This window comes from Vicugna pacos, chromosome 8 (genome assembly GCF_048564905.1).
Source record: "Vicugna pacos chromosome 8, VicPac4, whole genome shotgun sequence".
Taxonomy (NCBI): Eukaryota; Metazoa; Chordata; class Mammalia; order Artiodactyla; family Camelidae; genus Vicugna; species Vicugna pacos.
The window spans coordinates 11,091,549-11,235,727 of NC_132994.1; positions in this window are offsets into that span (position 1 = coordinate 11,091,549).

Sequence of the window (144,179 nt, forward strand, 5' to 3'; positions counted from 1 at the left end):
CATCTGGCTGTTTTTATGAAACTGTTCTCCTCTGTCATCGGAAAATCCGTAGATGGGATCTGGGCCCCTGGGTAAAATGAGGACAAACAGCTCTGTTTCTTTATCTCCTAAAGGAAGCAGAACACTCACATCTCACTGATAAGCCTCCTGCCTTTTTCAAGCAGAATACTGACCATGAGGTCAGCCAAGAGATTTCTGCAATTGAATTTCTTCAAAAAATATTAGACCTTGTAAATTGCTTTGATAGAGTGTATGCTCTGAAACTTAGTACAAAGAAAGCAATTGCTCAGAGAAGCCTCGAAATAAAGGATCTGTTACGAGGAGTGTGTAAATGAGCTTTCGGTGGTTTAAAGAGGTCTTTCCATTGGACCTGTTATGGGCTCCTACAGGGCTCACAGAATTTCCTAAAGTGGGAAAGTTATTTCAAATACTAGTTCCTATTAACCTGATACCTGTTTTATTTGGTGCATCTGACCTCTGAGCTTGACAATGACTCTTTCGAAGTGGAAGCTTAAAATGCCATCTGTAGCATAAAATATAAGGTATGTGGGTGCTATAAAAGCAGCCTGTCCCCGTGATGGGATGGCTCTGAGGAGAGTTCACTACCCACAGGATCTTTTATCTGTGCGTCAGTTCCCGGCAAGGGCAGTTTCAGAGTGACCTTCAATACACATCAGCTGTGAAGTCAACGTGTGCTCTTTGTTGGGAGTTTAGTGGACAAGTAGCTTGTGGCCAAAGTTCCTGGCACAGTTTGTCCCAACTGGCCCTCTGTTTCCAAATCCCAGCAAGGAAGTCCAGAACTGAAATAGCTGGAGAATATTCTAGTCTCCCAGCTCAATAGAGCAGATAAAGTAGATCACAGATATTACAAATGAACTAAGGTAACAGATAACACCATTCTTCAAAGGCAGGGGTGGAGAAATAGTGGATTCAAACTTAAAAAAATACTCAGTAAAATGCATCTTAGGGGACTTTTGATTTCTTAGTAATAACAAATCTTTATTATGCAATGAAAAAATTTAATCAGGAGTCATACACTTTCATAGCTGGAGGAGGACTTCGAGATGGCCTTATTCTCTTTTTTCTAACCAACAAACTAGTGCAAAGAGGTAAACTGATTTGCCCAAGGTATCTCAGCTACTTAGAGGCTGGCTTCAAACTAGAAAGTAGGTTTTCCAGAAACTTCCAGTCGGGGTTCAATGCTACCCAGCCCCTAAACACGACCCCTCACTGAAAGAACTTCCTGTGAGGCTGTAACTAGTAACGGAATAGGGTCTCCAGGTTTGCTTTGTTTCAGTCCCAGTCACTGATGAGAACACATGCACTTACTGGGATTGAAACATTGTAAATGTAGTCAGAATATATCAAGTTGGCAAATTCTTACCAAAGTAAGAACAGAGGCTTTTACTGATTGTTCTGGTAGCCCTGGCAACCTAATACAGGGCAGTTAGCTAAGGAATATGTGGACTCACCCTCCTCCTCAAGCCCCCTCCACGCCTGACCCCAGACTCATTGCTAAAGGAAGGAAAAGTGGAAGACAACTAACATGCCAAACTGTCCTGTCCCTCACCCCTTAGGGGAACAGCTCACAGAGCATCACAATTAGTATCAAAGCTCATGGAAATTCACAGAAGCCTCAAATTAGTGAAGTTAAGAGTATGGAGGGGAAGGCAGAAAACACGTTTGTTTTTTTTTTTTTCATGCCTCAGTGCCTGATCTGCACTAAATAAAACACTTACACTTTCATCTTTTGACTAATATTAAGAAAAAGCTGAGCTACAGACACCTTAAAAAGGGGGAATGTATGACAATTCTACTTTGAAATCAATTTCCTTTCTTCTGTTTTTGCATGCATGTTATTTATTTAAGAATGCTTATTTCTTTAAATAGCAAATAATCATTTAACCTGACTCAAGCTGAATGTCAGTTTCATATTTAAGTAAAAACAGAGTACTAAAAAACCCCACAGAGTCTGGTCACAAGGAACATGTTTGAAGTTTTGCTCTGTGACAAGAATATAAAGTATTTCAATATATTATATTACTAAATACATAACAAATAGCAGAGCATTACCCCTGGAAGTTAAGTTCAGACAAATGAACTTGAATGCTTTCAAACATTATATATTGATCAGTCTGGCTATAAAAATAAACATAAATTTCCTGGGATACAAAAACTAATCATTTTAAATTTGAGAGGAAGAGGTGAGAGAAATCCTATGAAGACAGAAATATACTCAAGAGGGGAGCAGAGCTGGGATACAGGGAGGAAAGTGGTCCTTCCTAGGCTTCTTTTATTGTGGTTAAAAACGCGTGACATGAAATGTATCCTCTTAACACATTTTTAAGTGGCTAGTTTTGAATATGCATTTGGGAAATCTAAAGGTTGTCTGAGATGCCACATTTAATGGCCTGCCTGTTATTTCTTTTACTTTTATTTATTTATTTTTGTGAGGGGATAACTTGTTTGTTTGTTTGTTTTACTGGAGGTACTGGGGATTGAACCCTGGGCTTTGTGCATGCTAAGCACACATTCTGCCCCTGAGCTGTACCCTCCCCGCTCTGCCTGTTATTTCTGTGTGTAAAGCTGAGCCTCCACTGGAACCCAGCCCTCAGAGAAGTGCCCCTGTAAGTGAAAACTCAGAGTCGCACTTGTACGTGGAAATGTACCTTTTCTATATCATCAGCAGACCGTTTAGAATTAGGATGCCAGAGTTAGGAAAGTGAATCTGGAAGGATTCTGTGGCCACTGAGGTACCCCTTTTCCTTCTTGTAGAAACTACTTCATCCTCATCAGCATGTGTGAGAGTCATGCCCAGAGCTGTGCTTCTAAGAGTCCGCATTCCTCCTGATATAATCTTCACATTTCATGTTAGAACACTTATATTAATATTTTTTTGTGGGGAGGGTATAGCTCAGTGGTAGAGCACATGCTTAGCATGCACAAAGTCCTGGGTTCAATCCCCAGAAACTACAGTAAAAACAACAACAACAAAAATAAACCTAATGAGCTCCTCTACTCCCCCAAAAAGAATTAAAAATAAGACAGCTCAAAAAAAAAAAAAAAAGGATCACATTAAACAAAATATTTTTGACCAGCTTACATTGTTTATCTTCTTAATGAATCAGCTTTACCTGCTACCTTTCAACACCCAGACTTTTGGATCCAAGAACATTTTCATACTCATTTAGCTTCAGCACTAACAGCAAACATGTGTTCCTTCTTCCCTCACCCCCAGGAAATGACAAACACCCCCCTTCTAAGTGCTCACTAACAGAAAGGAGTCAGCAGCTCAACGGCGTTGTCTCTCATTTTTCTCAGAGCTTTAACAGGGAGTTCTACCCCACTGCAAAGGTTAAGTTACACAAGAATGTTTTTAGACATGATTTACAACCATCTTGGGTAGAAACTGTTATCATTGTTCTAAGGTTTCAGCCTCAATAAAACCCAAAGTTTTAGTTATTTCTCATTTTTCAAACAAGTGAGTGGGACGGGATCCTCTGGTGTCTTCAGCAATAGAGCAATAGGGCTCAAATCCCCTCCCCACAAGAAAAAAGCTCCCTCAAGGTGACAGACGATTCAGAACATCACAGTCCAATGTGGTATTTGGAGCTTACTGTATTTAATGTGTTCTGTTCTACTTCCTTTCACTGATAGACAGAAGACAACACACTTTGGCCCCAAAAGCAGAAAGAGTTTACATGTCCAGTTCACCTTGTTCTGAAAGGGAAGGCCTTCCCTCCCATTGCCCACCTTCCTCACGCTCTCCTGCGTAATTATGAATGAACTGTATCTCCTGGTCTCGCCCCAGGGTTTGAGATGACTCCTTATCTCACCTTAATTCTGATGTTATCTTTTTCTTTTCATGGGTGATGATAATAAAAATTACCGTGTAGGAAGTACTTCTTAGAAGCTGGGACCATTTTAAGTGCTCGCCATTTACGAATGGAATAAATCCTCACAGTAACTCTGAGTGGAGGGGAAAACAGTAGCCCCATTTTATGGCGTGAGGAGTCTTTGGGAACAGAAAAGTTGTATGCAGGTGCTCAATATCAAACAGTTCATAGTGGAGGATTCAAAGCCAGGCAGTTTGATTTCAGCATTCTAATTCATAGCACTGACACTCTGCCGTACCCATCCCACCACCCCACTCTTCAGTCTTCCTCCCGAAGACCTCCCTTCTCCTTCACCCTCCATCTTTCACACTCTCTTTTCTGAGGGATGTATATACCTCTGCCTTTCTTCCCTCTGGAGGGGACTTTAAATAATAATCAAAGTATTTGGTCATCTTAAGCAGAATTTGACATTGATGAGGATGGAGGGTAAAGATGGATTGCAAGAGTTGGCATCTGTACCTGCCTCTTGAATCTGGGGCTCCCGGTTGGGCAGCCTTCTTCACAGCAGCATGCTCAGGTCGTGCCGTGCGTGGCAGAGCTATCAGTTTCTGGGATCTTCCGCCCCTTTCCTTTCTGAGGTCTCATTCTCCAACATAGGAGCCAGAATAAGGAACAGAGAAGCAGGGAACATCTTTTGTAATTACGTACCCGGCAGTGGTCAGCAGTGTTCCACGGCCACTCTCTACTTTGTCTGGTTCCCTCTGACACCATCATGGAGTTTCGCATAGATCCTGTGTGTGGTTCAGCTTCATACTAGCAGCTTTTGTTACTAAGGACCCCCTCGGAGAGGGGAAGTATGATCATCCTTTAGCCCTACAAGGAGAGTAAGTCCCCAGCCCCCTGTCTGGTGAGGCCACACCTTGCTTGTCCCCTTGGAAAATCCTTATGCAAAGTGAAAAATGCCTTCACTTGTTCACTGTAAATGTGACTTTTTGAGATTAGGTTTGCACAAAATAGAATGCATCTATACTTTATTTGAAACTAGAGCATGCTTTGCTACTAAATTCAATTTTATTAATTCTTAAAGCCATAAAATATTTTCTATTCAATGAATGATAAACATAGCAGAAAATCTATTACGATTTAGAGGGAAACCGTGCTGCATTTAGGCTGGCTGCGGGTCTGTCCATTGCAGTGTGGGTGAGGAAAAGCAGGCAGTAGTGTATGTGGCGTTTGTCTTGTGTGACTGAAGTTGAGAGCTCATTACTTACAGACCTCCATTCAGTTAGCCTTTCATTTTGAGGGTGAAAGAGATAAGATGTAAAGATGTTCTACCTCCAGGTACAACCAACACTATTGCACATGGGTAAACATGCCTGAATCGGTATATAGAAAGTCTCTAAAATGCCTTCTACATCAAGTAAAGATTCATAAGTTTGGCTTTTTAAGAAAATGTTGCTTTCCTGAGCTCATTATGCCATTTGAGTTTGAGGAGATTCCCTGAGTGTGCCTTGGTTTTCGTGTCTCCCTGTTCCACATCCACTGTGTGTACAGCCCACGCTGGTCTGATATTCATTCCTCTTCCTTGGCAGGTGACTGATGACCTGGCCCCACCTCCACCATCTTTTCTCCCACTTTCTAATTGTGGGGCTGCAATTTTCTTGCCCTCTTGTGTTCCTAGAACACAAATGACACCTTGATTCAAGGCCAGTAAGAATGTTCAGCCTTTTACAACAAAATCCATGTCCTTCTTGGAGATGGCTGGGAGAATTTACAACGCTACTGAAGGAAATCAAAGATAATTCCTAAACAAAGTCAGACACACTTGGACAAGATTCAAATGAAGAATCCGTTGACCCCATATAAAGACATGGGATTCTTCTGAATGTATATTATGTTCTAGGCTTAAATCTGAAGTGCTGTGGAGGTTCCACACAGACGAACTGAGAAATAGAAATTGTTTTGTTTTGTATTCTGCTTGTGATTTTGCCAGAAACTCCAAGAATCAACAGGGCTGGGCTAGAATCACAGTGTGTCAGAATTTAAAGCAAGCTTGTTTGTTATCCAGTCCTATTTCATCCTCTTACAGAGGGGAAGGCTAATGCAGAGTCGCTGTGGGTCACTGGCCGATTTGTGTTGGACGGCTCAGAGCTATCAGTTACCCGCCCTCTGCCTCATCTCACTTCTCTGACTGTGTTCTGTAACATACCAAGGGGTACCACTCAATTCCCCAAGTTTCCCGAGGCCTTTCTTATTCCCCAATCTACCTTTTGAAAACTAGCAGGAAGGGAATTCATGAGCCATGGCTCTTATTAGATGTTTTTCCAAACACAATGGGGTTAAGTGATGGCAGTTGGAAGCCTGCCCGTGTCAAAAAAAGTACACTGTGTTATGTGTGTTTCCAGATTCCGTATGAACTCAGCCACCATTTAAAAGACATTCCACTGACTATGTATCTCTCTATCAATTCCCAGGCATCTGACTTCAAAAATGCTTTTTCTTGTGTCTCCCTTAAAGAACAAACACTGCACTATTTACTACATTTCTATTGTTCCCTTCTAAACTCCTTGCTTCCTCAGATGTATCCCACCCTAGGGGTGACCTTGAAGTACAGCCGCCTTGTTCAATCTATCATAAGTTTTTGACCACTTCCTGGGTATTCATCTGCTGTAGAAGGTCCAAAGACGAACAAGAAAGGCATTCTTAAAGCTGTCCATCCATTTTAGATGGATAATACAAAAACTTACAACTGAATTAGAGAACCATTAAGAACTGAACTATGGGAATCAATAGAGTAGAATATGAGAAATTTAAAAAAAGACGTAAGTTGACTCCTTTGAGAAAATTCACAGGCATGGATTGTGAGCTGAATGAATGAGTAGAATTTGGAGCATTCTATGAGAAGAAAAGGGGACATGTGGAGAGAGGCAAGCATGGACCGGACACAGACGCGGGACAGATCCTTGAATCTAATGGATTCTGCGGTGCGTATTAGTGCACAGGAAGTAAATGAGTAAGTGCAGGTGAGAGGTGGGGAGCCTCTGCCATGAAGGGTTAGTGGGCGAGGCACTTGGATTGGGCACAACAAGGACACAATAAAGAACTATAAGAAAGTTGTCGAGCCAGGTGCAGCCTGCAAACCATCGGCCTAAGAATTTGTTCTGATGCACCTTGTAATGAAATATTTCTGAAACCACCACCTAAATCAGGATGCAAACAGTCCCATCAGTCCCAACCACTCCGCAGAGCCACCCTTTTATGGTCACCTCTCCCCCACTCCTGCAGATGCGTTAACAGTCATAGACTATATATCAAAAAGCCCACTTCACTCAATGTCGATTTAAAGCACACGCAGAAATAAGTGAAAGATGATCCTCACCCCCAAAACAAACGGCGTATCTCTGGGCTCCACATCACGTGTACTAAAATCAGAACCTTGGGCATCCGGACCAGACTTGCACCTTTTAAAAGCAATCCCCGCAGGGACAGAGGGAGATCTAACCTACGTAAACACCCTCCACCTTCCCCGCCCTGCCTCCTCAAAGCAGAACCACATCACTGTTTTCAATTCGGGGTGTTTGTTTTTACTCAGTTCTTCAACTTCAAGCAACATACTCATCATTTCTTGTTGAACCATCAACATATGATCTTTTTTTGCCTGTACATTTTTAGGATGGAAAATTTCTGTTCTCATGCTTCCCTCCAGTTCTGTCCAAATTCTATATTTTTCTTGAAACTGGACCCACTTTTACATTGGCAAGTGAGACGATATGAGCATTCCTTTTTGTAATCACACTTGGTTTGTAATTTATTCTATAATTTATTCTAAAAGTTAGAAATTAATAAGCCACATTTGCATCACTATATGTACTTTTTATTTATGTGTAGGGAGGATGCTAGGATTATATGACCTCTGGACCCTATGATGGGGAAGATTCCTTATTTATACTTTACTGGTTTTGTCACATCCTCAAATTTCCTAAAACTTATTTAAGCCTTTAATGCGTGTCTTGTATTTTTCTTGGTAATAGGACTTATAGGTAAACCAAAGTCAACCTCTGTCCTGAGGGAGCTCAGATTATAACAAGGAGATGAAAAGTACACAAAAATCAAATGAATATGGATTTTAATCTCAGGTAGTAAGAAATGCAGTGAAGGAAAAAGATAAAGTTAGACAGGGTAACAGAGGGGAGCAGGGGTGCTATTCCAGAGTGGTTAGAGGTCTCTCTGAAGAGGGGACCCTTGAGCAGAGTCCTGAACAAAGTGAGGATTGACCATGTTAGTATCCAGAATAAATAAAAAAGCGAGTATGAAGATGCTGAGGTGAGAAGTGCTTCTCGTGTCTGATGAACCTGCAGGAGGACACTGCAGTGGGAAAAAAGTGAGAAAGGGAATAATGATAAGAAATAAAATTGGAGTGGGTGTCAGCCAGCTGCCAGACTATTTCAGTATCACATGGAGTGGAATTCTGCTCTAAGTATGCTGGGAAGCCATCAGGTTTTGAGCAAATGAGTAACATGTTCAGCTTTATGTGTTAAAAAGATAGCTCTGGATGCCATATTTAGAATATATAGAGGTATTACTATTGCTGAACACAAGTTCGTGTGCCTGATACACTGTGAGGTTAAACAAACTGAAATGTCAGAGTTTGGAGCAGAGAAACGTTTATTACAGGGCCAAGCAAGGAGGATGAGGTGGCTCATGCCCAAAAATACCCCAAACTCCCCGAAGGGTTTCAGCAAAGCATATTTAAAGGCCAGGTAAGGGAGGCAGATCGCAGATACATGATCAGCTCATGCACAATTCTCTGACTGATTGATGTGGAGGTAACAGGCAGTTAACACTGTCAACCCTAGGGCACCAGAAGGTCTGGGGGCCACATGCTCAAGATCATCAAGTAGTTACTTTCTTCCCTTTGGTGGTGGTTTTTAGCATCTGAAAAACTCAGGAAATTTACATGAGATACTGTTATCTGAGTACTTGGGAGAGGAGATACAGCAGAGGATATGAGGGAGGGGTCTGTCCAGGAAGGCCCCACAGGGTCCTGCTGGATCACTGAAGAAGCAGGGGGAATCTAGGAGGCAACTGTACTAGTTCAGACATGAGATGATGATGGCTTGTATGAGATGGAGCAATGGCGGTGATGCGGCACGGTTGGGTTTGGGACCTAACCCCTTCTTTCCCAAAGCCCTGCCTTTGGGAAGCATTCTTCCTCTAGGTGAGGCTGGGCTGGTGGGTCTGTTGCTCTGCCAGCCTGTGGCTGAGCTGTAGTCCAGGGGCTGCTTCTGCCTTCTGAGTTGGTGCCACTGTCCCGCATCTTTTGTTTCTTGGATTACTGCTCCATTTTCCTGCACTTCCTGAGAAACTGTGCATGAGAAAACTTGTTTCTCTTCAGTCTGAGGTTTCTGTGTCACCACATTTGATTGATAATTTGACCTTGGTACAAAATTCATGAAGATAGTTTCCCTCAAAACTCTGTATTTCTCCGCTGAGCTTCAATATTTGATGTTACTTATCCTGGACAACCTTATTTTCTCTACTTTCTAAAGGTCATTTATTTCCTTCTTTAAGATATTTAGCATCATTTCTTACTCCTCAAATTACTCAGTGATGATTTTACAGCGATGTATCTGGTAGTAGGTCTTCATTCAGTCAATCATGTGCTGAGCAATTGATGGACCCTTTTAATCTGAACACTCATGTCCTCATTTAATTCTGAGAACCTCTTACAGTATTTCTTTGATGCCTCGTGTCTCATGTTTCCTGTAACCTCTTCTTTGGAACTTCACGGAGTTTTATATCAGGACATTTCATCCATCCTCTAAAACTTCATCATTCTTTTTTTCCCTTCTTTGGTCACTGTTCCATGCTGGCAAATGCTGGATCGTAGCTTTCTTTGACCAATATCCCTCCATTATTTGTATATTTATATATTATTGTGGTTATGACAAATTACCCTGACTACAGTACCTGAAAACAACACAAATGTATTATTTTACAGTTCTAGAGGCCAGAAGTCCAACACATGTCTCACAGCACTAAAATCAAGGTGTCAGTAGGGTTTCCCTCCTTTCTGGAACCTCTGGAGGAGAATCCATTTCCTTGCTTTTTCCAGCTTCTAGAGGCTGCTTGCATTTGTTGGCTCATGACCCCTTTCCTACATCTTTAAAGCCAGCAACCTCACCTCTCCCTCTCCACAGTCCCCTCCCCACTGCCCCTCGCTGCCCAAAGCCAAGAAATGTTCTTTGCTTTTAAGGACTCATGTGATTAGATTAGGCCTACCTGAATAATCCAGAATGCTTTCTCAGTCTCAAGATCTGTAACCTTAATCATATCAGCAAAGTACCATTTGCCATGTAAGGTAACATATGTGCACGTTCTGGGGGTTAGTGTGGACATTATTACAGGCCATTATTCTGCCCATTATAAAATGTTTACTAGAAATTTTTTGGCCACTGCCTCTTCTGATACCTGCTTCTATTGTCTCACGGTTATTGGCATATAAACCACTTTATATTAGTTTATGATCATTTTACTGTGGTTCTGGGAGGAAGAAGAGGAAAATAAATGAGTTCAGTTTGACATCTCGAATCAGAAGCCTTGCCCTAGAAGTTTCTGTCCATTATTATTTAAAAACCACAGTCATATAGGCTCTTATGTACACGGACAATGAAATAAAATTTAAAAAGAAATTTTGAATGTCATTTGTATTTTCAAAACTGTCATTTGCATTTTTATTGTTCTCTGAATTTAAACCTTATTTTATTTTATTTTTTTAACATTTTTTTATTGATTTATAATCATCTTACAGTGTTGTGTCAAATTCCAGTGTTCAGCACAATTTTTCAGTCATTCATGGACATAACACACTCATTGTCACATTTTTTTCTCTGTGATTTATCATAACATTTTGTGTATATTTCCCTGTGCTATACAGTGTAATCTTGTTTATCTATTCTACAATTTTGAAATCCCAGTCTATCCCTTCCCACCCTCTACCCGCCCTGTAACCACAAGTCTGTATTCTCTGTCCATGAGTCTATTTCTGTCCTGTATTTATGCTTTGTTTTTGTTTGTTTGTTTGTTTTTGTTTTTTAGATTCCACATATGAGCGATCTCATATGGTATTTTTCTTTCTCTTTCTGGCTTACTTCACTTAGAATGACATTCTCCAGGAGCATCCATGTTGCTGCAAATGGCATTATGTTGTCGGTTTTTATGGCTGAGTAGTATTCCATTGTATAAATATACCACTTCTTCTTTATCCAGTCACCTGTTGATGGACATTTAGGCTGTTTCCATGTTTTGGCTATTGTAAATAGTGCTGCTATGAACATTGGAGTGCAGGTGTCATCCTGAAGTAGATTTCCTTCTGGATACAAGCCCAGGAGTGGGATTCCTGGGTCATATGGTAAGTCTATTCCTAGTCTTTTGAGGAATCTCCACACTGTTTTCCATAGTGGCTGCACCAAACTGCATTCCCACCAGCAGTGTAGGAGGGTTCCCCTTTCTCCACAGCCTCTCCAGCATTTGTCATTTGTGGATTTTTGAATGACGGCCATTCTGACTGGTGTGAGGTGATACCTCATTGTAGTTTTGATTTGCATTTCTCTGATAATTAGTGATACTGAACATTTTTTCATGTGCTTGTTGATCATTTGTATGTCTTCCTTGAAGAATTGCTTGTTTAGGTCTTCTGCCCATTTTTGGATTGGGTTGTTTATTTTTTTCTTATTGAGTCGTATGAGCTGCTTATATATTTTGGAGATCAAGCCTTTGTCAGTTTCACTTGCAAAAATTTTCTCCCATTCCGTAGGTTTTCTTCTTGTTTTATTTCTGGTTTCCCTTGCTCTGCAGAAGCTTGTAAGTTTCATTAGGTCCCATTTGTTTATTCTTGCTTTTATTTCTTCTAGGAGAAAATTTTTGAAATGTATGTCAGATAATGTTTTGCCTATGTTTTCCTCTAGGAGGTTTATTGTATCTTGTCTTATGTTTAAGTCTTTAATCCATTTTGAGTTGATTTTTGTATATGGTGTAAGGGTGTGTTCTAGCTTCATTGTTTTACATGCTGCTGTCCAGTTTTCCCAACACCATTTGCTGAAGAGACTGTCTTAATTCCATTGTATATTCTTGCCTCCTTTGTCGAAGATTAGTTGACCAAAAGTTTGTGGGTTCATTTCTGGGCTCTCTTTTCTGTTCCATTGGTCTATATGTCTGTTTTGGTATCAATACCATGCTGTCTTGATGACTGTAGCTCTATAGTATTGTCTGAAGTCTGGGAGAGTTATTCCTCCAGCCACTTTCTTTCTCTTCAGTAATGCTTTAGCAGTTCTAGGTCTTTGATGGTTCCATATAAATTTTATTATGATTTGTTCTAGTTCTGTGAAATATGTCCTGGGTAATCGGATAGGGATTGCATTAAATCTGTAGATTGCCTTGGGCAGTGTGACCATTTTAACAATATTGATTCTTCCAATCCAAGAGCATGGAATATCTTTCCATTTTTTAAAGTCTTCTTTAATTTCCTTCATCAATGGTTTATAGTTTTCTGTGTATAATTCTTTCACCTCCTTGGTTAGATATTCCCAGATATTTTATTACTTTGGGTGCTATTTTAAAGGGGATTGTTTCTTTACTTTCTTTTTCTGTTGATTTATCGTTAGTGTAAAGAAATGCAACTGATTTTTGAACATTAATTTTGTAAACTGCTACCTTGCTGAATTCTTCAATCAGCTCTAGTAGCTTTTGTGTGGACCTTTTAGGGTTTTCTATATATAGTAACATGTCATCAGCATATAATGACACTTTTACCTCTTCTTTTCCAATTTGGATCCCTTTTATTTCTCTCTCTTGCCTGATTGCTGTGGCTAGGACTTCCAGGACTATGTTGAATAGGAGTGGTGATAGTGGGCATCCTTGTCCTGTCCCAGATTTTAGTGGGAAGCTTTTGAGTTTTTCACCGTTGAGAACTATGCTGGCTGTAGGTTTGTCATATATAGCTTTTATTATGTTGAGATATGTTCCCTCTGTACCCACTTTGGCGAGAGTTTTTATCATAAATGGGTGTTGAATTTTATCAAATGCTTTTTCTGCATCAATTGAGATGATCATGTGGTTTTTGTCCTTTCTCTTGTTGATGTGATGTATTACATTGATTGATTTGCATATGTTGAACCAGCCTTGTGTCCCTGGGATGAACCCCACTTGGTCATGATGTATAGTCTTTTTTATGTGTTGTTGGATTCTATTTGCTAAAATTTTGGTGAGGATTTTGGCGTCTATGTTCATCAGTGCTATTGGCCTATAATTCTCTTTTTTTGTAGTGTCTTTGCCTGGTTTTGGTATCAGGGTGATAGTGGCTTCATAGAATGAGTTTGGGAGTATTCCCTCCTTTTCAATCGTCTGGAAGAGTTTGAGAAGGACTGGTATGAGTTCTTCTTTGTATGTTTGGTAGAATTCCCCGGTGAAGCCATCCGGTCCTGGACTTTTATTTGTAGGGAGGTTTTTAATTGCTATTTCTATTTCCTTTCTAGTGATCAGATTGTTCAAGTGTTCAGTTTCTTCTTGATTCAGTTTTGATGGACAGTATGTTTCCAGAAACTTGTCCATCTCCTCTAGGTTATCCAGTTTGGTTCCATATAGTTTTTCATAATATTCTCGTATGATATTCTGTATTTCTATTTTGTTTGTTGTAATTTCTCCATTTTCCTTTCTTATTTTGCTAATTTGTGCTCTCTCTTTTTTCTTCTTTGTGAGTTTGGCCAGAGGTTTGTCAATTTTATTCACTTTTTCAAAAAACCAGCTTTTGGTTTGGTTGATTTTTTCTATGGTCTTGTTAATCTCTATTGTATTTAATTCCTCTCTGATCTTTATTATTTCCTTCCTTCTGCTGCTTTTTGGGGCTTTTTGTTCTTCTTTTTCTAATTGATTCAGGTGGTGGGTTAACTTGTTTATTTGAGATTGTTCTTCTTTTTTGAGGAAGGCCTGTATCGCTATAAACTTCCCTCTTAGCACTGCCTTTGCTGTGTCCCATAGGTTTTGAGTGGTTGTGCTTTCATTATCATTTGTCTCAAGGTATTTTTTAATTTCAGCTTTGATTTCCTCATTGATCCATTGTTTTTTCAATAACATATTGTTTAATCTCCATGCTTTTCTTTTTTTCTCCTTTGTTTCTCTGTTGTTGATTTCCAGTTTCATGGCATTGTGGTCAGTAAAGATGCTAGAGATAATTTCTATCTTCTTAAATTTGTTGAGGTTTCTTTTGTGTCCAAGTACATGATCGATCCTGGAAAATGTTCCATGTGCACTTGAAAAGAATGTATATTCTATTTTTGGGGGGTGTAATGCTCTGAAAATATCCACCAAATCTAGTTTTTCTATTGTAGTATTTAATTTCTCTGTTGCCTTGTTTATTTTCTGTCTGGAAGATCTGTCTAGTGATGTTAATGCAGTGTTAAAATCTCCAACTATGATTGTATTCCCATCAATATCCCCCTTTATCTCTGTTAGTAATTCTTGTATGTACTTAGGTGCTCCTATATTGGGTGCATATATATTAACGAGTGTAATATCTTCATCTTGTATCACTCCTTTAATCATTATAAAATGTCCCTCTTTATCTTTCTTTATGGCCTTTGTTTTAAAGTCTATTTTGTCTGAAATCAGTACTGCAACACCTGCTTTTTTGGCTTTTCCAATTGCATGGAATATCCTTTTCCATCCTTTCACTCTCAATCTATATGTGTCCTTCTCCCTAAAGTGGGTCTCTTGTATGCAGCATATTGAAGGTTCTTGCTTTATTATCCAGTCTGCCACTCTATGTCTTTTGACTGGAGCATTTAGTCCATTAACATTTACAGTCATTAATGATAGATGTGTGTTTATTGCCATTTTGAACTTATCTTTGCAGTTGAATTGGTATATCCTCTTTGTTCCTTTCTTCTTCCTTTTGTGGTTTGGTAATTTTCCTTTGTATTATCATGGATTTTATTTAATTTTTGTGACTCCCTTGTAAATTTTTGACTTGTGTAAACCTTATTTTACATTGAATTATTTTATTTAATCTACTTAATTGTAATTAATATTATCTCCTGGGCCTGAGTCTTATCAAACCTCGTATTTTTTAAGATTTTAAAGTAATCTGTACATGTTTGAGTGCTGATACATGCTTTTTTGTGTGTTTGTGTTTGTGTGTGTGTGTGTGTGTGTGTGTATGAGATTGTGTGTATTTCTAGGAAGAAGTCTCATGTTAAAGTGGTACTGATTGTTTTGCTAGAGATGCAAAATTTGTTTTCAAAATAACTTTTAAATTTAGGAAGAAATGTGTCATAGAATATTTAGTCCAACTTTATTGTTTAATGATTTTAAATTTTAAAAAGTTCTTATTGCATTTTAATTTCTAGTCAGAAATATGCATTTTCTGTGGTTCACTAAAACTTCAAGGAACTCTACTGTTCTTACCAGAAACAATGATTTTTCGAACTGTATTCCACAGAACCCTAGACTTGAGATACTTAGTAACTCTTAGTCAAGAAAAAATGTGTTCTGTGAGTAAGTAATTTGGGAAAACGACTCATTCCACTACATCTCCCTCTAGAATATTTATAAAGTACATTAGGAAATTTTACAGCAAAACAAAGCAAACATGTTTCACAAAGTCTTTGATCAGCCTAAAATATTCTAAATATATTTGATCATAAAACTATTTTTAAAAATTTGAGGATAACTCCTTAATAGCTCATAGGAAACTATATTTCAGAAACATAGTTTGAAAGTGCTGATGCCACCTATACCTCTAATTGTTTTGTGCTCAATAATTTGACTTTATCATACAGACGCAATACAGGGAATGATAACTGGGACACAGTTTTATAGTCGGGAGAGAATCAGATGTTGTGCCTGAAGGCATGTGAGTAGGTCTTCTGTTATCCTGTCCCTGGTTCTTCCACTAGCTGACACCCATGGGATGTGTTCATTTCTAGAGCTGTCCATCTGAAAGCCCAGCATGGACCTCCAGAATTTTCCAGAATTACTCTGGCTGCCAGCACAATTTTCCTCTTTATTCTACTCTATTTTTCTAAGGAATCCTGGTGTCACATTGAGGTAAGAGAAAGCACAGAAGAATATGAGAGGCACAAAATGCTTTCTCCAGTTTGGTTCTCATCTGTAGACACCACTTCATTTAGCTCAGTGAGAGGACCAGCCACCCTCTCTCTTAGGCGATGTTGTGGAAATGGCTCAGAATGTTAATTATGTACCTATTTGTACCTTGCGGTGTTTCAGAAAATATTTTAGGAGATTTAAAAAATTGTAAGTTATAGCAAGATGTTAAAATGAATATTATTTTGATCTACATGTTTACCATGATTAGGCCATAGTTTACTGCTTTTCCATAAACAATTGCAAACAAGGAATCCTTGAGTCACAATATCCACTAGATAAGAGTCACAATATCCATTAGATAAAAACAATCAATTGCTTAAGATAATGACAACTATTCTTTAAACTAGGGTCAAGCAGAATTTTATCCCAGGGCTTGATTTAGTCAACAGCATTCTCACAATTCAACAAATTCCTTAGGGATTTTTTTTAATAACACTATCAATAAAAGCTGATGTTATCACACCTAAACATAATTTAGTAACAACAATTTTTTGTGTATACGTGTAGGGAGGAGGTATGGTTATAATTCAGTGCTAACTGTGTTCAGCTCTTGGCTGACCTTAAAAGGGGCTGAATTCCCAGTACCTAACACATTGCCCTGAATACAGCAGGTGCCAACAAATCTTTGTTGAAGGTGATAATTATGTTATCATGTTTAATACATGTTCCGAAGAGAATATGCATTTTAAAATGCATAGTAATGGTTCTCCTGTTTACACAGGGCTCACACTAGTATCTTGTTATATGTATGTAGATCAATTCAAATGTGCTGCCTTCAATCCTGTCCTCATGGTCATGGAACAAATGCTATCTGCTAACCAAGGCATGACAGATGGCTCTTCCAGGTCAGCCAGCCCATGTTTCATAATCTCAATCCCAAAAGCACAAAGGTAAAGACATGGAAACAACCTAAATGCCACTGACAGATGACTGGATAAAGAAGGTATATATATATGTATATACAGTGGAATATTATTCAGCCATAGAAAAGAATAAAATGATGCCTTTTGCAGCAACATGGATGGACCTAGAGATCATCATACTAAGTGAAGTAAATCAGACACAGAAAGGTGAATATCATATGAATCTAAAGAAAAAGATACAAATTTTATTTATAAGCCAAAAACAGACCAAAAATAGAAAACAAACTATGGTTACCAAAGGGGAAAGGGCTGGGGAGGGATAAATTAGGAGTTTGGGATTAACAGATATACATTACTATAGATAGATAGATAGATAGATAGATAGATAGATAGATAGATAGATAGATATACAGATAGATAAACAACAAGGACCTACTGTATAGCACACGGACCTATATTCAATTTCTTATAATAACATATAATGAAAAATAATCCAAAAAGAAAATATGTATATGTAGGTATATGTATAACTGAATCACTTTGCTGTATACCTGAAACTAACACTGTAAATTCAATATACTTCTATAAAAGAATAAGAATTAAAAAAAGCACAAAGTTGATTTTTCAAATATGTCTTAAATGTGTCTGTAGAGTTACCCACACGGCTTTGTTCTGCCTATTGCCCACAGATGTAGTATTCCCGTGCGGTGGGAACTTGCACATGAAGATGCTGAGATTCGGGATGGTTGAGCACATCGACACAGTTCATTGAGCTAGCACATGGCAGCTTGGACTTGAACTCTGGTCTGTCTGACGTCACATTTCATAATTTTAACTACTGCAGTGTGCTAAGAGAGATGCTGCAGGGCTTGAACTATACGCCTTTCCTCTAAAGAAAAAGCAGGAAAAGGCAATACGAACAGAAGGAGCCGTAAGAATTTCATAGTCAATTATTCCGGAAACTCGGCTATTTTAAATCTGCTCTGGTGCTCCAGGGTCTCAAGGGTCTCAAATCTTATTTCCGCCGTCTTGTGTGTGAGCTGGCCTTTCTCAACACCAGCCTTCGTTTTTGTGCTCAAGGACAGCATGTCTGATGTACCTTCTGACTTCCTGTCATTTATTTTCTGTGCTCTCAGGTGGTATTTAAGTTGACAGCCAGATCCTCAGTCCTCCTCTCAAGGGATTGTAGGTGTTGAACTCCTCTCATATTTCTTTGTCTGTGATAGAGGATCCTCCTCTCCCCTGTAGTCCCTTGGCATTCTCCGTGAAATGTTACTTGGGAAATCGCACTGTTACAGCGGTGGTTAGATCATTGAAATTCAATGCAGCAGGGAGAAAGTCAGTTCTGGAGGCCTGTTTCTTTGCAGATTCTTCATTAGGATTTTGACCCTAGATCTGCACCAGTCAAGATGGGGAGAACTGGAAGAGGCAAGCAGAGCCCCTGGAATGTTCTGAATTGAAATAATTACATCCCCAATCCTTACGCCTGAGATGACCTACTCACCGTGCATATACCCCTCTGGTTTGCTGTTCTTTACATATTCTTTCTGATGTCAAGCCTGTCTGCCAAGCATCTCTAGCAAACACCACTTGAGGGTTAGATATTCAGTGGTCATATTAGTGTGAGAGTGCATCAAATACCATTTTTTTAAACTCTAAGCGGGCCGACAAGCCCATTATTCCTTTCATAACTGTTTCTTACGTGATTTCCTCAGGCATGTATGTTACCAGGATGCATTTGTCAGCGAAGTCAATCTATCTCTCTCTCTCTTTTTTTTTTTTTGGTGGGAAATCTGGCTTTGAAAGAATATGTTGTCTTATGGCAAGAATAAGACTGACACTAGCCAGAGAAAGAAAAGTCTAATTTAAAAGTCAAATTTTCTGATTCATTGAATACAGTAGACATAGAATGGAGCCCAAACTCACAATGTTATACGATTTGGAGGAATCTGAAAAGTGAAAAGACACTGCTAATCTTCTTTGTATTTGTACATGATGGCCCTGGGACAGTGGAAGAATCATAGGAAGAAAGGAAATGGGGAAAATTGATCTGCAGTATAAACTGATAACCTTGTAAAAATGTATGAAGTATACGTGAAGTATTAGTTTCTACTTCCTAAATTTAAATTTTTGTTTGTTTGGGTATTTTGGGGGCTACAATTAGCTTTCATAAGGAGAGTGATAAATAACATGTAATAGGAGGTAGTTTCATAAGGGGAAAAATACTTATGTCTCCAGAAACAAATTTAACACATAATAATAATGTATTAGTGTGTACATATAATGCAATATATAAGGGAAAGGTGTTAATACATAAAAAGACTTTCTGATATTTGTGTTACTTTATAAGCATATATTGCAAAGTTAGGAGTCAAGAATCTTCTAGTTAGGTTGTTAAAACTCCTTAAAATTACTCAGGAGGTGCTGAGGCAACCAGAACATCTTAAATGCACGTCTAGCATTCAATTTAACAATTACCAGTGACACTAAGGAACAGAACAAAGAGAAAAAACAGATAATAAATAGGAATTCAGATAATCCAGACATTGAAGTTACCAGACACAGACACTGAGATAACTGTGGTTAATATGTTAACAACAACAACAAAACACATAATAAGCTTAAATAATTCACCAGAGAACTGAAGAATGTGAAGCAGAATAAAGTAGAAAATCTAAAAGTTTAAAATGAAGTTGACAGGACTTTAAAACTCAACGCACGAATTTATCACAGCTGATCAGACACAGCTGAAAAAAAGAGTTAGTGAACTTGAGGGTATGTCAATAGAAAACAAAAATATTTACACTGAAACATGTAAAGTAAATTAATGGAAAATATAGGAGGAAGTAAAGAATATATGAGACACAGTGAAAAGACCACCAGGAAAAAGGTCATACATGGTTGTTGGAGTTCGAGAAGTAAGGGAGAAAGCTTGAAGGGAGAAGCATTATTTGAAGAGACAGTGGATCAGAATTCTTTAAAATGAACAGAAGGAATTAGGCCAGAGATTCAAGAAGGGTTGGGAGCCCTAAGCAGGATAAATAAAAAGAAAATCCTACTTATATGCAACACAGTAAAAATACTAAACATTTTTTTTTAAGATTAAAACCTCTAAGCTGCTAGGTAACAACAAACCAGAGGAAAATCAAGACTGGCAGCAACAGAAAAAAATGGAAGCCAGTAGACAATATAATGACTCTTCAACATGCCAAAAAACCCACAAAAACCCACTGCCAACCTAAAATGCTACACTCTCTGAAACTACCCTTCACAAAATAAGGCAATCAAAAATGAAAGAAACAGAAAGAAATTAAACGTCAAAGGGAATTTTTCAGTAGAAAGAAAATAATATTAAATCAAAGAGAAGAATTGCAGAAAAAAAAGAAAGAATACTAGAAAGAGTAAATATGTGAGAGTATAAAAGATCATTTACTATGTAGAGACCAATAACAAGCCTTGCAGAATCAAATGTGTATGTGCGTGCATACACATGTATGGGTATGTGTATCTATATGTGTATAGAATTAAAATGTATGGCAACGATAATATAAAAGATGAGGTGGGTATAGCTCAGTGGTAGAGCACATGGTTAGCACGCAGGAGGTCCTCGGTTTAATCCCAAGTACCTGTATTAAAATTAAAAAAAAAACCACAATAACATAAAAGATGAGAGGGCAATAAATGGACTTTCAGTTTTGAAGTTCTAAGTACTATCATAAGGTGAAAAAATACCAATTTGTATTCAGTGTTAATAAGTTAAGGATGAATGTTGTACTCTCAAGGATAACCGTTAAGAGAAAAAACTGAAGAACACAGAACTAAACATATAAAATGATAATAAATAAAACAATAAGAAATACTTGAGGACCACTGGTTCCAGGCACAATCAAGTAGCCAATGTCAGACTCATCCTTCCCCATAACCTTCCATTATAACGTACAAAAATATATAAAACAACTGTTGCAGGCAGTGGACAGCAACCAATACGGGACTATGAATTTTGAAAGATGGGAAGCGCATAATATGAGCTCATATTCGTCTGGGATTTCTCCCTGAGAATATTTCCAAATACGGCCCAGGAAAACAGAAGCCAAACAGAGACCTGTGGCATCACTGGGTACAAGGAACAGAAGTCTGATTTGAAGGTGGGGTTTAGGGGAGAGGGAAACGTAGAGGAAGGATCCATGGAGAACAAATTCCAAAATTTTCCTTAAAATTTTCCCTTGAGTCCTTTGTGCTCTCCTAAGCTACAGATGTGCAGGGCAAAAGACCTCAATAGGCACTTCATAAAAGAATATATCCAAATAGCCAATGAATGTATTGTACAACCAAACAGAAAAGCCCTTCACTTCTGACAGGCAGCCCATCAGGGAGAGACTTGTTCCACTGAACATGATCCTGAGTTCTAACCAATCACCAAGTCTCATTCAAGTAACCACACATCTGCAGTAATATTAAATCACTCATGTCTCTGAACTTCAGTGAAGCTAATTATTGATCTGACCAGCCTAGCTCCCCAACCTGAAGAAAGCAGTAAGTTCAGCTGTGTGTGTGTGTGTGTGTGTGTGTGTGTGTGTGTGTGTTTGTGTATGTGTGTGTGTGTGTGTGGTGTGTGTGTTTCAGGTTCTGAATGGTGGTTTCATCCTTTACAGGGTAGTGGTTACAGGGTGTATATATATTTGTCCAAACTCTATACAAAAATGTGTTTTTTTTCAGTTGAGATACAAGTAACATATAATAAAAGAGAATTGGGAATAAAACCTATAGCCAGAAAGAGGTGGTGTTTAGAGTTGAGATGAAAGTTGGAACACTGCCTATCTGGCCTCTCTCACACCCACATCAGCACCTAATACACCTGTATGATCATGATCCCAGTGGGATCCACAGAACACAGTTTAAAAACAGCTGCTATATGCATGATAATGACAACTCAAGTAGGCGCTGGAAAACATTGTTTAAAATTCTTACATGATATTTTGACTAATTTGGAGACGGTTAAAAAGCATGAACTAAAATGCAAGACAGGAATGACATGAAAGTAGGGAAAAGGGATCAGAAGTAACGCAACAACCTAAGATACCGTAGGTTATTCAAGAATAAGAGATATTGATTAGTTTGTAAATCAATCTTCATGTCAAAAGATAAACCTACAGTAGGGATGAGCACTGAGATTAGAATGAAAGAGAAAGGGAAATGCAATCAGCGAGAAGCCAAAGAGAATCTCTGTAGGGATTTATTTTCTAGAAAAACATATATGAGGGAAACAGCAAGAATTAACACTTGTTAGATTTGGCTTTTTGCATTTTGTGTTTGTTGCATTGTAACTTATGTTTTCTGCTTGTTTAAAAAATATCCAAATAAAAACAGCAACACTGAAAAAGTCTGTATTGGAGGTTGGTAATAGTTGCCACTGAGCAGAGACAATTCTAAGCAGTTTAGCTTCAGTGGTGCAGTAGTTACAGAGTAGCATGAGGTCAAGGAAAAGTTCTTTCATAATATGGAAAAGAGCTGAATATACGTACATGGAGATAAATAAAAAAACATTCTATAATACTGGGGAAACATAATAGAATTGCCAGACAAGGTCCTGAGAACTAAATACACTAAATCAAAAACACGATGAGAAGAAAAGAGAACAGAACACCCCTACTGAGTAACAGGAGAAGAGGTTGAATGCAGAACACTGGCATTACTAGTAAATATGGGTCTGAGGCAAAGTTCAATGTAAAAACCCTACGTAGAGTACAATCATAACCCCACTTTTCTAATTCTAGCAAAGGCTGGTTTAGCCAAGTAAAAACAAGCTTTCTGGATGAGACAGATGCAAGGTCCCCAAAGAAGAGTGTGATTAGCTCAGTCCCATAGGAAACCAGGGCTGCTGTCCTGATGTCCAAGGAACTGCAGAAATGAGATCTGTGCAGAAGTTGCATCCTTAGGGGGCCTACCTTTAACGTTGCTCCCTTTTCCTTGATCTTTTTCTTCTCTCTAGTTTCCAACCCTCTCCTAAGAGAACTTTGCATCAGTTTTGAAGGGGTAATGCCTACACTGCAGTGACTGAGAGGCAGAGGACGGAGCAGTTGGATTGTTCAAGCCCCTTAGTGACAAGGTTTGTTTTCTCATCAAGGTGGTGACATACTGATCTGGAAGCAGCAAAGGGAGCAACTAAGACTCTGAACCCACCTCCAGCCTTTCTATTTAGGCTGCGGATGGGCAGATTAAGAAAAAATTAGTGAGCATGAGAGAGATCCAGGGTGCATTAGAGCAAGTAGATGAAGGTCCCGTTTAGAGCAATGTTTGAAGGTTAAGGGTAGCAAAGGACTTAATAGAAATATTCAGGAGACAGGGAGGAGCAATTTCTTAAGGAGAGAGGAGGCACATTACCAGAGCGGACAGAGTTAGTGGGTGGGAGAAATTACTGCAGGGACTTTTATATTGGGCATTAACCAAGATAAGGATAGATGTGAATGACTGTGTTTATCTCACAACTAAATGGTGGGATAAGTGGAAGCAGGGAATGGGATACACTGTTAGGATCTCAAGACGACTTTGACTTTGTGAATGTTGAAAAACATAATCTCCACGGACTTAAAAAGATCATGGTTTCTAGTCCAGAGTTTCAATCTCCTTTGCACATGGTAATGTTAAAGTTCTTCTTTGAACTCTACTTGGAGAGAGGGATTTTCTCCTTCACACCACAAGTTTTTGAGACAATGGAAATGGTTGTTAGACATAATTTAATATAACATCTTCATTTTTCTTCTTAAGCTCCTAAAAAGATAGGAATCTCTTTGTGGGATTTTTTTTTTCTTGATCCAAGCAGAAAGAGACAAAACTGATTGGGGTGATGCCACTTACTTATTCTTGTTTAGTATGGCAAAAGCCATCACCCACGCATCACTCTTTTAAGGAAAATGTTCCTGAAGCTGAGACATGAGATCCTACTGGAATGAGGCAGAGCACTCAAACACTCCAGCCTTTATTCTTTGTCTCTTAAATGAGGGTGTTATTGGTGATCATGCTGTAGTCTCTTTGCAGAAGGAATTCAGAGACAAGATGCAGAGGTTAAGAAAGTAAAGTGGGGATTTATTAAGGGATGGATAGTAAACTCGCAGAGAGCAGGCAGGCTCAGGTGAGTCATTGCCCTGAGTTTCTTTGGCGAGTCGGTTACAATGGGTGTAAAAATGAATGGGCAGAATATTCACTGGGGAGGGAAGATTTTGGGGTCGTTTTCCTTGATTTTCATACCAAATCCACCTTCCTGAAGGGAGAAGGGATTTTTGTCCTTATTTAGTCTGAATTGGAAGTGTCATGGTGTTGGTGCATGATGGGTGCTTCTAATTTGCAAGGCTGATTTGAGAGCACAATGAACAAAAGGTTACATTCAGACACTGTAGGTTCCTGCCTTTTCCCACCTTTGTTGGTCTTCCTTCAGGCCACTGGTCACCCCAAAGTGTGCAATTTTTTTTCAGTCCCAAGGTTCCTGCTTTTCTCTGTCTGCTCAAGGACCCCCATTGTTCACATGATGTACAGTTTCCTGCATTTGGCCTGTGCCCCTCCTTTCTGCCCAATTCCTGCCATTTGGCCTGTGTCCCCTTTCTCTGCTCATCTCTAGCTATCTGCCTGCTCTAACAAAGACCTTGGGCTAATGAGCTCTAAAAACCCTTCCAGCTATAAAATCCTACAATGCAGTGATTCTTTCTCTGTGACTGTTTGCCCAAGGTAAACAGGAACAACTCCAATATCTTCTTAAGCAAGAAACCTCGTAAACAGTCTAATTATTTTCTCCAACAAAAGCCGCTAGCTAGACATTACGAAAGACTGTAAATTAATTCATAGAAATTCACAACTAGAGTAGACCATCGCTAGCCTCATGCTTTCCGCTTAGCCCAAGACCGAGTTACGGACTTGCTTAAGGGAACAGTGATTAGTGGTGCCTTTCAGCTGTTCTCCCATAGGGTACTGTATTTAAAACCTGCTTCTAATATAAATATTTCTCAAATTAAGCTAAACTGCTTTCTGGTACACTTTTGATATAACTTTATATTTCATAGGGATTGAAATAGAAAGCAAGATTTTTAGTACAGAGATTTAAAGAGGCTTCATCACAGTGATAATATATATTGCATGCATAATTACATTCAAATACCTACAGTGCTTTTTTGCTAGTTTATTTTCTATCACACATAGGAGGTCATTGGCTTGGATGAGAAAAGACTATTAAAGTTCACTGTTTTTCTCTATTTCAAATGGGATTGTGGTAGCAGGTATCTTAACTGGGGTAGAACTTCAGGCCATAACATAGTAATGATTACTGATTCCTTTTGACCTGAGAGTAGTGATGAAAGGATGATTCGGATTTTGTAACTCTCTGAAATATTTAGGTTTTTAGGCAACAGTGAAATGCTTTCTAATATATCTACTGAAATACAAATTGTGCAAAGCAAAGAAGCAATCTCTTAAAAGCATAATCACATTCAGAAAGAACCATCTGGATCTTTTCCTTTAAGGTTTCTTGTGTCTGTTCTCAGTAGAATTTAAACTGTATTTTAGTCTTACAGACTGCTCTGTCTAGGGCAATATTTGGAATGTGGGGGATCTAGAGTTTTAATTTTGTTTGTGACAAAAAAAGGCATTTGACTGATGGCCTTCGATATTCAGGGTAGAAAAGACCAGCCACACTAAAGAATAAAACACAAATCCCTCATATATGAAAACACTCTCAAAGCAGAGCTGTAACAAGGTAGAAAGTGAGTATAAATCAGTCAAATACTGTGTGAAGTTTACAGAGTAAAAACAAGTAATTCCAACTGTTGATGACGGCATAGACTTTACAGTGCACAACCATAGCACACCTAAGGAGGCGCCATTATACTGTCATGTGTATGATGCTCACACTGCAGATGCATATTTTTATTGCAGTTTTCCTAACAGATAAGGAGGTAACTAATTTAAGGAAAGGACACCTTTTTTTTTTTTAATCTAAACAATGATGCTATAAAGATTAGTATTAGTTCAGGAATCCCAGACTATTCTTTTAACAATCAATTTCAGTCTTCCTGTTTGTACATGAGTGCATGTACATGTGTGTATTGTAATCTCAAAGTTTACACATTACCAAGAGAATTTTTCAAATAAGTTAAATAACATAAAAATTAATCTATCATTAACTGTGAAGACTTGGGAAATATTTACCCCAAATCATATTTTAAATAGAACTTTAAAACAACTCCTTGAAATAAACACTATTGAGTTAATGAAATTAAATCTATATATCGCGAGTGCATAAAACAATATTTTGTGTCCTTCTGTTAACTTTCATCGTGTATAAACAGTGATACTCTATTGAATTTCATTCAGAAAAGAATGTTCATGTGACACCATTTTTCAAAGGAAATAAGAGGTGAATCTGAACTCTGTTATTTTGACCAAAAAAAAATTTGTTTTTAAGAATCTCCTACTGGAGTCCTCAGTGAGTTGAAGAAATAGGAATCATTTATGGCCACTATTAAATTTTCTACTTGAAAATATTATTTTGGCTCGGTACTAGTACTCGGTATTAGAAACATAACTCTAAAATTCACTTAGTGCAGTTTTATAATAATTTAATGAAATCTAATAAAGTATTAAAGAGAGGAGAAAAACAAAGATATCCACCATCGTATCCTATTTTGCCTTCAAAGTTACCAGTATCTTATCAACCTAGTCAAAGCTAAATTGACTCTTTAATAGGCATTTTCTCTTGCTAACAAAAGCAATTGCTGAGTGTTTTGATTTAAATGGGAAACAAATCAATAAGGCATATAGGCAAGGAAGAACATTTTCACAAATACCACAGAATTTTAAATACTGAAAATACAGTCTTCAGAGTCACATGCAACAGTATCCACGATGCCAGGGAATGTGTGTATGATCGAACACTCGCAGATCATTGCTTAATCATAGTAAGTTATGATTAAGAAATGCTGAACACGTCTCATTGTTCCCAGGCTTCTCAAAGACTTTTCAGGCTAGAGATAATGACAGATTTGTCTAGCATAATGGTGATAGTCTGGAAGAATACAACATCGAGAGTTTCTTTACTTTTCACACTTAAGTATTCCACTTTCAGTGCAGTTTTCTTTTTCATTTGTATTCTCTGAGTTTTATGAGGGTGTTCTAGAAATAAGACCATGTCTAATTTTTTTCTATTTTCTGGCATAGATGGAACATGTCTAAACTAAGGCAATAAGTGTAGGAGTAGTGGAGTAGGGGAAAATACAGGAGAGGTTAAAGAAACAGAGTCAACTAAAATTAGTAATTAATCATATGTAAACGTTTAGGACAAGGGCTGGAGAGTAAAACAACTCTTCAGTTTGTAGCATAGGCATGTGGATCAATGGGGGACCATTGGTCAAACTACAGATGATACGAAGAGAAACAGTCTTGGGGGTGTAGTGAGTTTTTAGATGCACTGAGTGAGTGAGGGGCCCAGGCGAAGATGAAAGGTAAGAAATCAGAAGCACTGTCCTGAAGTTGATAAAGGAAATATGAAGTACCACGGAAAGACTGGAAGTCAATGTGAATGGCGGCCCGTAGATACAGATAATATAAAACAAGGATATGGGATGTGATTTAAAAGGAAAGAGTCTTGAGTGAAAGCTTCAGAACACCATTATTTAAGGAATTAGGTGTGGGAAGGACCATGAGCTCATGGAAAAATCATTGAAAGGGCCTGAGAATGACTAGCTAGAAAGGAAAAAGAAAACAAAAAAAGGCAGAGAGAGTGTCATATTACATTGATTTAGAATTTTTATAGTTTACAATTTCGTCTTTTTTCCTCGCTGCTATGAAAGCAGTAGTTTGGGGGTTACATGTATCTTTGCTGCAGGAAGTAAGAATTTATGTGAGCCAAATTCTTTCACTTTACCTTTTTATAATTAAATATCTTAAAATTAGTAAATGTCTTATAGCAACAATTAAACATGTAATTTGTTTCTGCATCACTGAAGGGAGAAAATTATTTCAGCTGAAATTTCAGAAACTACAGAAAATATACTGTACATGACTATAATAGTCAGGCTTTTGAATACATTTGCTATGGAGTAAAATTCTTTTGTGTCAATTTTCAAATTACAAAGTGAAGCTTTTCCTAGTATACCTTTGACATGTTCCCTTTGCCAATTAAATTAATAATTCCATATTTAGCCCAAATAATATAGAATTTCTCAGTATACTATTCTCGTAACATAGACTTTCACTAAATACTTATTTCAAAGAGCTCCTTTTTTACCTAGAACAAAGCCTTTCCTAATCCCCCTGGCCTCACTCTGAATTCACTTATAATCCATTTCTGCAGGCCCAATAATCCATACACACACATGCACACACATGCATATGTACATGTACCCTGCGATTTCACGATGGGACTAGGGCCAGGTAGCAGTATTTGGATCACGAGACAAGCTATGCAGTTCTTTATTCCATGGCCCCTTTGCTTCAACAGCCATTTTTTTCTCACTAAGAAAACCCACTGTTTCTCTTCCCATGGTTGGCGAGACCGTAAATACCATGGCCGGTACCAAAGTGCTGGACTGACACAAAGGAAGGACCACGTTGAGGAGATGCTCTAAAGAGGTTCCTGAAATTAGATTGCTCATCACTCATTAAATTAGTGACATCTATTTTGTCCTCTTCCTCTACATTTTGTACTTTAAATTTTGTATTTAGTTACTATGTTCAGAGAATAAAGTCAAATTTTAAAATTGAAGATTTTCAGCATGATATTTTTTGTCCCGTTCCCCCAAATATTGACTTTTTCCCCTCTGACCTTATGATGTGGCTTTCAGTATCTGACTTTGCCAAACAGGTATTTTCTAGTTAAAATGTTAACAATATTTACATATTCTTATAAACATACTCTATTCTGCTTTAAACATATGAACATTCTTAGGCAGAAATAAGCAAACTGATCAATTCAAGATACAATGTTTCCTCCAATAATGAGAAACATCCTTGAAAAACATTTGGACTGAAAATTTCCTCAGTCACCATGAGAAACTGAAATACCAAGGCAATTATTTGGGTCGGTAAAACAGAGTTTGCACGTTTGATATGCCCAGGAAAGCATCAAAGATCTAAAATCGTTGTTTCATATATGTTCATCTTTTCATGCTGTAGGTGGTATGAATTAAATGTTTTAAGGGAGAATATGCAGGAAATTTGAGGTATACTGAAGAATCATACCTAGTGATTCTAACAGGTAATTATCCACAGAGAAATCACATAAATGGGGTAGGGGGAGGCGGTATGGAAATTGCTGAAGGGACATAAAAAATAACATTCATTTGTAAAGTATATCTCTATTAAATTCACTCCTGTTCTCTATTTCAACCATGGGAAATTTACTTTTTTAAAACTTATTTTTAACTTTGATCAATTTCTCTTTGATTTTCTGGATAGCATGCAAACTCAATACATCTTTCCGCAGACTCTTCACTGAGTTACCCTGGTGACAATATAAAAGAAGTTTCCTATTGCTCTGACACGTGGCTCGTCCCTGCTGACCTAACAGTCATTCATACCCAAGGAAGCAACTTCTTATAGAGCAAGCTTTGTTAGTGAGAAAAGACGATTTTCTCCTGCCCACCAGGTATTCAGTGAAATGATACATTTTAATGCACCTGTTAACTTAGCAGATTTCTTAGAGAAATCTTGCCTCTTTGCATAAACAAAAGAAAAACCTTCTCCCCTTCTATCAGATCTGGCCAGGAACTCTTACTTGAGAAGAGAGCTAAGGCTCCAAGTATTTAATCTTACATTGTAATGTTTAAATATCATTGGAGATGCCATCCAGCCAGAAATCCCTCTACTTGCATCTGTCTTTGAACACGATTCTAATAAAAGTTGTTTTATTTCTGAAAAGACTTGAAGATTTCCACGCCAAATCACCAGGTTTCACAGTAATTGAAGATAGGGAAATTCTCTCATCTAAATCTAAAATTACATGGGATTAAGAACAGTCAGTTCCCCAGGAATCAGAAGCAGGCTGCCCCAGGTCTTCTCCTCTGCACAAAAGGAGTTAGGGAATGATCTCAATTGCACACTCCACCTCTTTTCTATGTCACTATTTCTAAGTTTCATCACCTTATGTCTTACTGCCTCCAACATACATCCCAAGGCATATATATCAGATGATCCATTGAGATTCTGAGAAGAAAGCAGAACTTCTATTTCTACTTAACTTTTTCTCATCTCCTTTCTAATTCTGTTTGTATTTTTACAATGTATGTAAGAAGTCAGTAAAAATATGTATGTACACATATACATATATTGGGAAGTGGGGGGGTTCTTTATGATATGAATACACATTTAAGAAAGTTTGACAGGCTATTAAACTGTCTCTCAAGCCTGCCTATAAATCACACCCCCGACTCACCATCTTACATGGCCTTACTGAAGACTTTTTGAACTTCTAATCATTTTCGTTCTCTGAACAGTTATTTCGGATGAAATGCTAAAGTTTGACATTCCAGCCCATCCTAAAGCCCAGTCTATCTCCAGATGTATTTCTTGGAGCTCTTCCTCCAGGGATTCAGTGTTTTGGCTGTATTGGTGTTCTCATTATTGTCTGAAGATACTCTGATGCTCTTCTGTCTATTCAAAAATGTTCATTCTGCCTTGAACATTCTCTACTAAAAATGTCTAATAGATATAGATATAGCCTCCTCAGATCTCAATGGCCAGCACTGAAATTGTTTCTTGCCATTTATTTGCAAAGCACATTTCACCCTCTGTCAGCATTTACCTTGTGCAATGTATTTGTGTTTATGTCTCTCTCTCACTCTACACTGTAAGCCCAGAGAAGGAAGGACCCACTATGAAGTATTTGTTTTTCTTTTCCAAGCACCTTACTCGATGGCAGTTCACCTAGTTGGTGTTTAAAAGGCATTTGTTAAATAATTTCAAGCTGAACCAATAGGTAATATCAATAATATATTCCTGGTAATAAAGAGTAAGAAATATGTCTTGCTAGTTATTTGCTCCTAAAATAGTGCCTCTATATGCATTTGCTGTGCATTTATAATACTATTTACGGCTCTCCTAGCTTTAGAAATAAGAGAACATTTGAGAAAATTTCATGGACACTCAGGGACATTTTCTTAAAATGAGCTTTGTGATGACCTTAAGGGGAATTATTTGAGAACTGCCTACTTATATTATTTTACATTCAATTATTTTATATTATTTTATTTTAATCTCAGATGGAAAGCCCTCAGAGAAGTAACTGAGTCATATTTTATGAGTTATAAGGCCCAAAAGTCACCTCTAGAAATTCACACAGAAATACACCACCATCATTATAGTTGCCCCTAAAGAGCATGTTACATTTAAACAAGAACGTAGAGATTTGTGTTACTGATGACTGTGTTTTTATGAAGTTCTCCTTTAGCCTAGTTCCATTTTTCTAGAGCTTCACACAGTGTGAGAACGCCCTCACCTACAAGTCCATAGTCAAGCAGTATAGAGTTATGGCTCCCACAGGCCTTACTGGCAATATATTCCCTAAGGTGAGAGGTCTCCAGATTGTTCAAATAGAAAATAAAGTACTGGTTGGACGTATTTAATACAAATAGCTATAATATATTCTAATAGTGATTACTTACAATTGACCCTTTAATAACATAGGGTTTGGGGTGGGGCAACCCACCATGAAGTTGAAAATCCGTGAATAACTTTAGAGTCAGCCGTCTGCATCCATGGTCTACATCCAAGGATTCAACCAACCATTCATTAGATAGTATTGTGGTACAAATTTACTGAAAAAAAGCAGTTTCGGTGGACTTGTCAGTTCAAACTTGTGTTGCTCGAGAGTCAGCTGCATTTGTCTATCTCAATCTCTCAACAGTTTTACATTTTTATAGATGATAGAAACTACTATTTAAATTACATTTTCATATAAAGATAGCTTCACTTTTTAGATGTATTTGCAATTCGTAGTGTTGTCTAATTTTTAAATGAATGTCATGTATCTTACATGATACTCATGCAAATTTAAATGTAGAGGGAATACAAAATATTTCTTTTATAAATAGTGATGATGTTGGTGGGGATGGTAATGATGATGATGCCATGGTGATGATGGCAGGGTTAAGAGGGGTGGCAATGACAGTGCCAGCTTATACTACATTTTCACACATGAAGTGCTTTACAATGAATTAAGTGCTGTCATAAATTAGCCCATTTAATCTTCTCGGCCATTTTATGCAGTAACTAATATTATTCCATATTCTAAAATGAAGAAACTAAGTCTTAGAGATGTTAACAGATTTGCCCAAAATAGCCTGCAGCAGACAGAGTTTTGATTCTAACTGAGACTGGCTCACTCCAGAGTCAAGTAGGCTAACGACAGCATATTTGATTTTAGTTTTTTATTTTCCTCACATGTCAAGACACATGTTTAATTAATTTGAGTTAATAAAGCAGAATACCCTGTGGAATTCTGCAATGCCAACCTTAGGCTCAAGTTAATTTTGGTTTGAACACGGTTAAAAATTACCCATGATTATATCAAGGTATATTTTGTGTGAAATATTTTGCCTTTAAAGAACCGCTCCTTAGAGCACATAAAATGACAAGTCTGCATTATTAGGCTCTCCTACTGATCTAATATAATAGCCTGTTACCTTAACGCTCAGCTTCCTCTCTGAATGCACAATGTACTTTGGTTAATGACATGTACGATTTAAAAATAATCTTTCCGACTAGCTGTTGTGGTTGGAATAACAGTGACAGAGGGAGGACAAAATGGGGGTTTCGGCAGGAATCAAATGTGTATTTTAAAAAATCTGTAAGAATTACTGATGTGCGTTTCTTTCTTAATCACTCAAAGCCTCAGTTCTTCATCTGTGAAATGGTCATAATAACATCTATCTCATTTAATAGTCATGAGAAATAAAAAGTTTTATAGTTGTTATTATGGGCTGAATTGTCTCCCTGTAATGTTGATATGTTCAAGTCCTAAACCCCAATACCTCAGAATGTGTCTGTATTTGGAGACAGGGCCTTTACAGAGGAAATTAAATTATAATGAGGCTTTCTGGGTGGCCCTAATCCCATCTGACTGTTGTCCTCATAAGAAGAGGAAACACAGAGAGAGATACCAGGGGCATGTGTACCACCGTGTAAAGAGGCAGTAAGAGGGCAGCTGTCTACAAGCTAAGTGGAGATACCTACAGCAAGTCTTTCCCTGATGGCCCTGCGTCCACCGTGATCTTGGACTTCTAGCTTCTGGAACTGTGAGAAAACAAATTTCTGGTGCTTGAGCCACCCAGTCTGTGGTATTTTATATGGCAACACTAGCAACTGAATACATATATATATATATACATATACACATACACACTGTTGAAGGGACACCAGGCACTCATCCTAATCAGGGTCTCAGGAAAAGGCACATTGCCTTCGATGGAAGGAGCAGCAGAAGCTGTCTGTCCCAGAGCAAGGACACGGATATCAACACAACAGAGACGCAAGGAAGTATTTGAATGAAATGAGGAAAAGAGCTGAGTGCATGGTACTTAATGGGCAGAGTCTGACTAAGAATAAGGCTGGAGCAGGAGAACTGAGAACTGTCACTCCCTGCTCCCACCATGGGTTTTTAACCAGGTGATAGATCACAATAGTTTACCAAGGAGGAAGAGCGAGATTGTGGAGGAAACCTCTGTGGTTCAGGTGTGCAGGCCCTGCTGAAAGCTGAGGGTGGAGCAGGAACCCTGAGAAAGGTCCCTGGGGAACCGAGGGTCAACACTAAGTGCAGGACACCAGCAGCCCACAGCTGGGAGGACCTGAAGTGCGTGGTGTTCTCAAGGAAGCTCTAGCAACAACAAATCCTGAAACCAACACCACTAATGAAAATATTAAACAGCAAATGTAGCAATGTCTCAGTAAATGCAAACCAAATGAAAGGAGCAACTGCATACACATAACAAGGGGCCACTGGTGGCTTGAGAAACTCCAGGAAGCCTATGTAGAGAATGCTATTTTATCAAACTTCCCACTGAGAATGCTCCTGTGGGAAAAGCAAGCGCAGGAAAGTACTGGATCTTTCAAAATCTCAATGCAAGGATTCAGTACTTATTCTCCCAACCAATCCTTGATGGCTCATCAGGGGGTGACATAATTGCAATAAAATATTTTTACATTCCCAAGAAAGCACAGTCTGAGGTACAGATGGATGAAAAATGTTAGATTGTTCAGAAGGCTCTCATTTCCTGGAATTGTTGTTAAGATTTCCAAATACCTGCACATCCACTTTCTAATATAACTTTTCAGTAATATGCATATAACCACTAGATGTATTGGTATTTTCATGTTGGTAAATGTTCCTACATGAATCTTTCTTAAAGTATGGACAGGAGAGTAGAAAAATAATACTCCTCCAACTTCTTTGCTACTTTATCGATTTCAGTAACGTAGAGAGCAGCCTCTCCTGGACACATTTTAAGAAAACCCAGCCTTTCCTCTTTAGTCCATCCTGATAACACGATAAAGGCCTGGGAAAAGTGAAAACAGTTCCTCCTCTCTTGCCCGAATGACACCACCACAGTCCATTCACAAGAACATAAAGACAAATGGTAAATTGCAAAAGGTAACTAGCCTCTCTCCTACGATTACCAGTCATTACACTGCCTATTGCTCTGCCATTGTGTGTCCTTGTACATAATCTTACCTGTTCTGTTCCATCTTATTTTAAAAAATCCAAAAAATGTCAGATAAAGGATTCCAACCATACAGTCGTATTGACACACGATGGCCCTTTTTGCATAAATACAATACATCCTAGAGCCTGGATTCACTGTCAGCCTTAAATGCCTGAGACAAGAATGGGTTTGAAAAGAATGGATTTTATTTAGTTGTCTTAATAGCCAAACTTCCACTCTTAATCCCTAAACACTGTAGCTTTGTGTGTCTCTGAGGACTTTCCTCATCAGGTACATTGTCGAATTAGATACTATATGACGTTTCATGCAAAATGATGGTATCCCTGAGAATGGTAAATGTAATATTTATTTAACTCAATCTGAAACATTTTTAAAAGTTTCCTATAGCACTGAAAGCTTTTATCACTAGGCCACTGAACGTATGCTATTTTGAGGTAATATCACTCAAGAGACAAAAAGTTTGATTCTAAGCTAAATGTCAGCTTAAATTTAAACAATGATTGTACATTTGTGAAACATATTTTTTTTTTCTGGATTTAGGGAAGTACTAAGAACAAATGGGGCAAAACTGGTGTTGTAAATCCACAATTTTTAGGCCCTCTTAACTGCACACAATAGTAGCAATAAATAAAAAGTGAAAGGAGAAAAGCAAAAGAACGGACAACCTCTAGAAAAAGATTAACTTTTTTTTTGTAAATTGAAAAAGGAACTTAAATACAAAGCAGTGAGGAGGGGGAGGGTATAGCTCAAGTGATAGACAGCTTGTTTAGCGTGCATGAGGTCCTGGGTTCAATCCCCAGTCCCTCCTCTAAAAATAAATAAACTTAGTTACTTCCCCCCACCAAAATAAAATAATTAAATAATACAATAATAAACAAAACATAAAGCTACTTAAAAAAATTAAAAAACAAAAAACAAAGCAGTAAGGAGAACGAAGCCAAAGGCTTATTGAATCTCGGGTTTGAAAGAAGGTAGCAAGAGACTGAAATTTAGTTAACACGATGGTTAATAGAGACCAACAGTCCTTCATATGCCTGGAGCCTAATTTAGTCTCATTACTTAAAGAACAACTATGTCTGATGGCTATCTGTGGTAGGGCTTGTAGGAACATGTCAGCAGTAGCGATGGGAATATAGAAACACAGTCTCATAAACGGGAAATAAACCAGGACTGACTCTGTAAATAGTTGGATCCACAATATTCACTAAGTAGAAAAAGCAGAATGCTGGATCTATTCTAGATGCCGATTCTGCATAACATGGTTCAGATCAACCACTGGGCAGAAAATCAGATAGGAGTAGGGAGAGAGGGAGAGAGAGAAAGAGAGAGAGTGCGAGGGAACACGTGCAAGAGAGGAAATCCTTTTTAGTCAAAATGAGCCTGAAAACAAAAATACTGAATTGCCTGAAGATGTGCACATCCATAAAAAAGCAAACAAAAATCAACAACTACAACATGAATTCACTCCATATGAATTCAATTCATTAAAGTACTTGATACACTTTTAAAGTAAACATATTTAAGGTGCTTTAAATTATAGATTAACATATAAATGGATTTAAACATTAAAAAGGAAACGTTAAATAAAATCAGAGGAAATCTATGTGAAATAAGCATAGATAGATAATCTACTAGAAATCTGCTATAAAAATATAGTCATTGTAATGAACACTCTAGTAGATTATTAAAATAACGTCCCCCAATGAATCATAACCCCATTACTCCACACCCTTTTGCAATATGATTTCCCTACTTGTATTAAGAATTGATATCTTAATAGTCTCCCACCTCTTCAATCTGACCTGAGACTTGCATTGACTAATAGAATATGGCAAAAGTGACATCGTGTGACTTCCTAAGCCTAGCATTCAGATATCTTGAGCTTCCACTTTCTCTATCATTGAATGAATCTTTCATCATGTGAAGATGAAGCTCCAAAAGATGACAGACCATATAGAGAAGACACAGAAAGCTACAGCCAAAGGCCGACATCAACTGCCAGACGTAACTGAGACTAACATGAAATACCCACCCAGTTAAGCTTCAAATGACTGAAAACATATATAAGTCATCCCATACAAGATCAGCATAAGAACTGCCCAACAGAGCCCAAACTAAAGTAAGCAACAAATAGGTACTGTTTGAAGCTGTGCCATTTTTGAAGTGGTCTGCTATGCAGAACTTAATAACTGACACAAAAATTAGGACCTAAAAACCAGGTGCAGCCACCACAAAAACCTAAAAGCTTGGCATTGGCTTGGGGACTGGGTGGCAGGTAAAGGCTTTAAGACACTGAAGGAACCATCGGTATTAAATAGAAAAACAGTTAGAAACTGCTCTTTGTGGGAAGCAGGGGATCAGTGATTCAGAGCTACTGGCAACACTTTAAGCCTTCAATAACTGGGGAGGAGGTAGAAAGTGCACTCAACGCACTAATCCATCTGGCCACGTAAAACGTTGAACCGATGACTGGCTTTTTGTGTCTGTCTGCGACAAATATGGAGCGAGAGAAATGAGCTGAAGAAGGAACCATTCAGCTGTCAGGCATAATTTAGAGGAAACATAAAGACTCAAGACATGCTGGATTACAAAATAAAACTATGTCATATTTCTGGACTTTCTAGCTACGGTCTCAGAGTAAAAATCAAATCAAGTGTGTGGCTATTAAGACCCTTAGTTAAGAACACAGAGAGATTTATAGGAGTACCCAGGAAACCTTAATAGCTAGATAAAGAGTTTCTAAGAATCTTAAGGATATAATTTCACATGGATAACATGACTTTTTACTTTACAAGTCTCCAGATCAAGAGTGGCTGTACTTGAAGAGCTGCAGATGAGTTGTTTCATCTATCATCTCATCTGTTGTAGATAATGATGCCATGATCAGATAAAACAGTGGGACTAAGTATATTTTGCATATGGGAAAAATATGAGCCCTTTGGTCTAGGTGGTGGGTACTATAATAGATTGCTTCCATAATGACCCTCCCCCAAATCATACTTATCTCTGGCCACACCCTTTTGAAATGTGACTTTGAAGTTTCTCCCATTAACAGGTAGAATCTAATTTTCCACCACCTTGATTCTGGGCTGGCCTTGCTCTTGCTCCAACCAATAAGCTGTAGGGAAAATAATATTTTATAAATTTGAAGTCTAGGCTTTAAGAAGGCTTGCAACTTATGCTTTCAACTTCTTGGAATGTTTCCCTCATCATAGGAACAAGCCAAACATAACCTACTAGAGGATGAGAGGTTACAACAATGAGGAACAAGGCACCCTGGCCAACCATCAGCACCAACTTCCAGACAGGTAAGTGAGGCCATCTTGAAGCATACTTCCCAGTTGAGTTGCTTGTACCTGCATGAGCAAATCAAGGCAAGATCAAAAGAAGAATCATCCAGTAAAGCCCAAGTGAAATTGAAGAATCATGAAGAAATAAATAATTGTTTTAATCTAAAGTTTGTTTGCAGGAGTGGTTATTATAAGCAATAGGTAACTGATACTCATAACTACTAGAAAAATTAAAATCTAGCCAACACCCAAAGAGAACTAGTGAATTAGGACATTCACTCAAAATAAAACACAAAGTGGTTAATAATTTTTTAATATGAAAAAGGCATAAGACATGAAAAACAGTTTTGCGAGAAGGCTTAATTATGACTAATCAAAGTTCCAGAAGAATAGAATGAAGGGAATGGCAGAGCAGAAACATACAAAGAGACCACTTTTGAGAACTAAGTTATGAGATCGCACTCTGAATACAAGGAAGATAGATAAATAAACCAAATCAGAGCACAGAAAAGGTGTAGATATAAGAATATCAGTGTACACAGAAATAGATGATAAAATAACAACTCTGTCATTTCCATGAGAACATAAGTTTCTTGATGATTTTATTTATCTATGGAATGTAAGACTTAGTGCATAGATTATAGTTAGGTTCAGTAAGTATTTATTGAAACTATTGAAACAGATTTCAATTTGGCAGAAAAAATAATTAGGTATGCATTTAAATAATTTAAAATCCTACTGAAAATAAAAATATAACTTATAGAGTTCTATAGAGAAGGCAGGAAATGAGGAGGAAAGATACAAAAATACGATAGTAACAGAAACATTAAACATTAAGTCACAGAACTGAATTAAATGTATCAATTTTCACAGTGCAAGTAAATATTTTAAACTCTTCTGTTATGCAATAAAGATTATAAACTGGAGGAAATGAATAGCAAGTATTGGTTACTCATGAGAGACACAACTAGAACAAGCATACAGAAAAGTTGAAGATTAAGACATAAAACAAGTAGCATCTATAAGGAACCAAAACAAACATCAATAAGATAGCATTTAATGTAAGAATCATCAGTATTGATAAAGTAGTATGTTACTATAGCAGCCATGCATTTCTCAACCTCTGCATGCTTTCCTGCAAATGACTCACACCTGCCCTCTTTAGTGGCTTGCCTGTAGACACTGGAGCAAATTAATTCTTACAGAGAATCAGAAATGCTTGATGGTCTACGTTCCACCACAAGGATGCCTACTGCTAGTGTTCAACAGTTATTGGACCACAAAAACTCAGCGTCTTTGCCTCAAGTCAGGATACACTCTGATGTATAATTTATGCTCCAGAGTTCACCAAATGATCAAGCAGTCTAAGATGTCACCGCAATTGTATCCATTCTGGACTTCTTCCCCTTCCTTTTCCTGTTTCTCCCATACTCTTACTTGCTCTTTTCTGGGAGTTCTTCCTTGGTAAATCACTTGCACTTGGATCTTTGGCTCATTACATACATCTGTAACAATCTATACCAAGACAAATAAATAATATTAGTTTAAGAAATAATTGGGAGTTTCACTTACAATGTGGAAAGTTGGAAACAGCATTGCTCCCACACTAACAAAGAGAAAATGCTGAATAAACTACAAAATTATAACTTTTTTGAAACTTTCAGAGAACTGAGGTCTCGGCAACCAGTTAGCTTGGAATCCAAGGTAAGACAGGTGTCTCCACGCAGACAGGATACAAACACTGAAACATGCATGGCAGAACATGGGGAAAGAGACACCAGTGTCACACAAGAGGTTAAAAGTATTTATCCATTTTTAAACAAACCTATAAGGTCCAAGTATGGGTTAGCATAAGAATAGAGGACCCCTGGTAGCAAAAAGACATCAGGCATTCATTCTACTTACAAGCCCTTCTCCACAGACTTCTGCTGGTGCTCAAAGAAACAATATAGGCATGTTTAGATAGAAGGGAAACACTCTCATGGCTGTACAGGCTTGGATAAGGAGAGTACTCACCAATATAGAAAAAGCATAAGCCCCCATTTAAAGCTTTCTCCTCAGGTGTAGAGAAAAGGGAATCTTCCTAAACCATTGGTGGAAACGTAATTGGGTGCAGCCACTATGGAAAACAGTATGCAGATTTCTTAACAAAACTGAAAATAGAGTTACCCTATGACCCAGCAATCCCACTCCTGGGCATATATCCAAAGAAAACTCTAATTCAAAAAGATGTATACTCCTCAATGTTCATATCAGAGCTATTTACAATAGTGAAGTCATGGAAGAAACTTAAATGTCCACTGACAAATGACTAGATAACGAAGTAGTGGTATATATATACAACGGAATACTACTCAGCCATGAAAATGAAGAAAATAATGCCATTTGCAGCAACATGGATGAATCTAGAGATTATCATACTAAGTGAAGTAAATCAGACAAAGACAAATATCATGTGATATCACTTATATATGGAATCAAAAAAATGACACAAGTGAACATATTTACAAAACAGAAACAGACTCATAAACATAGAACACAAAATTATGGTTATGGGGGAAGGGGAATGGAAAAGAGGGCTAAATTTGGAGTTTGGTATTAGCATATACAAACTACTATATACAGAATAGATAAACAACAAAGTCCCACTGTATAGCATAGGGAATTATATTCAATATCTTGTAAAATCTATAATGAAAAAGAATATGATAAAGAATAGACATATATGTGTGTAACTAAATCACTATACTGTACACCAGAAACTAACATAATGTTATAAATCAACTATACTTCTATAAAAAAAAATAAAATAAAAATAAAGCTTTCTCCTCTATGAGTCAAAAGCCCTAAACTGATGGGAAACTGCACACAAACCACCACTTGAGGGCACACTCAAAGCTGGGAAATGGTAGAAAGAAAAAATAACCTGTATCACTGGCACAGGAGTAGGACATTGCCCTGGGACCAGACCTACCACTATGGGAGGGGCAAGAAACTCTCTCCTAGACAAGGTCTATTAAATGTCCATAGCAGAGTTTGGCTTCCCTGGGTAGTGAGGCAGGTTCACTAAGAAAATCCCAACCTTGAGACCAAGCTGGTCTAAGTTTCAAGCTAGATGTAAATAAAAGAAAATCCTTCTGCCCCTTAAAGCCAGGGTCACAAACACAAATAAGTACTAGCAAGCTATCACGGAGAGAACAAGGATGTGGAAGCCCCTGTGTCAGGTGCAAGAGCAACCTTAGCAAGTAGGCTAAGGTTAAGAGTGGATAAGGGATATTAAGAAAAACACCCTGGCAACTCAGTTTCTATCACTAAGGTATTGCTAGAAGAATTTGAAGCTGGTGGCACAAATGGTAAACACTGTAACAGAAAAAATCCCAAACCAGCTGAACTCATGACTAGATTGACTCAAGTCTCCATATTAACAGCCCAGTGGAGGAGACACACACATTTCTATGAAAAACTGCTGTATCCTAGTCTGTACTGTGCTGCCCTTGATGTCCAGTACTCAATGAAAAACTTACAAGACACACAGGAAAATAGGAAAGAAGAACCCACTGAGATATAGCAATCAAATGAATTTGACTCAGAAAAGACCCCAATGTTAGAATCAGGCAATAAATTTAAAACAAACTATGGTTAATAGTTTAAATGTTCTAATCATAACTTCCTCATCTTCAAAATGAGGACTTTAAAAAAGTATTCAGTTCATATGGGTTTTGGGCAGATTAAATGAGGTACTAGAATTAGATGGATGCTTAACAAAACTCCTGACACAGAGGAAGGATTTAGTAAATGATAGCAGCTGTGCTCACTATTATTTGGACACTTAAAAAAAAGGTTCACTGGTTTTATTCCAAAGGTTCCTGAGCGCATCTATAAGCCTTACTTGACCACTCCAGGCTGATCACCACCACCTCCCTGCTTTTTCTGCCTCAGGTACGCATCTTTCATCAGGAAAGGAAGATGATATAGTGGCTGATCTTTCTTCACTGTGTAGCTCAGGTATTGGTAACTCCCCCAGTTCTCTGTTCATGAACACTGGAAATCTTTTCCTCACAAAAAAGTCAGCAGCCCCATTGTAGTCCATATCTTGGTTATCATCAATAAACTCAAAGTTGAATTTTCCACATCCTATCTTATTTTTATTTGTCCCTACCGAAAAACCCAGATAGGCTAGAATAGCACACATATCAATTTAAAATATTTGCAATATACTTTTGAATCATTCCTTTTCCCCTTGAAACTTGTATTGCTTTTACAAGTAAAATTCAATTAAAAGTCTGTCTTCATACACTTATCAGCAATACCAAATTGCAACGATTAATATTGTTCCTAAAAACTCATGATCACCACTCGCAAGACAGAACCTGGATTAAAGAATCAACTTTCTTCCACCAGTCTTTTCAGACTTTGTAAGTCCCTTTTATTTTCATGTTGCTTGAGTTATTTCTCCTGATAGATTCTATGTCTTGAAATACAGGCCTCAGTTAATAAAATATACAGGATTCAGGCAACAGAACATGTCCATCTGTTCTAACCTTAGATTCTCCGTAATTGTGTAACAGGCTATATTTATGGTGTGAATATCATTAGCCATGGACTTGTAACCAGAAGAGATATCTAACATATGGCCCCTTCATGGTTGCAGTAGTTCTTTCGAAAGTGATATATCAAAATAAAAGTTGGTGACAAGTGCAACATAAAAGTAAGGCTCTGAAGGCACTTGGCATTCCTCGGCTGCCCCAGGTGTAATGTCTACTCTCAGAATCTTGACAGCAAATGGTACCACCACCAAGGTTTTAGAAACGTGTACTAATGTTTCCCTACCTACTTTGCTCTGGTTTCCTCATTAAATTAGGATAACTTTTTAAAAGAAAAAATATTTCAAGAAGGCTATTCCCAGAATGTTGATATATAATTCATTCTTTTCATTTAGAGAGGATAAATGGCCTTTCAACATTGGTGGCAAAGCTAGGATTGCAAACCCAGGTCATGTGACGAGTCCGTTCTCATGACCAGTCTGCGATGCTGTCTCTCAGTACTCTCTTGGTAGTCTAATTCTGCCACTAATCGGATGACCTTGGGAAAGCCACTTAACTTCTCTAAGACATAGCTTCTGCATGTGGAAAATGGGGATACTAATAGTGCCTATTTCACAGTGTCATTGTGAGAATTAGATGAGTTACTATTTGAAAGCACTGTTGGACAGATGGTAAGCCCCATACAGGTGTTGGCTAAAAGAAGTTCTGTTACTTTAAGAACCACCTTGGAGTTATTAATATCACTTAATATTTTCATAGGAAGCTTTAAAAATGATAGCACAAACTGTAATTAAATAAAAGTGTAATTGTTAGGCTGTGACTGGAATAAATGAGGGTATTTCCATGAAACCTCCTTGCAGTTAAGTGCTCACCTGCCTGACCATACCAAGTGAGCACTCAACTGCTCAAATACGGTGAACGCACAAAGGAGAGATCATCTGGGGGCCCATAATCAGAAACCAAATCTTGCTTGGTCAAACGAAACAGAAAAAGCATTTAAGTTGAGCCTTCCAGGAGGAGTAGGCTTCAGCTTTGCCGTGTGGGGATAACGGGGAGAAGCTGATGTAGAGAATGTCAGGCAGAGGAAAAAGAAACGTAACCACGATGGCTCCTCCGCAAGGCTCAACTTAGACTTCAACATGTTCATCTCCTCCCACCCAGAACCAGGTGAGGGCTGTGGAGGGCAGGATGATGATGCTGGCTCCTGTGACCATATGCTGTTCACATGTCTCCAAAACACTGAACTCTTTACATTCGAACCCTTATTTAATCCAAGCAGCAGCCCTACAAGGGAAGTGCTGCCTTCTTTCCATTTTCCAGGTGAGGAAACTAAGGAGCAAAGAGTTTATCCTGCATGTACATGACAGAGCCAGGAATTCAAACACACGTATCCCCGGCAGAATGATAGAGGGAAACAGAAACCAAAAACAAGTAGCGCTCAGTAAAAACAGAATACATTTTCTTGGGGAAGAGGGACGCGGGGAGGCATGCTCTTGTCTGCCTATTTGTAACCTATCTGCGTCCTCCTAAAACACATTGCCAAACTGTCTATGTGTCTGTTAGGAAAAGTCTGTGGGGATTCTTAGATCAGTATCAGGAGGTACCACTGTGCAGCCCATCACAGGTGACCAACATTTGCTCAGTCTGACACTTCTGTTCTCTGGTAAGGTGTATGTCAACTCAAAACTCAATGTCCATCACTTCCAGCAGAAAAGGCATTTTTCCAAGGTGAAATTGAAGGTGAGCCTTCTCAAAATACCAGTCATTTCACACAGGAAACATCTAGCTTTTTCTTGAGTCACGTTCTATCATTGCCCCAAGAGCCATATTGTGTAAGGCAATTCTCTTAAGGCCCAGAGTTGTTTTTGTATTTGCAAAAATTAAAAAAAAAAAGGGAATATTGTAAGGAAAAAGAATTTCGCAAAGATCAAAGTAATTCAAACACAAGAATATACCCCTAAATTTCAGTGAAAAGAAAGCTTCAGAATTCACTCAAAAACATCTTCAGATAATCACCCTGTCAGAAGACTTCACTTTTGTGTTATCACCCGAGGAGACAGGACTGATCATCTCAGAGTGCACTATTCAAAGAAAAGAAGCCATAAATCCAGTCACTTGTTAAGAGTTGTCAACTCTGTGTTTTAAAACCCATTTCAATCACATAAGAATACGGCACTTTCTGCATCTTTGAGTGAATCAAAAGAAAGAAAAAAATCGATACCTGTTTTTCAAACCAAAAACGTCTGTCTTCAATTTTGAGAGGAGGCAAAATAATTTTTTAACAGCAATAGTGGCATTAAACTAACACCTCTTTTTCATTTTTTTTTTTCTGGTGATCACTTTTCTTATATAGCACATAAAATGTTTAGTTTATTTCCCCTTTGACTAAGACTTCAAAATAATCTCCATGGGACTGAGTCCCAGACTCTTTGGAAACTACGGATACGTTAATTGGTTTTTTTTAAATTCTCTTAAAAATACAAATCTCATTTAATTGCCACACATGGCCTTTCTTTAAAATATTAATGACTCTTCAGCAAGTCGTGTCTATAAATAAAATCAGATTTCAAGAGCCCTCCATGATCAGAGAAAGAAAATTTGGTAGGTTTTACTTATTTGCCACAGCTTAAAAAAATCAATGTAAGTTTGAGGAAATGTCATTTTGTTTTGGAGAGTGTAGATAAACAAGACAGAAAGTACACGTGTGCAGTCACTGCTAAGAAATCGTGTGAAGAAGAGGAGAAACAAGGTCAGACAACCCTGTCTCCAGTTCAGAAACTGGGAAAAGATCAACAGTTGTAGTTAGAATGGGGAACTGTTCTAAGAATTGAGGGAAGATTCAGGGAACACTGTTTAGAGGACTATTCTGGGCTCTAGACGGTGAGAACTACCAGCTGAGATGTGTTCCTTCAGGATATTTGTATCACAAAAAGGACTTTGATCTTCAATGAACCATTGGCCAAAGTTATTTACATGAGTCCATGAGTCAGTCATTAATTATTCAATATCCAAATGGGGGGAAAAGCCATGATCTAAATCCTCTGAATATAAAGTTTTCTGAAAGTTAGTGGGAAATTTTTTCACTCTAGCAAGAGCAATTCAACAAAAGCAGATACATGAATAATTAAAAAACCAACTTTAACCAAAAATGAAGATGAGACTGATTAACCTAGCAAGTGCCTGTCTTTCCTGTAATACAGTAAGACCAATTATATTCTCCTGGACAAGCAAGTTTCAAGAAAGTAGGACTTAGTGTCATCTGTTCTACTTTAGCCAAACTTGCCCCAACCATTAATTTCTAGTAACTTTTATGATCTCTCACCTTCCAGGCAACGATAAGATATCATCTCAGGCTCCTTTATAACCATCATAAAATCTCCATAACATGAGGGTGACTTTCTCCTCCATATTTCCACTTAACACATTTCTCTATCTTTCAACTCCATCAGTTTCATGGAAAGTTATAAATCATGGCTAAAAATGTTTTTCTTTTTTCTTGCCTTCATATTTCTCCCACTATTTACTTTTGTTACTCTAAAACTTACAAGGGGATGAACAAAATATGTATGAAAACCTATAAAGTTTTCTACTGTTTTTTATGAAGACAAAGACTCTAAAATTAGCGTTCCAGTGATTTAAACTACATCTTGTAACTTTCAGCTAAACCAAACAAGATAAAGATTTAAAAGAGAAAACAGAGCTTACGAGACATTCAAAAAGATTTTTTTTCAAGTAATATAGACAAAATATTGGGGGCTTTAAGTAAGCAAAACAAAGAATTAAAATTAAAATTCTCATTAAATTAAAAAAAAAGTAATAATGTAGGTTTGTCAACCTCACCCCTTTGTCCCATGTTCTCATTCTCCTCATGTTCTGATTCCTAGTTATAGACATATGTCATCTATAAATGAATTTATATTCATTCACTGAACACTATGACCTTTTGTGCTCCTACTCCATTTTTGACACCTCATTCAGCAAATCTTTTTGAAATAGTTGTCCATAGTCACTAAGTCTTCTTTTTCACCTCCTATGTACTGAACGAACCCCTTTTAATCAGGCTTTCATTCCCATCATTCCACAGAAACAGGTGACACCTATGTTGTCAAAATCAATAGCTATCTCTCTCCTTTTTTTAAAGTAATTAATTATTTTTTAAAAAATCAAGACTTTGCCTCTTGCTCTTGCTCTCTCTCTCTGTCACTCTGTCTCTGTCTCTGCCTCTCTTTCAGCTGTGTGCGTGCAATCCATGTGAGGACACAGTGAGAAGGCAGCCAAGGCAAGACAAGAAGAGAGGTCTTAACCAAAACCCAGCTCTGCTGGTACCTTGATTTTGGACTGCCAGCTTCCAAAATTGTGAGAAAATGACTTTCTGTTGTTTAGGCCAGTCACTCTATGGTATTTTGTTATGGCAGCCCTAGCAGAGTGAGACACTCCCAACTACACTGAGAATTCTGCAAAAATGTATTTCCTCCATCTAGATTGCTAATGTCAACCTATCACTGGTGATACAGCCTTAATATTAATTATTTATTAAACAGTCAGTGTTCTTGCCATTATTTTACAGATGAGAAAAGTGAAGAAGGGTTAAGAAAGTTGCCCTAGGTTTTTCAGCTAATAAATCGTGAAGCTTGGGGTATGAACTCGAGCCATCTGGCTCAGGCCTACATGTCTACTTACTATGCTGTATTATCAAAGAGCTAATAGTCTAGTCAGTCTCTTACTAACAAATAAGAGGAAGTTAACCCTCATGGAAAATGGGCAAAGAACCTGAAAAGAGAATTCATAAGGGCCCTTCTCTTCTTTGAAATGCTCATTGTGTCTACAGTTGATGGCCTGGATCGTTTTTTGTAAAACGGTAACATCTAAGTGGGCGAAAGGATTAACAGGAATGTTACAATCTCAGATTACTTATTAAACTGAATGGAAATTCTAATTTATTAGAAGCACAAAGCACGTCTTTTATATTTTAAAATCATTATTTACTGCATAGACAAATTCATTGCAACCACTTGAAAATGACCATGAAGGTCACCAGGCAGGTCATTGGATGAAATGGACTGAAATGGAGAAACTGAAGTCTCTCTTTTCCATCAGTGTATCCAGACCATTAATGTCCATTAATGTGGCACAATAAATGATCAATATGCAATGAGATTATCAAATAGTTTACATAAAGTAAATGATAAAATTCAAATATTATCTATTTAATATCATCCTTATGAATTTTTATTTTGTAGTTGCTAAAAGGAACATTCACTTCTAGTATCATCATTTAATGTAATAAATTACAAACTTATGTTTCTTCTTTCAATACTTTCAAAGTTATTTTTTTTTTTGACAGGAAGACTCTCAAACTCTTATCATCAATATAAAAATACTTTAAAATATAATGAAATTTAACCTACACAGTAAATTGGAAAATTAGAAAGCAAATCAGGCAGAACATTTTAATCCCCATTCAAATATTATTAACTTACAGTCAATTGAAGAGTACAAAAATGAAGTAGTTAAGATATGAATTGCATAAACTAAGTATCTCTGAGAAAAACAAAACAAAACCCAAAGTTTATTATCAGGTAACAATTGGTTGATTTAAATTGGAAGTACCTCAGCTTACTGTTTAACAGTAGAAACAAATAATCAAGCATTTAATATGGAAAGGATCATTAAAATCATTTGTCCATCATTGCATACTCATATATTTATTGAAAAAAAAGCTTTTTTGAAGTATTTCTGGCATTATTTGTCAACATCTTATTGCAAGGTAGAAATACACAAATTAATTAAAAGTAGTTTGTCTAGGCATAAAATATATGAATAAGTGACATCTTCAAGGGATGCCAAATCTGCATTTAAATTCAGAGGCTTTCTTAATCCCCAACTATGCCTCAAATTCAGGTTAGTGTTTGATATAAAATCAAGTACTTTCACTTCCAAAGCCATTGTCTCTCCTTTTTGGTAACAATGAAAAAGAAAAAAAAAAACAATGGAATAAACATGGAAATAGGTTAACTGGTCAATCCGTTTCTGGAAAATTGATTCTAATTGACATCTTTAGTTCACAGCTGGAACAGACCACTGAAACATCCTGAAACATCCCCATCTCTTCACATTCTTGCATACACAAAAATCTAAGAAAATAGCATTTATCTATTTAGTATTTTGATCACTAATGTTATCTTTAGATTGTTGAATAATAATATATTACTCTATGACTATAAAAAATTGAAGTTTTCAATCTTGTTTACTTGCCCAACATGTAAAAATTCTTTCTCCTTTATTAGTTTATTCATAGTCAATTAGCTCCTCAGATAATAGACTTCTGGTTTGGTTTTGTTTTTCACAAACACATTATTTTGCTATTTTCTATTTGTTATTGTGCTATTTTCTATAATTCATACCACGAGTATTTTATTTTCTCACTTTATATTTGGTTATAAATTAGTTACTAATATTTAAACAGAGTTACAAATGTCCCTCCTCTGATTTCTTCTCTCATTTTCTAATTTTACCTCAGATTTTATATAGCTTTTTGGTGGCTAAGAATAAAAACAGAATCATTGAACACTGATCTGTTACTTGATATTACCATATAGTTAGTAATATCTCAGTGTATTGTTCACTAACCTATTCTACATAGACATTTATTAAGACACAATTTCCATAATGAAACATAATTAAGTTGGTTCTAAGACATTCAGATAAAGTTACCCCGCCTTGGAACCCCAAACAAAAATTCTATTTACAGAATCATTTAAATAATATGTTTACCCTCTGCTTCATAATATATAGCTAGCTCTTAATATCAGCAATTGACTAATAACCCAGTATGCTAATAACCACTCTCTTTTCAAAATCAAGACAAAAAAACCATACTACTTTACAAAATTGGTACTTTTACAATTAACGGACAATGAAAAACGTCCCTTTTTTCCCATAAAAATTCTATAAAGTTCTATGAGTTACATTAAAAACCTAAAGAAATGATTATCTTCCTTCTTTTTCTATTGAGTGATCCAATTTTTCAAAATGGATACCCATCATTTGATGTACCTCAGTGAGCATTTTCTCAACTCATTTCTCCCCACAATAGAAGAAAAGCTAACATTTTATAGCCAAAAAGTTGTGTTCTTTTAGTCTTAGTTTAAGATATATTCATTTTCCTTTTGGCTAGGAAACTTTAATAGCTATCTTACTTTAAAGATATTTATTATAAAGATTTTCATCTCATTCAAGAGTTATATGCTTTATTTATTTTAAAAAACTGAGTAATTCTAAAATGTGTCTTTAATTCTTTCAACTATATTTCTTTGTTCTGATACAATAAGAACCTAATTTCTAAAATCTGATAATACGTGTAGCTGTAAATTCACTTAGTACCTTGTACTTTTCTGCTTCAGTTGCCTTCTTCAACCTTTAACCCTACAACATACACCAATCTTTCTTTCAAAGGCTGCTTACAAGCTACCAAATATATCCATGAATTGTACAAACGGTCTTACTTTATTGACAGTATTGACAGTATAGTACCACAAAGGTAGATATTGAAAATTATTTATATTATCAGTAAATCACAATACCCAATGATTCATGTCACACAGCTAGCAAGAATTGCCACTGCTGGAAATGAAATTTGACTGTTCCAGGGATTGCTTAATCCATGTGGTTGGCTGGCTGTTTGAGGCCACTGTATTTTGGACTTGGACATCTATGCGTAAGTGTGACAGAAGTAAAAGCACTTGTTAGATTACCTTGTGTGTAGCTTGAATGTACTTTAAGTGTAGAATCAAGCATAGATAGAAACCACTTTCAAATATCTCCATTTACCTGAGTAAGAGAAGAACACTGAGTAGTCAGCAAGAATTTGTCAGGGGAAAAAATCACAGAGTTAGAAGAACGAAGTCTGTCCAAGGCGTCTCTGACTTTAAAGAGTGCATTAATATTGGACAAGTCACATGATTCTCTGGGGTTTCTTTTTCCCTCCCCTGGGTAACAAGGAAAGGGAACTAGAAAGCCTCTGAGGTACCCTTACATTTAAATTGTCCTTGATTATACACTGTTAAATTAATTAAACAGGAGGCCATTGGATTGAGGGGGCTCTAATGCCGCGGCCGACTATGTAAACAGCCAAAATCTAGGCGCACAAATGCCTCAAGTTTACAAAATCAGAACTGGAAGGACAACTAATCCCCAATGGTCAAACAGGCTTTAAGCTGCAGCCAACTGAACAGATTGCTCTCTTCGCTTGAGAACTTTCTCAATGTAAGTCTCTCCCCAGCTCCTGCCAGCAAGCGAGTCTAACCACTGCCAATTCGGTGCTGCCTGATTCAAATCAATTGTTGCTCAAATAAACTCTTAAAATGTTTAATATGCTTTAGGTTATTTTTTAACAGTTCGATGTCTCCCAACGTAAAATGGAGCCTTTTGGTTATTTTCAGATCTGTGCACATTAGAAGAACTACAATAAATCTGACAGCTGTGGTCAGGTTCTACATTCCAGAATGAGAAGACAGCCCCTGCAACAGAGTGTCATCTGAGTGGGCTCCCTCGGAAGGATGCGTTTCTCTCCAAAGACCAGAGTGTGTAGAAAACACAGAAGTCTGTATTTTTGTTTACGTGGTAAAATAAACAAGCTGGTAAGAGGCTTCAAATTTTAATCAAGACAATAATATACACAACTGATATAAAAAGCCTTATTTACACAGTGGTTTAGGAACACTTCCATTCTTCAAAGGACTAAACAAAAACAGTTTCCTCACATCCATGGCTCCCTTGGCTCCCAGGTTAAGGTTTATGTTTGAAAAAAAAAATGGTTGTCTGCATAAAGAGAATTCATTTATTTTTTGTTCTAGTATAACAATAAAAACTAATCATTTATATTTCTTAAGATGTTTGTATCTTTTACAACTTTTTTAAACAAAAGCTACGGGTTTGATGCTTGTCTTTTCAGTTCAAAAAGAAAAAACTATGGAGTGTCTGAGGAATTCAAGCCATTTGCAAATATTTGCTTTTAGAGAAAAATGGCAGTAATTAAACAAAATGCTGTGCATTTTATTGGATGAGCAATGTAACAACAATTAGGCATGTAGACTCAAAAGGTAAATCTCTCCATTTAGAAAAGATTTTCCTATTTTATATCCTTAATGAAAATCTTGATTATTTGTGATGTACTGAAACCAATTTATATTTAAATTAAAGCAACTGAGCACATTTCCTTAATCAAATTGTTAGGATTTACAATTTGTTGCACGGGTAGGGTATAGCTCAAGTGGTAGAGTGTGTGCTTAGCATGCATGAGGTCCTGGGTTCAATCCCCCATATCTCCTCAAAAAATAAACAAACCTAATTACCCCACCACCAAAATAAACAAAAATTAAATAATATGATAATTTGTAAATAGAATATTAAAAAAAGAAAATAGCCTTAAAAAACAAACAAACAAAAAACAATTTGTGCTACGCCTGCTGTATCTCTTATGAAGAAAACCTGCAGGTAGAGCAAAGAAAGTTCTGAGTAGAGTGTCAAATATCATGTAGCTTCTTGGGTGTAATACACCACTGGATACTGGCTGGGGCCATGGAAGATGAGGAGTAATTTACAAGTAAACTGAACTTGATGGATCTTCTAGGGACAAAACAGCATGTACAAAAGTAAGAGGCCAGAAAGAGTCTAAGATGTAACAGTGAGTAGTTTAAATGGCAGCCTTCAGCACATGCGGAGAGTAATGATTAGAGATAAACCCAGAGAGCAAGACAACAACACATCCTAAACTTCTAGAGCCACGCAGGAGAGTTTGGAGGAGAGTTTGGACTTCGCACCTTGAGAGCACTTTGAAAGTTTTAAAACTGAGAATGGGAATGACATCATCAGATTTCAACCCTGGAGGTATCTGTCTTTCCTAAGGGTACAGAATAAGTATGTCACGTGAGAATATGGAGAAAGGAGGAAACACATTGCCTTGATGATTCAGAGATGGGTTATGTGCACGTGGCCTGAGTCCTCACCTTAGTTGTGTTTTATTTTGCCCACAAGTGACAATTTATTTATCAATAAACTTTGCTCTTCGTGTTCCAAAGTAAGGTGAAGAGTGGAGGCGATCTCTCTCAGTGAGACTGGACTGCAAAGAGATGAGACCAGAGCCCACAGAGCAGGTGAGAAAGCTGTCAGAATGCCTATGAACTGGTGGCTGTGGGGATGACAAATCAGACTATAATGGAGAATATATGATTATTTGGATGTTGGAGTAAGGCAAAGGAGTGAATCAAAGCTTATTTTTGAACCTAAGCTTGGTAAATGGTTGCTTCTTTGAGTATATTTAATCTTTACCCATTGAAATGTACAATCTGGAGGGCAGGGACTATTTCCTTCCTGTTGACGGTATCCAGTACAGAGCTCTCCCAGATCAGGTTCTAGTGAATGGCTGAGTGTTAGAGCAGGCAGGTAGCTAGATATGAGCAGAGAAAGAGGGGCATGGGCCAAGTGACAGGAAATCATACATCTTGTCAACAATGGGGGCCCTTGGGCAGACAGAGAAAAGTGGGAACCTCCAGACTGATAAGAGATCACATATTTTGGGATGACAAGTGTCCTGGAAACCAACAAAGAGAGGTGGGAAAAGGCAGGAATTTCCAGTGTCTGAATGTAACCTTTTGCTCATTATGCTCTCATTACAAGAAAACTAGCCTTGCAGATTAAAAGTACCCATCAAGCACCAAAGCCATGAAACTTCCAATCCAGAATTAATAAGGACAAAAATCCCTCCTCCCCTTGGAAAGGTGGAGTTGGGATGAAAATCAGGGAAAATGACTCCAAACCCCTCCCTCCTGACTGACTATTCCACTCATTTATTTTTACACTCCATGTAACTAACTTGCCAAAGAAATTCAGAGCAGCTGCTCACCTGAGCCTGCGCGCTTTCCCCTTGAGAGTGTACAGTCTATCCGTTAACAATCCTCTCTTTACTTTCTTGACCTCCTTGTCCTGGCTTAGAATTCTTTCTGCCATGAGACATGAACCTAATCATTGGCAACATGTGGACTAGCCATCTCAAGTTCAAGAGCAAGGCTGTATTTGAAAGTCTGCACATGTTGCCTTCTTCCCTCAGAATTTGTGCAATTCAATGAGAATATTTTGAAGTAAAACTTTTAAAAGTGAATATAAACAGAAAACTGGTTCAGAGAAAGAAAACAGAATCCAGCATGTGAGAAATGAACAGCACAAGCTTTCTTTGTCTGATTGGAATTGAAGAAATGCAGAATGAGATTTGGTTACTTTCTTAATGTGTATTATCATTTACTCTGATGTCCTTTAAAATCACAACACTCATGCAAATTTTGGTTTCCACTTAATTATCTTGTGTGTGCAAACAGTTTTAAATATAATTGTAAAAAATTAGCAAATGGCTCTCCAATGTAAACAGTATTCACTCAAAATACTGCCAGCATCCTTGGGAGATGTGTACTATTTTTTCAATGCGACATTATTAGAAGATAGCTTTGAGGGGACATTTGGGGAGTGGTGTTCAGAGCCAAACAAGGGCCACAGAGAAGGTGGTACAAAAGAAGCTGTCTTAACTGACTCCATGCAACCAACCTGCAAGATGAAGTTCTCTTCTCTATCTTGCATGTAAATCAAACTAACTAAAGCCTGTGACACCATAAACGCTTGTGGCTAATATGCAAACTCCTGATATGCCCACACCCTTCTGTTTCAATATGCGGAAATGTTTGCTAATTGAGTCAAATACATTTCCCAAAGCTGCTGATGTTAATCTTATGAATGATTTCATGTAGCTAAAATTTTTGATTTACTTACACTACTGGTTAATATGGTTATGTCAACTAAAAAGAAACGCACAACCTAAAACTTGAGAACTATGTTTTACTCAGTGGACTTACTGGGGACTTAAGGCAGCCTCTCAGGTCACTCCAAGTGACTGCTTCCAAGAGGTAAGGGAGGAGCCAGGATTTATAGGAGTTTTTGTAACAAAAACCAGGTAGTCGGAACATCAAAAGATTATTGCTAATTAAAAAAAAAAAAAAACCAGACATCTCAAGTTAATGAATTTAGTACTTTTCTATGTATGGGAAGATGCAAGAGTCTGGGCTCACTGAAATCATCTTTTGATATGAACCTCAACTGTCTAGGGCCAGTGTCCTGTTTTTCTCCACCCTGAATCCCCGCTGGGTGTACAGCTGGGGCGGCTGCAGTGGCTGGTGGCTTGATGGCCACAACGTCCTTTGTTTACTGATATGGCAGGTGACTTTCCTCATCCACCCACAGTTGCTAACATTCTGAAGATATTTAATTAATGAACATTTTGTACAACAATTTTGAAAACTAGCTCAAGATTCATAAAAGGGAACGAATATAATCTCCGTGGCAGAGATGATTAAAATACACCAAACTTTAATCCCTGGCTCTTTTCACAGGAAGAGAACTGAAGCTGGCAATGTGGTATCAAGATGAGAGGTCACAGTCCCCAGCCTTCTGGCAACTTGTGTGGCTATTTAACTCTGTTCTCCTTAAGGAGACGAGAGCAAAACTGATACACACAACTCCCATGTCAGTTCCAAATTTAAAGTCAAATTGCTTGTCCTGGACTGCTGCTCTCTTTCCTTTATGCTAGAAAGTAGATTTTGACAGGGGCATGGTTTTGGTCGGGAAGATGAGGATAGTGTCTGAACAAGGACAAGCTGGAGGAAATGTCCATCTCTATCAGGTTCCATGGGGCGGAGCCGCCCTGCTGGTTGGACTGTTTTCTGAGAAGGAAATAAAATTCTATTGTATTCAAGCCACTGTATTTGAGGATTTTCTTTGTTATATCAACTTAGCCTCAATCTTAGACAAATTCTTATCCAGCAATTCTTTTTCTAGAAATGTATCTTGAAGAAATAATCTGACATTGGAAAAGAAAACACTGCTGTGTGACTTTTTTCTGAGCCCCCAAAGAATAGAATGTTTTAGTAAATTAAAAACAAATAAAGTTTGCAATTTTGAAATGAGCCTACTCTAGTAAACACAAGAAAAACTGAGAATGTTGCTGCTTTGAATTCTCAAGGAAATTCGAAAGAACAAGACTTTATCACATTTCAGATATTTGACGTAAGTGACTTCTTTTAGCTGCAGTCATCCCATGAAATTTCCCAATTCTACCAATAACAGACATTGACAAAGGAGCATGAACATACCCTGAGGAAAGCTACCAGGAATTATGCCATATAAGAATGAAAAAAAAAGGAAAAAAGAAAAAGAAAGAAAGAACTGGGAATACTTAGCTTCAAGAAGAAATTATGCATAAACGGATAGATTGATCTAAATATATGAGAACTACGGAGTATAATATGAATTAGATGTCTTCTGAGCAAATCAAGGAGAGAATTAGGGCCAGTGATTGAAAGCTAAAACAAAGCAAAACAAAACCCCACAAATTTCGGCTCTACAAAAAGACTATTTTTTTCCTAATATTGTGGAGTTTTACTAGAATGAAGAGCTAGCTCTCATTAGCGATGTCCAAAAGAGGCTGAATGATCACTTAATAGAAAGTATTCACATAGAAGGATGGTATCTGAGGCCCCTTCTATTCCTGAAAATCTGCGATTCTTTGTTTATATGACAGCCAGGTTTTCTTCACCAACCTGATTTGAAAATCTTAAATAGAAGTGTTTTTGTTTGGTTTTTTTAACTCTTGAATGGAAGTTTTTGTTCATGAAATCATTTTGACTTCTTTTGTATAGTAAGAATAAAAACTCTGGATGAGGCTGATTACTTCCAAATCCTAGATCCAAGGTTTGGGAAAGTTACTTATGCTCTGTAAGACTTGGTTATCTCATTTCCAAGATGAAGCTGATGATAATGTCTAGTGCCTAGATTTTCATGCATGTTAGATAGAAAAAGTCAACTGCTTTGCACAGTTTTGTATAAATAAAATCAAGACATGTTAGGTGGTATTATTATACCCTCGTTGATTAAATCTTTTTCTGTGTGATTTATTTTTACATTCAAACACCATACAAATAGTCTATTTGCAAAGAGCTACCCATTTTTTAAAGACATTATTTTTAAAGCACTTTTGGGTTCACAGCAAAATTGAAAGGAAAGTACAGAGATTTCCAAAGAATCTCCTGTCCCCACACATGCATATTCTCCCAAATTATCAACATCCTCCATCAGAGTGGTACATTTGTTACAATTAATCAACCTACTTTGACACATCAGTATCACCCAAAGTCCATACTTTACATTGTGTCCACACTTAGTGTGATATATTCTATGGGTCTGGACAAATGTAATGCCATATATCCATCACTATAATATCATGTAGAGTATTTCCACTGCCCTGAAAATCCTCTTTGCTCCACTTACTCATTCCTCCCTTCCTTCAGTGCATGGAAATCACTAACCTTTTACTGTCTTCATAGTTTTGCCTTTCCCAGAAGGTCATGTAGTTGGAATAACACAATATGTACCTTTTAGATTGGGCTCATTTTACTTAGTAACATGCATTTAAGGTTCCTCTATGCTTTTTCATGGCTTGAAGATGCATTTCTTTTAATGCTGAATAATAATGTACGATCTGGATGTTCCACAATTTACTTGTCCATTCAACTACCGACGAGCATCTTGGTTGCTTCCAAGTTTTGGTAATTATGAATAAATCAGCTATAAACAACCACTTTTTCAACTTATAAAAGCCATCCTGTTTCCTCTTTACTCTCATTCCTATTCCCTATTATGGTCCCAGAGCAAAGCATAAGAACTTTGCCATGTGTTTATCTCTATGGTCATTAATTTACTTCAATTTTTTTTTGTTCCTTAGATCTGCAAGGCAATCAAAAGCTCTGCTTAGCTTTTCAGCTTCCATAGGGGGAAAAAAAAAGCTACCTTTTCTGAAATTGACAATGTTAGGTGAAAGCAGCCCGAAATGCCATGTTCCCTTCTATTCATTTCTTTCTCCTAAATGATCTTGGCCATATAATTCCTCACTGTACTATTGGCTCTCCAAAGCTTTCAGGCAAAATTTTTTAGATATAAAACCTGTTCAGACTTTCTCTTCACCCCCATCTGAAGGACAGGCTTGAGTAATCTGGTCTACCTCTGCTGTACGCTGACGTTGAGGAATGCATATATTTTTGCAAAACTCAAGACTGTATTCCTTTCTCTTAGTAATAAAGTCCTTGGGAAATATTCATTCACAGGTATAACAGTAGCAAAGTTTTACACTTTTGAAACTTGCAAGGCTGATAATAGCTCATGTGTGTTAAGTGACAATACTTTCAAGGTACTTTTGTATTTAACATTGCTCTGGTCCACATCTATAGAGGCCAGATGTTACATTCTTCATTTTTTAGATGAAGAATTGGAGATAAAGGGATATGAAGTGACTGGCTCAAGGTCACCCAGCTTAACAAATTTAGAAGTACTACAGTAGAATACTCAGTCTTAACTCCCTTTGGAATTCCTTTCCTCTGCTGCCAATTCATCTATGAACACACAGAAAAGACCCACTGAGAACAAACTAAACAGAGAATCAATAGGAAAAAGTGATAAACACCTACCACATGGGTAGGTTGAAAACACTTACCCTCTTTACTACAATTATAAAAGCAATTATATCTACCTACAAATATTTTGAGCATATTTTACTCAATGAATGTACACGTTTCATACTTACACTCGACTATACTTAATGAGTTAACAGCAGGATTACTCCTTGCAAAGAAATAATCCAAACGTTTCTTTCAGATGAAAATCTCTCACTTCCACCCTAGCCCGGGGACATTCCATAAGCGGACGCTCCCGCCCAGAGCCTCCACGCGCTCTCCTTGGCCTGAAGGTCTTCTGGATACCTGCCTGTCATGCTTCTGGTCTCTGCTCTGTGTCTCCTTTTCTGTCAGGACTCCTCTACCCACATAAACTCTCTGTCTTCCCACTTCCTGTTTCCCTCCTCTACACTCTTCTCTTTAGCCTCTATCACTGTCTAATATGTAACAACTTTAACTCATTTATTCAGCTTACAGGGATTTCCGACTGTTTTAACCACTGATACAGTCCTAGCGCTGAGTGTTTAGCACATTGTACATACACAATAAATATTTGTTGAGTAAAATGCCATGTTAGAAGTACTGATGAAGAGCAAGGAGATTTTTTGTTTGTTTGTTTATTTTGGGGGGTAGGTAATTAGGCTTATTTATTTATTTAATGGAGGTACTGGGGAGTGAACCCAGGACCTCGTGCATGCTAAGCATGTGCTCTACCACTAAGCTGTACCCTTCCCTCAAGGAGATATTTTAAAGGATGGAATAATTTCTCAAAACTATTGGAAAGGGGAAAAGGGTAATAGCTTAGTGGTAGAGAACATGCTTAGCATGCACAAGATCCTGGATTCAATCCCCAGTACCTCTACTTAAAAAAAAAAAAAAAAGCTTGAAAGGATGAGTTGGATTTGAACTGAGATTAGACGACAAGTTAGATTTTGATATGTGGACGGTGCAGTGATGCCCTGCAGTTGAAGGTGACTGTATGCAGAGCCAAAGATCCTGGGAAATAAAGAATGAACAAATATATTGTCACTCAATTTGGCTGGAATACAGAAGGCATAACAAGGAGAACAGGGAGGTAACTTGGGCATGTAAGAGAAGCAAATAGCCTATGTGGGTCTTTGAAATGAGCAATGTGACTCTCCCCTTCCTTTAACAAATAGGCAGGTCCTTGCCACTTTGCATTTAGATGTGAAACCTGCACTAGGAGGTCAGGTGCAGTACGTGTAATATCTTCCTCTTCCAAAATTCTGCTGGTGACAGTCTTTCTGCTTATCTGGTTGGCTGAGGGGAAATTGAATCAACAAACCTCATTTCTTACTGAGGTGCACCAAATAATTTTTCATGAATATTTGGGGAATATAATTTTCAGTGCCGGAATTTTCAAACTATACACTATTCTAAATATGCCAGAAAAGAATTGTAAGCATATAAAAAGAAAATGTTTTATTCCAAAGAGATTTTACATATAACTATTTCACTAGAATTGCTCTTCTATACTTAGGACCTGAACTTGAGTTTGGGAAAAGCAATCAGTCAACTAATATAATGAGATCTAAGAGGAAATAGTCAAGCAAGAAATTCTTCTCATAGGCAACAAGTCTGTGCCTCTTAAATTCTGCTTGGCTCACAAATGCAGAATTCTAGCCTTAATTCTCCAGGACCCCTGAAGGCATTTTCTTCTAACAAGATTTTTTCCTTTGCATTCATCTTTCTTAGCTGCTATGAAATCAGGGACCCTAGCTTCCATTGCTTCCTGAATTTGACCTCTCTCATTTTTTTAAAAATAAGAGATAAATAACAAATCATAAAAACATAACTAATGTCAAAAGCAAACACTGGTAAGATGGCCAAATAAACTGAGTATCAAGTGGCTGGTGCTTCAAAATGGCACTTCAGACCTATATGTGTAATTAGCTGAGGGTTATTTATTTATTTGAGAATAAAACTGATCAAAAAGTAATTTACCTGGCATGTGTTGACGTGTCAAATACTACAGATCATCAGATTGACAATAACTCTCATAATCAAAAATATGAATAATAATTATTATAAAATAATTGTATATTTATTGAGCACTTACTACATGCCAGATACTTTATATGAAAATTACCTGATGTAATCCCCAAAATAGCCCTCTGAGATACGATATATTATAACTCCCAATTAACGGACGAAGGCAGTGAGGCAAAGCGATGTTAGGTTACTTTCTCAAGATCACAATGCAAACAAAGTGGCAGAGCCAGAATTCAAACAAAGACCATCTGATCGAAGCAGTCTGATTCTATAGTATGTACTGTTAACCATTCCACAATTCTGCCTACTTTCTCTAATACAGTTTCTCCAGTTATTAAAAAGAGAAAGTAAGAGCTAGCATTAATTAAGCACCTAATGTCAGATACTTTGCATTATTCCCTCTAATCTTTGGAGACATTCTACAGGCAAAGAAGAAAGTCAGAGAGCTCAATTTACTTGTGCAAGGTCTTTCTCACTCTAGAGACTGGAGTCTTATTTTCCTTTAAAAAAACTGTAAGATTATCATTAGGTCAATAATATTCAGACAGCACACTACTGCAAAATCACAAAACTCATTTTATTTACTTAGTAAAACCATGATAAAATTAAAGAGATAAACAACACATTCCACTCTCTCTCATTTTCTAGGTCCATCTCAAATGCCAGGTTCCTTCATGAAGCATTCCTCAATTCATCGCCAAACCTAACTAATGTTATGTTTCAGTTCACTGAAAGAGAAACAAGCCTAACAGACTGGGGAACAGATGTGCAAATTATTAAATCACTGTCGCCTACAGAGGGAGTCAGACCCATTACACCTGCCATTTGTAAAACCCCTATGTCTTGTAAATTCTGACTCTCATGACACATTCTGCTTAGTGGCAGCATTATCACTGTGCTTGTGTTATCTTCTCTTCCAGATGCTAAGAAATTAAGAGCAAAGGTTCTTTTACTCTCATTTACTTTTTTATCTTCTATAGCATTCAATAGATTGTCTAGTATATTACATATGCTTGATAATGGTTATAATCTTGGTTCTAATGAGGAATTCAAATACCTGATTAATAATGATTTAATTAATAATCTTTCAATGCCTGAAATGAATAACACCACTCTATCAGCTTGGATAGCTGAGAATAACTTCTAGATACTTCCAATGAATTTCTCATGATCTCATGAGAGAAAAGAAAAAAGCTTCAAGATGAAGTAAAAGAATTGCAAAATATTACATACACGATAGCCTGATGAGGGCATGAAGTGAGCCCTTGCTCTCATCTCTGACTTGTGCTGGAATTATCTGTGCAAAGACCATGGATAAGAATGAGCTTAGCCTATTCCAGAGACAGTTGTGTGACTGAAGAGGACGTAAGAAGAGGGAGAGGGTAGAAAACGACATCACTTCAGCGCGAGGATAAGGAGTGTGGAATTTATTTTAACTATAATAGGAAGCAAGTGGAGGTTTTAAGCAGTGAGAGTTATACTTTAAAAGGATTTCAGTCTTAAAAAAGAAGACAATCCTCCAATTTGTGAATATGGATGAACCTGGAGGACATTATGCTAAGTGAAATAATTCAGACACAGAAAGATAAATACTGATCCCATTTATAGGTAGAATTAAAATAGTCAAATTCACAGAAGCAGAGAGTAGAATGGTGGATGCTCAGCGTAGGGGGAGAGGGAAGTGGGGAGAAGCATCACAGGGCGCCAAGCCTCAGTCATGCAAGAGGAATGAATTCTGGAGATCTAATGTACAGCATGTGACTACAGTTAACAGTGGTGTACTGTACACTTGACATTGGCTAAGAGGGTAGATCTTAGTCTTCTGAAAGAAAAGGAAGGAAGAAAGGAAGGAAAAAGAAAGAAAAGGAAAAGAAAAAGAAAAACAAATGGCAGCTGTGAGGTGATGGACATGCTAATTAGCTTGACTGGTGATCATTTCACAACGTATACAATATATCAAACCATCAAGTTGTACGACTTAAATATGTATAATTCCTATTTGTCAATTATACCTCAATAAAGCTGAAAACAATAACAACACCCAAAAAGGATTCCCTTGGCTACTACATGGAGAAGGTTCTCGAAGGACAAGATACGGAAGGCGGAGAGGGGTGGGGGAGGGCAGGGGCTGCTGCAAGAGTCCACGTGGTTGATGACATCACCTCTGACTCAGGCTGTAGCTGTGGACATGATGAGGGATGGTCAGGTTCAGACCTGCCAATGCATTTGCTGTTAGTGTGAGTGAAAAACATGAGATTTAAATGTGGGCTTATCTTACGCTAAAACTGACAGCATTTCCACGCCTCCATATTCTCTTCCTTGGTAGCTTATTATTAACTTCAAAAAAAGACAATGTAAAACTTTTAAGCCTAGTGTTTCTTCTGGCTACTTCATTGCTTTATGATTTACCATTCTTAGCTCCCTAAACGCTAAATGCAGTTTTAGAAATTGTAATTATTCATTTAGAAAATAACAAGAGAATGCATGGATGCATGGAAATTAGCAGGTATACTGAGAAATGATCTCTTCTCAAGTTCGACCTTGGCAGTGTAAGCACGTGTGCAGAGTGGATGAGCCAATTACTTTAAACAAGACGGGAAGCACGACACCTGTTCTTTTTCTTCGTATAAATAATTTGCAGCATTCCAGATTTCTCTCTCATGGCAAATTTAATATAACCACAAAAGGACTTTGAATATCATTTCAAGAAACATTGCCACCATGATTTTCCCCAAAAATTATAATAAAGATAATGGCTAGAATAAATGCCTTAAGATATTCTTTTATCTTTGAGAAAGAGTACAAACTTAAAAAATTTACAGATAAGGCAATATGAACTTTGTTCCAGCAAGTTGTGAATGGTAGAGCTCCAGAAATCAGAGTCCTACCAGTAGAGAAGAGCAAAGTGTATTAATAACATGAACTTATTAAACAGGAATTGTGATATTAAAAATGTACTGGTGCCTGGGCCACACTTCTAGAAATTTTAATTCAATTGTATTGAGATGAAGCCCATGCACTGGTTATTTTAAATGTTCTTCCTCAGATGATTTTAATTACCAACGGGGCTGAGAGCAGTGTCTTAGGGGGAAATACAGTATTGTCCCCTATTTTTCTATAATATCTTAGAACAGAGGCCCATCCTCATTTTCCAAGTAAAAAGAGCTCTGTTACTCAGGCAAAAGTCGGGGAGTGCTATTCATGGAAAATACACAGCTTTCGTGGGCACATGTGCGTACATACGTGCCTGCACACATGTGATGATGGGCTGGAAGAGGACATTCAGAAGTCTACAGCCAGGTGGAGCATACATCCATCAGAAGTCAAGCATCATCTCTGTCATAAATCAGGAGAAATAATGCAATTAAGAGTCAGCACAGATCTTTACAAAGCAATACCAAACGGTTTAAAAAGAGGAAATCTGTGAAAATAGCGACTGTGCACCAAGATTTCCTTACATTTCTATTTCAGTTCCATACTCCATTTTCACTCAAGGTGGAGTTTTTAGTCACATTAAGAAGCCTTGCCCCAAGTCATTCACCAAGTCTTACTGGTCTTCTCTCCAGCCTGTGCTGCCTTATTAGCTTCTAACTAAAATCCATTAATGAATTGAATTCAATTTAACAAGGAGTTAGTGAAGATCTACGCTACAAAATCAAGTCAAATAGAAACCACACAGGGCAGTTTCCTCTAGACATGATGACCAGCTTCCCAGACAATGAACTTGGAGTACATTCTCTATCGATGCCGGGTCCAAAAGGGGCTGAAGCACCCGGAAAGGTAGATCTTCTGACTGAGTGTCTTCTGGGTGTAAAGAGAGCCCTCTTAAAAATCACCAGAGACCTGTTTCTTCTGCTTTATAACAGTTGCAAAGTGTATGAGATTTTGTAGATCCAAAAGCCCTTGTCAGATACTACCTGGAAGGGCACAAAATTCAGAAAACACGCAAATTCTAGAGCAAAGAATGGAATCAGGCCCTATAGAACAAAGTAGAATGAAAATAGAATAACATTAACTTTTATAACAGAAATAGGATGATTCCTAATTAAGAAATTTTATTTTTATAGGGAAAATCTAATGGCGGAGTTTTCTCAAGAGATGAAATGAATGTGTGTGGCATCATTTATGAATTAATTCATTCTACACCTGTTTATAGGGTACCTTCTAGTATCAGGAAGTCATTTATGAACTTGGAAAACAATACTCCAAATAAACACAAATCCCTGCTTTCTACAGCTTTTATTTAATTAAGAGGATATAAACAGAAAGCAGCCAAGTATAAGCATGTCTACACAGTTAGAAGGTGATAAATGCTATAAGAAAAAAATTAGTGTGCTGGAGAGTAGGAGCGAGTTGTAACTTTTGAAACAAGGAGAAGAAAAGCCAAGCCTCTTTGAGAAAGTGATATTCCAGCATAGTCTTGAAATTGGTAAGGAAATAAGGTAATTCACATGTTTAAGGAAGTGAGCACGAAGGAAGATGAATGTTTGAGATAGGAGATTAATGGTACTTTTGCTTACAGGAAAGATCTAGCAAAGAAAGAAAAATATAATCATGAAGAAGAGAGAAGAGAGAATGGTTGAAACATTGAGCAGTGAAAGAGGAAGCAATCTAGTGAACATGTGAAGGGATGTTTCAGAGAAGAACGTGGGCTCTGTTTGCATAAAGTGGAAAAGCAGAGGACCATGGCATTTTTGTACCAGACTGGAATTTCACGCAGTGGAAAGTGCATTCCTCAGAGTGTATACAGCAGCAGTGTTAAATAATTTCCATCTCTTAGACTCTTCTTCTCTAGACGTTTTAGTTCACAAACTATTGTGGCCACTGATTACTTGGGTGGAGAGTGAGAAGACATTTGTTAGTGCTAAGACTCAGGCGGAAGGCATACTGAGAGATGAGTGAATGTCCTAACATCATTCTTCTCTATATTTGTGTTTCTCACCACCTGCACCTGCGGATGGAGTGGTTCACTGCAAACCATGCTATATGGGCCGTGTGTTGGAGCAAGCCAATATCCACGCTACTTCAGAACTGCTGCTCCAGTGATTTGTTTTGTTGCTAACAGGCAAAGGCTTGGGGTCTCTGTTTGGAGCAGTAAAGTCAATACACTGGTTTATGGGAGCTCCAGGTGCTGACAAGTGTGGATAAATGTGCATCGTAAAGACCCTTCCTCCACACTGCCCCTGGCTCCTGCTTGCTGCAGTGACCAGCCCATTTCCATCCTCAAAATCTGGCTCTCCTATCAAGTCTTTTCTTGCCTTTGCACAATGAATCTGACAAATTCACATGCATTCACTAGAGCACCTTAATATGCTAACCTTCTCAAATAGCATATGCTTTACCAACAAAGAAGTTCAACTAATCAGTAAAGTAGAGCAGCTAGTGTTAACAACAATGCTTAGTTCTCAACACAGTCTACTGAGATGATTGACTACCCTATCTACAAGAAGCTGCAGCCTAATTGGAGAGACAAAGTCACAAAAGGCTACTATTCCATCAAAAGGACAGTACTATGACAAACACATACTCTTGATGTTACTGACACACAGTGTAAAGTACTTAGCAGAGTCTGTGGATTCAGGAAATGCTGGAGACTTCTGAAAGTTCAAAGATGAGCAGGAATGAGCCAGGACAACAAGAGTGGGAAGGGCATTCCTGGTAATTCACCAGAAGGTAAAGAGGAGACAGATGGTAGGTGGAGAGAGGATGATAAAACAACTCTGGTTTCTGTATTCTTGTTCAGTTGAGTCGGACCACCTGAAATTTAACATGCAATAATATCTAACTGAACGGACCCACCCTTTCTAAGCTAGACAAATACCACCTCATTTGGTAACATTTCTACAAGGCTATTTTGCTCTCCAAGATACTGTCCTTGAAGAAATAGGCCTGGGTTTTAGAAGAGAAAAGTTATGGCTGCAATACACTATTTTCTAGTCCAAGTTGTTTGTAACAGGCAGAGAGTTATGGGCAAAAGCCATTCTCTAAAGAAGTAAACTGAAAAGTACTACAGAGTTTAAGTGTTGACTACATAGTGAACTGACTATTGAATTTTCAGATGTGTTTTTGCTTTGAAGATGTACTGACATCAAGGCTCCTTGAAAGAATATAATCATGCTTTTGAAATCAGTCTTAATACATCCTGTGTAATGCAGATGGTGTCATATGTCCAAGACTTTTTATTTGTCTCCAAAGTTTTCACTGAAAGTCGACCTTAGCCAGAACCTGGGTCAAGTTGTAAAAATAATTATATCTGACAGCCTTGAGGACATTTGAATTCGAAAAAAAATATGTAAAAATTGGATAATTGTACTTTATAAGAAGTATAATATGCATTTTAGGGTCTCTAAATGTTCACTCCAGCAGTAGTGATTATGTTTCGTTACCAATTGAATGGGCTACACAAAAGAAATTGACCTACTAATGAACAGATTTGTCACTCTGAATTTAATATTTCAAGATTTATGAAGATGTTTTGAAAAAGAATATTCCTTTTTTTACCTGAAAGTAAAACTCTACTTTTATCATAAGTGCAGAAGTTAAAAGTACTAGTTTCAATAATGCGATTGTAAAATCTAGAACCTTCTGAACCTATTCTTACGCTATGCTAGTTGTGCAGTGTTGATGTCGAAACTGCCTCTGTCTGCACATGCCACCAAGACAATCAAGCAACGAAACAGTAAGGAAATAACAACAACAAAAATCCCACCTCTGCTAATAAGAGGCTGAACCACACAAAGAGGGCAGATGATGCTTAGATCTACTTTAGGTCTCTCCATCCCATACTGTCGACATGAATGAGCTCTGAGGGTTTCTGTAAGACGTGTATTCCTAGGGCTTCATCCTTTAACAGAGAAAGACACTATTCTGAATTCATTTACTGTGACGTGAACAACTGAGATTTTCTTGGCCATCTTTCCCTTTATGTGATCTTATCTTTCTGGTGTTAACAAATATTAATATTAGATAGATGACTTTCAAATGCACACTTTTAGAATAGTAACAAAGGACAAAGTTATGCCATGTATTTGTGCTGTGTAATTTCCCCCAAATCCTTATGTGTATTCTCACATTTCAGTGTAAAGATCCTGAAGTATACAGAAAAAAATAAAATAAAAGCAAACAAACAAACCAAAAAAACCTATCTCCAGTCTTACAGATGAAGCCACCATGTTCCCTCAAGAATTTTTGAACACTTCCTATTACCTTGTGGTTCACTTTCAAGGCTTGGAATTGGCAATATGCCAACTCAGTAGAGCCCTTTCACTAGTTCTCAGAACTATGATTTATATCTTATAAATATCTTGTGCCACATTGTGTCAGTTTCTTGATATGTGATGTAATATACTTAAAAAAAAAAAACAAACAAACACTAGACTGAAGAAGACAATGCCTTGATTCAAGCTCCAGTTACTGGCCTCGTCTATTGCCTCTGCCTTGGTGAATGGCACTGTTGTCTTGTCCAGTGACTGAAGTTTTACCTTAGACATCTCCCTTCTCTTGACTTGTTCATCAAATTAATCATCTGTGTTGCCAATTCTACCTCTTAAATTTCTCTCAGATACATCCACATCTCTTGGTAACCCTACTGTCATTTGGTTAAAATGATCTCTTATCTAAAATATTACAAATGTTTTCCAACCTGCAGCAGCACAAGATTGACTGGGGTGTTTTTTTTTGTGGAGGTCTTTTGTCATCCTCATTGTATTAGCTACCTGTGGCTGCATGAAGTTATCACACACTTCACAGTTTAAAACATCACACATTTGTTATCTCACAGTGTCTTTGAGTCAGAATAGGTATGGCTTAGCTGAGTCCTAGACTTCAGGTTCTCTCACAATACCAAAATCAAAACCTTTCATCTGAAAGCTTGCCTGAAGAAGGAACTGCTTCCAAGCTCATGTAATTGTTGGCAGGATTTCTTGTGGGCTGTTGTACTAAGAATCTTAGGTCCTTGTTGGCTGCCAGTCAGTGGCCAGCATGTGGTCCTCTCCAAAAGGCAGCATTCAACATGGCACCTTGTTTCATCAGAACCAACAAGGGATCGAGTCCAGTAGCAAAGCTGAAGCCAGAATCTTCTGCAAATGATTTACAAAAGTGACAGCCTATCATTTTTGATATATTTCATTAGCTACAAGAAAGAAACAGGTCTTACCCACACTCAAGAGGAAGGGATTACACCAGAGCATGAATGCCCAGAGGCAGGGATCTTAGATTCAATCAGCCACATGCATTATTTCCTTCAGCTTCTTAAACTTCTCATAAGAACATGCAACCTAGGTAAAAATTTCTGCAGTCCATACAAATGCAGCCTCAAGAAAAATTTCTGAGGATGCAGGTATGGACAAAGGGACTCTCTTGTGTGCTTCCTTACTGCCCTTTATTTATTCATATGTAGCCCTAATCACAATGTATTCTTGTATTATCATTGTCTCACTTTTATGTACCAGAGACCTTGATTGCCTTATTCATCACCAGTGCCTAGCAGAGTCTGATGTATTGTAGGTATTCAAAACATATTCTTACATAAATGAAGGAATGACTTCATGAAATGCTCTGTAGGATGACATGTTCGCTCTCTCCTTTCTTCTCGGAAGGTTGATAAACCCCCTCAAAATGGATTACCTTAATACATGAATTCTGTTATCATCAATGAATGCATCAAAATCCCTCTAGAATTTATTTATTGCTTCTGCTTCTACTAATTCCTGGGCTAATAAGTACCATTATTTAACAACTACATGTATTTGCCAAAAATTGTATCTCTTTCTTGATTTAAAAAGACACTCATCTCCAACATTCCAGTAGTCAATAACCAATCTCATATTAGACTCTCTCCACCCATCACAAGGGTGAACACTACTATTCCAAACATGTTATCACTTTTGCCTTTCCTGATTGAAGAATTTCAGGCATATGTTGTCTTCAGATAGGAAATGCCTTGCCTGGACCTTCTCCAGCTGTATTATATCTGCTTTAGGGTACAATGAGTAGAATTTTACACAAGTACACAGTGTTTTTTTCAAGCAAACACAAAATTCTTATTGAAAAGTTAAGGTATAAAAATAAAGATGGTACAATTTCTGTAAGATATTTTATTAGCCTTGGTTCTAGGGTAAGCTACCTTCTGAGATGAACTTAAGGCTGAAATGTTGACTTAAATGAATAGAATGCTAAGATTAAAACTTGGGATACAGTTTGTCTTTTATGAGCTCCATAATAATTTTCTTAATTTCCATCTTTATATAACACCGCTCCTCCCTGATGTTTCAGGATATGTCAAAGCATTTTTTTATAGTTGATGCCTACTGGGAGAATGATAGGAAATTAAGTTAGGAAATTAGATTAGAACCAGCATGATGGACCATAGATCCTTAACTTTGGCATTTTGACTTAATCCTACCAGCAGTGGGGAGACACTGAAAGTTTCTGTGCAGAGAAATACCTTGATGAGAATTGAACTTCCAAAAAAATGAACATTTAGAGGCTGTCACTATGATTACATGAAGAAGTAAGAGGTTGAAGAATAATGATGATGGTGATAACAATTAAGGAAAAAAATGCATAAATACAATATTCTTTTGATGTAGGTGGAAGAGAGGGAATTTATATAACTTTGAGATTTTTGAGCCTGGATGACTGGAGGTTTAATAAAGCCATTAAAAGCAATAGGAAACACAAGAGAAGAAAAAAAAAAGCAGATTCCAAGGGTCAGAAAATAGAATTCAATTTGTAATATACTGGGTCTTGAGAGGCTGCCAGATTCTCAAGGTAAAATGATAACTGACTGTTGAAAATAAATATCTACTTATAAAGTTGGCATGAGGATTAAATGCTGCTTTGCATTAAGTAGTCTCTGGTACACAGTAATGTCAGATAAATGGTCTCCACTATTAAATTAGAGTTTCTAAAACTCATTATCAAGATTCAACCAAGAACAAGCATTTTCTTCCATAAATTTTCATCAAGGTGAAATCCTACATTTCAGAGAGATAAAATAACTATCAGAAATATTTTAATCATCTGTGTTTCTCCCCAAGACCAGAATCCTAGCATTTTATGAAACTAGTAAGATCCACTATATAATTCTTAAATTATTTATTTAAAACAGAGTCAGAACACCTCCAAAAATTCATGAAGGAAGTAAAGTTTTATTTGAAAAGATAAAGTTTGAAATTTTAAAGTAACAGAAATAAGTCTCAGGAATGGTTCTGAAATATTAAACGATAACTTCTTAGAACTAAGAGACTACCAAAACAAAAATATTAACATTTACTTATGAGAGAAGAACTTCCACGTTTAAGATGGCAATGAAAATGTTCACTGCTATCCTCTGCTAAGGTGAATCATACCAAAACAGTAAGAAGAATAAGAAACAGAAGAGACACTTTAACAAAACTAGGAGATGAAATAATAAATAGGAAAAGACAAACTTCACCTTTGTCAAACCCAGGAGACACACATAATCCTGTAACAGAGAATTTGAGAAAAGGATGCCAATTACAGTTAGGAAGACAGAAGTATGAAGTCATCCAGAGACTGTACTCTGACAGCTGCAGATCTCAAACAGCAGATTTTCAAAGTTTAGACCACTCTGGGAGCAAAATCAACAGAAAGATGTAATAAAGATTAAAGCAGACATTAATGTTAGAAAAAAGATGGGGAGAAGGGGGTTGGGAGGGGGTAAATTGAGAGTTAGAGATTTGCAGATACTGCCTGATATATACATAGAATAGACAAACAAAAAGTTTATACTGTATAGCACAGGGAATAATATTCGATATCTTGTAGTAACTTATGGTGAAAAAGAATATGAACACGAATATATATATGTTATGTATGACTGAAACATTGTACTGTATGCTAGAAATTGACACAACATTGTAAAATGACTATACTTCAATAAATATATATATATACACAAAAATATTAATGAATAAATAAATAAATTAGAAAAAAGAAAACCAATGAAACTAAGAAATAAGCCTAAGAATAAGCAGACTGTTTAGAAATAAAATAGGTAAAATACTGTTCATTTAATTCATAGAAATAAAAAGGAATATAAGCGTACAAAATAGGAAATGACAAAAGGTAAAAAAAGACATAAAGAAAATTAGATGAGTAATGTGAGATTCTATTGCTTACACCTAGGCAAATGAAATTGAAAACATACATGAAAAGAATGACTTCCCAGAAAAATATAAAATACCAAAATCATTCCCGAAGTTAAAAGAAACTCTAAACTCTTCAATTAACATGGAGAAGAAAAAGCTGTCAAGGAACTACCCTACAAAAGGCTTTACATATAGGCTATTTTGCAACATAATTCGGGGGGAAAATGAGGATTTGACAACTCAGATGATCTCTGACCGGCTCCAGTGGAAAGAAATGAAGGAAAGTACCCACAAGAGAGAACTGTGTTTGATATGGAGAATCGCTCCTGTTCATTAAGGAGCCAGACAGTGATGGCCACTATCACCACAATGTTTGAACATTGTTCTGGAGGAACTAGCAAACAAAATTTTAAAAAAAGGAAAGTAAGAGTTATAAAATTTGGAAAGAAGAAAATAAAAGACACTGTGGTCTGAAGTTGATAGTAAATATGATTCAAGAGAATCAGCTGAAAACTATTACAAATAATTCCATAAGGTGATTAGGCACAAAAGTGATACACATAATGTGGCCTTCCCAGAGTCAAAAATAGCCAGATAAAAACATGTTGTGGAAAAATATACCCCAAAGCGATAGTAACAATGCAACCAAAAAAAGGGAAAATTCCTAGAAATAAACATGCATAATCTCTATGAAGAAAACTTTAAATTCTACTAAAGGACTCAAAGACATCTTGAGTAAATAGGGAAGATATACACTGTTTCTCCATATGAATCTTCAATATCCTGTAAATATCAGTTATCCCTAAATCAATCTCTTTATTTAATATGAATACAATAATATCACAACAGGATATTTTTAGAAGTAAACAAGCTAATCTTAAAGTTCATTTGGAAAAATAGCATGGGAAAAATCATGCAAATTCAATTTTAAGAAAACTAATGAGGAGTTAGTCTTCTGAGATGGAAAAAATATTTTATAGAGGTACAGCAAAAATATATAGTTTTGATACATAAATAGGTAGGCAAATAATGGAACAAAATAGATGGCATGCTGGTGAACTGAGTCATTAATCTGATAGCCCCAAATCCCCACACTTGCTTTCCTCTTATGCAAGCTCCTATGTTCTCAGTCTTCTGACTGAGCTCATCCAACAAAAGGCACTGGCAGAGCTTGGCAGGAGGAAGGGGGGACATCCAGGATTTATCTCAGGTGCCCTCTCCCTCTGTGGTTCCTGATTCTGCAGGACAGCCACCACCTCCATGACCTCGGCTCTCACTGGGCGTCCCTTGATGGCTCTTTCTCAGTGGAAGGACTGACTTCTGGGCTCCGATTATTAACTTCTGGCTTTATCACTATAGCACCAGGAGTTGTATCAGCTTCCTACTGTTGCCCAGCAACTAGATAGGCCCCTAGTAAGTGCTCAGTTAGAATGGACAATAATGCTACCATTGACTGGACACTTAATATGACCTAACATATGCCAGGAACTTTACCTTTATGGTCTTCAACCCTTTCAATTACTCTAAAATTTCCTGCATTTTACTTAATGAAAGAGCTGAGACTCAAAGAAATCAAAGTGTGTCCAGTGCTCCTCAGATGTGGTTAAGGCTGAATGCAAACCAGATCTGGCTCATGGAGGCCAACACTCTCCCCACTGCCTCACTCTAGGTCTCCAAATACTAGCTGTCAATACACATCATGTTATTTCCAGAATCCCCAATTCATCCTCACTAAGTTAGAATGTGCTCCTAGGACATTGTTTTCTAAGTCCTCAAAGACATTCTAGAGAACAGGCACTTTCCTCCTGGTCAAAAAAATGAACAAAACACCGAACCCAAGTAGTAGGTTCCCTGGTTAACTCATCTCTTCTCACCTGTCCATTCACACACACACACACACACACACATACACACCAATTCACCCATCCTGGGCTCCATTTTATGCTTCAAAGCCAGACCATAGGGCAGCCACTACATTAGACTGTAAAGAGCCATCTACCTTTCCTACTGTCTATGTTCTTATTTCCCACCAATTCAAACCCCCTCCCTCTGCTCAACTGACTATGGCGCTTCTCATTAAAACTCACTCTCATATCATTCATTCATAGTCAAGTAAAAATGAATCATAGGAACATACACTTGAGTTTTTCTATTTAAATTCCATAGAATTTCAAGAGAAATCACGGTGGGATCAGTGGTTTGGTTAATGTTGGGCTGAACAAGATATCACACCTCTGTTGCAGGACCTCCCAGAATCTTTAAATTGCACCTGTGCATTGCAAAGAGGAGCCTAGAGCAAGCAGAAGTTTTCAAGCTTAAGGGTCATGTATCCCAAAAAAAACCATCCTGAGAAAGAATTAAAGTCCTCTAAATCCTTGTTCTTCAAAGTAAAGAACACAGACTGACCTCAGAATATAATTCAGAAATTATTTGCTTATAGCATTATCTGCTTGGGCATATTTGCGAATGTGTATAAATATCTTAAGACAAATGAGAAACACGAGGCATTTGTCTAAAATATTGGGTAGGTCTATCAAATTACCCAAGACATTTTCCACAAAACTAGAACAAATAATCCTAAAATCTATGGAATCACTAAAGAATTGCCAGAGCAATACTGAAAAAAAAAAAAAAGAATGAAGCTGGAGGAATAACCCTTCCAGGACTCTTCTTCCCAAGAAAGTAGACCAAGCATTTTAGAAAAATAGTTCAAGCCAAGAAAACAGCATTTTTGCTTTACACAATGAACTCATTTAGGTATTTTTAATTGACGTGGCAGTGAGAGACTGAATATCCTCAGAGAGCTTCTGTTAATTAAGAACTATGGACTACTGAGTGACTTTCCATCCCCTCTCAGCCACCTGTTTGGGCCCCCAGCCAAGAACTGAAAACTTGCAGGAAAGATGCCAAGCAGTGAGGAATGCCCTAAGTCATGCCAGATTTGATGACGTGAATACACCTTCTGCTGATTGTGAAAAGATGCTTTCTAGTATCATAGCACACATATTCAGTTCTCCCCACTCTGCTGGACTTCCTTTTCCTCTGCCTTTCTTCTAAATTACCACCAGTGGAGGCTGACTACAGCAATTTTTCAAGCAGATTGCATAATGTTTTCATGTTGCTAACTTGTTCCCTTGTCTCCTATTTGAATCTACTTTTCATTCTCTTGATGACTACACTTGATTTTAGGAGTGGGTTGACCTAAAGCTATGTTATGCATGCCTTGAAAAATGCTTGCTCAAAGACTATTGATTTCTGAAATTGCTGGGCTATAGCCAACAGCACACACTTCTACTGCTATTGTGATTTCAGGGACTTAAAATGTCATGTTATCAAACCCTTTTACTCCACTAGCAGATTGTGTACCTGAATGACATTGATTAATCACCTGGGCCACTGAACTCTTCTAAATGAAGGCAAGGAAATGGCAGCCCCCATCTCTCACTTGTCCATTTCATTATTGCTTTCCCATCAGTTTCATTTTAAATTATGCAGCGAGGTATAGCGCAATCCCATTACCACAAACCCCAGCAGAGATCTTATTCCCCTATTGCTGTGGCTGGACTACAAGTTCCCCTGTAGTGGTGCTGTTGTAGTTAAGAGTGCCATCACCTGGTTCCCATGACTTTTGGTTATTCAGATGTTTTTGTTGCAATGGAATTGCTCTAACAAGATTTAACCTGGAGAGACCCCGAGAATGGTGGCTCCAGTGCCCATGTGAGCCTTGATAAATAACACCAGTGGTATAGTACATGATCTCTAATCCTCTTGGTTCCACTAAGTGAATTTGCTGAGAAGCCAACCTTTAATCTTCAAAAGGAAGATCTTTATTTCCCAGAGCCATTTTACTAGATTTGCAGAAATGCACCAATTACTTCTGCCTGTAAAGCATGAACAATTGGATAACATTAATTAACTCAAATTTGGTTGCACCCCTTCACTCCCTAGACTAATAGAGCTTAAAAAAAATAATCCTCGGATTCTGAAAAGTCACTGCATAAGGGATTTGTTACTTCCAAAGTGGAGAGAATTCTGGACAAGAAGGACCACAATGAAAAGTCACCTTTATCTGGCTTAGCTTTTTAAAACTTGTTATTTTTCAGCAGTTTTTTGGTTGTTTTTTTTTTTCCATTTCTTATTTCCTTATAGACCTTTTCACTGTCAGGACCAGCATGATGTTTTTCTTACAATCAAGAAAAGATTTAAGGAACAATAACATTTCATTCTCTCAAGACTTGGTAAATAATGAGAACAAAAATAGAAAGAATGGATGTTTGAATCAATACATTAATTTCTAGGTTGTATGTCCCTTACTTTGATTTGCCCCCTCTCTTTTTAAGCTAGAAAACTTCTCTGGGACACCAAGAAGTAGCATTAAGAGTAATTATGTTCATAACCTCAAAGTTCATTGAGTGCTTACTACATGCTAGGCATTTTGCATTTACCCAACTTAATAAAAGAGATTTATAACTTAATCTTTATAAGTACTAAGATGATTGCTGTTTTACCAATGAGAAAATGAAAGCATGAAGAGATCGAGTAACTTGTTAGGGACCATTGACACAGTCAGTCTTTGAACTCAGTCTATCTGAGCCCAACACCAGACTCCATGACAGTTTCTTCCCATCTGAACTTGTCTGCAGTCAGAGACATGCAGTAGAGAGACAGCTAGTTTGCACGTGCTACTTAGTTGCCTTCAACTAATTGCAACCCTCCCCTGGGTTGAATTCTTGGATTTGGCTGTTTAGGGAGTTGCTGTTTAGTGATTAACTCAGGTACCAGCACTGAGTCAAGGCTGAGAGGCTGTACTAGATCCAAACTTCAGTCCTCTGCACCACAGAGGTCTGCTCTATGAACGAGGTCACAGAGGGGCTCAGAAAGGCTCAGGACACCTGATAGAACATTAATGTTGTTCAGAATTTAAATAGTCATTATACATAGAAAACAGCACATATTTTGACTGGTTTTTTGTCAAAAACATGTTGATGCTTCTATAGCATTTACTCCCAAGGTTTGTTTGCCGGGAAGCATGCATTTCATTTTGGCTGAGTGACCTCCTTTCTCTCCTCGGTTCCTCCCCCGACCCTGCTGTCTGAGACTTCTAGTGAGACAGAGGTGCACTGGGCCATCCTTCCAGCTCTTTCCAGAGTGGATGTGTGTGAAATCCTGAAGAGGGATGCTTTATTCCACACAGAGCACATTTTATTCACATCCAGCAAGATGAGAAGGTGGGCTTCTCCAGACAGGATGCCGTGTCCCTCAGAGGCTGTAGGGGAAGAATGAGGAAGCCACATTTTCCTTCCCTTTGCCACAGCGCTTGGGCTGTTTTCCACTGGGATGGATCAAATAATTGTTCACCCTCAAGCTTAAAATTAGGAGTGCTCATTTCCAGAGACATTCTCAGTGACTGCCAGGGTTCCACAACAGTGGGCTTCTTTTACTGTCTTTTTCCTCCACCTTCTCCTTGGACTTCTTCACCATCCATTGCTGTCTCTCTTCTGTTTCTTCCTCACAGTAGCAAGTCAACCTTACAGAACTTATAACGGACTAAATAATACACATTATAATTAAAGTGCTTCGCAAATAAAGAAATACATTTAAAAAGCAAACGATGGCCAGCATGCACGGACGATGGAAATGGACCTGAGAATGATGGCTACACATTTCTCAACCTGGCAGGAAGAGAGCACTGATATGATGGAGAAACTAAAGCATTCATTCACCACGTAGTCAGTGACCACCTACAAGGAGGTGTTCTGTGAGCACTGTGGGATATGAGATGCTGAATGGGTTGGATCCCACCTTCAAAGTTCTCCGAGTCTGGTGGTAAAACAAGGTGCCTGCATAAATGCAAGTCATACAAACAAAAAGCAACAAACACTGCAAGCTTTAGCCTCTAGGCTTAGCCCTCTTCTTCCTCTGATCATATTCACCATGAGCACAGGTCTGTTCTGGGGTGACGTATGATCTGAACTTGCCAGGACATTCCCAAATCATGTAAGTTGTCCAGGCATAATTACTAATTTTCCCTTTCCATCCTCAAAAATGACCCTGATTGGGCAACTAATTATATGTTCACCTTAATTTTTATGCATGACATTTTATTGCATGTTTTCTTTTATGTATCTTTTTCTCCACAAAAACATAATTTCCTTGAGGAAAGAGACCATGTTTTTAATTTTTTGAAACTCCTTTGCCTCTAGCATGTGTCTGAGAGGCGGCAGGCAATTAATTAAAATAGGGAAAGAAGTACTAATTTCTACGTGGGGAAGAAGCAAATTTATATTTTTTTAAGGGGAAAAAAGGGAAAGTGAATGGAGAAGGTGGTGTCTAAAATGGACCTTGAGGAAGGGTAAGATATACTCCAGAAGACATGAGGAGATTAGCACTCGAGGTGAAGGGAATGCCAGTGATGTCGAGGAAAAGGGAGAAATTTAGACAGTGAGAGTAACTATTAAACTACCACTAAAAGACCTAAAATACAGGGTTACTTCCAGTTTCAAGAAGAGGAAATGAAGTCGGCCCTGCATTGAGATAAACTCTGCATATTCTGATAAGGTCCTCAGAAATCCAGCAATTTCTTTGCTACTCATTACTTACCAAGATAAAGATTTTATGGTTACTAGGGGACAGGGGATGGGAAAGGATAAATATGGGAGTTTGAGATTTGCAAAGTTTAACCATTATATATAGAAATAGATAAAAAAAACAAATTCCTTCTGTATAGCTCAGGGAATGATATTCAATATCTTACAATAACCTTTAATGAAAAAGAATATGAAAACAAATGTATGTATACATATATATATGCATGACTGGGACATTATGCTGCATACCAGAAATTGACACACTGTAACTGACTATACCTCAATTAAAAAAAAAAAGAAAAGGAAAGGAAAAGGTGGACACATTTACAAACTCACAAAAAAAGATATATATTCATAATTTGAATCCCAGTTTTTATTTTTGTTAATTTTTTTAAATTGCTGCTGAGGTAATTAAAAGGGTGTAGCGGTACCGAGTACTAGTGAGAGTTAATTCTCTATACAGACCTGGTTTTAAGACATAACTTTGATACTTACAGTGTGTGACCCTGAGTAAGTGACTGAACATCTCCAATCCCCAGCTGCATCATCTGTAACACAGGGAGAACCACTGCATCCTGTTACTGTGAACACTGACGGAAGACTGGTACTGGTACAAAGTAAGCAATCAGCTAACGTAGGTATTACCATTAGGTTAGCAATGAACAAACAACGTTTGTCTTCAGTGTGTAGAGATCACAACTGAAAAACAACCCTAGATCATTTTGGCAGCAGAAAGAAGAGTAGATAAATTTGTTTATTGTGTTTCAGTATATACCTGTATTCTAAATGCAAACTTCTTTTCTAGACTTTTTCATTGACTATTACCATGTAAAATTTTAAATAGCATCAAAACTATATTTGAATTCTCCAGGGAGCCAGGCTCACAAGAGCTTTGTTTTAGAGATTTGGAACATACATTGCCTTACATCGATATCTAAGCCTGGGAAATGCTGAAATTTCCCAAAAAGTTTTATAGAGAAAATAAGATGTTGGTAAGTTTCAAAATTCGAAGGAGAAAGAAAAGGTGGAGGGTGGAGGGAAGAACAAAGTGAAAAAGAAGATGAAGAAGAAGAAAGAAGAGTTGCCAAATAAGAAAACACATTTGGGGGAAAAGTATCTACCATGTCTCTTTACTTATTAATATGTTATGTAGCATATCATTTCCCATACTTATTTGATCATGGAAACTTTTATTTTCCTTTTTGTAGAGCATATTCCATTCAATGCTGTGGAAAATGAAATACGAATGAAGTTCAATCTCTCAGTTTTTAACTAAGGAAACTGAGGCAACAGGGCTGAACTGACTCACCCAAGTTCCTATAGTTGTTTGTCAAAGAATCAGACTTGCAGTCCTATATTCTGTACAAGGTCATAATTAACACTGGGAAAACATACCACATAATTTGTTGAAACCTCTTTCTTGTTGATACTAACAAGTATTTGTCTATCACATTAATGCGAATCTGTACATTAATAACATGATCTTACTCCATTTTTGTCTTGGAAATAACATGATATTTCCCCTGCCTGCCTGTTTGCATCAACATATATCGAACGTGCCATGTGGCTTTAGTGTCTGTGCATTATTGTGCTTCTGATTGGTATACACCTGGCTGGTCCCATCTTTGCAACAGTCTTCCAACATCCAATGTTCATTTTTCTTGATGGATCTTTAGTAGTTTTATTCTCAATCAAGTATGTCATCATTGATTGGAGACACTTGTGTCTGGTGGGTGCATGGCTGCAGATTGTAGAGATTGTTTAAATAAGATTTGTCGTGCAACCTTCTCCATGGATGTTCAACTTACCCCAGACAGCAATATGCAGTAGTCAACTTCACTTTGACTTATACTGCTCCCTTGAAGCATACAGGAAAGACACAAAATTATGATGACTTTTATTGATCCTTGAACTATTAGAATTGGTATGGACTTTGGGGTTATTTAGTTGAATGTCTCATTGATTGCAAGAATCTACTTTAACTTATCAGCCTGATAAAGCATCCACCCTAAGTGAAAATATCCAGGGACAGGGACTCAGATGTTATAGAACAGCCAATTCCACATTAGAAAGCTGTGTTAGAATATTCACCCTCGTGTTGGGTTGAAATGTGTAATCTCTTAGTCCTTCCTCTCTTCTCTGGAGAAAATAGAAGAAAAAATCTACCCTGATTTTTCTAATTGACATGCATTGAGCTTGAAAAAGTTAAATATAGAAACTCTAGTGAAGCCTCGGGTGGACACTTTTCAGTCCCAATTGCTGCATCTGATGGGGTTTTGCAGTGAAATATAAACATTAAGCATAAAGGAGAAAGTCTGTGTAAAGAAGGAAGTGATCTCGGTTTCCATAAAACATTTAAAACCTGGGTTCCCTGGTCTCCACATCCTTACCGTCTATTTGAAAATATGCTGCCTAAACATATATTAACAACTCCATAAAAATAAATGTAAAGGATGCCACAGTCTATATCATGACTGTTAAATGAATGACTAATGAAATTAACTTATATGGAAGGTAGTATAAAATTTCTTTAAAATACGTAATAAAAAGTATTTGAATTACATGATAAAATGACATAACAGATGACAAATGTTTAATTTTGAATATATATATAATAAAGTCACTGGAATGCTATCAATCTCTTAGTAGTAGCCACATCCAGAGAAGTGTTGTTAGTATTGCAATATTTGTCAAGATACGTCTATTTCATTTTAATGGGAATTTCCAGTCCATCTCAGAAATCTCTTTAGAAGATATTTCCCCCCTCCCACAGTGGTGTCTCTCCGAATGGTTTATTTAAAATACTGGCACTAAATAAATGGAAGCTCTATTTTTTAAAAGTTTTTTCCTGAAAAGATTTTAAGAATATAAATTGGAGAGTTAAGTCAGAAATTTAGAACGGTGAAATAGAGAAAAGGCATAGCACTAAGACGCACAAAATGATGATTTGGGAGCTTTACTTATCAATTCACTTTTTGATGCAATTCTTATTCTGGCAACATTCTCTGGATTCAAAAAGATCCAAAGGCTGAACTACTATAAACAAATCACTTAATCTCTTTTACCCATAGTTTCTTCACCTATAAAATAAATGTAATAACAGTAATGAATTTCAAATGATGTGATGACAATTAAATGAGATAAAAATTTAAGTGCTCAGACAGTTCCAAACAAAGGGGAACTATCATGTATCATGATTGTTTTAACACAACAAAGGAAATGTTGTAGACTTCCTATCTCTCAGTTTCAGCAGTGCCTTAGACAAACTCTCCTACTATCCCCCTGTGGACAAGATGAAATATGAGCTGAGTGACAGAACAATTAGGTGGATCACGCTGCTTGAGCACTCGCAGCCCAAAGGCACTGATTGACTCCTGGATCTTGGTCACTGCGAAGGGGGCACACTGCAGGGTCTCTCTCAGCCCTCTCCTATTCACCAGCCTCACCAGTGAAAACAGAGAAAAGTGCAGACAAACTTACGTAATTGATACATTACCTAACACTAAAGAAAGTAAATATGAAATGACAGAATATGCTTTCATGTGATCTCAATAACAGACGGTAAATAAATGTTAAATATGATAAGAGGAAACAGACTGACACTAATAAGATTATATTTAAAATGTATATTATACACATACAGCATGGGGGGAAAACCTGATAGAAAAAAAGCTCTTATGAAAGTGATCTTTTTTTTCAAGTTTGCAATTTGTATTATTTAGCGTAAGGTTACCCATTGTAACAAACCTAACCAAAAACAAATAATAATTCAAATACAATCTAAAATACATAATCCTGATCAGTAGTGACTCTATGATGTTTTGACTCAGGGACTATTTTTAAAACAATTGATCTAAAATAATTACTACAATTTTACAAATTGCTTTCTCATTGACATAGGTTAACAAGATACAATGTCATGCCTAAAGTCAAAATCATATTAGCATGTCAAATTCATGGTTCCTAAACTTGGCAACACATTGGAATCACATCAGGAACTATCTAAGAAAATGCTTCCTAACAGCAAAGAGGATGATAACACTGTCAAACCTTAGAGGTCAGTTGGCAGTGTTGAGCATCACAAGTAAGGAGACTCAGTTATTTTAATCAGCAGCAAGATCGGAGTGGCAACCAGGGTGCTAGACCACTGGGAGCTATGGTGATAGTACACAGAATGCAGTGTTTCAAGGGTGAAATGGATAAGCAACCAACTAAGGGATTCTCAATCTATACAATGAATGGAAATCAAGAATAAACAATCAGAAATCTGAGAGTAATTGCTCCAATAAGATGCCACAGTCCTTGCTCAGTTTCTGGACTTAGGTCTGTTTTTAGCCCTGAAAGTCACTGACTGCAGGAAAGTCCAAGTCCTCAGGAAGAAGGACCCTATAGCACCACAGAAGGTTTACATGATAATGACTCTCCGAGTCCTTCCACAAAGGGCACTACGGTCATTTCCTTGGGTAAACATGCACTGTAGAATGGAGAATATCCAGACATTCCAGACTATTGGAGATAAGGTCCAAGTTAACCTGAGGACCTCAAATGCCATCATGGTCCTCCGTTAGAGTAATGGGGGGTGGGGAAGGGTTCCTATGGGAATCACATGAAGTCCTGGCACTGATCCAGCTCACAGTGGGTCCATCAGGTCCACAGACCTACTTAGTAATTATTTACCTGGTCTCCAAATATATAGTTTGAATGGAAATACTTAATAGTTGGCAAAATCCCCACATTGGGTTCTTACCTTGAAAAGTAAGAGTTATCATAGCAGGGAAGTCAAATAGAAACCTCTGAAGCCTCAATCCTTGGCCAAGATACTAAATTAAAAACAATACTGTATCTCAGGAGAAATAGCAGAAATCAATGCCACTCTTAAACACCTAAGGGATACGAGGATGGTGCTCCCACAGTAATCCCATTTAATTCACCAGTCTTACAGGTGCTGGTGGTGAAGAATTTTGCTGCATAGAATTTATGGCAAATCCCAACAGGAGAATCACAGCTGAGGCCCCTAGGGTTTTGGAGCAAGATCATACCAGCTTCCGCAGAACTTATATAGCATTGAATAAACCACTGCTGTTATACTATTGGGTCCTGGTGGGCAGAGATTAAGTGAACATGCAGCCAGCACTGTCGTGGTTGGGTTTTTTTTAATGAGCCCACATAGTCATGTGTTTGGGCAGGCTAGTAGTAATCCATCATTAAATGGTAATGGTGTATACAGAATTGGGCATAATAGGACCAGAGAGCACAAGAAGACTTCATAGACTCCTACATCATCCACTATATCACTAGCGTCTCTTCCTCACATCACAACTGATGGAGATGGAGAAAGAGCAAAGTTCGTTCACAGATGACTCAGCTCTGATGTTGCTATAAGCCAAAAATTAAGTCCTGCTGCATTACAGCCCTAATCAGTGGTGTAAAACTGAAAACAGTAAGAGCAAGTCTCCCAAAGGTCAATGCTTTGGGAAATGCATCTGGTCATCAATTTCATGTATAGAGAGGTGTCTTGAAGTAAGAATATACATGGATTTATGGAGAATGGAGAATGGCTTCACTTGCTGATGAGGGGCATAGAAGGAAAAAAATGGAAAGACTGGGGACAAGAGACATGTAGATAATCTGTAAGAGTGGACAAAATCACATTAATTCCCTACCAGAGAGCATCTGCCACCAGAAAAGGCACTAAATAACCAAGTGGACATAATGATTCAACCATTTGATATTAGCCAACTTCTGTCATCATCCACTCTAATGCTCACACAGTGGGAACACAAATGGAGTAATAATCATGAGGGCAGGGAAGGGGATGCATTCTGAACCCCAAAACATGAGCTTCTGTTCACCAAGGCTTATCTAGCCGCTACCATGACTAAATGTCCAACCTGCCACCTGGAAAGACCAACACAAAGCTTCTGAATGGCATCACCCCTCTAGCAAGCCAATAGCTCTTCTGAGTCAAGTTGATGACACCAAACTTCTCCACCTTGGAAGAGGCAGCAATTCATGAGCACACAGTCTCTTCTACCTGTAGTGACTGAACCAGCTCCACTGTCTCAGGGCTTAAAATGTTTGATTTTCTGATTTTGCATCCCACTACCATGGCACTAAGTAACCCATTTTACAGAAAATGAACAAACAACGGGCATATGAACATAGGATGATGTACTGGCCCTCTAACATAGCACACCACCTATGAGAGCAAAGTAACGAGCTTTTGAAGGCATATCTGAGGGGCCAGTTTGAAGCAGATACCATACAAACATAGGGACACATCCTCCAAGTTGAAGCACATGTCCCAAATCAACAAGTATTTTTTAGGTTTTTTTGGTTTTTATCATTAAGTAGAAAAGGTCCAGGATCTCAGGGGTGAGAGCTGGAGAGGCTCTGCTTAGCCTCACTCTCAGTAGAGAATTTGGATTCCCATCCCTGCAACTCTATGCTCTGCAGATGTGGCAGTCCTGAGATTCAGCAAAGGGAATATTTCTACCACAGACACAGCAAAAGAGAAACATACAAGAAACGGTGACATCCTGGCAGAGAGAAGTGACCCCAATTATGAGGAGGGTGCAGAACTGCTGTTACACAATAGTGACAGGGAGGAACACGTTTGGTCCAGAGATGATTCACTGGAGATCTCTTGGTACTCTTTTCCTAATTTTGATTGAATATTGACAAGTATATAAAAAAAATCCATCACAGAATTATTCTTCAGTTAATGATGCAGTTATATCAGTATGGATTATGCTCAGTTCTTAAATATTTTTAGAAACCAAACTCTGCCCCTTCCTTGGCCAGAAGCTACAGCTGATCCCATCTAGGGACCTCAGTCATGCGACTGCTTCCCCCAGTGTTTGTGCTTAATGTTCGATGGAGTGACAGCGTGGGATCTCTGAGCTTCCTCAGTGGAAGTCGTCTTTGTTCTCTGCATTTCTGGTTGAGCAAGGGTCCCAGAGTGAATGAAAAGCACAGGGTGGCTACTGAACAGCTCCTCCTCTTTCATACTCAGAGCAGCAAGGTGCCTACACATGCAGCAAAGGCAGAGAACACACCCCAGGAGGAGAGGGCGTGCTGAGCCTAGAGCCCTACAAGGAGAGAATATTTTCATCTTTATGGAATCTTCTTGTTTTCCTAATATTTAAAGTGCTGTAAAGAAGATTACTTCCTCCTCTGGGATGAAAAGAGTCCTTCCACAGAGACCCACTGCTCTCCACCTGACAGCCCCAGGCTGCTCACCGCTGGGGCTGATTTCATTCTGCCCTTTGATTCTGTTTGTGTGGTTACACGAAAATCCCAGACTTTCAGCTCACCCTCATCTCTCTCTACACATACAAAAAATGCTGCACCATCTCTCCTTTTCTCCTCTTTTTCTTAAAGTCCTGAAACTCTCACTGTGCCCACTGAAATTCAGTCTATTATCAGAAAGATCTCTTTTCTTAATGTCTCTAATTGAAACCTGGCATCTCCCTGAGGAACTTATGAAGACTGGTTCTTTCTCATGGCCTTGTAGCCCTGGGCCTAAAACTATTCACACTTACCCATTTGCTCTCATGGGCAAACACTGCTGCTCTCGCTCTGAATTGAGATTAGCTGTTTAATTGTAAGTCTTTCCCAGCAGAATGTAAACCCCTTGATGTAAGAGATAGTGTCATATTTAAAGAAGTATTCCTAGAATTGAGCACAGTATCTTGGACATCAACAGACCTCATATCTGTTGAAAGTAGCAAATGAATGAGTAAGTATAATAATAAAGATATTTTCAAATCAGTAGAGTTTTGAAATGCGTATCAGTGATATTATTAAATGTTTTGACCCTTAGTCTAGTGTCCCACTTCAAAAATGTGTCCTAAGGAAAACCTAACAAAATTTATATAGATGTTCAAGATTTGCATAAAAAGACTTTTGCTAAATTTACAACAAAAAGTGACTAGTTTTGTAAATTACTGTAGTTTTACACAACGGAACACTATGAAATCTTTAAAGTAGTGTTTGTGAAAAACAATAAGAAATGTTCATTATGAACTCAGTTAAAAAAGTAGATTACTATTAAAGGCTACTTCAAATTTTTTAAAAAAATCAAGATGCTAATGAAGGCTAGGTCCATACAGTGGAATTTTGAATGGTTTTCCTCGTTAAATTACATTTTACAAAATTTCTACAATGGATAAGTCTCTCTATTACTCTGCAACTCAAGTTCCTCACCAGCTAACCAAGAAAAACTTCCCTCACAGTATTTTTTTCACTATACAGTGATACATAGCTCTGTATTTTCAGTGCCGAGGTGATTAATATTCCTGCTCACAGTATGTACCTTGCTGAGTAGCAGCAAGAGGATTAGGCTAGAGTTAGGGCAAAGAAATGTCCCCAAACGGGAATGCCAAGTGTACACACTGCACTGCCGCACTTTAATTCACTTGTTTCACGTAGCTTGAAATCACATTAATATTACATTCCCTAAGTGAAAAATGAATGAAAGCTTTGGGAACCAGCCGGCAGGACTAGAACCCACTTACAGATGTCTGATAATTTCTGAAGCAGAGAATACAGATGTCCCCCTCAGGAACCAGTCATTTAACGTGGCAGAAGAGGACCCTGATTCTCTATCAAGCAGTTCTCGGTGGAAGTTCTCGCTCAATTGAGATTTGAGCCCTTCACAAGGAAAAGTGACATAAGATGAATGACTGCCCTTATCAGCATGGGAAAATGATACACTCTTCTTCAGTGTTTGGATTCAGGGTATGACTTTATAGCAGCTATTTCTCATCGTACAAGTCAAATCCCATTTCAAAATATGCCATTACAACAGAATCTCTGAACAACAAAAATAGTTTCCAGCCTGCGACCTCTAAATTTTTTATCATTTCTATAAGAAACTACAATTACTATGCCAATAGTATATGAAATCCTCTAGAGAAGGATATGGTGGAGTCTGAACATTTTATATAACTGTGCATTCATTCACAGTATGGGGATTACCTTTAAAGAAATACTGGTTACACATTTTTTAGTTATCTATGTTTATATGCAGTGATTAGCAATAGTACAACCTATGAATATAAAATGCAAGAATATGAATCATTTTTTTCAACATAAACTTCATGATTTATTGTTTCTACTCCATTTTAATAATACACGGTCTGAAATAATGAAATTGCTAAAAACCACTCCCATTTTGGGGGCTGAGAACACATCTGCGGTTAGATTCCACTCTGTCATATGGAAACCCATCCACGGGGTGATTTGGTCCTTGTCCTTGCTTGTGCCCTGGCTCCACAGCCTCTTAATCTCCATCACTGTCATTTAAAGAACATTGTGGTTGGTCACCTAAGGGACAGTAATTCATCTTTTAGGTCTTCATCCCTGTCCCTGCTTCTCAGGTTTTGTCATCACACTGTAGCTATTTGGAAGCGTACTGTTTTGAAAGCCACTCTTTTCTGCAATAATAAATGAGTCCTTTTTATCACTGAAGAAAGCACACATTAGGAGCCCACACCTGGGTCTCATTTTGGACTGTGTGAGGGCTGTTTCCTCTGCTGGAGAGTTCATCCAGCACCTGGAAGCTCTGATCTTCTCCTCTACGTTGCTAAAGCAGACTGTGTGTCAGCTCCAAGTCTGACTGGCTTGTCCTTCACACTATGGCTAGTTTCCTCTACAATGCCCAGAACAATATTTTAATTCTTGCTTTTACATCTCTGATTCACTCTTAATAATTCTCAAATATTTTTGCTAATAATGCAAAAGAGCAGGTAAACCCCACAGATGCGAGACATCAACATAAAATACAGCTCTGTAACCCTGAAGCTTATTGAGAACACTTTCTTTTCCTAATTGATATTGTATACTTTTGTGATCATTCAATGCTAAGTATTTTAGTTTACATTATAATTTCTTTTTTCATTATTTATTTAGAACTGTGCTTTTACTTTAATTTTATATCTTTTTATTTTTGATTTATAACACAGATGCTTTGTGATCAGGGATGATTAATTGTTTGAAATTCATTTCTTGAAATGTATTCAAACTTGCTTTATGGAGTGCTCATGGTCAGTTTTCATAAGTGATTCATGCAGACTTGAGAAAGTGTTTTTCTCTAATTTTTGGATGCATTAATGTTGCTTATACACAAGTGCTCAAGAAAATATAAGCAAACCAAATTCAACAATACACTAAAAGGAACATAGACCATCGTCAAGAGGGATTTAATCCAAGGATACTGGACGATTCAATATCTGCAAATCAATCAGTGTGATCCATCACATTAACAAAGTGAAGGATAAAAATCACATGTTCATTTCAACAGATGCAGAAGAAGCATCTGACAAAATTCAATGTCTATTTATGATTTTAAAAACTCCCAGCTAAGTGGGTACAGAGGGAAATTACCTCAACCTAATAAAGACCACATATAACAAGCCCACAGCTGACATCATACTCAGTGGTGAAAAGCTAAGAGCTTTTCTTCTAAGACCAGGAACAAGACACGTATGTCCTTTCTTGCCATTTTTATTCAACATTTATTGGAAGCACTAGCCAGAGCAATAGGCAAGAAGAAGAAGAAAAAGGCATCTAAATTGAAAAAAATATATATATATCACTGTCACTATTTTCAGATATATTATGTATAGAAAGCCCTAAAGATTCCATCAAAAAAACTGTTAGAACTAATAAATGAATTCACTAAAGTTGCAGGATACAAAATCTATATACAAAAATCTGTTGTGTTTCTATACACCAATGACAAATTATCCAAAAAAGAAATTAAGAAAACAATCTCATTTACAATTGCATCAAAAAGAACAAAATATCTATGAATAAATGTAATCAAGGAGGTGAAAGACCTGTACACTGAAAATGATACGAAATTGATGAAAGAAACTGAAGAAGATCCTGGAGTGAAACCTCTCTCAGGTTTGAGAAAGGGAGTTTCCTGGCCCATCAGCCTGTGAGGAGGGCTGGTCCTGGAGTTCACTGGAATCACTAACCTCCCAGCTCCCAGCCCTGAACCACACACCGAGGCCAAGGAGCAGCCTGTGCATCTTGGCGCCACTTCGTGGCTGTTCCTAACACTGCACCTTCAGGACCTGCTGTGCCTACGACCACATGGCCAAGCCGGAACCCACACCCTGGCCTTTCCGCCTTCAACCTGTCCATCATAGTGGTAACTGCGAAAACTACAATGATATCACTTGTCCAAAAAAGGGGTCCAAAAAAAACCTCTTTGACTTCAACTCTTTCTACCCTTTCCCTTGTTCAACGTGCTTCAGCCACACTGGACTTATTGCTGTTCCTAGAACACGTTAAGAACGTTATTGCCCCAAGGCACTTACACTTGCTGCTTCCTCTGATGGGACCACTTTTCCCCTTATCTTCAAGGTCAATCCCTCATGTACTTACACATTCTCTTTAAAAACATCTATTGGATGAGGACTGCCCTCATCCTCAACATAAAAGAACCACCTCCACAATTCCCTTGACAATCATCTGTCTAACCCTGCAGCCTGTTTTCTCATGCTCCTTATGATCATATGACGTGCTGTGTACTTACTTGTTGACTTTCTTCCTGTCTGCTCTCTACCTTCATCCCTCTAGAACAAACTTCCCAAGAGTTGAGATGATGTCTGTCGTGTCCACTGCTGCATCTCCAGGGCCTAGAGCAGGGGGTGGAGCATACTAGGCACTCAAAAAATATTTCAGTGAATGATTGAGAGAGTTTACAAAAGGGCATTAGAAGATATTATGGACGCGTAAAACAGAGGTTAGGGGAACAAGAAAAGATTTCTTGAGGAATCTGAAGCCCAGATGCTAAGTAGACAAGTAGGACTTTGCCAGGAAAAGGGAAGAAGAGGAAGAACAGAACTTACCCAGGAAGAGGACAACATTGCCAAGACCCTGAGTTTGTGTGTTCAACAGATACTCATTAAACACCTGCAATGTACCAGGCTGTGTTCTAGGCATTTGGGACATAAGGAATAAAGGGGAAAGGCCATATACAAATGGATATTTGACATACGTTCATTTCATAAAAATGCTATAAAAACAAGCTGGGATAGAGAAGACAGAATGATGGGAGTGGGGAGGGAAGACTATTTAGATACGGTAGGCAACACTCCTGAGGGGGCGCAGTTTAGGTACAGACTGAACAAAGTTCAGAATAAATTATTATCTGATGAAAAAGCTAAAAAAAAAAAGCTCAAATCTATGATTTTCTTATTTAGTGTTACTTTATGAGTCTATCAGTTCCTGAGAAACATGTTTTTAAAATCTCTTACTCTTGCTGAACTTACCAACTCCTCATAGGATTTCTGACAGTTTTTGCTATCAATATTTTGAAGCTGTGTGAGGTACATTTAAGTTCATGAATGGTTTATATGCCTGCTGAGTTGAATCATTTATCCTTAAAAAATTACTTTTAAATTAAAGTGTATTTTGTCTGATATTAATCTAGGTACATTCATTTTTGTTAATATTTCCCAAGCACATTTGTTCCACTGTTACATTTTCTGCTTTCATTGTCCATACATTTTATGTGCTTTATATTTATCTTCATGAAATAGTGTATAGTGGGATTTCAAAGTATCAAATCTGAGATTCTTTCTATAGATGGAATATTCAATCCCTTTGCATTTATTGTCATTACTAATATATTTGAAATTGCCTTTGTCACAAATTTTCTATTTATGCTTCTTTTACTTTGCTTAATTGATTTTGCATTATTTAATTCTTTTGACACCCCCCCATTTTACTTCTTTAATGGAAAAGCTACATGCTACTTCTTTTCTTTCAGTGATTTCTTTACCTTTAATATATACATGTATTTCACTAAAAGTCCAAAGTTAATGAAAATCTCTGTTTTCTTCTTGGCAACATAAAAGTTTTAATTTCAAATTTACCTTCTTATTCAAAAAATTTAGTTCTTTAGTTTTTATCCCCCAAATTGTACAACATTATTGTTTTTACACAACAATATTTATTTAGGTAGAACATGTTCATCAACTTTTTTTGTTCACCATTCCTTTTTAATCTCTCAGCTACCTTTTGAATTTGCTTCTCTTTTTCCTGAAGTCTAAACTTTCAAGTTCCTACAGCAAGTCTAATAGATACAAATGCTCTTAAAGGGTTTATAAGCATATGTTTATATCATCCATACTATTAAGTGAAAGTTCAGTTGAGCACAGAATTAAGATTGACAAGTCGTTTTCATTCTCAGTACTTTGATTATATTATTCCACCTTTTGTGACCTATTTTGCTGTTAAAAAATCAGGCATCATTCTAATAATTGTTCCTTTGTAGACATTTCGTCTTCTGTTCCTTTCTTCTTAAAATAAATAAATAACTATGCACAAAACATCTCTTTGATTTTTGACATACATAAACATAAAGTTTTGCTACAAAGTGTCCAAGTGTCTATTGTATTTATCTCACTGTGGGTTTTCTGATGGTTCCTGAATCTGGGTATTCTGTGTCCTCTATCAATTTTGGATACTACTTAGCATTCGTATGTTCAATTATTGACTCATCATTTGTCCTATTTTCTTTCTCTGTAACTCTGATAAGACATAGGATTGACTTTTTATTCTGTCTATGATATATCTTCTAATTTTTCTTCTATATTCCCACTTTGAATCTCTTCTCTATTCTTGGAGAATTTCTTCATCTGTAAGACCCAGTTCACTAATTGTCCCTTCACTTGTGTCTAATTTACTGTTTATTAATTCCATGAAGTTTGGGATTTTGCATTGCTTCTATTACTCAGTAATATATTTAGCTTTCTAAAATAAATTCCAGATATGTTTTGTTAGCCTCCTCCTCCTTGATTATATTTTAAATCTCTTTTATTTATCCAAGTATTTTAATCGTAGCCATTTCATATTTTAAAATCGATGATTCCTAATTATTTAAATCATGTTTTTCCAGTTCTGCTGTTTCTTATTTCTCACTCTTGCCTACTGTGAATTATTTTCTCATCTGTTTTGGGATTCGAAGCATAAAACTCAGATTTGTATGCTCTTAATGTATGAGAACCAGGAAAGGCCTGAGTTGAGTGCAAACTTCCCCAAGGGGGATTTTAGTCAGCTTTCCCCTTGCATATCAGGGTTTTAGCAAAGTAGGTCCACCCTGAATTTATTCCTCAGAGTGGGGTTTTCTTGGTCACACAGGAGCCAAAGTTTTGTCTCAGAACATGAGGGCAAGCCTGTGGGTCTTTCCTCCACTTGAAGCCAAGTCCAACAAAGACAAGTTCCGTTATCATGTTCTTTTGTTACTTGCTGGATATTTTTTCAGTTTCACTAAGTTGGAGACTTTGGCTACAAAAACATTAAGTAATGGTCACCTTCCCCTCACCTGCTTGGACTCGATACTTTTTTTCATGTCATCTTCAAAGGCTTTAAAACCCAAAGATCTAAGTTCCTGGTATCACCAAATGTCCTCAAGGAAGCCCAGCATTAGCTGGTGATTCTGAAACTATTTTGTAGCTGCCCAATTCTTGGTCACTGTCTAAGGATTTTCCTTCTTTCAGGTGCATATTTGTGTTTTCAAAGGTGTGCGTTGTGCTTTTTCAGCATGTTGGGTGTTCTGTAATTGCAATGCAATGCAATTGCTGAAAGCACAAATCTGTAATCCTGTCCATATACAACACAAAGATACAGATTAAAGACAAATACGTGACATCATGGAAGTCTGTTCTTTCTCAATGTAAAACAGAGGAAAGATTAGGCTCCTGTGCTTGGCTGATGTACTCTGCTCTTCCCTTTCATTTCTCGGCATAGAGGATAAGAAACAAAGTAATTATATATTCAATTATTTTGCAGCGTACTTTTTACATAATTTATATATTGCATGTATATCAATCAACAGAACTAGGTCATAAATATTGTGAATTTTTAACATATTTGATTTAGAAATAAGTAAAGCAAGCTAATGCAAATTAACAATAATTTTACTTCTGTTTTGAATTCAAGAAATCTAGTCTCCGAAAGAAAAGCAGTAGAATGACTCCATAGGGATTCTCTCCTCAATGCAAAATTTGTAAACATTAAAAAAAAACTCTGCTCTTTGTTATTTTCAATTAAAATATCTCAGTACTTTGCCAGATAAAAGATGACAAGTGTGTTTCTCTTGTTTACAGGGACAAGGAAGACAGCTGAGTATCATTTTTTTTCCTTAAGAGAAAGTGTTTTCCATCAAATAAGCTTTGTTACCTTCAGTCAAAGTGACAGAACAAACACTACTGATGGCCAGTGATTGACAAAACGAGTCTCAGAGATATGACAAAGATTTGCTACTCTAAATGATGTTGATGCATACCTCAGTGTAAGATCATATTTCTCTTCTTCAGAAGATGTGGGTTCTGATCTCACTACCTATTAAAACTAAGCAGAAATCATCCAAAACATTTTGACCCTCTTCTGTTTGCGTTAATGCCAACAACAACAGTAAAAACAGAAGAGTTTTTTTTTTATCTCTTTGTTTAGGTAGGAAAAATATATACATACATAATCAAGTAGAGTGTTTCCTGTTTTAGCCAGCATAAGGTAAAGGGAAGTGAAATCTGAACCACCTTAACCACTGTTGCAGGGATCCACATGAAATAGCATGTGAAACAGAAATGTAGTTGACAGACATTCACATCCTGGCTCTGCTATTCCCTTCTTGAGTGACCTGAAAAAGAACTGAATATGTTCCAGCCTCAGGTTCTTCAATTATCAAATTATTTTTAAAACTTAAAATACCCAACTGATAGCATTGTGGTGAAAGTTAAGTAGATAAAGCACCTGGAAAGTAGGTTGTCATCTATTACCTTTATCTGTAAAGGGTGCTTATGGAGGGGAAATATAAATACACACTCACACATCTGTATGTGTGCATTTATGTGTGTAGAGTTATGTGTACTCTTATTTATGTGTATATGTTTGTGGATGTGGATGTGTGTGGATATATATCCTCTTAGGAGAAGTGTTCAGTGACTCATTATACAATTAGTGAACATAAAATTGGAATCACCTGCTAGCCTCCGAACAAACCATTCTTGGGCAGGGGTGCTCACCCTGTGAGAAAGACGGGATGGTCACCATGGTTGGAGAGAAATGGCCTCCATTCTAATGAAAAATAGGAAATATACTGGTGACAGTCAGCTCAGAGACGAGCTGGGGGAGAAGGGAGAAAAGAACCACAGACATTATTATCTGCAGCATAATGAATCCTAAACAAATCATAGTTGAGATGGCATTCTGTAACTAAGGATTACTTAATGATATTTCAGCTGCCGTGACCACTGAGATCTACCCAATCCAGATCTATACCAAGCAATGTCTGAAAGGAGTTTTAAGTGGAGCCGTTATGAAACAGCTGACACATCTACTGAAACATCTATGTGACAAGAACTATACACTGCTCACTCATTGATATGATGATCTAAGCATAATTACATAGAATAAACTTTGCAGCATATCAGTGACGCTTTGATATAAGCATCTCACTTCTCGTCTCTAGGAGTGTATAAAAATACCTCCTTGGATCTCAAGTTCAAATCACACAGGGGCCATACAAGTCACATAAGTGTATAAATGGGATGCCTACATGGCTACAGAAAGTGACATAACCTGGGAGCATCAGTGCCACTCATTCACATCCAAGTTTTGTAAAACGTGTGCTGGCCAAACCACACATCTCTGGGTGGGATTTGGTAGGAGGCCACCAACTGTTGGCCTGATTTATCCAAACAGGGCTAGATTCTCCTGTTCAGTTGATCTTCCTACATCCTACCCTTTCCTTCCCACAGGCTGTTCTCCTTTGAAAGGGTCACTCCTTTTATCCAAGGCATTTGTAACTAATTTCTAAGCAGTCTGCTTCTGTTTGCAGCGGACAGAATTTTACTACAATGTAGAATCCTTTCTCCAATATCTGCAGTCATTTATTAATTGTGCACAATTTACATCTCTTTATGCAGTCTTTTTTTTTTCTGGGCATTATGTTGGCTGTCTATATGTGTCCTTTCTGACTTCTCCATTGCCAGCAGCACCAGAGCCATTCTATTTAAAAGAGAAATAAATAACTTTTCTAATCTGATCACAACCCCATCCCATACCAGTCCCTTCACTTCCATCCTTTGCAAGAAACTCTTCATCATGCAATGCTTTGGTCTAACATTATTTACATTCTTGTTGACCACGGTGCATCAAAGTTTCAATAACAGATATAGGCCTCGGTCTTCCAGGTAAGCCTCTGACTTTCAGAGACAGACTGTAAACAATTAGGATTGCTTCTGAGAGAAGGAATTAGATCTGACATATTTTTATCAAAGTTTGGTCCTCCTAAGGGCGAGGAGCAGTCTCTAGCCAAATCAAGCCACAGATGCCCAGGCTCGCCTTGCTAATATCTAGAGTCTTACATGAAGGCTAAATCTTTTCCCAGATGGATGAGAAAAAGATAACTGTATTTGACCATGGAGAATCGAGGCATAAAAGTATGGGAGGGTTTGTAAGGCGATTGGGAACTACTGTTGTGGGGTAATTGGAGGATTTTTAAAGCGAACATTCTGGTTCAGAGTAGCCACTGTTTACGGATTTTGCTCTTATTTTAATAAAACATCCTGTCTTTCCAGATATGGAATTGTCAGGTCACTGGGGTATCAAGAGATGAGATTTCTCTCCATCTCTGAGTGGGAAGAAGAGTATTAGGCTAAGGGACAAGTTAGACCGCCACAAAGTAACCAGAGCTGTCAGCCTGTGCCATGAGATGGCATTGGAGCCAGCTAATCCACACGATGTATAGTGGGAGTTATCTCACTCATCTTAAAATAGTTCCTTCTACTAACTCAAGTAATTCTCTCGTAAACTGACACCAATTTACATGCAACTAGTAATACTATGAAGCTGGAAGAAATAGTAACCCTGGGGAACAAAAGAACTTAAAGATGTCTTCTCTAAATGCCACTTAGAGTTTTCCGTGTTGGACTAACCTATCGAGGCCAAGTAAGAACCAAGGCTAACGTTTCAAATACAATCTGAGTAATTTTTCCATCCTCTTCAGTGTTCCCATGTTTTTAGTATTATCTGAAGATAAACAAAGTTGAAACTGCCTCAAATTGACAAAATATTTTTCCAAAAGTTTTACATTTTTCTCAAAAGGGGTGCAATTTAAATGTATATTTCTTCATCTGGGCATAATCATGGTAGGCTTACACAAACAGATTAAACAGAAAATGAAAATCTACATTTAGATGGAAATAGCCCCCAAAGCCACAAATCTTATAACACAGCTTTGTCTCGTTTTCATTGGAACTGAAGCTATTTCAGCCTCACAGCTTCCAATACTGGGTAAATTGCTTCAGGGTTCTTATCACAGGGCTTGCCATCCTAAAACCACTTACTCTTAGTTTTTCAGGGTTTCTTTTTGAGAGGTGCCTGATTTTTTCAGATTGTATTTGCTCTAGACAGAGACTAAGTAGCAATATAGTTGTTCTCTCATTCATTCATTTATTCATTCATTTATACTCTCTACAAAACTTTCTTGAGCCCTAAGTGCCAGGCACAGTGGTGGGATTAACAAGATGAAAAAGACAGAGAACCTGCCTCTTAGAGTTAAAAACCTCTCCTTCTTCATTTCTCTTTCATGCCATACCATGAAAAAGAAGCGATTTTTTCTTTCCCCTCCTCATTCTCTTCCTTCCTCTTTTTTTCCATCATCTTTCTCTCTTTTTCTTAGTCTTTTTTTTTCTTTCACTCAACACATATTAAAGGCCCACAATGTGTCAGACGCTGTCCTAGGCACTGGATCACCTGCAGTGCAAAATCAAGTCCCAATTTTCATGGGGTTTTTGGGTCTGGAGAGACTGTAAATATACAAGGGTTGGCTAACGTAACTACATACTAGATCATCACTCTAACGGAGTAAGCAGAGAGCTTATTAGAGAATAATGAGGGCTCTGATTTGAGTATGGTGAGGTGTGTCTGATGAGATATTTAGGCTGAGATTTGAAGAGACAGAGCCAGCCTTAGAAAAGAATTTAGGAGTAAGTAGTCAAGCTTTCCAGGCAGAAGAAAAGGCAGCTATAAAGCACTGAGGGAGGAAAGAATTTGGCCCGCTCAAGACCCTGAAAGGAGAGAAGAGTGGCCCACCCGCATTCTCAGAAGGAGGAAAAGGCCAGATGGCGCAGGGACGTGTACACTACTGTAAGAAATTTAGGTTGTATTCTGATAAATGTAAAGCCACTTAGGGGTCCAAGCAGGAAACTAATCACTATCATTAATAATAACACCAAAAATAATAACACCTCATATTTTTGTAACACTTCCCACTTATTGGCAAGACAAAGAAGGGCAAAACACTGCTGATCTGATATATAAACATAACACTAAGCCAAAAGGTAGTGTTTTGAGAAAGGGGAAAAAACTTTTAACCACCTCTTCTTTTTTCACATTTACAAACACATTGCTTTAATTCTTTCTAAATAGGCAGAGTTCACCCCAGTCAACAGCAACCAAAATTGACAGTAGTTTTGAGTGTGACAGTCTTGTGACTACAGGGATACTAGAAATATCATGGGAACATGCGACCAGGCCTTAAATCTTCTTGAATCCTCCCCCATACACACTGACACACACACAGACACACGCACACACACATGCACACGCACACACAATGGACCTAGCACACTGAAGGAGGCTGCTGATCGGCTGATCAAAGTCGCCTCTTTATATCAACAGGAAGACAAGCGGCTGCTAAATTCACTGCAGAAAGTGCAGTGCAGGGTGTCTGGTCCACTTTGCCTCTGTAGGCACCTAGTGTGGAGACAGCCTGTGATACTGTGCTGTTAAATTTTGTCAGCTATCAAGAGAAGTATATGTTAGAAGGGAGGAATGTAGGACCATAAGCCATAAGGAAATGAGGCTTGTGGGTTTAAAGACAGAGAGACTGAACACTATATGAGTGGGTGACAGTGATAACTTTAAACTCCTTCGGAAATTCCAGGCACCGTTTCACTTCAGCTATTCTCAGGGGCTTGTAGTTTTTATTTTGTGGCTGTGACCTGGGGAATTACTCTTCTCTGTCTCCAAATACATCAAAATCTAACTTGTTGAGGTAAGAATTTAAATATAGGAAGAAGTCTAATGGACACGGTGTTTAATGGAAATGAAAACAGTGGATGTTTTTAAACATTCTGCGTTTCTCAAGTTATCAAAATCATCTGAAACCAATATAATGATTTCGACCTGCACGTGGTATTATGTTCCATTTTAACTTTCTGGGAACACTGTAGAAAGAGGTCAAAGCAGGACACAGATCTTTGGAAGCAGGGATCTCTCACTGCAGCAGTTGTTTGGAACTATGTTTTCCTCTGGCAACAAAAGTTCAGGTAATTATTGAGATGGGACCTCCCGTTAAATTCTTTGGTAGCCATGTGTATCCTGCTGACCAATAAATTATCCTGAGAAAACAAGCCATGAACTACAAATGGAAACAAAAAGCTAGGAAGTTAGCTATGCTTTTTAAATAAACATATTATAATTAGAAGCTTAATGAAGTATCTACCCTACTTCTTTGGCTACACCTAGAAAAGTAAATATTAAATTTAGACCATATTCTTGACTATATTCTAAACTGAGCTGGTTGGTCAGTAGATTTGATACATGGTTTTAGATAAGCAAACTGAGATTAAAAACATTAATGCTAAGAGCATATAGAGTCACCCAAGAAGTGTCTGAGAGTTGGCTATATTACAATTAAAAACTAAACTTAACTTTATGGTTAGCAATTGTGTCAGTGATGTGTCATGGAAAAATTATTGAAGTAAAAGTCAGAAATTAGATTTTACCTGGCTGTCTCACTACTTTGCAGCATACCATTTGGCACATTACACAAAATCTTTAAATCACATTTTTAAATTTTTAAATGCACTGAATCAAAATCAAAGTCCTCAGATGTACTGTGTTCGAGAAATGTAATTACATGCATTTGTTTATTTTAAATCAGTTTAATTTCTACTCAACTGGATTAGTGTAAATTTGGCCTCAGTGCATTTGTATACTCCCTCTCAAATCCCTCCAGGTTGCATCTAAACTTCAGGTGTCTTACATAGGCCAAGTCATGGAGCCTGTGTGTGATCTGGGAGGAGACGTGATGTGGAGGTGTGTCTTAGTCTATTAGGCTGCTATAACAAAATGCCATTGAGGGGATGGCTTGTAAACAGAAATTTCTATCTCACAGTTCTGGAGGCAGGAAAATCCAAGATCAGGCCATTAGCAGATTTGGTGTCTGGTGAGAACCTGCTTCCTGCTTCATAAATGGCTGTCTTCTGACATGGCAGAAAAGGTGTGGGAGCTCTCTGGGGTTTCTTTTATAAGGGAACTAATCCCACTTACGAGGGCTTTGCCTTCATGACCGAATCACCTTCCAAAGGCTCCACCTCCAAATACTATCACACTGGGGAACAGGCAATGAAATACCTGAATTTGGAAAGGACACAAACATTCAGTCAATCACAGGTTCATCAGAGTCTTGATATAAGCAGGCCAAAAATTCTGGTGAATCCTGTGATTGACTGAATTACTCTCACCTGCTTGTAGATGTGTGTTTCTGTAAGCTATACCTCCTAGCTTGCTGTAAGACCTCACTTACTCATATCCAGGAGACTATCTCTAGTCCAGAGGCTGTTGGCCACTTCTATGCCCTCAAGGCTAGAGTGGGATCACTGCTGTGTTCCCAGGCCACACTGGGCCCAGGGAACTCTGGGAGGCTTCACCACATAGGCTGATTTTCATTGAGGTCTTGCAGCTTCTGGGAGCTCTACCCAGAGAAACGGAGAACAGGTACCCACTGCTCTCAGGAACCTCAAGTCCAGCTGCCATTTGGCCCTCCTTGGCGTTTGGTCCAAGCAGCAGAGCATAGAAAACCCACTTCAGATCCACCAAAATTTATGCTTCCTGATGTTTCTCCCTTCCCCAGAAAGAGAACTTTTGCCTTAACTAAGTATGAGGAAGCTCTGCTCTTACCTGTAATGGTTTTCCCCCTAATTTTTATTCATTCTTTACACTATTTCCATTTCAACGGAGCTAGTGAAACCAACAGCCCGAAAGACTCTTTGTCCCCTTTCCTTTCTGTTACTGTATGCCTTTCCTGGGGCCATGAGCACATAATGGCCAAGCATGAAGACACCGGGTGATCTCTAAGGACCCTTAGATTCTGAATTCACAGTATGAGCAATTTCTTCTTGCTAGATCTGGAGGCATTGAAGGTAGAATTTCTGATAAACAGGAAAAGCCATTAAGAGGACACAAAGATACTACTTTTAAAAAAATACACATAATAAGCTCTGTGATCCTATATAGTTAGCAAATGAGGTGTGCTATTTCAGAATATAATTTTATTAATCCAGAGTTCACAGAGCCTCCACAATGTGTGACTCTCTAATTTTTCCAGAGTAGATACAATATAGACACAATAATTATTGGTTATGCAAAATTCTCATTCCATTGGTCATTCAGAAGGCAATACAGAATTATTTATGGCTTTTAATAATTATAATTAATGTGTTACCTGAAACATGTAGAAGTATTAGTTAAAGTTAAATTCAAGTACAAAAACATGATGTTTATTCTATAAGTAAATGGGGTAACTCCAATAACAACAAAAAATGTATCTGTGAGATGTGAGCAGTTGCGCTGAGCCAGAACTCTATAATTGAATGAATCCATTGTGCATTGCCTGATGTTTTAACACAAATAAAACAATTAGCCAACCTAAAATCCTTTTTGTAAGGAAATGGGAATACCAATTTGCAACAAATGACTGAAAGTATAGCAAATGTGAACAGAAATTGACGTATTCACTGTAAGGAAATAAAAATAGTACCCAGAACCAAAGAGCTGAATTAATAATAAAGTGAAGGCTTTAGCCTATGTATCCCCTAACTAAGTTGAGTTTAGATTCACGAGCTCTAAGCAAACATTCAAAATGTTCAATTTATAACTATGTTGATTAACATGAAATCTATAAATTGATGACAATTGATTTACTAGTTGATTATTTGATGAAAAAGCAAGTGTTATTTTTGCTGCACTCAGTCAGTAAACTTCTATTTTATACTGTGGTAGGTATCAGAGACACTGACACTTAGGACAAAAATCACTTCCTTAAAGAGTTTAAAGCTGATTCAAGAAACAAATAGCGGCTTACAAAACAGTAGTTAGTCACACATTTATTCAACAAATAGTTCTTGACTAATTTATTTCAGGCCCTGGGCCAAGTGCTGGACTGAGATAATTTTCCCTCCTATAATTTAGAGCACTGTCCCACTGGGAGGGGTAATTTAGAAGGTAATTCTAATACATATGCTTAGATAAGGCCCCAAGTTCTACAAGAGATTTAGGAGAGGCACTATGGACTCCATAAAGAAAGCACTTCCAGCTAAGACCTGGAGGAAGCATAGAGAGAAGACACAAGCATGGGAGCTAAAGAAAACAGAGGCAGTTAGTCATTGTAAGAAGTTGATTTATCCTGATTAGGGATTTATAATGTGTGAAAGGAAATTTTTACGAAGGAGGATGGGAGTGTAAGGAGGAAGGATGGATTATAACCTAAATTGAAATTTGTAGCCGTTAGAATAATGCCCCCCTAGAAGATCCATGACCTGATTCCAAGAACCTGTGAATGTGTCAAATTGCATGCAAAAGGGACTTTGCTAAAATAAGGAAGTCACCGACCTTAAAGTAGAAAGACTGTCCTGGGTTGCCTGCGGTGAGGCTGACTTAATCAGATACCTTTAAGGGAAGCTGGAGAACTATGGCTAGATGAAGAAAAGGGGGGCAGTCAGAAAGATTCAACCTACTATCGTTGGCTCTGAAGTTGAACAGGGCCATGATCTAGGCATGTGGCTAAGAAGTTAAGGGCAGCCTTGACTGACAGCCACCAAGGAAATGGCACCTCAATCCTACAACCACAAGGAACTGACTTCAGCCAATAACCTGAATGAAGCTGGAAATGGATTCTTTCCAGAGTCTCCAGAAAGCCCAAGGTGCCTAACACCTTGATTTCAGTCTTGTGAAACTCAGACCAGAGAAACTAACTAAGCCAACCTGGACTTTGGACCTACAGAACTCTGAGGTGATAAATTTGTGTTATTTTCATAAAACTAATACAGAGTTAAAGAGTTAACAATTTAGGTCCTCATATGCCCATCAGGCTATTATAGAAGTTTGCTTCAAAGCATAGAGAGGAGTGGATTTTACATGAAAAGTAAATTTTATAGCAATGTTACAGAATTAAGTAGATGCTAGAAAATAAGACCCTCTTCTACAATGTAAGCTCCATGAAGGTAAGAAATATTGATGTACAACACTGCACGCCCATTCCCTGGAACAGTTCTAGTACTTAACAAGTGTTAAAAATTTTTACTGAGCAAATCATACTATTCAACAGTAGAAAGTACCAGTAAATTCTTGGTCAAATTTTCCCCTTTGCAACTATAGGCATACTTGGGGAAAGGTGCTCAAGGTCTTCTTAATTTTCACTCACCATTTTCTACCTACATTTTTTTTCACTTTCACTGAAGGGATATTTAGTTAAGAAAATAAAAATAGGTTCAGAAAAATGGCACTAAGGTGAGAGTAAGTGCTAAGCATGGACCTGCTGTCTTGTAAAGGGTGAGAAGGACACAAAACACATGGTGAGGTCTTGACTTGGCAGGAGTCCCATCTGGAATCAGGGGTAAATACCTTCTGAAGGTCTCTTGCTGAGTGCTTCTTCCTATTTCCTGTCCTCATCATAGCTACAGCAAAATGTTCTGGACTTCTTACTCATTGAATGAGGTGGAAATGAAACTACATTTCCAAGTTAGCCTTTAGAGGAAACTATTTCAAATAGGCACCATAAAATGCCTTTGGGGAAAGAAAAGTGAAGTAAGACCCCAGCGAAAAAGACTATTCTGACTTACTGGTTTGGGTCTTAGCAGTAAAACAAACACAGTTTGGGTAAAAATATGTTTATCTTGTGTATTTTTCATGTTTTTAATCCTGGCCATTGTTTGTATTGTAATTTCCCCAAAGGAAAACATGAAGTGAGTCTTCATGCATCTATACAAACATAGTTGAACACTTTGCACATAATGTGTATTCAATAAGTAGTGCTGTCTCTCCTATTTATTTCAAGAAGGAAAAACAAAAAACTAAAACTAAAACTAGATCCTTCAGAAACTGGCAACTACACTTTCTCATAGTAATCTTTTTTCTAGGTCTCCATTAACCATATTCAAAGACAGACAACAAAGATGGTTCATTCCTTTGATCTTTTGACAATTACTGGGTGCCTACCATGTGACAGGTGCCATGCCACATGCAGGGACATCATGAGGAGTATGTCAGACTCAGTGGATCCTTGATAACGAGAGTTCACAGACTGCTTGGGGAAACAGGCATGGACCACATAGTCACAGCAATAAATATGTAACAGTAAACTGAGTAAGTGTTCATAATGTAAAGAACATGTCCCTTAGAAAGGAAAAATGTGGAAAACAATGCCAAGCAGACATTATGGAGTCCTGATGTAGTATGGCATTTTGGAGAAATTACATTTGGAGAAATTGCAATTTAGCAATGCTACCACATAAGGCTGGGTCTGATGAGGAGCTGGAAGTGGGGTTGGAGAAGGAGGCCAGCCAGAGTGTGTCCTGCTGAGTTATCTGGACGTCATTCTATAGGTGATGAGCACATCCCCTATCCTGGGCTTTCCCTTTAATAAAGCAATCATTCAGATTAGGCATATAACTTACAAAACTATACACTTGTGAATTTCTATGTTTTAAAAATATTTCTAAACAAATAATAGTATTATTCATAATAATCATTGTGTCTCATTGCCAGAGAAAAACTACTGCACTTAGATTTTGTTCTTATTCATTTACAAAGGAATATTTTGTTTCCTTGTAGGTAATATTTAAGGCACACACACACACACACACATAATCAGTCTGGAAATTGCCCTCTTTGTTCCAGAACCCAAATTGTACAAATTGCATAAAACATTAGGAGGAAAGTTTCCTTTCCTTCCCATTTTATCCCCAAATGCTTTTAAACTACATAGAATTTTACCACCATAAGAAATACAAAGTAAATGTAGTTAAAGACACTAGCTAGAGAATACAAAATAAGTGCTTTCATTCCATAGAGAAATACAAAATGTTGCATTTTAAGTGAGAAAATAAAGATTTTTTTTTATATCAACATAACAGCAGAAAATAGAAATCAAGAATATTTAAATCAGCCTTTCTTACAACAGTGGTAATCAATCTTACCCTTTCCTTAAAATGAACAATTTTGATTAAAAATGTAAACACAACCCAGAGTTTTAATGAAGAAATTTTAGTCCCTGGATTCATAAGAATTCTTTTGTATTAGTTGTTACTTAGCATTTTTTTCAAAAATACAGGGGAAATAGTTGGCCATTTTGTTTCATTTGCTCTTAATCTAACCTGTTTCATTGTCCCTATGAGCAATACATGTTAGAAAAGTGTACTCAAAATATTTAGAGTAAATGCTAAAGTACATAACAGAAATGCATGTGATTTGTGGGGGGGAGGTGAAACGAGGGACTTTTCGTTGCTCTAAAATGAAATAGGTGATCTGTATTTGGACAAATCATGTTTCCTCTAATATTCTGAAGATACTATCTATAAGGAACCTGTTAAAACATAGATTATTGTTTAAGCACAGATTCACGAAAATCTGGAGCTAGAAAAGACCTAAAATATTATCTTGTCTACATTCTTATTGTTCAATGTACTTCTCAATTTTTCCCACGCTCCCTTGCACTCAGCTTGGAGCCTTGCAATCAGTTCTAGTCAATGGACTATGAATGAAAGTGTTACATTACTTCTCCACTGAGCTCTTAAGATCAGTGTACCTCCAATGTCTACTCCTCCTTTAGTAACCTAGCAAGCTATGGCCCCTCAAGTAACCAGGGTCCCTGAATGACGTGTAGAGTGCCTTCTCCTGACAAGTTGCTTTGGAAAAGAAATGTAAGTAAGAAAAAAAGTATTGTTCTCTTGAACAACTGAGATTGGCAGGGAACCAGCATCAAGAGCTGGAAAGATGGAGATACAATCATGCATAGGCTACAAATTTGTTAACGCTGATAAACTAGGAGAAATAGGACATACTGCTAAACTGGTAGTTGTCAGAGGAGGTCGTTTAGAGGATGTGAGCTGGGTCTGGGAAATCAGAGGCTCCTCGTCCCTCCTGAGTCCTTCAAATATATGTTCTGCCTACCATTCCTACTGTGGGGGCCATTTTCAAGGATGCAGCCTTGAAAGAGCACTGTGTTGTTGAGACCATCTGGGCAGTGTACGGAAACTCAGTTAAAGCCTCTGTATAAACTGTAAGATTCTGGATGCAGGTGTAGAGGTCTTCTCCTCTTGCAGCTGCCCAAGACAAGCCTCTTATTAAGTTCCCTTGCTTATTAAACTGCCACCTGCCAATCTGGTCTTCCTGTTTCTTCAGTTTCTCCTTATCCTCTTTGTAAGCAAAACAATCTGCCACCAACAGTAGAAGTATATTATTTGCTATTGGCTGTGTTTGACAATAGATTTTTAAAAACTGATAACACAGGATGAATTAGTAAGTTTTCAAGCAGAAATCTGCCCCTTGCATGCTTGGAAAAACTCACAGACTCTCACAGTAAGAATATAGATTTAAATTGGCTTGTAGAGACAAAGGCCAGGATGTATACATTTTCTACTGGATAAAATAAAATAGGGAAAAGATTAGATTACAGGTGTGGCTGGCATGTATGTTCCAGAGAACCGCAAGATAGCTTCCAATATTTGAGGAGAGACACAGGGAAGAGGAAAATGAAACAGTAAAGTGGACTCCAGAATTATGACTCATGGAACTGACTGGAAGCAAATAAATCATAAACTTACTGAATTTTCAAAGGAATGCTTATTATAGACTCAGACTACAAAACATCTTGGATTGTTCCAGACTTAAATAAACAAACAAGAAAATACTGTGAATCCTCAAAATTATGGGGTGAAAATGAGTTTAAAAAGCTCTTTATTGGACATAGCTTCCAATTCCTATTTCAGATAGGCCAAGAATAATAGAAAAGAGGAAACATTTCAGAAGGCAGAGTCAAAGAATAGGCAGAATAATAGATGGAAGAAGTCTTCCAGAGCAGAACAAGAAACTCAATCAAGGAACTCTGCCATCGCAGGGTAGGAGGTCTTAAAATGTCTGTCGAATGGGATTCCAGAATTGCTACACAAGTGACTGCTATGTGCCACCCAGTCATCTTCTTTCCCAATGGGACTGTTCATTACACTTTTCTTGTTCATATTCCACTTTTGTAAACTGATGTGACAGTGAAGAGGTAACCTGTCTTTTTAGTTCATATATCTCCAGCTCAAGATGACCCATAATGAAACTGTATGTCTCTTGGAAATCATGGATTTGAATTTGATTCAGTGACTTGTTGGAACATTGAGTAGTCTCAAGGAGGAGTTGTCTGTTTTCTATATGTGAGAAGAAGGAAAATTTTTTGGACTGTGCCAGGATAGCTAGTGCTTACCAAATATTTAATATATTTCCCTAGGAATTCTATTTTGGGAAGTGATGAAATAGTTGAGCAGCAGACCACTGTTTCTACCTAGAACAACTAGAAAGGCAAAATAAAATAGAGCATTCATTTGCCTGAAGGTAGCAAGACGCTTCTTAGGCAAGAAAAATGGAAGGGCTGAATCTCTGGAAAGAGAAGAATATTGAAGAAGTGAGCTGGCTTCTGTAGCTGCTTTTCTTTGGGATCTTTTGATGATTCTTTACATTGATAGGAGGCAGAAAATCCAGTGAAAACTCTGGTTGCTATGTGGAAGCAGAGATTTAGAACACAGAAGCAAAGATTTAGAGAGCCACAAGCATGTAGCTAGTATAACCAAAACTGGATCAGCAGGATAAAAGCTTAAAAGAAAAAACGTCTGAAAAGCAAACAATTCATAAGACAAAAATTAGAGTCTGGTTCCTTAACTAGGGAGAATAATTATATAGAATACACCAAACTCCTACTTGAAAACTCCATAGGAACAGGTGTGAGCTTACCATAGACTGAAATTTTTCAGAGCTGCAATGTGGCACTGACTCTGCTCAGTACCTAGTTGAAGTTAGCTGGTAGGTGATCAGTTACCCATTTCTCTACCCATCTCTCTGCCCATCAGAGGCAAAGAACTCTCTCTGGAAGTAAAGAACATTATCTGAAATTTCTACAGATTTTTTTCATAATGTCTAGCATTAAATAAAAAATTACTTAGCAAGACAAAAGAAGCAGAGAGAAAATAAACAATGGAAGCACATCTACTGGTGATCCAGATAGAAGCATTATCTGTGAAGACCTTTAAAATGATTGTTATTGATGTGTACAAGAAAATAAAGAAAAAATTGACAAAATAAACAAAATGGACAATTTAACAAATTGAAATCTATAAAAAAGAATCAACTGCAAATTGCAGAAGATGATAAGTAACACAAATCTAAAATTAAAATCTTGCTAGATGAGTTTAACAGAAAGATTTAGACACAGCCAGAAGACAAGATTAGCAAATTCAGATGGATCAATATAAAATATACATATATATAGCTCTTGTTTCCTTTGTACTAGCATCTTGTGTCTCTAATGAGATCAGACAGGTAAACACTAGGGTGCCTTCTGAATCCCTCTTCACTTCTGTGATAGCTCTGGAATCATGTGTCCAAATGTTGCATGCACAAGGAAATAGGGTGTCCATCAACTTGGATCACTGAGTGATTTTGCCAGTCAGATCTTCCTACAACTTCTACAGATCTATGTGGGACATGAAACATACAAAAGAGATAATCCTTTTTTGTGTTAAGTCATTGAAATTTTGTTTTGTTTTGTTTTGTTCTTCTACTGTGGTAGTTATTAAGGCTTAACTTAATGAATACACCTATGCTTCCAGAGAAAATTAGTAGATGAAATCTGATGATTCCACTCACTTGTTTTTCTCAATAAATCACACTGCCTTTTACATCGAGAGCTATAAACTACACTAACCAAGTTGCTCACAATATTCAATGACCAACCATCTGGAAGTCAAGATTGGTTTCATCGTTTGTTTTCTTATTTAATTTGCATACTAAATCACATTGTTGTTGACTGGGATTAGTAAAAGCTTTTGTTAGTGAAGGATTTTATACATTCTCTCTTCTTAGGCTCCATGGTGATATAGCAAAGGTTTGGTTGGCCCTTGTTCTGACCGTGGCAACAATATTAAAATTAACTACTAACCATGCAAATTAGTATCTCCATTAAAGCTAAGCTCTTTGGATGTCTATTCATGAGTGAAAAATTAAAAATGTATACATAGTTAATTGGTCCATGAGGATTATTTTTTGTCATCAACTATATGTAATATTAAAATAAATATGCACATTTATAAAATATTAGCAGGTATTATATTTAAAGGTCAAAGTTTCTGCTTCAGAACATGCCAAAGGATGTGAAAGACAATTACATCTTCAGAATATAAGTCAACAAGTATGCCTCAGAGATCCTTCTTGGTTTCATTGCATTTAAAGGCCATCCATCTGAAATCAGGCGTTAGACCTAAAATCTAAGGCAGGAAAGCATGGTAAATTGATGTTCACTGAACTTAGTCTTTGGAGTCTAATTGTCTTAGTTCAAATTCTCTTATTGTCAGTCTATTAAACTTCTTTGTGTCCCACTTTCCTCATTCTCCTCCGCTTCTTAGTATGAAGTTAATAGTACTGACTCATATAGAATTGTAAATGATAATATATGACACATGGTAAATGCTCAGTAGTTGGCTCCCAGAAGTAGTAGCTGTACCACAATGCAGTTGTATATTAAAAAGTCTGTATCTCAGTACCACAAAGTCAAGTTAGGTAATTCAACAAAAAAGAAGGCTTCAGTGATGCAGTAAGTTATAGGAGTTAGAGACATACAAGTGTTAGCTGAAAACAGAAAAGATGATTGTGTATTAGAAAGTCAGATGTGCTGATGATATAGAGGTAGATTGCTATCACCTCAAGACAGCTGTTTGTCTCCTCACTGTTGTGAAAGTATTTTAAAGTTCTCTTACTGTCATCAAAGTGTAGGGTGATGGCTAAAATTCACAGACAGCATGAACAATGAGTAACAAAATACAAATTATTTCAAAATAATTTATTGTAATGAAAAATACATGTCTTCATTATTTATTCTTTATTTTTAGTAAATATCTATTCAATGTCTGCTATGTACCAGGCGCTCTTCTAGGCACCTAAGATTAAAGTTGGCAAACAGAACAAAATTATTTGCCTACATTAGAAGTCATAAATCATATGTTGTTTTAATAACATCCTGCTGGTTACACATGCCAGCCATGATTCCATGTGGGTAGGATTCCACAGCCATGACTACCAGGACATGAAGAATATTGGGAGCAAATCTGGAAACTAGGTATCTCAGTTTCCCCCTGGCTTACAATGATTCACATTCCTCCCAGATACATTATGGTCATTTCCTCCTAAGTCCCCAAAGTCTCAGTTCCTTAGTGCATCAGTCGTCTATATCAAGTCCAGGTACAAATGAGGCCCCCTGGATCCAGTTCTGAGCTCTCAGTGTGAAGACTCATAAACTAAAGAGACAAGGTATCTATCCATCACACTCCCAACGATTTTTGGGAGAGACAAAGATAACCACTATAAACCGTCTCACTGAAAGGGAAAAACAGCGGGAGGCATGTAGGAGTTGCTGGTCCGAGCAATTCTGAAATCCCTTAAGGCACATGTTGCCAGTTCCTTCATTAGGACTAAAGGCCAGGTTGTCTCCTCTGTACTCTGGGCCCTCTGTTCTGCCTTTCCAGTCAGTCTTTCTTTGTCAGGAAATGCAGCTTATGTTTACAGCTAAGTAATTTCATCAGTTTGCTTCCTGCATGTAAAATGATTGAGGATCCAAATTCCTCTTTCTATTCTGTACTATCTCTGCCCCCTTTCAGATCAAGCTGGCAGCGTTTCTGTTTGTATAACTCTCAAAAAATTTCTCTGGTCTCTTACGAATCATATTGGGGTTCATTTTTTTGACAAAGCCATACCCATAAGCATCTTCAAGATAGCAAGATTTTCTATCTTTGGATTAAGCGGGGGCTGTGAGAGCAAAGCCTGGCTGTTTAAATGAATGGCTCTTTGAATTACCACCTTATTGCTCTCTGAAGTTTTGTTTTTTGTTGTTTTGTCTGTTTGTTTGTTTACATTTTTTATTGAGTTATAGTCATTTTACAATGTTGTGTCAATTCCAGTGTAGAGCACAATTTTTCAGTTATACATGAACGTACATATATTCATTACATTTTTTTTCCGCTGTGAGTTTCAACAAAAGATTTTATAATCACACTTGTGGCTTTATTTTTAAATCATAATTTCCTGGTTTTAAAAAAATAAGCATTTGTCATATCTCAAGTTTCATATAGTTTCATTTATTGTATCTCAAGTATTTATGGCAACTCATCTGGGTGATTCTGTGTCTTTCCTAAGATTATGGTCAAAATGGGGGCCAGATGCAGTCATGTGAAGTCATGACAGGGACTGGAAAATCTACTTCCAAAGTGAATCACTGAAATGGCTGGGAAGTCATTTCTGGTTGCTGGCAGGAAGCCTCTGTTCATCCCTAGGTGCCTCCTTCCACAAGGCTAGTTGAATGTCTCCACGATATGACAGATGGCTTTCCCCAGAGTAAATGATCCAAGAGAAAACAATTTAGAAACTGAAATACTTTTTATGACCTAGTCTTGGGAATCACACAAAACCACTTCTGCAATATTCTAATTGTCACAAAGGCCATCCGTGATTCAGAGGGGTAAGTACTACACCAAGGCACAAACACCAGGAGAAGCAAAGTAAAGCACAGGGGGCCATTTCAGAAGCTAGCTTCCATACTGCCTTCTTTCTAGTGAGAGGAAATAGATGTTAAACAATAAATATCGTAAGTAAACTATATGATATGATCAACAATGTTAAGTGCTATGAATAAGCAAAAAGGAAAATAAGATCAGAGTTAGGGAATGGGGAGAAGAGTTTGCAGTAATAAACAGGAGAGTCGGAGTAGGCCTCACTGTGGTTCTGTAATGACTTGAAGAAGGTAATATTACAATATTGATATCTTATTAATATACTGTAATATTTTATTTTAAAGAGTATCATATTTTCAATCACAGAATAAATTTAATGTATTAAGAGAACATATTTCTCATTATGTCTAGGGCTATATGCAAAGCTCATAAAAGCCTCTTTCCAAGGTTCAGTGTTCACTTGCCTGGTGTAAGAGCATTACAAGTTAGCACTAAAGATATTTACATTAATTCTTAGTGATCTGTTACTTATTTGCGAAATCCGAATCATGTTTAAAAGCCATTGAACTATACCTCTTGCTCAAAAAACTATCTAATATTTAATGCACACAAAATAATAAATGTAAAATATATAAAACTAAGGAAGTGTAATAATAAAGTGAATGTACATGAACCACCATTCAAATTCAAGATTAGAATATTATCTCTCCTTTTGAAGCCATTTTTCATTTCTCCCTTGTCCTACCTACCCTCCATTTTGCTATTCCCAAAGGCAGATGTTATCATTAATTTCTAGCTTATAATTCTGCTTGTTAAAACATTTTACCATGTATATATATGAATATTGCTAAGACATTATGTATTCAATTTGTTTATTTTTGAGCTTACAAAAGCAATATATTGCATATAGCCATCTAAAATTGTTTTTTTCCCCAAAAGTATTTTGTTTCTAAGATTCTTGTATATACTGTTTTTCATTCAACTCAAACCATGTACAATATTCCATCATGTGGATACAGCACAATTTAGTTATGCTTTCTTTGATCAATAAAGCTTAGTTTTGGTTGTTATTGTAATTAAAAGTAATGATGCTAGGAAAATTCTTGGACAGGCTTTTCCAGAGTGGGAATGAGGTAGCTCAAGGTACTACTTACAGTAATAACAGCAACAATAAAAACAGATGACTAGGAATACATTTAACAAAAATTTTACAAGACCTTTTGGCAGGAAAATTTAACACCTTATTGAGACAAGAGACAAATAGAGATGCACACCATGTTCATCGATTGACATAAAATTTCAATTCTCTTTAAATTAACGTCTAGATTAACTGCAATTTTGGTAAAAATCTTACACAGTTTCAAAGAAACTTCACCAGCTGACTATAAACATAATATGAATGTACAAAAACCTAGCAACAGCTAAGACACTCCTAACAAAGAGGACAAATAAACTTTGGGAACTTGTCTTATCCAGACTTAGTACAGTTCAAAGTCATCTAATCTTCGTTATGTATAAGAATTACTTTTCTCTTTAAGTAAATGTATTCATCTGGGGAAAAATTCAGTATCAAATGCATGTGGACACCTTAGCCTCACTGTATATCAAAATTGCAACAAATAACTATTAAAAAGTACTACTGGCATATAAATTAATTTTCTCTCAATGGGACTAAACTATAGAGTAAATTATTAATTATCTGTATGACTTTAAATGTTTGTTATCAGAGATATTTGTTTAATTTACAACAGTAATTCACTGGTGCAATTCTGATGATGTGCCCGTAGACTTTTCAGGGTCTGTTCTCTAAGGTGACTATCGGTTTCAAACTGTGTGGCCTGAGAGATCTAAATGACTTTGATCACATTCCTGAAGAACGCGGGGGTAAGAACAAAGTCTGGACTTTCTGTAAAGTGACGCCAGGCCCAACAGGAGCTCCATCACTTTACCTGACTCCATGCTTTGATCTCTTTCCACCAGAATTCGATCAGCATTTGTAATGAAATATTTCAATTTCTCCTCTGGCACAAATTCAATATGGGTGCTTAATAAAAATCAATGAGACACACCAATTAGTAATAAAAAATGTTTTCAATCAGAACACTCCTTTTGAATATATATAAATGTGCATGAATATAATGTGTTCAATTGGCTTAGAAAAGGAATGCAAAAACCAATGTTCTTCTTAATGTATCAGCCACTTGACATTTTACAATTTCTGTTATTAATATTTGCTTTTTTTTCCTTGAAAATGTTACATTGTTATTTGATTTAGTTACTTCCTCTAGGAAGCATTATCTATCTCCATAAAGAACTCAGCACACCCATGTTGTACAATTCTAGTATCCAGTAAACACACCAACTATAACTTTCGTAGTCTCTTATTCACCAAAAGGTTCGTGTAACTCTTCCTCCTTACAGCCTGTAATCTCTTGAGAACACAGCCACCATCCTATTCATCTATGTGTGCCACCTGAGGAAAGGCAGAGGGTCTTCCTTATAAGGAGCATCAAACCTCTGGACTGCTGTGTCCACTGTCACGTCAACCCCAATGCGTTTTCTTTCATACTCACTTCTTTCACAGCTTCCCCTGGTTTTACTTAAAGTTTGAGTGTTGTTTTTCAGAAAACCATTACACGATCTTTTGTTCACACTAATTTATGATGTTCATTAATCCAGGCTACATTTACTTAATGTTTCTTACATGTTAAGCATAGGGGTAGGTACTAGGTCTCTTGTAAACGTAAGAAGGCACAGTCTGCCCTTTTAAGAATTCAAAGACCGGTCAGACAGAATACAAAAGCTAATCATTACAATGCAATGCAATGACTTCTACAATATAGACAGGGACAGAGCAACCTAGAAACATATTTAGTCACTGAATCTGGCCACTTGAGAAAAGATTCAAAGAAAAGGGGATGTTTGAGCTTAAAAAATTGGTATATTTTGCCAGGTAAAGAAGGCAGGAAGCAAATTTTTTTTTTTTTAAGAATGTGTACAAAGACGTAGTTAAAAAGGAATCAGGCAGATGTAGTGTAAGGAACTACTCTCTGTGTTTGGAGCACAGTGTATCTGAGGTGGACAGGAGGGAGGTTGGGAAGTTAGCCAGAGGAACAGAACAGACTTTAGAGGCAATGCTAAGAAATGCATACTTTATCTTTGTCAACATGAGTATAGAAGAAATCTTTAAACAAGGTAAATACATAGTCAGATTCAGATTTAGGAATGCTGGTTCAGAATAAGGATGGGTTTGGAGGTAAGGCAAGTTTGTGGTAGAAAGGCCAATGAGGAAATTTAAAAATCTCTAGAGAAAGATGAGATGACCTTTCAAATGTGTAGGAATTGTGGGGTGCAAAGATTAATTTGATTGACTTTAGTGAAATAGACTCAACCAAACACAGTGGAAAGAGGAATCAGTAGTATGGGGGAGTTAAGGGTGATTCCCCACTTCCCCTACAAGACATGGAAAATGAGAAGAATCTCTCTAGGTTTAAATAATCTTTGGGATGCCTACAGATCATACAGACAGAAATGTCTAGTAGATAAATATATCTGGAATTCAACAGTAAAGTTGGGACTGGCCGATTAGAAGTTGTCCACTTGTAACTGCAAAACCATGAGAGTAGTTGGGATCACCAGAGTTTACTTAGAAAGCAGAAATGAAAGAGAGAAAAAGAGTAGACCTCGAGTCACCTAACATGTAAGTAATGGCCAGTGGAAAAAGAACTTGTGAAGAACCCCAGAAAGAATAATCAAAATAATTATCTAGAAGCCAGAGAGAATAGGTCATTACTGTCTGTCAAATAAGAAGAATCTGCCATGGAGATTGGAAAAGCCATTTAGAGTGAAGCAGGAATCAGAAACTAGATTACCAAGGTGTGAGAGGCAGGTGTGGAAGACAAATTATTTTTTATTAAGAATGATGATAAAAGAGAAATAGAGATATAAAGGCAATAGTTTGAGCCAAAAGTTAATGGAAGGCTTCTTTCCTTCCTATCAGAAAAGAAGGAGCTAAAAGAACAAGCAAAATTGATGTAGAGAAAATAGAGGAGATAATAGGATAAAATCCCTGTGTAAGTGCTGGAAACTGAGACACTGGTATATTAGTTTCCTATCGATGTAGCTTGGTAACTTACAACAACAAAAATTTATTATCTTACAGTTCTGGAAGTCTGAAATGGGTTTAATGGGGCTAAAAATAAAGATGTCAGTAGGGCTGTGCTCCTTTCTGGAGGCTATAGGGGAGATTCCATTTGCTTGCCTCTTCAAGCTTCTGGAGGTTACTTGCATTTCTTGGTTTGTAGCTTCATCCTCCATCTTAAAATCCAGCAGCATAGTATCTTCAAATCTCTTTCTCTCTCAGTCACTGTTTCTCTGTTTCTTTCACTGTCCCTGCCTCTGTCTCTCTCTACCCTCTGCTTCCACTGTCATATCTTCATATCTCCTCTGAATCTGACCCTCTGATCTCCCTTTTATAAGGACTCTAGTGAATACACTGGAGCCAGCCGAGGTGATCCAGGATAATTTCCCTATCTCAAGATTCTTAACATAATCTTCAAAGTCTCTTTTGCCATAAAAGGTAAAATACTCACAAGTGCCAGAGATTAAGATGTCAATATTTGGGGAGGACCATTATTCTGCCTACCACATTGAGTAGAGGTGAAATGATTCAACTGGGGAGGGACAATCAACTCCTCTTCTTTCAACAGGGGAGAAGGAGGCCAAATGGGTGATGTCCTATGTAAGTACAGAGGCATGTCTGATGGTGGTATTTTCTTCTTGGCAGCATTGGGAGGATAAAGTATGCCATTAACAAGAGGAATATGTTTTTGGTAAAGCTACTATGTTTCAGAGAAAATGACTAGACACAGGGGAAGAGACCATGAAGAAGCATGGGGGAGGGGAGGTCCAATGGTACAATAAGTATAAAGTCATTGTGAAGTTTATTGGCTTATTATGGAAATTTGTCCAGCAACACTTCACAGCTTGGGAACAGAATTAAAGAAAATGAAGAGTTGGATTCATCAACTAGTAGATGTCTGAAGGTTGGCTATAGTTGGGGAAATGAGAAGGAATATGAGTAAGGATCCTGGTGAAGGTGTGTATCATTGAAACCACTGATCCCAGCATCTGGATCAGTCAGGTTCACTCGTTCCCAATTTTGAAATTTTGTAAAAATTTATGTAATGTATAAGAAGGAAGGCAGGGGTGTTGCTGAGAGGTAGAGAGAGAGAGAGAGAGGAGAGGATGAATGAGAATCATCCCCGAGCCCTGGAAATGCAAAATTCTCAGCTATGGCATTGACAGATCACTATCTTTATGTATTCCAATTATAGAATCATGTCAGTAACCAAAGTAACTTGGTGGTGGTTGAGACTTATAAAAGTAGAATTAGGATAATTAATAAATCCATCCTCATTCTTCCAGTATATCATATTAATTTAATTTTTGAAATCTATTTTTAACAGGCTGATTAATTTTACGGAAAGTTCATTTAATGAATTTAACACTAATCAGCAAATAGAGTTTTCCCACTGGCAGAGATAAAAAACATAATTTACTGCATAATTATTTGATAATTACTTTGTCATCAGGTATCTTTTATGTGGAATTTAACTCGATCTCCCATGTAATCTGTTCCATTTCATTTAACTCTAAATCTCAATATTCTCATTTTATCAGTTATGATTCATTAAAATATTTATGTCAATTTCATTAGCAGGTCAAAGCCTGTCAGTCAACATCCTCAAAGACTACAATCATTTCATTATTAAACATTTACTTCTAAATTTCCTTGACTAGAAGTAAGCTGGCAAGCCCTGAATCAAATATGAAATGCTTCTGTAATGATTTTTTTCCTTAAAATAGCCTTATGTTTTGTTTGTTTAAATATCCTACTGCTTTTTTTTCCTTGGTTTCATTTGCACACACAACCAATGGGTCTAGTGAATTTTGAATATTTTAAACTACTTAGTAAGCTAGATGCATAACCAAAGTCACATAAAGGACTTCACAATATACAAATGGCAACAAGATGAGTAAATGTTTTGAAGAAAGGGGTTGCCATACTCGGTGCCCTGGATGAAGATCTCTGTGAGAGCAGTGGAGAAAGATCAGAAGCAGGGGCCCCAGAAAGGATCACATGCCCGTGGACCGTGTGTGAGGTAATGCGGTTCTGAGCCAAGATGATGACTGTAAACATGGCAAGATTATTAGAAATGGAAGAGAAGGTGTTAAAGGAGTTGCCCTGACTGCCTCACAGAGTTGTTTCGGAGACAATGTGAAATTTCAGAGGCAAAAATGATCTGAAAATCTCAGAATTCTCTACCTGTCCAAAGTCATCCTATGATTCATTATGTAAAAGCCCATTGTGTCTCTCGGGGCTCTGTGCTTCACTTGGAAGATTTCATGAGAGGAGGGTTCACGTCTCCCTCCACAAGCTACCTCTGCAGCCAGTACCCACAGCCTGCTTTTGCGGTCAGCTATGAAAGCAGATCTGTACCAGTTAATTGCTTAAAAAACATGATTTATACAGCATCTCTTTAAAAGGGAAGTTTTCTGATGTATATATATATATTTTTTTTTTTATTGAAGTATAGTCAATGTACAATGTTGTGTCAATTTCTGGTGTACAGCATAATGCTTCAGTCATATGAGAACATACGTATCGTTTTCATATTCTTTTTCACCATAAGTTATTACAGGAAAAGGAAAGGAAAAGGTAAAAAAAAAAGAATAAGAAAATGAATATATGTATATGCATGTATGACTGAAGAATTGTGCTGTACTTCAGAAATTGACACAACATTATAAATTGACTATAACTCAAAACAAAATGGTAAAAGAAATGGAAAGGGGTTTGAGAATTTTTTGTGTGTTTTATTTAAATATTTACATACTTAACACCCAATACTATGTTCTAAGCCATTGACTTTTTTGGAATAAAATGAGATTGTAGGCCTCAAAAAAATTGATAAATGAGAAAAACGACACCTCACTTTTTCTGCCATTCAAGCCAAATAAATTAGTAAATAAAATTAAGTTAATAAAAAATTTTAATGCAGTAGAATATTAAAACTATTTAATATTTAAATGTGACACGTTATTTTTACCGTTAAGGAATAAAAAAAAAATTATACCAAAATGTGTTGTATCTAAAGTTCGTTTTAGTTTGTTTACATGCGCTAGAATTCTGTCACGTCCCTTGCTGTTAGTGCTGGCATCTGAAAGTAACCTGTTCAATAACTATGACTTTAGTAGTTTGAAACTGAATGAGGTACAGTAAAAACAAAAAAATTGTTTTTGAATCGTTAAGCAATGAATTGTCATGTCGGCAAACAACGGCATTCACAAAGTACAACTGCCAATACAGCGGCTGAAATGAGCATGTTTCAGAGAATATCAGCTGTAAGTCAATCATCATCATAATAGCAAACAAGAAAAATAAAACCTTATCACATTGAAATGCTTATTCCCGCAGAAAAGATAATACCCATTACATGTTTGGATGTAAATATCCGACAGAGCCATTGCAATATTAATGTGCAAGATAACAAAGTGTTTACTCACCTGTGCACGTATTTTCAAAAATTCAAAAAATATAATAAAACAGTATGCTTAATTTTAAGTTAATTTATATGAAAAGTTAAACATAAACTAGATACTTTCAGAGAGTAAATTTCACATCTCAGATGAATTTCTTATTTTACTGAGGGATCACCATTGGTTTCCACTGGCCAGCCTCTCTATTAATGCGTTTAAAATATAATAAACAAAAATCTGACTAATACTTTCAAAAACATCTCTTTCCAAAATGGGCTTATCTGTATTCTATTTCTTATGTACAACCACATTTAAATGTGAAAATGGAGAATATGTTTTACTGAAACATTTTTTACTGCCTTATCCCAATCTATGTTTGTTAAGATTCTGTTACACTGCCAAGATGCCTCTTAATGCGTATTTCAAAACGGATACCAGAAATTATATTAATAATCTTGTTGGATTATTAGATCTGTTTATACTTTGAAGATTATCCCATCACTCCAAAGTTCATGTAAACCTGTGTAATATATACCTCATATTTTAAAATCAGTGATTCAATGATAAACATCTTCATTTTCCTGATTTCCATTTTGCTAATTTTACTACCTAATTCAGCAACAGCGTTAACATTAAATATTTAACATAACCACTTTTATAAAATCCTTCAGCTTAAAATAAACCTAATTTAAAATTCCAACTTCATCCTAGACTGAATATGTGTAAACGAGTTATTTTTAAAACTTTTTCTCAAATTCTAATTAGTTTCATTGTAGATACCAAGGGGACCGAGCTAAATTCCTTATATTCCTACTTTTCCCATTCTCCTTAGATACAATTCTGTCTGTCTCCCCTGAGATACCCCTAGAAATGATACAGAGATGAGATAATAATAAATTTTCCTTCTATTCCCATAGGTAGTTATAGTCTGACCCCACAGAAACAGGAGAATTTTCACAGTAATTCTGAGTTTTTCCAAACTTCTTTTAAACTCTAAAAATAATGGTCAATAATAAACTCGGTGACTATGGTAGCCAACTTAATTTACCTAATCTTCAATAATCAACTTGATAAATGGTATTTTCAATATATTTAATGGTATAATTACGGTACCTTTTTCTTCATTTACAAGTCAATGCTTTCAGTGAGCACTTGCATTTTTCTTTCCAAGATGCTTCATTACTCTACAAGGAAAAAAAGGGCTTCATTAGTGTATGAACTCCCTTTGAAATTTTTATTGCTTTTGCCATTCCTCCTCTTAGTTATAGCTCCAAGTATGAAATTATCTACTCATCAATATATTAGGTAAAATTCAAACTAATTGGTGTATTGAGAGTAATTCACAATTCTGTCCGACTAAACCATTGAAACCTGTGAACCAAAATACTGCAATGTGAATGACAATACTGCAACCATATCAGTAAACAAAGAATGCTGAAACCAAGTCTTCAGTAGCTGCCACCACCCCCCAGTGAGGACAAGCCTGCAGCCCAGCCTGTGCAGCCACTCACAATGGTGCACCCTGAGGGGACTCAGAATAAGAAAGACAGGATACTGGCCCTAGGTAGCTAGGTGCTTGTCAAAGGAACTAATTCAGTGAACCCAAATGTTTGCTTCCTCCCATACATAGAAAAGCACTAAATTCTTTAACTTGAGATGCCTGGTTTTCTTTAGATAACAAGCAATCTTTTATTGTTCCAACTACTTGGTCTTTGTTGTAAAGCTCCTATATATCCTAGCTCCTCCCCTATCTCTTCAGAGCAGTCCCTCAGAGACATCTGAGAGGCTGTCATCCCGGCTCGAGTCCTCCCACCAAATAAAACATGTCTCTTAACTTTTAGGCCGTGCATTTATTTCAGTCGACAAACCTTTTGAACACAAATAATAGTTAATTCTCTTGCTACAAAAGGACATTAAACACACTTTGCATTATAAACATACAATGGAAAGAATGTATCTGCAGAGAGAGCTAGGTGACTTTGGTTTACTTGATTTTTGTGAACATTAGTTTGTTTATCTTTAAATGGGGATAAAATGACTACCTCATGGGACTAGATAAAAACACACCCAGTGCCTGACACCTGATCATGTGTGGTAAATAAAAATGAAGGAGGAGGGAAAGGAGAGGATTATTATAACCAGTAGTTACTGTCTAAAGTCAGCGATGCCATTCCCTCCCTCCAACTCTCCCTCATTCACCCCGTCATTAAATAACCTCGCTCCCTCGAGTACAGCCCTTCTCTATATGTTATAGTGTTTCTCAAAACTAGAGGAATCTCTCCAGATTTGTAGCCTCTTAACTTAGCCTGATAGGTAATCAAGAATTGGCAGATTCTAAGATGTCCAAATGTTTTCATTTAGAAATGTCAGCCACATTAAAAGAATCAGGCTGGCTTCACCTCCTCCTCTCAGCTGATTTAGGCCTAGTACTTGGGATGTAATGATTGAGAATGACTGACAATAGAAGCCAAGCTCAGTTTCCCAGGAAAGGTCATGTTGACTATGTGTGTATAACAACTTATCTTCTTCAGCTTCCCCCTAAATTCAGAGAAGTAGGAGCTCCTTGTTTTGGAGAGTAAGTTCCCTCTATGGAAGCACTTTGGCTGCTGTGCTTTAGAAGGATGTTATGTTTAGGTGTTTGGACTACAGACATTTGCCTCGATAGACTCAAGTAGACACAAGCTCAGCCTCACAAGGCCCGTTCTTCTCCATGCTTGTGGACGTTATGCAGGCCTCGGTTCTTCTGGAAAACACTATGCCCTAAGTCAGATCCACTGGGAAACAGTCTGTGAGCTACAGATTTTTGTTCAGGAAGTTTACTGAGCAAGGCTCATAGGCCCAATGCCTGTGAAAAGCATGCAAAAAGCCAGCCTGAGCAAAGGGAGAGCTTAAATCTTGATGAACTTGCAGTAAAGGCCTCAGTTGAATGCACAGGGAGACATGGACTAGCCTGGCCCTTTAGGGTCACCCAGAGCTGAGGTGCGGCCCAGCCTTTGTGTGCCGCATCACTGCTCATTGGATGTGAGTTGCTGCCTTGGGTGAGGCGGCTCCTTGTTGCTGGGGGCAATTGCTGACAAGGCACTCAGCCCTGAGCTGTTGGTAGCCAACACAACCAGGCAATTTGGAGAATGAGTGCTTCCTCCTAAAAGGAGGTACGGGTAAGTGCACTACAAAATTCACTACCGTCATTTATGTTCAGTGCTTCTGAATAAAATATTTTATAGAAATTGGGGAGGGGGCACATATGTATTAAGATAACATAACCTTTGTCATAGTGACACTTCAGTAACCTAGCTAGGTGAAAATATAACAATTGCGAAGAAGACATTTTTTCCTTTATCCACACCACAAACTGTCCAGGGTTTCAGGGATCAACCTGCAAATATAACAACTGAAGGTCACAATCTTTGTATTCTTCAGCACTGAGTATAGCAGAGAGACATCAGACCGCATAAGTACAGTAAGAAGGCTGAGCATAGTGGATCTGATAGTGAGCGAAACATTTGGGAAACAAGTCAGGCCAGAAGTGCCTGAAAAATTGCACTCTTCACTTCAGAAACCAATAAACCAAAAGACCATAGTATAAGCTGAGTCATATTTGGTACTTATGTTGGTAGCTGCTATCCTTGTTCAACATCTGCTTCTACACCAAAATTTCCCAAGGGACTCCTCCTGTATAGTGGTCCCTTTGGATGCTCAGTCACAGGAAGTTCTAGGTCAAATGTGACTGGGAAATGCATCATTCCGAAATCCCACTGAAGTTTTGCAGTGCTAGTTAGGACGTTAAAATCCCAAGCAGTCAGTCAGATTAAGAAAGCAATCCCATTTACAATTGCAAATAAAATAAAATAAAATAAAATAAAATAAAATAAAATAAAATAAAATAAAATACCTAGTAATAAATTTATCTAAGGAGGTGAAAGTCCTGTATACTGAACACTATACGACACTGTTGAAAGAAACAGAAAAAGACACAAAGATATGGAAAGATATTTCATGCTCATGGATTGGAAGAATTAACATTGTAAAAATGTTCATATTGCTTAAAGCAATTTATAGATTCAATGCAATCCTTATAAGAATCCCAATTTCTTTTTTTTCACAGAAATAGAATCCAAAAAATCCTAAAATTTGTATGGAACCACAAAAGACCTCTAATAGCTAAAACAGTCTTGAGAAAGAAGAACGAAACTGGAGGTATCATGAGCCCTGATTTCAAACTATACTACAGTAATCAGAACAGTATGGTACTGGCCCGAAAAACAGACCCATCAATCAATGGAACCTATTAGAGAGATCCTCCAACTGCAGTTCAACTGCAGATCCTGAAGTGGTCCTGTAACTAGGCTCCGGCCCCTCTCAGCCGAGGATCAAGAACACTCCTGCAAACCAGGAACCCACTAGGAGACATGTCTGTCTCTGCCCCCAAAAGTGGGCCCGTTGACCTTGGTCTGACTATGGATCGTGAAGCAGCCCCGTAACAGCTCCAACCCCTTCCAGCCATGGCCCAGGGTTGGCGCTGTCCACGGGGACCCAGAGGAAAAGATGCCCATCTGTGCCCCTAGAAGTAACCCACTGACCCTGTCCCATAGCAATGATGGCCAGGAGGCTTATGCAATAAAGAGAAATCCTCTTCTTTAATATTAAGTGGAGAGGACTACCAAATATTACCAACTATATAACTGTAACCGGATGGAGGGAAATGGGTACAGAGAAAATACACTAGAAAGAAATTTCATAAAATCAGAAATAATCTTAGGTTGCAATTATGAGATTATGAAAGTCATTTTTTCTATTATGCAAATAGTCTTTCAACATGTATATATGTTTCTAATAAAAATAAAACCTTGAAAAAGTGAAAAACTAAAGTATGTAAATGCATGTAGTTTTAGTGATAGGAGATGGAACTTCTCTTTTTTTCCTGCTTTTGTTTTCTCAATTAGATAACAAAGTTATTAACTGATAGTGAGGAGGTGGAAGTGAAGTTGGAGATTTGAGGAAAGAGGAGAAAGTGTGAACTAATTATGAAGAAAAGTGGAAAGGTGAGTTAATTAGGGAAAAGTGGTAAGACTGCTGGGCAGCACTGAGGACCTCTTTATATTTAGTCATGAATTTAGGAGAGTCCATCTTAATGGAATAAGTGTTTTTCCCTGTCATGTTGAGCAGTTTGTGTGAAGAAACAGAGAACACCACTTGGAGACAGAGGCAGAGATTTTAGTGAGGCACCTACCAGCCTAGGAACACCAAAGACTGCCAGCCCTCACAAGCTAGGACAAAGGTACAGAACCAGTTCTCCCTCAGATTCGTCAGGAGGAACCAATTCTGCTGACATCTCGAACTTGGACTTCTGGCTTTCGGGAAATTAATTCCTGTTCTTTTAAGACACCCAGCCTGTGACACTTTGCTATGGCAGCCTTAGAAAACTAATACAAGTGGCGAGCAGAGACACCAGTGAATTCCTCATCGGTGGATTGGATGGTCCTCTGAACGTATGCATTTTCATTTACTGGCATAAAATTTTGTCCATCAAATGCTTACCCTCCATACACCCTGAATTATGCCCCAATCATCTTGAATGGTTACTTATAAATTTAAGTTTTCATTGCGTGCTTTCTCTTTCATATCTTTTCATAATAGTGTATTATAAAGCATCATTCTCTTCTCTGAAGTATCTCATGGCAAATACTTTTTAAATTCTTCTTACCCCAATTGTTTGCTTCCTACCTTTAAATACATTTTCTATTCTTGATCAAACATTTCCTTATGTGACTTGTCAAAAAAACAAAATGATTCAATTTGTAAAAATTGTTAGCATGAATTTATATAAGAGCATTAAACATATGTGTGGCATTACTAATGTGATTTATATGTTATTAAAGTTACCAAGGCTAATAGTCTAATAGGGATAAAAAAATTGTATTAATTCAAAGTGATACTCTGAAATCCAGACTGCAAATTCTAATTAGTATCTTGTGATTTTGCCACAGAATCACTGGCTTATAAAATTCTGATACCAACTTCATTTTGTTAACAATTCATGGAATAAATTTTCAGAAGCAGGATGTATAAATTCAGACTGATAGATTCCCCCATTATTCTAGCAGATACATACAACACAAAAATCAACATGTGTGAAAGTCTCACTTAGCTGATAGACAACAATTTTCACGCTGTGAAAGGTATGACTGGCACTGCATCTAAAACTTGACTTTAATGATTGTGTCCCATATTTAATAGTCATCAAATTAAAATTACAACAAATTATTATTTGATACAATGAAAAGAGCCCAACTTCTGATATGCTCTAAGGATTATATTTCGGTACTATTTTTAGTTAATAAATACTAAGATCTCTATTTTTTTCTGCAGGACGTTAGACCTATTTATTTTCTAAGAGACAATTTTGTAATAGTATTTTTTTTAATTATTGAGTTAGTCAGTGAATTCTAACTTAATGATCTGGTTTTATCAAAGGATGAGAAAATTATCTTTAATTTCAATTATAATTAAGCACAAAATAATGACAAAATCTTTCTACATGAAGTGAATATTGACAACTTAATATGGTAATAAGTATTCATAATAAGACATCCCTATCCAGCTTCTATTAAAAAGGATTTTATGAGCATGGGGTGGGGGGTGGAGAGGACAAAGGATTAATTTTGAAGACTTATTATTTCAGTGTAGAGCAGCCCTTGAGCAATACGAACTAATGACCAGTAAAATTACTCCTCTAGTGGTATCCTACAAATGGATGTAACTGAAAACTAGATTCACCACTTCCTTTTATTAAGTTCTTCCTGAACACTTTGTCCTAAACATTGTTCTCGGTCTATAATTAACAAAACAGACACTATTCTGAAAATTTGTCAACATATTCTATATTATAAGACACAAAAGACACAGCAGGGGGTTAGCCAGGACTACTTTTCCTTAATGGCTTGAATAATTGGCAGAGAGAGACTCTCCTCCCAAGGGGACAGTTTAAGACAGTGCATGTTCTTCTGCTTCAGTGGAGAGTGAAACTCCAAAATATTCTAATGACCTTTGAAGATTTTCTTCAACTTTATAATAATCTCCCAATAATTTTTACGAATAGTCTCTTATAAAAGACAGTTAATGTTACATCGTTTAATAGTTCATTGAAACTGTAATTTGAGCATTTAGTCTTACCTATATAAGACGTATGCCAACCTTCTGCCAAAATGCAATTAATTATGGCTCTTATTTAAGCAAATAAGTCTTTCTCTCCAAGCATGTGCAGCTTCCCACGACCTTATTTCCGCCCCCACTCCCCCAGATTTATTAAAGTATACTTGGTATACAAAAAAGCTGCACATGATTAATACGTACAATTTGGCGAGTTTGGGTATATGGTAACAACACTTGTGTTACTACAATCAATGTAATAAACATATCCATCACCTCCAAGTTTCCTCTAAGTTTGTTTGTTTGCCTGTTTGTTTTGTTTTGGTAAGAACATTTAATATGATATATATCCTCTTAAAATTTTATGTGCACAATAACTTATTGTTAACTACAAGCACTATATTGTATAGCAGATCTCTGGAACTTACCCATCTTGTTTACTGTAACTTTATGCCCATTAAACAACAATTCCCTTGTTCTTCTCCCCCATTCCTCTGGTAACCACCATTCTACTGTCTACTTCTATGTGTTTGGCTATTTTAGATGCCTCATATAGGGGAAATCATTCAGTATTTGCTCTTCTGGAATGAATTTACTTCACTTAGCAAATGTCTTCCAGGTCCATACATGTTATTATAAATGGTAGGATTTTCTTCTCTTTTAAGGCTGAGTAAATTCCATTTTCTTTATCTATGCATCTTGTCCATGGACATTTGGATTATTTCCATACCTTGGCTATTGTGAATAATGCTATAATGAACATGGGAGTGCAGCTATCTCTTCAGGATCCTGACTTTAATTCTTTCAGGTATGTACCCAGGAGTGGCATTGCTGAATCATATGGTAATTTTATTTTTAAGTTTTTAAGAACCTCCACACTGTTCTCCAAGTAGCTGAACCATTTTACATTCTAACCAACACTGCCCACAAGTTCCCATTTCTCCATAACCTCATCAGCAGTTGTTTTAACAACAGCCATCCTAAAAGATGTGAGATGATAACCTCACAGTGGTCTTGATTTGCATTTCCCTGATGTTTAGTGATGTTGAGCATCTTTTCAAATATCTATTGGCTTTGTATATCTTCTTTGGAGAACTATGAATTTAAATATCTACTTAAATCCTTTTCATATTTTAAAAATCAGGTTGTTTTTGTTTTTTTGCTATTGAGTTGAAGGAGTTCCTTATATATTTTGGAAATTAATTGCTAATCAGTTATATGACTTGCAAATATTTCCTGCATTCTAGAGATTGCCTTTTCATGTTATTATTTCTTTTGCCGTGAAGAAGCCTACATTGGATGTAGTCTCTTTCATTTACTTTTGCTTTTGTTGCTTGTACTTTTAGTGTCATATCCAAGAAATCATCACGAAGATCAATATCAATAGGTTTTCTCTGTTTTCTTCCAGGTTTTATGGTTTTGGGTTTTATGTTTAAGTCTTTAATGCATTTTGAGTTAATATTTCCTTAATCTTTAACTCTTGACCAGATCTTTCAGCTGGACACTGAATAGAATTTCTTCCTTTGCCAGGGCAACTAAATTGGCATTTGCCAAAACACTGCACAGCAGATACATAGAAATCTAATTTTTTTCTTTATTTTCTCCTTGCTGTATTAACTGTAAATGTATTCTTGCTGTATTAATTAGTAAATATGCAGAATTAGAAGATAAATAACAGGAGATTAAGGTTTTTTTTAATAAATAGCAAAATCAGGCCTTTGTCTTCCAGGTAGATTTAGATCTTTCATGAAACAGGCCTGGTAAATTTTCAAGCTATCAAGCCACCATACCCAGGTTCCAGGGTGAGAAAAATATGACATTTCCTATTCTCGTTTGTCCTCAAACTGATTTAAAAACATAGTATGTGTACAGGACAAATATTCCACAGTTTTCTGTGACAATTTAACCAACCTTTAATTAACAAAAATATCAGTTAGTCTAAATTTATATTTTCTTGTGCTTACTCCCATTAACTGAGAAATTTTATTGGTGTATTCACTTAATCCTTGAACAAACAAATTATGTTAAATGTTGATTAGAGCAATGTCATATGGAAATAGGCAGAAATTCTAACTTTCATGAATTCTATTTGTAATATATCTTGGAAAGAGTTTAATGAGCTCAGCATGCTCTACTGAACCATATCATCATTGAAATTTGGTAGAATGGTGGTTTAGAATTTGAATTAGAAAGTTTATATATTTTAAGCCAGTGGGCTATTTATGTGAAGCTTTTTCTTATGCCAGTTGCTAGATTATTGTTATATTCTAGGCACAATCTTGCATTTATGCTTCAGATAAAACCATGCTTTAAAGCTAATCTCAAAAATTTAGTTGTAGTTGTCATCTCACAATTCAGATAGTATTTTTAATGTCTAGGAGAGGAAGATTAATTTGTTGGTTGGGTAGAGGTTGAGGGAGCTGCATTTAACAGTTCCAGCATTTATATTATTTATGGGAGGAGTTAGAAGCAAAACTGGCCATCAAAAATCTGTACCCATTGAATATGTCATATCTGACACATCAGAAAGTATCCTCTTTATAACTGGATGATTGTGAAGGAACCAAAATGGAGAAAGCCTGAATGAGTGCCCTCGGAAAAGCATGCTAATAGTGAGGGCAAAGAAGCAAAAAGAAAGCATGATGGCTGGATGCAAACTTGGATCTTTGTTTTGTAGTCATAGGAGAAAATTTTTAATTTTAGCTGCCCTAATCAGTATAAGATTGAAAAATTTTCAATCTATAAGTCTAAAAGTTAAAAAAAAGAAGTAAGAGAGAGAGGCAGAGAGAGAGAGAGACAGAGAGAGAGAAAGAGAAAGAGAGAGAGAAAGAGAAGAAAGAAAGAAAAGAAAAGAAAGAAAGAAAGAAAGAAAAAGAAAGAAAGAAAGAAAGGGAGGGAGGGAGGGAGGGAGGAAGGAAGGAGGGAAGGAGGGAAGGAAGGAAGGAAGGAAGGAAGGAAGGAAGGAAGGAAGGAAGGAAGGAAGGAAGGAAGGAGAGAGAAAAGAAAGGAAAGGAAAGGAAAGGAAAGGAAAGGAAAGGAAAGGAAAGGAAAGGAAAGGAAAGGAAAGGAAAGGAAAGGAAAGGAAAGGAAAGGAAAGGAGGAAAGAAGAAAAGAGGGAAGGAAGGAACCTGAAGTTTGGACGAGTAATTCTGAAAGCCAAGGACCATACCCGGGACAGGGCTGGCATTCAAAGAGAGTTCCTCATGTCCTTCTCTGTGCCCAGGTCCCAGGACCTTGATAGGTGAGTTGATGGGTGGGATTGATTAGACATACAACATGGAGGGTTGAAGGCAGGCACAGGTCACTAGACTTAGATAAATGATCATCTTCATCAACCCATAATCAATATCGGAAAGAGAAAGATCTCTGTAAGGTACAATCCCTTTATTTGTACTTCTGACAACTCTGTTTTTCTTGCCTAAGGATAACTAAACGATATAACAAAAGTGATAACCTAATTATAACCTGAATAAAAATATAGCAGAAAGACTTTGGAAAATGAGACCCACTAAGAAAGTTTTACAAGAAAAGGAGACCTGTAGGTGTTAAGGAAGACTTGGAGTTACCAGGGAGAAAAGGCATGTAAGACAAGCCTCACACAAACACCCATTGCCTTTTAAGGAAAAATGAAGCCCTGAGTGACCCATCGCCAGAGTCATTTAAAAAGAAGCCTCAAACACAGCATTCATTCTAGCCAAAAACTATGGAAAGTGCCATCTGTTTTGCATTTGTTTTCATCTCTGGGACCAAATTCTGGACTGCTGACTCTAACTTCAGTTAGAGTTTTGGTTTTTCATGTCTGAAAGACTCCCTGGTTGGCTTCTTGTATCTTAGCTTTCCTGTACAATCTTAGCTCTGGTTCCTTCGTTTTTCACTTCACTGGTTGCCTTGGCTGAGAATTTTCCAATTCAACCCTCAGGCCTAAGAAACCCCAACTTCAGTGGATCTGGCTCCCAGCCCCCGACAAAGGGAAAGAACATATCAGAGGTTTTAACAATACATTCGAGAGAAGGTAATGTGAGAGACACATGCATTTAGGAAGAAGAGAATTCAGCAAGGGATTCCATCTTCACCTACTCAGCTACCAACAGGGTGATCATATAGCCAATCACCCAAGCTGGGACATTCTTGACAATAAAAAGAAGTACTAACTAAACAGGTTCCCAGACAGGATGTATAAACAGAAACTTCTAGGACGAACTGGGACATATGGTCACTCTAGCTCTAAATGCATTCTAAGCCCACACCAATGATTCCAGAAAGAAAAATCAAGCTGGTGGGAAGGACTGCAAAGAATAATCCACTGTCATTGCCAAGGATTTACATAAATTTTAATATAATCTTGGGCATTAAAATTCCTTGGTGGTTTGGTCTCAAAATGTTTGCAAAAGAGAAGCATACAATTGCCCAAAGGTTAGGGCTTAAGCTAAGAGAAATGTAATAAATTCCAAGAATGGAATCCAAGTCACATGAGAGATAGAGGTCTTTGAGACATGAATTCAACCATAGATTATACATTATAAAAATACATTTTTATAATGGTATAAGCATACCCCACATAAATCCATATGTTTCATATAATAAAACACAAATGAAAATTTGCTTTTAGAAGTTCTGAGTGGCAATATTGAAAGTGGAAGACTCTTGTAATATTTCAAAATTTCTCCTTCACTAGTTTTAAATTACTGATGGCTGTGTATACTGGCAGGGCAGACAAATCATGTTTCCTGTGAGCCAGATGTTGAAGTAATGTAGAAAAATGGGTATGTCAGTGTTAATTCCTAACGCTACAGTAACGAGAGGAGCTGGCTTCTCGTGATTTAAGCCTCTTGCCCTTCCTGCTGATGCCAGAATACCAGCAGATTGTTTTTCAGCTTTCTTATGACATTCAGCTAAATCTAAAAACTAGATTATAACACTCCTAAAAGAAAGGCATTTCACATTTTGTCCAAATGGTTTTGTTTTTACATTGTTCCCCTAAAATAAAGCACATATTTAATCTTAATCTTCATCATATAAGCCACATGATATCATTGCATAATTAAAGATATACGGCAGGTGGAACTTCCTCTTATACCTTGTCCCCGGGAATGTAATTTTGGTGTGTCTAAAGTACGGAAATTTTCCTCCCACCTGACAGTCAGGCTCATTTTTGCTTCCTACATTAAGAGTTCATTTTGGGCATCACCGTTTATGTCCCTGACTGTCCTTCCCCATGTAGTAACTAGAGAGAGAATGCAATGTCATTTAAGTAAATCTAAAGAACACACAAAGGGGCCACATTATGCAAACAGTGGGTATTCAGCACTGAGTTCCTGCAGCCTCTCTGACATTCTCCTAGTGGCTCGTTTGACAAGCTAGAATCATCATTAACCATTCTCTCTCCTTTTATACCTAACGAGTGTCCAAGTCTCTTTGAAATGGTATTAAAACGTGCTTTCTGTCATTTCTCCCCCTCTATTACTGAAATCCTCCTTGTTTTAAATCATGTCACGGAAGGATCTTGTAAATGAAGGTATCCTGTTTTCATTCTTGAGAGGGAACGACATACCTTTGGACAGGCACCTGCTCAAATATGGGCTCTATTTGGACTTCTGACCTATGAAGTTGCTCCATGGTTATAAGCAATGGAATGAGTGTTTCTTTGACTTATCTGGATTTGAGAAAAAAGAGGAAGAAAAGAGTAGAAGGGAGGAGGGAGTTACGGAAGGATTACCCTGACATGTGCAGTGACAATTTGTCCCCATTTCCAGAGGCCACTGGAGGTGGTCTTCAGTCCATAGAACTCCTTGCTCATTTATAATCTAACACAGACAGCTAGTAGAATAGAGTAACTCTGGAAATAATTCATAATGGAGTCTGAAATTGTTTGTTTTGATTTTTTTCTTCTGTGCTTTCCAAGTGATTATATTTTGTCAATTGAACTACAGTGTTTGTGAAAGGCACTAAGTAACAACTCTAACAAGGCATTATTTATGCAAGACTGCAGAAATCTTTTATACATGTGCAATACTTCTCTTGAATACTGTGAGCTGTCTCATCTTACATTCATAAGTCAATAAATACTTGTTGGCCGCTTGCTTTGGGTGAGATGCTACATTTGACACTATGCAGGCAGCGATAAATGATACAGACATGAATCTTGAGTCTAGTGAGGGGAAGAGTTCATAGTATCTAAACATGTAAATTATTATGTGAGTACAAACTAAGAAGAATGCCAAATGTCAAATTAGTAAGGGAGAATGGACAGAGGCGACTTTGAGGACGCAGCATTTAAAGTGAGACTGGAGTGATGAGAAGCCATGTGAGGATTTGCAGGGAGAGCACTCCCAGCAAAAAGAGCAGTTCTATGCTGCTGCTAAGATAGGAAAGGTCATGTGTGATGAACTGCAGTGAGGTCAATCACGCTTCTGCACAGCAAGCAAGGTGGGCAAGGGAGCTGAACTTGAGGAGATTGTCAGGGAGCTATTACCCAGGGTCTTTGGGTCCTCCCAAAGGTTGGATATTGTTCTCAGTACAATGGTAAGCCATGGAGGCTTTTACAGAGTGGGTAATATGATCTGATTTCAATTTCAAAAGATCACCTAGGCTGCTGTTTGGAAAACAGACTGGAGAGAGTTACAGGTAGGAGGCCAACCGGGAGACTGTATGAATGTTCCTTATGAGAACAGACGGTTACTTAGCTTGTGTGGTGGCGGCGGTAGAGGGAGATTGCTAGTACTGAGGAAGAATCAAGGAAGATTCTCTGGTTTCTCACTTAAATAACACAATGGATGATAGCGTTGAATCCTAAAATAAGTAATATTGGAGTAGATGTCTGGGGGAGGGTGTGGAAAGATCAGAGTTTAATCTCAGGTACTTACATGTGAAGTGGTTTTGACATCGAGTGAATCTGACAAACGCTAAGCTGACCTCATAAACAGAAGTCTGTACTAAATTACTACTGCACTGCACTAATTTAGGACACATTAGCATATGAATATTACTTTAAAGAAATGGGGTTAGACAAGACTGACCAGGGAGACTATACATAGAATACAAAGCAGCTCAAAAAACTAAGCACCGAGGAACTAAGCGACAAAGAACACTAACACTTAGACATCAGATGAGGGAAGACAAGCTGGAAAAAAGATGCAAAAGGAGTTTTCAGAGAGAGAAAAAGAAAACCAAAAGAAAAGGTAGTGTGTTTCAAGGAGAATGGAAGGTGAAATGTATCAAATGCTGCTAAACAGTCAAGAAAGGTAAGGATAGCATGACTTCCTTCATATGTGGAATCCAAAAGAAGCAAAACAAAACACACACACACACACACACAAAAAAAACAAACAAAAGAGCAAACAGAACAAAAACAAACTCATAGACATAAAGAACACACTGGTGGTTATCAGAGGGGAAGGTGGTTGGAGGTGGGCAGAGTACGTAAAAAGGGTCAAGGGTATGGTGCTGGATGGTAACTAGACTTTTGGTGATGCTCACAGATGTCAAAGCACAATGTTGCATTGCAACTGACTATACTTCAATAAAAAAAGTAAGTAAATAGATAAATAAATTTAAAGGAAAAAGGAAGGTAAGGGCATAAGAGTTTTTTTTTTTTTAATTTGATAACAGGGAGTTAGTGTGTAACCATGACAGAAGCACTTTTAGAGGAATGATGGTGACAGAAGCCAGAAGGAGGTGAGTTGAGAAGTAAATGCAGGTTGGCAACTTAGAAACAGATGAGTAGACCATCCTTTAAAGAAGCTTGACTATGAAACTGACTACAGAGATGGGGTGGAGAAATGGAGAAAAGAGCTGGAGGGGGCTGGAGGGGGAGAGGTCCTTCTTTAAGATGGTGCGTATTGATCATACATGTATATTGAAAATAATCCAGTAGAGAAAATGTGATAATGCAAAAGTGAGAGGAAATACAACAAAGAGAAAAGTCTTTTTGAAGGCAGAACTGGACCAGACTGACCCAGGACAGAAACGCAAGGCCTGATCTTGGGTAGGAAGAAGGAATTCCCTGTGTTTAGAGGAGGAGAAAGGGACTGGAGGCACCATTACATTTGTGGGTCTGCTGACAGAATGCCTCTGGAGGTCCCTTTGGATGCTTTCTGCTTTCCTAAAGACAATGAAATAGTCACCTCCTGAGATGGGAGAGAGTGAGGGCGCATGTGAGGAGCAAAGAAAGGATGTAAAATCACCTTGAAAACCAATAAAGATTGGTGTTTCAACAACGAAATAAATAAACTAAGAATTCAATAAACTATCCCTGCCCACCCCTCATTGCTGTTTTGAGAAGAAAATAGATTTAAAAAGTACCCACGGAAAATCCAGAATGAAGTAAAAGATTTTTGTTCAAAACCAATTAAGGAGTGCAAGGAGTCTTGCTCTGTGCCTACAGTAAGAACTAGGATATCCGTAATCCTTAGTCCCTTAGTGAAAGTCGGTATCTACCTTAAAGGACCACAATGAGAATGTAACTGCTATTCATCAAATTATTCATATTTTATTCATTTTAATATAATTTGAAATTCAATGTTTAGGTCATTTTTGATTCAGGAATTTAATCTTAAAGGGGTTTATCTTTTCCAACTTGTTCATTTTTATATTAATTTTATATCATTGAATATTGTGACCAGAGACAGTGACTGGCAAAAGTCCTACTTTTTGGAATTTATCATGATGTTTTTGTGACATAGTACTTGATAATTTCTTTTATTTGTTTGGGGGTTGGTAATCAAATTTGTTTGTTTATTTGTTTAGTAGAAGTACTAGGGATTAAATCTAGGACCTTGTGCATGCTAAGCACATGCTCAACCACTGAGCTATACTCTCCTCCCTGATAATTTTAGTAAATATTCTATTTGCCAAAGATCCAGTGTAAACCATGGATAAGAGACATGTTTTTGTGCACGAGATGCTAAATGTGTCTATCAAATAAATTAAGAGTAGATTGTTGCTCCTAGAAAAGGCCACTAAGGATGTAAATATAATAATTGGGTTCGTGACAGAAAGATCAGTTTAAAAGAATAGAAAAAGACAGGTACAAATAAGCAGAGATCAAAGCAGCACCTACGATTTTGCATGTAAATCCAGAAGCCTAAAACCAGTAAATACAAACAAGCAGCACGCAGGCATTACAGAGACTGGGCTCGGGAATCAAGGATTCTCCCAGTGGGAAAATTGTATTTCAGAGACAGGCAACCCACTTGCCAAAATTGTAGTTTAAGCCAGCACAGCCCCACGCAGAAAGACAGACTTGACTCTGATTTAGTAGCTGGAAGCTTCTGACATGTTCCCCATTTATATCACAATTGTTCCCAGAAAAGGTAGCAGAAATAACATGATCTTATCCTCACTTCTTTGCTTGAAACTACTTTTTAACATTTTTATCTTCAAAAAATATTGTTATGTTTGCCTCAATTTCGATATTTTCAGTATGTTCTTTCCCACGTATATGCAGCATAAGATTTGATTGTGAACCTGTTTAACAGAAGAATGGTTAATCTTGAAGTGTACTTTTAAACTATGAGAGAAGAAAATAGGACAGGAAAAACTGTTCAGTCACCATAGGCAGGGAACACTCTTAAATGAAAACACCCAGAGAATAGATAACAAGCAGTTCCAAAGTGCATGGTCTTAGGTCCAGACAGACCTAGACTGCAGTACCATTCTGCTGCTTTGGATGTTTTTCTCTACCCAGAAACCTATGTGTATTTGGCTATGAGGGGACCATCTGCGTGGCACAAGTGATGAAAACATACCTCCTGCCCCTCTTCCATACACAACATTGAAAACTCATTAAATTATGCCCCTATTGAATGGTTTCTTAGTTCAATATATCATCCTCTACTTAAAGCAACAGAACTTATAAACAGCCTTCAGTAGTTCAGTGGTCTTCAATCTGCTCAACATAATGCCGAAGAACCCAGAGTGGGATTTTCCAGCCTTGGAGTTCATTGCATGTAATGGGGGACTGTCCTGTGCCTTATAGAATGTTGAGCAGCATCCCTGGCCTCTAGTCTCTAATTAGCACCACACCACCACTTGTGACAACCAGAAACGTCTTCAGACATTGTAAAATCCGCCTGGGTGCTGTAAAATCACCCATGGTTGAGAATCCCCATCCTAGAGAGAGAACAGAAAAGGCTATTCAGTTCTCCTTCATTGATGGAGAATTAAGACTGCTCTTTTGTGAAGTGGACACTTTTGAGATGTATTTTTCAGTAGTCATATGCATAGTTAGTCTCACTCCGAGAAGACACATTCTTTTATTTTTCCATATATATTAATAAGGAAATTAAAATAAACCCAGAATTTAAGATAGTACAACAAATAGCCAAAATAAGGTAATTTTTTTCTAAAGAAATCATAGAACATCCAGACGAAATACTTTAGTAAGTTAAACTTAACCAAAACTTTAATTTCATATGTTCATCTATTAAAGTTTATTGACATTCTTTCTAATTTCAGAATTTGGGAGAAATATTTATGCTTCTTTGAACAACATGAGATACTCCTTGATGCCATGTCCGCATTGTAGGAAACTGGTACCTCCCTTTTCCCACAATTCCTGTAGTGGACAGGATGAAGGATCCAATTGTGGCCTCCAGAAAAGACGTTTGTCTGCAATGAATACATAACTTGAGGAGATTTAGGAAGAATAGACAACCAATTCAACCCATTCACGACTCCAGCTAACCTTTCTTAACACTGCAGTTAATGTCAACATGTCGACGAGATGCAAATGTCAAATAAGAACAAACGAGTTGTAGTTCATTGATGCAGAAAATTCACCTAAAGCTGATGAAATTTCAATCACAAATTGTGCTGTAATTTGGCATTTTAATAAGCAGGAAATAAATCAGTAAAATTATTTTACTGTCTCTAAGAAGTAAAACAACAGAACTTTAAGTACTACAGTTGGACAAGAAAGTCTTAGAAGGGAAGCCATTTGTTAAAGTAAAGATTAAGTTAATTACATTGAGAAATAGAACTGAGAGGCTAAAAGAAACATAACAAACAATTGATGGTAATGGCATAGTGATATCCAGTATCGCATGCTTGTGACTTTCTGCACAAAACTAATTCTCTTAAGAGGTGATTCAATCTAACAATCTTTCAAACAAGATAAATTCTTCCCTGAAGAATTGAAAAAGGTATTTAGAGGGGTTTTTATAACACATCTTAATCTTTAGATGAATCGTGTTTTCTCCTCTCTACAGGGTGTTATTACTTTTAATTCAGAAAGCTTTAGTAAATGATCACAGCTAGTCCATCATCTCTCATAATGTCAGTGTCAAGTCTGATGTGCGAATGGATTAATAACAAGCTGAAAAGAGTATATGTCAGAAGAACTCTTGCTAACTTAAGAATTACTTTCTGGATTTACCATAAGGTGACAACTCATAGATAGCTTTGGCAGGTGTATTTTATGCTAGGTGTGGATAGCTGAATTGTAATAGTAAGTTAATTGTATTTACATTATTTTAGTATTTCATGAAGGACCACATCATATTTTTTAATGTAAACTTTAATCAAAATGAAATTTTTAGATACTTCTCGACAATGCGTTTCTCTTTCTAAAGATCTCAATTTCTTGAGATACTGCAAAGATCTCAAATACATGATAAAATGACACTGAGGGTTTGCTAATATATTTCAGGAGATAATCTAAAGGGAGAAAATGTCAAAAATATATCAGGACAAAAAATGTATCAGTACTAGATATAAGTGAAACAGGAGAATAAAAAGGTTGATATGGAAGCAATATAAAATTCAATTGGGATTTTTCTACTAGTGGATAAGGACATATCTGTGATTTTTATTATGTTCAGTGGCAGCTCAGAATATAACAACTTTACAAACTGTCTCCATTGGCATTTCACAAATGTAACGTGTATCTTAAGATCAGGGGCATAGATTTGATATTATGGTAATTGAGAGATTAGGAAGAAACAGATGGAAGCAGACAATGAAACAGAATAAATTATAAAGTCCAGCAAAATAGAATGGTCTAATACTCTGTTAAAAACATGTTTTATCTTACTGAATAAAAAAATAGAACTTAAGCTGATAATAATAACAAAATAGAATGTTTAACAGTGAGATCACCACCTTGAAAAGCAAGGATGGATAGCACAGATACAGTCAGGAAACCTACCTGAATCAGATCAAGCTAAGCCCTAGGAAATGTGTAAGTGGTTAAAACATTAGAGAGAGAGAGAGAGGAAGAAGAGGAAAGAAAGGAAGGAAGGAAGGGAGGGAGGGAGGGAGGAAGGAAAAGAAAAAAGCTCTGAGCTATGAAGGGAAAAACTGCCTTGTCCCATCCATGTCTCCCATATAGAAACATTCTCCTAATAATCCAGGAAATGTAATCTCATTTAAACATATGAAACAAATAACAAGATTATAATCAAAACCCATAAAAGATACAAAATTAAAGATGAAAAAATTCAAATTATCTCCTGGCAGATAATGAAAAACACTAAGAAAATATGACTACAAAGAAAATGAAAGTAGCATATTATTGCAGGCAAGAATTAAAAATTAAGAAAATTATCAAGGCTCTGACAATATAAATCAAAATTAGAACACCTCAGGTAAAATGACTTGACAACAGAAGGCTATAAAATTTTTAGAAAGCTAACAGAAGTCATGAATAAAAGAGAAGAAAATGAAAAAATGGAAATAAAGCTAAAATTGAAGAAACACAAGAATATATGAATATAAAACAGTATGAAAGGAAAGAGGAGGAAGGAAAAAGAAGTGACTCATGAAAGAAACAGAAAGATTAAAAAAATATTAAAGAAAGCAGAAGATAAAGAGAACACACAAAGAAAGCTCATTTGGATATAACTGAAACATCTAAAGAAGAAAAATAAAACAATTGAACAAAACAAAACTTTTAAGTACAATATAGAATTTTTTGCGGGGGAACCTTGTATCTACATACTGAATAGGTACACTGAGCACTTGAAAAATATGGCCCAGAGTAATCAACACCAACCCATATCTAGTAAAGCTACCACTGCACTTTAAAGATGGGGGGGGTAGAAATTGAGGACATTCAGACAAATGCACTAAATTACCAATATGAGAGAAAAAATGTTAGGTTGGTCTCAGATTTTTCCATACTATTTTATAACCACAGAAAGTAGAGTGTATCTCTAAATTTGACCCAATTCACACCTTCCCTCTCTCTAAACACTTCCCTTATGTTCAGAGTTCAAGATAGGTTATCAGCAAAATCTCTACCTTGAACCTCTTCTGAAAGCTCCCTCCACTTTCTTGCTCCAGTGGAAACTTGACTATTCCCTGATACCTCTACTTCTCCTCAGTCCTGAAATGGAGCTTGTCTTCTGTCCCAGCCCTTTATCGTGTAGGAATGGGTGTCTTGCTTACTCCTCATGGCTGCTTCTAGACCATTAAATTTCTCACTAGGCTCCCGTGAAGCTCATTCTATCAGTCTAAACCACCACATGGTGAGCTAGATATTAGACCCCTAAAATATGCAGGTCCTAATCCCTGGAAACTGTGAATGTTATGTTACATGGTAAAGACTTTGCAGGTGTCATTAAGTTAAGGATCTTATGTGGGGAGAGTATCCTGGATTATTCAGGTCAGGTATACCTTAAATGTAATAACGAGTGTCCTTATAAGAGGAAGACAGAGGGAGATTTAAGAAAAGAAGAGGAGGAAGTATTGTGACAACAGCAGCAGAGATCTGAGTGATAAGCTTTGAAGATGAAAGGGGACACAAGGCAAGGAATACAGGAAGCCACTAAAAGCTGAAAAAGACCAAGAAACAGATCCTTCCCTTCATTCAGAGCCTCCACAAGGAACCAGTCCTGTTGACACCTTGACATTAGCCTAGTGATTTTGCAATTCTGACTTCCAGAAGAGTAAGTCTGTGGTACTTCTTTACAGCAGCAATAGGAAACTAATACACTCCACTTAGATGTAGTTATCTACAGATGTCCAGGCCACCCAGTCTCACGTCATTCCTAGGAGACTTAGCATCTAGCTTACTATCTCACCCACTGACACTCTGCTTCTAATGATTTTTATGATTTCAATATCCATAGATGCTAAGATATTTCACTGACACTGTCCAAATCTTGGCCTCTTAATTCCTTGCCCACTTCACCTCCAATAATCCTACCATTATGCTATCTGAGCAAATAACTCATCATTCCCTGTCATTACCAGTAACCTCTCTGACCATTCATAATCTTAATTTCTAGGACCTCATTTGTCAACTTCTATCGTTCTACCATCTGTCATTCTATGTTTCTTTCTATCTTTCCATCTCATTCTGTGCTCCCTCCTCAACAATCCTTTGATACACAGAAACTTTCAGTCTATTGACCCTACCTGTGTTTCCCACTGCCCCTTATCTCATGTTTTCCATTCCTCCTCACCTGGCTGAGATTCCAAGGACTCACATTGTAATTAGTTTCCCACATACTCTCTTGATTCCCTGGCCACATTCTCCCTGAACCACGCTTTCCTGGTGAAATTCTTACCCCAGTGAAATCAAATCTCTGACCAGTCCACAGTCTTGACTGGCATTTATGCAGCTGAATAAAGCTGGAGAAGAGACACAAAACTTTGCTGACTGCTCTCAATTTAAATTCACAACCACTATCCCCCTTTAGGGTTGCAATTTCATTTCCTTTTACTTTAATTGCCTGTTTTCCTATATGTCTATTTGCATACACTGAAATGAGAATCCTATGAGAGCAGAAGATTTGTCTGTTTTGCTTTCCAATGTATCCACAGAAATTAAAATAGTGTCTGGTACACAATAGACATGTTTATAATTTGTTGAATGAATAAATTAATTTCATATCTCCTTTCCTTTCAAACTCCAACAATTCTACTTGCCTAATTTTTAGGTGATGATTTTTGCTTATTTTACCAAGAAAATAAAAGCAATCAGAAGATAAGGCTCAAATAAATATAAATTATTTTTTACAAATTGTTTTAATAAAGGTGTAAAGACAATTTAATGGGGAAATGGGAGTTTTTTAAACAACTGGTGCTAGAAAAATTGGGCATGAATATGCCCAAAAAAGAAAAAAATTAACTTATACATCACACCATATAAAAAAAAAACCCAACACAAAATGAATTAGAGATCTAATGAAAACACAAAACAAAAAACTTCTAGAAGAAAATATAGGAGAAAAGTACTTTGACATTGGGTTAAACAAAGATTTCTTAGGTATAGCACCAAAAGCATAGTCCATGAAGGAAAAAAAATCAATAAATTGGACTTCATGAAAATTAAAAATGTTTGCTTTGTGAAGATTTTGTAAGAGTGAAAAGACAAGTCACAGACAGGGAGAAAATATTTTCAAAATGTATTTCTGACAAAGGACTTGTATCCAGAATATATAAAGGACTTTTAAAACTCAATATTATTTTCTTTTGTGAAGCAATCCATTTTTTTAAATGAGCAAAAAAACTAAACAGACATTTTACCAAAGAAGATGTGCATATAACAAGCATATTAAAAAATGTTTACCATCATTAGGCGTTAGACAAATACAATTTAAAACACAATGAGAAATCACTGCATACCTATTAGAATGACAAAAAATTCTGACAATACCAAACAAGATGAGAATATGGAGCAACTGAAAGGTTCATATCTTGTTAGTTTTACTTTGGAAAACAAGTTGGCAGTTTTTTATTAAGTTAAACATACATCCACCATAAGGCCCAGTAATCCTATGTGTAAGTACAAAAAGTAGGACAACCTACATGTCCTTCAGCTAGTGAAAGGATACACAAACTGTGGTACATTCATACCATGTAACACTACTCAGCAATAAAAAGGGACAAACGATTGATACACACTACAATGTGATGACATCTCCCATGCATTTTTCAAAGTGTAAGTAGTTGGATCCAAAAGGCTGCAAATTATATGATTCCATTTTTATGACATCTTGGAAAACTGGATTAGAGAACAGATCAGTGATTGTCAGGGACTGGAAATAGGAGAGGAGGTGACTACAAGGGGGCAGTACAAGAGAGTTTTTGGAGTGTATCAGGATGGTAATGATATACACAAGACTTTATGCATTTGTTAAAGTCTTTGAACTGTATATCACAAGGAGTGAATTTTAATGTGTGCAAATTTTAAAATAAAAGAAAACAAAAAAATATTATATCACACTTCCACCACCAAACTCAATCACTTACTCACACTTGTACCCATATATCCTGCCTTCTCTATGTTAAAATGGATGAGCCCTTTTCTTCCTGCTTCACTAGTTGAGCAGGGTCAGCTCATCTCAACTTCTCTTGCCCTTGCACTGAGATTTACAGCCCTGGCTCCCCTGATTCTCAGATCTTCAGACAAACTGAATTACATCGCTGGCTTTCCTGGGTCTCCAGCTTATACATGGCAGGTTGTGAGACTTCTGTCTCTATGAGGATGCTGCAAAATGACAACAAGGGGCAGAGGAGTGATATCAACAAGATGACCAAAAAAGATGTTTTCCACTCATATCCCCCCTCAACAACTATCTGGCATCCCTGCACAGACAGAAGCACCTTTGTGGGAGCTGTGGAGTCCAGCACCACACACCAAGGGGCCCAGGGGGAGTCTCATTCACTAGTGCATGGGGCAAGAGGTGTACAGACCTCAGTCCTCGCTGTGGACCCTACAGCGGCCCGTGAACCAGCTCCAGCTCCAGTCAGATATGGTCTGGGAGCTCCTGGAGGACACTGTCTTAGACAAACCTGCATGGATGAGAGCCTTCATGAAAGTCCAAGAACCTGGGAAGAAGTTCCAGCATGTCACTGGAGATGATGATAGACAGACGATAGATAGATAGATAGATAGATAGATAGATAGATAGATAGATAGATAGATAGATGTATGTAGATGCATTGATTGGAGGGGGTAAGAGGAAGAGTTTGACTTCACCAGCATCATCCCTCTCCCAAGGCAGCCCAGCTTAGTGCCAAGAGAGACCTTCTTGGCCCATGATTTCTCCCACAGGGGAAAGTGAGGTTGTGGGAGTGAGCACCTGGCTTCCTCAGCTGTGCAAGATGCTGCCCTTTCCCTCCAATCCCATCTAGAGTGCTAAGTAGTGAGAAGTCTGACTAGGGGGCAGGAAGAGGCTGGGAGAGTAGCAGACAGAACCCTCACAGGGCATTAAAGGGACATGGGTCCTACGAACCAGGTCGTGGATGCCATCAAAAAGCCCTCCCACAAGCCTCTGGGGCGCCTCACTTGCAAATCCCCCCAGCTGGCCACGGGTAACCTTAGGGCCCCACATGCTGCACCCCTCCACTCTGCTCCCTGTGCACGCTCCCAGTGGCAGCAAGAAGGAGCTTTGGCAGAAGACTAGTGAGCAAGCAAAGAAAGGCGGCCCAAATCTGCGGAGTAGGGAAGGAGGACAGACTTGAGCTGTAGCACCACCCTTGGGAAAGCAAAATGGAGGCTGTCAACACTGGTGTGTTGCAGAATTGAGAAAAACCACACAAGCTTAAGAATTCTGCCCCAAGAGTGCTATTTTCAGCACTCCTCTTCAACCGATGAGCAGCATTTGACACAGTTTATCACAGCCTCCTTCAAACACTTGCTTCAACTGGCCTCCAAGACAATTGCTGTCTTCTCCTCCTAATTCCCTGGTTACTTATTCCCAGTTTACTGGCTTGTCCATTTATTCAGCAACTGTTTATATACTTTCTCTGAATACCAGACAGTATGCCAGGTGCCAGAAATGCAGCAATAAACAAAACAGACAAAATTTCTGATTTAGGGGAGCTCATATTCTAGTGATATAACATTATGGACAGAGAGGGGAAAAGCCCCTCGCTTCCTGACTTCCCTCGGTCTCTGCTTAGATGTCCCCGAGCACATTGTCAGAGAAGGTATCTCTGATTCAGGTACTTGTCATCATACACACCTTCCACTTCCCTCCCCACTTCTCAATTGACTTTTCTCTCAAGGGCTTATCGCCATCTGACAAACTTATCTATTTTACTTCTCTATCTATGTCCTGCTCTTCTCATTGGAATGGAAGCACCTCGAGGCCAGGGCCTTTATCTGTTTTGCTCCTTGCTCCACCCCCAGAATACAGCTCAAGGGAGAAGAGCACGGACTACACATCAAATGAGTAGTCTTGTGGAGCAGCAGCATCACATTCATTTTAGAGATGAGATTTTATACAGCCATCAGAATCACACGGCATGCGCTGGCAAAGCCCAGAAGCCTAATAATAAAGAAACCTTCCTCTTCCTTTCATTTTGCTTTTAACCAGCTCTGCAATAAAGTTGTCATTGTAAAAGAAGATAGGGAAAATCATGTGAACAATGGCCCTTCAGTTGCATTCTATAATATAAAAAAAAATCAGAATATATTGAAAGAGCTGGGAATCTTTTCAAATATTGGCAGTCTTTGGCCCATTTAGTGCTTTTGTTGAGTGTCTAAAATAAAAGTCATACGAAGGCGTAGCCGTGCATGCCACCTGGGCTCATTTTTGCCCCTTCCCTTTCTTCACGCACCTTGCAGCTCGACTCACTCCAGTGGAAGAGTATAAATATTCACTGAGATATTGGGTATGGAACAACCAACCCATGTGAGACAGTCAGAGGTTGAAAAGTGAAAGGAAATTACTTTGGAAGGAAGATGAGTCCAAGGACCATATCAGCAAACCGTGAGAATGCACAGAAATAGGAGTGATATTGAGAGTGCAAGCCAATGCTCATGCCAGGAAGCCACCCTGGAGGTCAGTACTGGTATCGTCCCACTGAGGTGCTGGACTGAAGACACATTCCACCAGCCACGTCTAAAACTGTGAAAATGTCTGTCTAGATGGTGTCAGTAGGAGCACTTACATAGTTATTTGATTCTATACCATCATGAATTTTTGCTAAAAGTTTAGGTCTCAGATTTACCCAAAAGTACCTTTATTTCTCCTATGTTTGCTAAAGAACTTATCCATCTAAGATAGAAAGGCATTTCTACATTCGTT